Below are 144,179 nucleotides of genomic sequence, written 5' to 3'. Positions count from 1 at the left end.
TTTTAACAGTTCTTGGTCTATGACCTCTGTTCTAAAACCAAGCTAAATAGGGTTTGCAGAAGTAGGGGCTGACACCATAGTGCACAAGGCCCTATTCACATGAAAATTTATTTGGGTCATGTTTATGGAATATTTTCTGGTCAGTGTTAGACTTCACACAAATATTAGAAGAAAACACAGCTTGAATCCAATCTCTTTCTAAGCTCTGAGCTGAGCAGTAGACCAGCAGTAGATGAGGTTTGCTTACTTCTTCCTGCCTTGACAGTGCTGGTGACTTGAGTCCTGGCCTCTTCTCCAACAAAATGTTTCATGTGTATCTGTACTGTTTCAACAGTATCAAGCGAGAATTTAATCACCAGTAGCCTGGTGGTTAGGGTATTTTCATGGAAGGTAGGACTAGGGGGTTAAATGTCCTCAGGCAGGAGAGGGAGGGAACTTGTCGCTCTGCATGGTGTTCGGTCCCTGAGCTACTGGTTACTAGTGTCACAGGAGAGGTTTTGTGAGCGTCTAAGCTGTCACCTTCTTCATTGATCTTGTAAGCACCTAATCTGAAAAGTCAATTATTTACCATGCCCTGCCTGTAATAACTCTCAAGCAGTACTCTGTGGGTCACCAGGGATATTGTGTTGTTCCCTGTTATCTTCTTCCAACAAAGAGTAAACCCAATGAGCATGACCAACTTGCATTCATTATCGCAATTACAGAACACCTCTATTTCTCTCATGTTAGACCTCGTACCACGGTGCTTGAGCACCCTGCTTGCTACAGTGGTCCTAAGCACATCAGTATGTCAAGGCCTGATGGTAACAACCAAACAAGGCACCAAGATTTTGCACGAATGAGCACCCAAATTTTTGTTCACATTTAAAGAACGTAGTATACCAGCTATTCAGCTATGCACTAAGTATCTTTCTTACTCGGGAATACAGTCAATGTGGACTAATAAATGTAGCATTGAAAAGGGAAGACGAGAGAGAACCAGGAGGTTTACATTAACTTCTCAGCTGAGTTACTGACCTGCTGCTCTCCTTTCCCTTCTTTCCTGGTCAGTTTTAGGGTTACCAGACAATTCATTAAATGTTCGTGCAGTGCCTACATATGGGGGACCCAGTTGCATCTGGGATGTCTAGGTCCTGTGTGCAAACACAGAAAGATTTTTTTTTTTTTCTGTTTCCCAACTCTAGTTCTAGCCTGAAGATTGTTTACTCTTTTTTTTTTCTCTGCTCTGACAGCTTATAGCCTAAATCATGATTTCTGAGCCATGTAACCTTTTTCATTAGAGAGAAATCTGTATCGCCAGGCTCTGCGATTGCAAAGGTCCTGAATGTAATCATCTCCAGTAATTAGATCTAAAGACAGAACACTTGGGAATCTGCAATTCATGAAACTTTCAATATGTTACAAATCATAATTTGCCCAGTTTTTAAAATGATGACATTATCAAATGTATATGAATTAATTTAAAGGCCTCACTGGGCCTTTAATTTAAAAAGAGCAACAAAATAATCCATTGCTTACCTGGTACTGTATCAGAGGCACTTGCTAAGGGACACAGGGACTTGTACAGTAATGTAGGGAAGGGTAATGACAGGAAAGCAAAAGGATTTGAACACCAGAATTAGCAGGATTTTCATACAGATTGTCTTTAAATCAGTTAACTCCAGCATCCAAGAAGATGTAAGCTCCACATATCTAGCGTAGCCTGGGCATTTACATGGGCAGTGTCTCACGAGGACTCGCTTGTGTAACAAGGGATGAGGTCACAGCACATCTTCAGTGCAACAGTATAAGGTTGCTCTTCTCTACCAATCCACCTCTTTCTGTGAAGCTTTAAGAATTCAATTGCTTTGTGAAGTTTGGTTGAACTTAGCCAGCAGATTCAAAAAGTAAGGGGAGCAGCAGGATAAGATGTGCATGCATTATGCACGAAGTGTCTTTGCAAAAGCTTCAATTTTTACAAACTGGATAGTAACAATGAGAGAAAAGGAGGGCAAAGAATAGGAAAAGATTGAAGATGCGTTCTGAAAAGACTGTCACTGAAGGCTTCATATCTAGGGGTTTATGCTCAGTAAGTTTTGGAGAAGATCCCCTAAGAGGCATGATGGTTCTCTGAGTCTGCAAACAATTACATTGCAGAATCATATGTCTGGCGGTTATACCCTAATTCCATAAAAGATGGGAAGAATGCTTTTGCACACATACTGTGAATTACTTAACTTTAAAATTCTTCACTTGGCAAACTTAATTTCAACATACATTTCATCAACTTCTCCAACAAAAATGAAAAAAATGGGGAAAAAAATGGTTCAGTTGCGGCATAAAACATTTTACATGTGTGACGATGCAAAAACTGTAGAAGACGTTTTTAAAATTATTTTTAAGGGCTTGTCTTTGTGGGAGACAAGAGATCATAATTACCGACCATTCAATAAATGTTATTACACCAATAAAGTCAAGATGAGTATAATAATGTCTTTTAAAACATTTTTATTTCATATATATATACACATTGTTCAGAAAACAATCTATGTTGTTTTTCAATTAATGTAAAGAAAAACAAATACTCAACAGTACAATTCCTGTTTTGGAAGTTTTAAATAAAATTAGAAAATGGAACTAAATATTGGTGTGAGTTACAGTGCTAAATCAGTTTTGACAATAATAGCTTTTATTTTTCCTTATCTTCTTGTAGAATCATAGAATCACAGAATGGTTTGGGTTGGAAGGGACCTTAAAGACCATCTAGTTCCAACCCCCCTGCCATGGGCAGGGACATCCCCCACTAGACCACGTTGCCCAAAGCCCCATCCAACCTGGTCTTAAACACTTCCAGGGAGGGGGCAGCCACAACCTCTCTGGGCAACCTGTTCCAGTGCCTCACCACCCTCATTGTGAAGAATTTCTGCCTAATATCTAATCTAAATCTAGCTTCTTTCAGTTTAAAGCCATTTTCTTGTTCAATTCCATTTATTCATTAAGTTCAGTTCAATGTTTAATACAATAAAAGTCAAGAAATCTTGTGAGAATTGAAGAGAGAGCAAAGCTGGGTTTTTGGGGGGTTGTTTGTTTTTCCTCCAGTAATATTAAAGAGCAGTGAAAGGATGAGATCTATTAAATGAGGAACAACACAGAAATATATATTTTTTCCATAAACTTTGTGATAGTTGATGTTGCCTTTATTGAAAGAAGTTTACTGTAAACACAAATATATCTAGAGAAACTTAAATACTATAAATTAAACAATAATATAATTATAAATAATAAAGGGAAATGTTAATACTGATCTGTATTTCAGATGCTATCTGAACAGAGCTAAACACAAGCTTACGAAATACTTTGTTCAGTTTTCCAACACAATGACAATGTAAAAACCTAAAAATGTTAGTAGTGCACACATCCTTTGGCTTTGCAAAAGGGAAGAATAAGGTATAGTATTAAGACTATATTTATAGGAAAGATGATTGTGTATTTAAATGTTTCTTGTTATTTTGCGCACGTCCATATGTACGTGCAAAACCGTTTTGTTGCCTTTTCTCAACGAAAAAGGCACAAATACCAAATAACATTGTGAGCCATGATTAACGTCCAATTTCCCCAGGCTACTGAAATTGTGGTGAAAATAGGTGCATCAAAATCCATTTATAATCACTCTCGTGTCCTCTAATTACAAGCACAAAATGCTGCGCTTTGAATAGACAATTATTTTCTCCTCAGAATGAGCCCATACGCACGGATCCTGAATTGAATCCTCCTCACTCTCCAAGGGCTTCACTACGCAATTTTTAACATTATTTAACTATTGTGGTTAGGATGGTAATAACACTTTTCTGAAGTTTATATTGGCAAACCCTCCATTAGAGATGCAACAGGCATGTAAGAATAGAAAAGTGATTTCAAGGAGTAGAATTGTAGACATGTCGTATACAAAAAGGCAGCACGTATTTCCCTCTCTCTTTCACAGACCTAGAAGGGAACTGTTACAGAGGTGGAATACGTGCATTAGAGTCTCCTCAGAGCTTACAGGGCAGAGAAATTCATCTCACCAGAGAAAGAGAGCTTTTCTGAGTTGGTTTAAACAAAACCAGTTGTCTTTCCCACATTTTGGAACAAGCCTTGTTATGAATACTTTTAATTAAGGTTATTTTAAATTAAAAAAAAATATTAAGTATTTTATTTCCATTATATTCACATTTCAATGAATAATGACAGAAATTATAAGCTAAAGGGGGAGTTCTTAGAACATTAACCAGTAGCAGCAAAAATCTCCTTTTAAAGATGTTTCATAAATTTATGACTTCTGAAGTTTAAATCTCCCACTGGTCTACAGAGATTTTGGGTTATTACAAGTAATAAGCAAAATTTAAAATAAAAAATCATTATTTATTTGCCAGCATGCAAATTGTGATTTACAGAAGTGGAGACAGCATCCTTGCACTGAAGAACCTAAACTCTAAGTGACAGAAGGTTTTTAAAGTTTTGTTTTCACGCACGTAAAGCAGAAAAAAATAATGTTGTAACATACCATTATCTGTGATAAACTGAATAATTTAAAAGCAATTAATGAAGACACAATTGTAACTACAGCTTGTGTAATACTTCAGTAACTACTTATCAGTCAACTAAAGAAACATCAGACTAGTGAAAAAAGAAAGAACTGGAGCAGTACACGTTCAGTCTCCTTTGACAAGTGGCATAAAGAAAATAGAAGAAATAAAGATGAAAAGATGAAAGCTAACCTAGTTTAAAAATAGGTATGGAAGCTTGGGGTTTTTTTGTTTGTTTGTTGTTTTGGGGGTTTTTTTTAAGAGTTGTTTAAACTGCTTATTTATAATCCAGCTTTTCAAATACACATGATTTGTTAGAGTAATATGTACCTTGGTTTTGTCTCTCTCTTTGTCTTCAGACTGACTGCTATTTGAAGGCCTTATTTTATACGGCTGGACTAATACTATTGCACAAATTGCTACCTTTCGAAGGTTGTGATGTGAACCTGCCTGAACAACTGCCACTTTAGCACCACAATAAAAAAAAAAAAAAATACCTTTCATATAACAACTCTCTTCCTTTCAGGAAGAATAATGAAACGAAGCAAAATAAAAAGGCACGACCATCTGTTTTCCTAGAGGAGTCACGTTTTGGGGACATTTTTTCCCTTTCAACTTCTTGTAGTTTCAGAGCTGCTGAGCTGAGCTGGGCGCACGCGGTGCACACCTTCTGCTGCACTGCTCCCCTGAGCGTGCCCTGTCCTCACCCAGGGCTCAGCAGACACCCTGACACCCAAAGCCCATCTCGCTATCGCGTGGGGTTTTCTAAATATCGCCCAGCTCCCCAGTTGCACTGGGGGTCCTCTTCTGCCCCCCACCTGCCCTGCCCTGCCTGGCTCCTCAGGCTTTCATAGAGCTTCCTCCTCTTTTCTCTCCCTGTCTTCTCACTGAAGACAGGGGACACTAGGGGATACATCTTTTATTAAAATGGGAAAGATGGGGCACGCTCCCTGCATGAGATCACATGAAGGGATGTGTGTGTTAGGTGATCCCCCAGTGTGTGGAGGCTGCACACCTGCGCTGGGGTATGCACATATCCTCACTTCATCCACATACCAGGCTACAAGTGGTTGTCTTCAGTGCTCTTAGATGTCCAGGTGAAGTGTCTGTATAGCTGTGAGGTTTTGGGTTTATATCGTTATTAACCAGGCAGATAACTGATTTTAACTTGGTCAAAGATACATCTCATCATTCACAGCAAGGCTACTCTCAAAAAATATTTTTCAAAATTTCAGTCCCCCTAATCTCATAGAGTAGATGTTTAATTAAGTTTTTTCTGACTAATAGTCAGCGACCTTCAGCATGGCTGTTCTTTCTCGCTGTCTTGAGCATGGTCTAATGGAGATGGTCATCACACCATCTTAAGTCATTCCTTACCACCACCGTTTTTATTTCAGCTATTGAGTTCCTTTTTGGTTTACATTCAACCACTTCCTAGTAAAATTAAGCCAATTCCTAGTAAAATTAAGCTAAAACCAGTGTAGACCATTTTGTGCACGACAGCTCTGATTTAGCTAATGCAAAGTTCTCATCACACAGGCAAGACTCAGCAGAAGAGAAAGCATCTTGAATGGGATGCAGAATTTGATTCTCATCCAGAGACACAGTTGTCCTTGCTACTGTTGCCTCGGGGGAGAGCAGAGTGGGGAAACCTGGACCTGTGTTTCTTAACGCCTTATCTGTGCTGTGAATAAACAGAATGGCTTCAGTCTCCGGGGCTTTCTATGTTATAGCAGGAGTATAAAACTCACATTAAAGAAACTGTTAAAAGCGCTCTTGAAATAATAGATTCCTGTAGGTTTCTCTTCTTCTAGTTCAGAATTCACACTGAAGCAAACACGAAACATTTCTTACATATCTGCTGTTTGACCGTTTGGACTATTGCAATTTGATACTAAGACACTAACGAAGCGGTCAGGTCTCAGTTCTGCAAAGGTCCTAATGTCAGGTACCGTTCATTACTTAACGTATCTACGAATCTGAATAAAACAGAGGCTGAAGTCCAATGAGAAATCTTTTAGAAAAAGAAATGAGGGTATTTACCTTGCCAAGAAGGCTGAGTTGCAGTTTGTTGCTATGAAAGCGCTCTGAGGCTTTGCCCTTCTTGTTACACAGCAGTATCTCGAACCTTCAGCCCCAGCTGATCTGTGTGCCATGTAATTAGATCTGGGAGAGGCAGAGCTCATACAAAGAGAGTCCTGGATGCTAAAGATCTCAGATTTTGTACCAAAGTTTCACCTGGGAACACGTGAAAATGTCAGAACCATAAATTGGCTTCTCTCTCCTCTTTATCACAGAAGTAGCATCGCCTTCCCAAGTCCCCTATTTCCTTCTGTCTCGCTCTAGCCACGACTAGCTGCTGCTTGGCAGCAAGGCTGACACGCTTGTAAACGCAAAGTAACGATGGTCCTTCCAGCTGTTCTTCTAGAATTAGCCAGGAGGTGTACTGGTTGCTCACCCCATGGCAGAGTTTAAGTTATATAAGGCATAAAATTACTGGTTTTAGAAAAGGTAAAGATTCCATTCTTTATTCAGAGGTAATGATATGATAATCTGAAGACAAAAACTTCTTAATCATTATTAGTCAGGTAGCAAGGAAAGTCTAGCTTAACTCTGTAAGACTTAGTCTAGAAGCCCCATAGCAATCTGGAATTTCACTTTGCTAGTGCAACCTACGGAAATATTTGACTTCTTCATATCCTTCAAAACATTAGTCACGTATTTTAAAGTTTCAGAAGGTTAAACCATTATTTAGCTAGTGAATATCTGACTGAGAGATACAAGATGGTGTCAACAGAAATAATTTTGTAAACTAGACAGGACTCATAGATGTTTATAGTGAGAACACAGCAGCCAAAAGAGTTTAGCACCTGCATCCTCCTATGGAGGAGTTTAAGTGTCTGGGTTTTCACAAATAACAGGCGCTCATGAAGGTACTTAACAGTGAAACATTAGCATCCAGCAGATTTTCATTGCTCTCCTGAGCATCGATATTGCAGAGCTATCATTTTAATGAAAAAAAAAAATCTGAAAATTTCACCTAGCCTAAAAATTTCAGTTACGGTGCCAAGTACTTTGGGAAATCCAGCCCTAGCCACGGGCAGGGCACAGTAGGCTGCTAAAGAGCTACGGCGGCAGAAGGGTTAGTGCAGCTGGGACTGCTCTGGAACATCTGTAAAGTACAACTCATAGAAGATTATACCGGCATGTCATCTAATGCAGCTTAAAAATAAATACATACATAAATAAATAACCTTTTGGGTTCCAAGCCCTTGCTCAGCTCCAGAACAAAAGCACCACACTTATAGATCACTCTCTAGTTTTTCTTTTGCATTTCTGTCCCAATAGTCGGACTATCTGGCTTTCAGCCATCATCGTTATAATAGACTGCTCTGCCCATTTTCTGTATCAAAAAGCACAAAGGAGAAAAATGCAATCATATTTAAATATGAAAGCGTCCATCGGCTATTCAAAACCATAAGTAAGTATTTCAACTAGTAAATCAAATACCACTTCATGGCTAGAAAAGGCTGGCAAGCGAGAGTTAAAGCGGAGTAATCTGATGCTGCAGCGTGGACAGAGCCCGGCACAGCCTGCGCTGCCCCGATTAAACGCTGCTTAACGGCCTCCGCCCGCGCCCGGCGCTCGGCAACAGCGCGGCTTCGCAGCTGAGCCCCGCGGGTGTGCGGGACCCCGCCAGCCGGGCACCGGCGCTTCTCTCCAGAGGAGGGCGGCGGGTTCGCGCCTTACACAACGGGGAGAGCGCCCATCCCCGCCGCATCGAGCCGCAGTCTTCGCGCGGGTACGAAGCTCACGTCCCAAACTGACGCCCTTACACCGGCAAAAGTTTCAGCCGTCGGTGCGCGGGACTGACCCCAAACGAGCCCGCGTTGCCCCGCTTTCCCTCCCGACCGCCGCTCGCCCTCCCGCCGCGGGAGGCTCCCCCCCCCTCCTCCCGGCGCCGCCGAGGGGTCCGGAGCGAGCCCGCCGTGGGGCTCTGCGGGACGCGTGGCTTTGACCCCCACGCACACGCATACCCCCCCCACACCATCACCGCCGGCTGGGAGGGGCGGGCAGGGCCGCTGTGCGGCCGCGGCAGGCGCTGCCGCCCCCCGGCGAGCGGCGAGTCCCCTCCCCGCGCCGCGCCCTGCGCCCGGCCCGGCGGCCGAGGGAGCGCCCCGTCCTGCCCCGGTGCCGCCCCCCCCGCCCCCCGGGGACGGGAGCGCACGGCCGCCATGTGAGAGAAACGGGGGCCGCGGCGGAGCCCGCCCCTGGGGCGGCGGGGCCGGATCGGCTGGCCGCCGCGCTGCGCTGCAGGCTTTGCAGGTCCGCGGCGGCGGCGGCGGGCGGGCAGCAACAAGCCAACGCCGGCCGGCCGCCCGCGGCCCCGCCATGGGAGCCAGGCGGGGAGGGACGCTCGCCGCTCCGAGCCGCCGGGGGGGCTGAGCCCGGCTGCGGCGCAGGTAGGGAGGCGCCGGGCCGGGCCACGGGGAAGGCTGCGGGGCTGGGGAAGGGGCTGGTCGCGGCTCCCCCCCCGCCCCACCGGGAGGGGGTCGGGCGGCGCTGCCCGGCCCGCCGGAAAGTTTGGGCAGGCGGCGCGGCGCCCTGGCTCCTCCGCGGCGGCCGGGCAGCGCGTGGCGGGCGGAGCGCTCTGCCCCGCGGTGCTGCCGCCCCCGCCGGGCCGCCGGTAAGGGCCGGGGCCGGGGAGCGGGGGGGTGCGGGCGGGCAGAGAGGGAGGCTTTCAAATGGCTTGGAGGAGCGGTACCTCGGAGGTGGTGCCGTGGCGGGAGGCTGGAGCGCCTTTCCTTGTCGTGGCCGGAGTAGTGTACGTATTTTGTTTTTTTTCCTATTTAATGTGCAGTGTTTTAAGGACAGGTGCCGGGAGTGCTGCTGAACTCCTGGAAGATGTGGGTTAAATGCCCCTCTGCTGTGGAAACTCTTTAACGACTGTGCTTTGCCTTTAAAACACGGGGAGAAAGAGGTGGTCTGTGCTTGTTTAGGTAGTTCGGAAGAGAGGCAGTTTGGCTCTGCTCGCTTTAATATGCTTGGGTTTAGTTGTCTTTACAAGAAATGTGCTCACTGGTAGGTGTTTAAGAAAAAAACCCAAACACAACAGCACACTTCAGGCTGAATAAGAGGTTAATGGAAATCATCGTGCATGCAGTCAGCAAATAGGACTCAATTGTCTGATTTCTATTCCGGACTCTGCTGTGTTTTGGGGAGCTCCATTTAATTCAGTGTCCGTCCTTTTCACGTGTTGTCATTTGAAAGGAAAAATAGTCCCCAAGTGTTTTGCTTTTTTGCATGCACCTGCCTTTGCAAATCCTAACTCCCCAGAGTTCTGCGTGGTGCTCTCACGGAGCCGAAGACGCCCGGTCCGTGTCCAGAGCCCTGCTATTTATAAGACTTGGCAGAGCGGGGGAGGAGGAGGAGGGATGCAGCACCAGGCTGTTGTTTGCCTTTTGCATAAACTACCAAGACAGGTTGCATATTGTTTGAGATGTTGCATCGGTGGAGGCGGGGGGGGGGGAGGGAGAAGTGCAGAAGCTGAAGTATTCCTAATCCTTCTCGTCCTAGGGACTGTGGATCTGTGAAGCACTTCCCTCCGATGTGAATGCAGTGTCCCCTGTGGGATGCAGTAGGTGATGCCCAGCTCTACTGCAATGGCAATTGGAGCTCTTTCTAGTTCTCTTCTCGTAACCTGCTGCCTCATGGTTGCCCTCTGTAGCTCCACCATACCTGTACAAAAACTGGCCAAGGCTCAAGACAAACAGGAGATAAAGGCGAGCCAGGAAAAGAGGGATCACACATCAACAAGGGACAGCCAGACAGGCCCGGGGAAAATGAATGAGATCGGCAGGAGCGGGAGGGAGGAGGGCAGCAGGGACTGGAAGAGCAAAGGAAGCAGGAGCTACTCGAACAAGGAGTCTTGGACTAAGCAAAAGCAGGCTTGGAACAGCCAGGGAACAAGCAGTAAATCCGGGAGCATTCAAGTGCAAGAGCAAAGGGATGCCGCTCCCGAGGAACCTCAGGTGGCTGAAGATTCGTCTCTCCCAGAAGCTGTTGCGAGCGTCACTCCCGAGCCTTCGGAGGAGTACGCCTATCCGGACTACCGTGGGAAAGGCTGCGTGGACGAGAGCGGCTTCGTCTATGCCATCGGGGAGAAGTTTGCGCCGGGCCCCTCTGCTTGCCCCTGCCTCTGCACTGAAGAGGGCCCGCTGTGCATTCAGCCCGAGTGCCCCAGGCTCCACCCTCGGTGCGTCCATGTGGACACCACGCAGTGCTGCCCGCAGTGCAAGGAGAGGAAGAACTACTGCGAGTTTCGGGGGAAAACCTACCAGACCTTGGAGGAGTTCATGGTAAGGGCTGAAGCCAAAAGTAATTTTGTGGGCCCTTCTGTCATTTAAAGGGACGTTATGTTCTTCAGGTGTTTTCTCAGAGGGTGTTTTGGGTCTCCCTTTTCATTTCTGTATTGATACGACTTCTGCAGTGCTGTAAAATATTCCCCTTAAACATGACCTTTCTTGCTCTATGACACTGTAACATTTTTAAATGAGGGGGCTGATCTTTATTAATTCTTTTGGTATTTACAGTAAAAAATGCTCCTTGAAAGGATGGTACTTGGTGGTGATGTGGATTTTATGAGAATTTCCAGCATTACATTTGTTTTCTTATTTAACTGTTAACTGTGAAAGTTCTACCTTGCAGGGATCGAGCAGGGTTTTGTGGGCTGACTTCTATTCCTGGTAATCAGTCTGTGATGATACCTTTCTCCAGTCACTTCTCTTTTCCTTTTTAACCATTTGAACTGTGCTGCCAAGGTTGTGCAACGCTTGCTTTCTGAGAATGACTGTGGGCTGCCTTTTTAATAGGAGCGTGATTTGTGGTATGAATTACAGTGATACCTAAACAATGGACTTGAAAAGCTTTATGTTTAGGGAAATCCTTTTCGAATAGGGCCTTTTTAGCACCACTGTGCAAGGTCATCATTGAAAATGCAACTTATTACAGTGCACTGAAAAGTTTTGGAGTTGGGGCCAATTCCCTGGTTGCTTACCTTGCCTTTTTCCCTTCAGTATTTTATTGTGGCTGAGATCTGTGAGCAGGGTCTGAGAATTTGCTTGCGAATGACTGTTAGGTACAGGCTGGTTCAAAACCATTTCTGAACACACCAGAGATTTTTGAGCTGAATATGTTGAGGGGAGTACAAAATCCAGTTCAGGGTTCTGGCAGGTTGGAGAAAAAGAAAATGTATTTGTGAAAGCTGTCAGTAAGTTGCCACCTCTGCTCTCTGTGGCGTTTGTGTGTTCTTGGAAACTTAACTTTAATTCATAATGTCTTCCCACATTCTTCAACTTCTTGAAAAATAAACAAATAAGCAAAGAAGCAGAATTACTCTTTCCAGAATAAATCAGCGTTTCCCTTTATTCTCTTCAGGCAGTAATGTGTAGATCATCAGTGATTTTTCAAAGCATGACAGAAAGCATCATATCATCCTCCCTTTTTCCATGTCACCCTCAAGGATTGCATTCAGCTTCAGGGTGGCAGTTTTTTACTTTAAAAGGGAGAAGGTACTTTTAACAGCTAGACCTTTTTGGAGAGGGATTGTGAGATCCTTCCTTTTCCAGAGAAGTTAATTATCAGGGGTGGCCAAAGCAGTGATACTTTTGCACATGTTCTCTGTAGGTCTCCCTGTCAGGGTTTTAAAGGCTTCCCCCGTGCTCTTCTAACAAGCTGCATTTTTTTGTCTTTATGTAGTGGTGTTGTATTAATGGCTGTAAAGCAAGCCTAAAATACTTTATTGTATTAAGCATGTAGTGAGAGGATAAAACTGTAGGGCTCCCTGTTACATTGGAACATGGCTGGCAGCCTTAGTAAAAAGGGAATGCTGGACAGTGACATTTACCAAAATGTGCTGAAAAGACTTTGGCTTTCAGCTTTCTTTTTAGCCCCACTCAGCCTTTAGCCCTTGTGCTGATACCTTCCTGTAATGAAACATCAGTTCCTTTCCTGCTTTGTGTTACCCAGCTTTGGAAACATGAGTGAGAAGGGATGCCTGCTTGGGATGCACAAGGAAAGTTACCGACGCAGTTAAGCAGTGGAACTGCAGCCTGTTTATTTTGATGTGTGAAGACTTTGGTTTTCAGTTGAGCTTCAACGTTGGTTCGAATACTGTGAACACAAAACTATAAATGCAGCTGTTTGCCTGTGCCACTGCAATCGGTGGAGATGTCTGATGAGGTAAGGTACAGAGGTAGTTAGATTGCTGCTGCTCTCTGGAAACAATAGCAAATGCACGTAATTGCACATGATTTCAAAGGTCGTTTTACAAGTTTAAAGTTGATGGCCTTACAGAGGTTATTAATTTGCTGTCTCTTGATTAAGGTCAGGGAAGGAGTTATAAATGGATAGCAACTTGATTTTTCTCTGCGTCTGCACCTACTATTTGTGGCAAAGGGTATCAGAGATCACTGAAAGAAGGAACAGGTGACCTCCTAACTTTTAAGTGACATTATCTGCACAAATATTTATGTATAGATGTGTAAATATGCATACAGGTTTGGGAGCTTACTTACACAAAATTTATATATAGCTTGGCATGGCAAAAAATTGTTCTAACCAGAGCCAGAGCTAACTCGATAGCTGAGTGTTCCAGGGAGGTCTGATGCATTTCTGCTTTCATTCACAGTCCTTCCTGCAGGCTTTGTTTGTGTGTGTGTGTGCATGCACGTGTTTTTCCGTTTTCAAAAATGACATGGATATCAACACAAACCACAGTACCAGTTGTGGGGGAACGATGAGATCTCAGAAGGCTGTTTCCATCGGCACTACTCTACTCTGCTGTGGGGATCGTGGGGCAGGATGGCAGAGGGATCACAGCATCCATACGAGTGGAACTGGGAGCAGAAGCCCTGGTTGGTGAAATGCAACAAGGATAAAATTCTGTACTGGAGCTGGGGATTGCTGAGCACGTGCTCCACTAGATGTTTTTCAGTCTTACGGTAGGATTTGAAAATGCAGGCTGACTTACAAAGTAATAGCCTTACAAGGACCATAAATTCTCTTCGGAAGTATAATATGGTTTGGGCAACATCTACATTTTTTTAAAGTTGTTGCTTTGGGTGTGTTGTTTAGAATTTCTCTGCTACCAAAATTTGTATTTATTTGTGAATAACTTGGAAATCTGGAAGTCAACAAGCCCAAATGGATTTTGAAACATCTGTGGTATTTTGAAGGCATAGAGAAGTAAAATCAAGGTTGATGTGTTTATTCTTGTCAGCCTAACCCCATTCACGTTCTCCTGAGTTGTGCAAGTGGCAAGGAAATATTAATAAAAATGCCAGCACAATAGCAAATCAGTTTGGGATTATAATTGATCTTTTTTAAAACTTAGATGTTTTCAAGGCTCAAGAAACCAAATGTAGATTATATATATTTTAATTCAGATTTTTGTTACTTTGGTTTTGTTTTGTTTTGTTTTTTAATTGAAGTTTGGCATGTGGAAAGGGGGAAGAGAAAGCTCAAATGACTTTGGACCAGAACGTCAATGAGTGCAAATGATTTGTCACTTGTTAATTATGACAATTTACACTAAGTTGCTGGATAAACCTGCTACAGTTTTCTTCATGCCCCACTAGTGGGAAATCTACCTGTTTACACAACGGTGTGTTTGCTTTTTTACAACATCCACAACTCCATTTATACATCTGCTCATAAACTTACCTTTAAACAATTCTAAAGAAGTTATTTTGCCATCTGTACTCTATTTTCTACAGGTTGTATGGTTGCCTGGTGAATACTTAAGACTTCTGTGCCTCTCGTTGTCTTCCCACAGTTTTTGCATAGGCAGAACTACTGCTGCTGTAGAGTTAATAGCTTCATCTGTAGACCACAGAGATGTGGTATCATTAGTCTTCAGAGACACATTGATAGTTCGTATTCTTTCCAGTCCAGCCTGGTTATGTCATGTCAGATGTGCTAAGCGTGAGTGCTGCTGGGCTGGTCGTTTCCCAGATGAACAAGTGGGATGCTCGTTGCGTTGGCTGCCACTAGGAACTGCGCTGCAGGGAATGAGCTTACATTGCAGGAGCAGAGGAAAGGAAATGAAGGACCAAATGTGTCTTTTCATTCTGATCTATTTAGCTGTTGTTATTTATACACACTCTTATTCTCTCTCTCTCTGGTGATGCTTATGTCTCCAAGTACTAAGCTGCCATTAAGATGCGGAAAGAAGTGGAGGTTTTCTACAGTTCCTGCTACATCCTGATGATAGATAAAAAGCAATACACTACTGTTTAGTCCAAAGATGAACAGATAAAGATTGACATTAATACCATTTTAGCAGCCACTGTGGTTCACTTACATGCCTGAAAAGAGCTTTGTAGAAATAAGCACATGGAGACCTTCCTTAACCCTGCTACCATTACTCATATTGACGGGTTGTACAGATGACAGTACTTCTTAAAGGTGTTCTGTAGTCATTCCCATGGAATCCCATGATCTGTTACACGGGAAGAGTATTTGTGACTGCAGTATCACATTAACAGTGTACTCTATTCATGAAAGATGTAGTCTTCAAGTGTATGTGCTGTATAAGATGGAAATGCATTATTCTGAATCATCATTATTAGATAAAGATTAGATCAGTTTTGTTTCTCATTCAGTGGTATTTTCAATGCTTCATTAAATGGCTTCTTGTTCTGGGAATTTTAGGCTTCTGTCAAATTTTGAATTCTAGTAAACAACCTACTTAATTAGAATATGTTTAAATTTTACAGATGAGAGATTTTAGGAATAACATCTGTGTGCTGTCTTGTTTCCTGATTGTCATCAGATACTCTAGTTTTTACATCACTTCTAATATTGGCTGGCACAGCTACTAAGTGGAATCCTGGGAGAGGGAATATCTGTTGTTGTAGTTACTGGTCTCGTTGAACTGTGATCATTGGCAAATTTGCATTTTTTCAAGTGATGGCAAAAAATGTTGAAACCAATTGAAAGCTATAGGTTTGCCTTGTTGAGCCTGATCCTTGGAATGGAGTTCTAGTAGCATTCGTCAAGTAAGATTAATTGGGGGAAAAAAATCAATCCTCCCCAAAAAGCATAACTTAGTAAGCATTGTTTCTGGATATAACTCCAGAGGGAAGGATTCTTACTATTGATTTGCAGATAGATAAGAGCTCAGGTTTGCCAACACTCAAATTTTACATGCAGTTCAAGTGATTACCTGTAATACCTGTGCCTCTTGACTTTGAGTACTGGATCAGAAACATCTTCATCTGATGATGCTCCAGCCTTGCAAGTCAACATGGCAGTTTATAAACAATTACAGGACAAAGTTTTTGTCCCAAAGCCTGCAATAAAAATCTGCAGTACTGGGCCGTCAGCCTCCCTGGAGCATTTTATAAATGTATGGTGTGGTGTTGTCACGGGTGGAGTGTAAAGCAAAGAGAAAACTGGCAGTGAGTAGCTGGCAAAGGAAGCCTGAAATAAATAAGAGTAATAAAAGCAGCAAGCAACACAGCAAGAGACCCTATTTAGTCTTTCTAAGCAGAGTGGATGGCGTGAAAAGATATGTGAGGGCATAAGCAAATAACAGCCCGGGCAGGTGGGAAGAGAAGTGGCAAAGCATGGATGAGCATTTAGTTGGAGATGATGCTGTGCAAGCATCGACATGTTTGAACTTGGGAAGTGAGAAGGATGTGAAAGAGGCAAGCAAGCAGAGAATGGATTGGAGGAAAAATGTGATGGGCTGCATAAGAAATAGGGATAAGAAACCAGATGATCTGCAAGTTAGACGTCGGGAGGATTCTTCACAAAGAATAATTTGGTTTAGATTTGAGGTTTTATTGGATAAATGCAACAGGTGGTTGTTTGGCATCAAGTGGAATCAGGAATTAAAAAGGGTCTATAAAAAAATTACCTTATCCTTAACTAAACCTGGAATCTGCACAGATTGTGGATTTAGAGGATCATTGGTAATAACATTCAACTGCATTTTAATCCTGCACTCTGAGCGTGGATGCCAGTGTGGTTTTTGGAGTACAGCTGTGAGATTTGCAGTATACCACTTAATGCTCTTTAGCACCCTTGCTTCCCTCTACCGCCAGCTCCTTGTGTGGTACGAGGACATCAGCGATGCAATGTGCAGCGCCTGGTCAGGAGCACTGAAGAGGACAGCTGGAATTTTACATGTGGCAAATGCAGACGTTTGAAAGTCCATTTTTTCCTAAGTAGGGCCTTGATGCTGTTTTGTTTGGAATTAATTTCATTGAAGTAGGTCATTCAAGTAATTATCTCATGGTACTGATATTCTGTAGAGTTCTTCAAAACCACTAACATTTCAGCAGGTAAAAAGAATGACCTGTATTTTGCTTCACCCCTTTCTTTGAACTGCAATTTCTTTTCAGAAAGTGACAAGTATTACAAGAATGGTCCAAATACAATTAACCTGTGGGAAATACTTGAGTTCAAAGGATGTTTTTTCCTTGACTTCTCTTTGAAAATTATAATTTTCAATAAAATGCAACTTCCTGCTACCAAAAAGCTTCCAAAGCTGGAAAAATTGCAGTAAGGATTTCCATTAAAAGAATTTTCACATTTAATTTAGTAAAATTTTTCTTCTTTAAATACAATATTTTTTGCTAAGTTTCTTTTTGAACCTCTAATAGAATTAAAACAGGTTTAATCTAAATTATGAACTTAATTTGCTGGAAGTTCATTAGAAATGTGGTAGGGAAATTTTTGCTTTATTTGTGTTAAAAGTCTAAGATCCCTTTGACTTTCCCATTTGGGGCACGGGTTCAGAGCAGAACCTGTGGGTTTTTTTCTGCTGTGGTTCTGTAATTTTGCAGGAGCACAGTTTCACTCTCTGCTTTGTTCAGGCACAGTTTCACTCTCTGCTTTGTTCAGGCCACAAAAAAAAAAAAAAGGTATTTTTTTAAAGGGGGGAGGAAAAAGAGGTGAAGGAAATAACAATGCAAATGGGAAGCAGGCATTGCACCCTTTAGGAGGGCATTAAGTGAAAGAGTGAAAAGATGACTGGGTTTGTGTTTCAGGTTTCTCCGTGTGAGAAGTGTCGCTGCGAAGCCAATGGTGAAGTGCTGTGCACTGTCTCAGCTTGTCCCCAGACAGAGTGCGTGGATCCGGTGTATGAGCCTGACCAGTGCTGTCCCATCTGCAAAAATGGTAAGTGGCAGCTGCAAAACTAGAAGGGGGCTTCTGTTGGAGAGATGCACGTTGCTCTGTTTTGCTTCTGAAAAAATGATTCCAGTATTTTCCGTTTTCCCCAAACGGAGATGGAGAAGAGCTTTCTGTGGGTGGTGCTTTCCCAGGGTGAGGAGCCAGTTCTTCCTTTGACTGGATGGACTCGATTATGATCTGCAGGGATTTTTGTTACTCAGGAGACAATTAGGGTGTTACTACCAGATATGCATCTGGCTTCTGAATATAGATTGTGCATGATCTCATTGTGGCTATGTTTTACATAGGCACACAAAACAGAACTCAGGCTCTTCATGTTACCCACCTTTCAACGTGAGCTGTAAAAGTTACTTTTGTTCTCCCTTCTTATTTGTTCCCCTTTCAAAGATTCTTCTTTTTTTTTTTCCTTTCCTAAGGCAAATCAAATGTACCTTATTGAGCTCATTTAATTTTCATAACTAAATGAATTAAAATCCCAAGTTTAATTGAATATTTTTCGTAACTAAATTAGACAGAAAGTCTCTCTACTCCCAGCAAGAACTTGCATTAGATCAAAGTCTTGGTCTATTTAGAGGAAAAAATTACATGACACACTAGCTCATCACTTATAAAGAAGAAATGATAATTTATTAATAGAAATGAAAGCTGCAAAATCTCAAATGAAATTATATTTAAAATGAAAAAAGACATTTAAAAATATTCAGATAATTTGCAGCCATATATTATTTCTCTAGAATAGGTGGGTTCCATTACATTAGCTAAAACAAACTGATTAAAATTGTGGAAAAGCTAGGGGAGGAGAGAGTGTACAGCATATGCTTTCCACAAATTCAACAGTTGATGATAAGGGATAGTTAATTGCATTGGAGGAGTTTCATTTGTATGGGTATAAAAGTAATTGCTTCACATCCCTTAATTGGTTGTTACAACCCTGAAGGAATTTGTTCTCGGCTGTACAGCTTAAGGGCACTCTGCTTATGGAGATGAGGACAGGCATTTTTTGAGGCATTCAGGGACAGTTACTGAAAAAGGCTGAATTTGGGAGCTGGTGGTATGATAGCTAGCTGCTCCAGAGGATCCTTTAGCACTCGTTTGGTGGCAAGAGCCTACTGACATGCTCACAGGCTTTTTGTGTGCACCACGCTCTGCAGCACTTCCCCTGTTGGGTGACTCTTGGCAGGTAAAAGGTCTACTTTCAGTGTCAGGGATGGAGTTACAAGCATCATGTGTGAAGTCTATGTAATCTTTCCCACTGAATTTCTGCAGCGGTGTTAACGGTGTTTGGAGCTGGATCGACTTTCCATTGGTGCGCGTTCTCCCACAAGCATGCGGTTGCCATTTCCCAGCAGTGGCTTGCCTTTGAATTAAGGTGGTATGACAGTGTGGGGCTTGGCTTGGCTGTTTGCATAGATCCCCTCACATGTTCCCCAGAAATGGGGCCTGTTTAAAAAAAGTCATACATAAACGTGCCTTAGTTGTGAGGAGCCTGCCCTCTCTGAGTGCTGAAGCTGAATTACTCGAGTTCTGCCTGCAAGAAAAGGGTGGTCTTGTTCCTCAGCGTCTGAATCCCCGATATTAATTGCATATTCCTTGGGTATACCCACAAGCTGGCATCCCTGACCCAGTTTCAGACGAAGGTGACCAGAGCTGACTGTTTCCAGTGAGCTGTACTGTCACTTCTCTGCATGTCAGAGAACCAAGAGTGGCTTTCCTTGTTAGTTTTCAGATGAGGAAAAAAGCCATTAACAATAACAACAAAAACAAGATAGTTCAGAAGAAGCTCGATTTTTCTGGTTCAGCAGCTTCGGTACAGTATCACAAAGAAATTTCTGAGGAATCGTCTCCATCTGGGGAGTGCATTAAAAAAAAAATAGGCTGTTTGCTTTCAGAGCTTATTTTAAATCGTGGGACATGCAGTTTGCAAGGAACTTCAGTCAATTGCTGAATGTTTTTAATTAGATTGGAGCAAAAACCTACTGAGCAGGAAAACCTAGCCTGCCTCGTCCCCTCATTTTCAAGCCTACTGGAACAAACACGCTGTGGACGTGAGTTGGGGAAACAATCATCGTGTTGTGCTTCAGGGTTGATTGTTGCAGCTGTGACATCAACGACATCGTGTTAGTGACCCAAAAGAGCTTGGGTGATGCACAGGGAGCCTAGCCGCATAACCTGAGTGGTGGGAAAGGTGAAGCCGTGGAAAGCCTCTAAGTGGGGTGACTGCTGTCGCGCTCTGCATCCCGCCCTTGGTAGAGCAAGAAGGGGTGGGAGGTGAAGTTTGGGTTCTCTACATTTACTAACATTGATGTGTTAAAAATGCGCAAAATCCAACTCATCCCTTTACTGGCACTTCATAACTTAGAAGACTTTCCCAACTTGCCTGTCCTGTGGATTGCTGGCAGTGAACCAACAGAGTCAGAGCAAAGCAACTACATCCATGACTGGAGGCTGAATAAGAATTATGGAGGAGATCTAGTGAAAGCCTGCCGTTATTAGAAGTGAATGAATTCAGTCTCTTGGCAGGTGTGAGACACTGTGCCTTATCCCTCGTGGGAAGGAGCGGGTGTAGTTGACTTCCCCAGCCTGATTCCACAGAAATGCTGGTAACCCTTCAGATGAGGGATGGATAGGTGACTGCCCATCGGGCTTACACAACTGGGTGCTTGTACAGGTACAGACTTACTTTGAATGTAAGAAGTAGTGAATGGAAAACTTCCAGAGCAAAGAACAGTCTTATGTGTAGCATTTAATCATCTTCTTTATCACATCCCGACTTTCAAGAAGGAGCCTAGATACTTCCATAGCTGAAGATGTCATGTTCTTCTTTGTGGGCAGGGACAGGGAGTGCTTTAAAGAAGTATCTGGTCTGAAAAGTAGTCTACAGAAGGGATAAAAGGTGACACCTCACTGAGAAAATCTTGGGGTGAGGGGAATTTTCCTGCTTTTTATGTCTCAAATCACTACAGCTAAGGGAGCTGTTCTGTGTTTGTCTTGCATACATGCCCTGCGAGGAAGCAGGGTGGGGACAGAGGGGAATGGAGGAGAGGCTTTCTTCTTGTGTGGGTTGACATGGTGAGCTTCATGCTTTCGGTAACCAACAGCACCAGCAACAACAAGAAAAAAGATCCAGAAAGTTAAATCTGACTTCAGAGAGCTGCACTAAGTAACAAATGCCCAACTCAGATTTCCATCCTGCTTTACAGTACTAGCAATGTAGTTACTTCTGTGGAAGCCGTCCCTGTTCACAGCAATATCAATAAACTTAGAATCAGGTACAGACATTTCTAGAGTTTGTATGGAATAAAAAGTAGAGATAATAGGCATACAATTCCCTTTCCATCAGGAAAAGGCTGGGCACTTGTCACTGATTCATTTGGGGCAGTGGGAGGGGATGGGGGGTGATACTGAAAGTGAATTATCTTGCTAGATTAAATTACCTTGGTTGTCTGTTCCACTTCTGTTTCCAGTATTAGAGCCCTAATAGGCGTACCGAGCTGAATGCCGCTTTGCCTGAAGCGTGCAGCCGCGGAGCAGTCGATGGAGCGAAGGGTGGCCCTGCTCCTGCTGGTGTCTTTGCAGGAGGATGAGATTAAACCTGCAGCCCACATGGAGCCTGGGGGGGGAGGCATGGTTGCTAGACCAAAAAACATTTTGTTCTAAGGTCCCCAAGAGATTTTTATTTCATTATATGGCTGAAAGATTGCCCCAAATAAGATGAAGCTGATCCTGGTGCCTTCCTAGCATTTATCTGTCTGTGCATCAGCATTGTTTTTGTGTCTGCAGCAGGGAGAGCTGAACTTCTGTCAGCGAAGGCTCGTAGCTGCGCAGTCAAAAATGTAAGCGCTAATGCCCAGGGGGTCGTGCGTGTTCTCGGGGCTGTAACGCCCACCGGAGACGTCTCATCTGTTCTCACTGGCTGTGCAATAGGGAGACTTTACTCTGGATGTAGTCACTCCGGGTGCCTTAGGTGGGATTAGTCAGGACCTCATTTCATATTTGGGTTCATAGTTATGGTTGAATATGCATCATGTGATTGAAATGGTGCAGGTCTAACGTGATGTGGCCAGAGAGGGCAAGTGGTCATGGTTTTGTATACCTGTACTGTGAGGTTGACTCGCTGAACCTTGTTTTAGTACCTTTAGTACAAGTACAATGTTTAGGCATGGGGTGACTTGAGAGTGTCTCTGAATGGCAGGTGGGGACCTCCATCTGTGTGAAGGAGCTCTCAAGGGGGGCAAAAACCTGCTAAAGGCTGGCAGAGCTGCCGTCCCCTTCTGCGACTGTTGATACATGTTCTGGTTTCAGCAGGGATAGAGTTAATTTTCTTTCTAGCAGCTGATACAGTGCTGTGTTTTGGACTTAGGATAAGAATAATGCTGATAACACACTGATGTTAATTGTTGCCAAGCAGTCAGGGACTTTTCAGCTTCTCATACTGCCCTGCCAACAAGAAGGCTGGGGGTGCACAAGCAGCTGGGAGGGGACACTGCCAGGACAGCTGACCCAAACTGGCGGAAGGATTTTCCATACCATACAACGTCATGTTCCGTATATAACTGAGCGGTGGACCAGGAGGCAGAGCAGCTTGGAGTCTTGCTGAGCATTGACTTCGGGTGGTGAGAAATTGTGATGTTCATCACTTGTTTTGTATGTTATTATTTTCCTTTTTTTTTGTTTTTTGTTTTGTCTTACTAAATTGTCTTTATCTCAACCCACAAAGTTTTTTTTTCCTTTTCCATTTTCAATTCACTCCTGTATCCCACTGGGAGGGGGGAGTGAGCACACAGCTTTGTGGTTGTTTCAGCTGCCAGCTGGGTTAAACCACGACAGTCCTTTTGGTGCCCCATGTTAGGGTGCCATACAGGACTGTCGTTTTTTAACCCCAGCCAGCAACTAAGGCCCACACAACCCCCCTCCACCCCGGCAGGATAGGGGAGAGAATCAAAAGAGTGAAAGTGAGAGAACTTGTGGTTGAGACAAAAACAGTTTAATAGGCAAAGCAAAAACCACACACACAAGCAGAGCAAAGCAAGGAATTCACTCACCACTTCCCATGGGCAGGCAGGTGTTCAGCCATCTCCAGGAAAGCGGAGATCCATCATGTGTAACGGTGACTTGGGAAGACAAACACCATCACTCCGAATGCCGCCACCCTCCTTCCTTCCTCTTCCCCAAGCCCCTTATATACTGATCGTGACGTCATATGGTATGGAATATCCCTTTGGTCAGTTGGGGTCAGCTGTCCCAGCTGTGTCCCCTCCCAACTCTTTGTGCAGGCCCAGCCATCCCGCTGGTGGGGTGGTGTGAGAAGCAGCAAAGGCCTGGGCTCTGTGTAAGCACTGCTCAACAATAACAAAACCACCTCTATGTAATGAAAACATCTCTATATTATCAACACTGTTCTCAGCACAAATCCAAAACACAGCCCCATACTAGCTACTATGAAGAAAATTATCATCTCAGCTGAAACCAGGACAGTACAATGGGACTTTGTCTCACTGTGGGACTTGAATCTATTAAAAAATGGTGCTTCTCGAGGCAGTACCATAGCCCCTGTGAGTTGTCATCCCTCTAAAATCAGATGGAGAGAGGGTTTGTTGGGCTGGGGGACCTGTCTGGCCATAACAAAGCTGAGGATGTTTACTCTTGGCAGATAAAGGGCAGCTGCACCTTGGCAGCGAGCTCTTCCCTGCAGCCCCAGCTTTGCTCAAGCACCATGGAGAATCTGACCTGTAAAATTTAACGTCCTTCTGCAGTGTGTTTAAATAAAATATGATATTCCTTTGACTGTATATGCCTCAATCTCAGCAGCGAAGAAGGTATCATAATGCTGTCCTAGGTAGAGGTCAAGGCAAGACTATTGCAAACATAAGGAATTTAGTTGCTGTGAAATTTAAATAAACAGTGCTTTTGATTGTCCTCTCTTCCTCTTCCTATTTTCATTTTAAATACCTTTTTCAGTCATGTTTTGGCAGCTAATTTATATATAGCAAAGCAGACCCAGAAGTTTTTAAGCCTGAGAGTGGTTCTTCAATCTGCACTAAGGAAGGGATCACATCAGGTGGTTGTGGTGGTCTCTTCTAGATGTAAAACATAGGAATCATAAAATGATTGTAAAGTCTAGTTTATAAGATTGAAACAGTATTTGATTTATAAAAAAAGGAATTTACATTAAAAAATAATAACCTAATGAACAAGAAATAATTTAAACTAATCCCAGTTCCACCCATACTGCATGCACCAATGATGTGATTTGTTCCCTTCTGATGTGTTTAGTTCAGGCATGCGTATGAATGCCTGTGTGTGCAGGGTAGCATTTGTTCCATGAGTCTCTTAGCAAAAACTTCTGCACAAACTTCCCACTTTAACAGGCTGTATTTCACAAAGGAATTTAGAATATGGGACTGTTAACCAGGAAGTATTAATGTTTCAGGGGGAATTAATGTTTCAGGGGGGAAAACACCATTAAAGTTGCATGAACAGCTGTATGTGATTAAAATTGCCTAGTGAATATGCAGGTAGGTTGAAAAAACAGTAGCAGATATTTTGGCAGCTGTTTATTGAAAACAAAGAAATGTCGGACTTGCTTCTTTTTGGCTGCATTGGGCATTTAAAGCGCCTTCCAAATCTGGTAGGTGAAGTCAGTAAACTAGATGCAGTAGTTTTTGTTGTTGGTTTCTGCTGTTGATGAAGTTGAGAGGAAGTTCAGTCTGTGTCATCTTAATTCAAGGAATTCCTTTAACCCCATTTCATCTCTCTGCTCACTTCTCTCATTTTCTCTCTCTACTCTGGGGAAGTTGGTGGCTACACAAGCTACGTGTGCTTCCTGTGCAGAAATCACAGAATTTTCTCCTTGTGCCATTTTTTCCATGTAGATCAGAACCTGCTCAAATGTGCATGGATCACCAGTGCAAACTGGGCTGAGCAAACCCCGTAGGGCTTGTCGTTTCCAACTCACATACATGTGTGTGCATGTATAGTGTATATGTATTTTCTGTATATACATATTGTGTGTGTGTATATATATATATTTTTTTTTTTTTTTCACCACAAAGCCAGAATGCTTTCAGTTGGGAGTTCTGCTGTCAAAAGGCAGCAGTAAGTGTCCCTGAGTGTATAGCATCCTGTCACTTTGCTCAGACACACGAGGACAGTAAGAAGTTATGCTAGTGTTCGGTATTTAAAGTAGTACTTTACACTTAAGTAGGAGGATGTAGAAAAGCCTATTAAAATATAAAAGCAGTGTATCCTATAAGCTTTCCAGAACTCACTTTGTGGTATTTTCTCATTACAGGCTGCTAGAGTGAGCTTGAGAAGTGTTTCTTCAGGAGTCAGTTTTTCTCCTCTTACCTTATACTGCAGGCTTAACTCATATATCAGGGCTAAATTCTGCTTTATCAGTCACTTTCATGGCAGCTGCTTGGAGGGGGTGTCACTTTACTGTGGGTTGAAGCAAAAGTCAGTGATGATGTGCCCCAAACAGTTGTTTAGCGGTGACGGTCCCAGGTGAGTGTGGGAAGCTGCCAGGTCTTCATGGTGGAGTGAGAACTTCAGGGTGTCACAGCTCCTGGGTGCTTAAAAGAGGTTTTGCTTCAGTTCCAGGAGCAGAAAGATGAAAATGCTCTCTGTGCTGATAGGAAAAAAAAGAAACACTGAAATGTTTGACATGGATGGGGGGAGAAGAATAACTTTTCTAGCAACTTTCATGTATTTAAAAAAAAAAAAAAAAAGAGGTCTGATGTACCTTATGCTGCTCACCACGGCAGTTTCATGTATCTGCCATCCTGTGTAGTCCTGGGTGCTGGTTCTGGTTCAGACAGGAAAGTGCCTTCGTGCTAATATGCACCAGGGTCTTGGATTAAACAGTGTGCTGTTGCTTGATTTGTCTTCCCTGACAGCTTCTCTTTTACATAGAGATGCGTTGGGTGATTTGCTTGTTTTCTAGCGAAACAGCTAACCCGTGCTTTTCAAAATGAAGTCATCAGTTGCTTTGGGGTTTTGTTTATTTGTTTTGGTTTTTAAGTTCTTCATATAAGAATTTTCTGAGTTTATATTGCAGTTTTATTTACACACACGTATGGAGATAGGTAAGATGTTAAAAAATATAAAATCCTGGAGCTCACATTGTGCCCCCTTCTTCCTCCACACGCTGCCCCCAGCGTTTGTTCTTTGCTGTTAAAAGAAAGTTCAGAAAACTACATTAAGGGAGTTGAAGTTTTTCCTACATCCAGTCTTGTTCTTTATGCTGTTCAGTAGAAAAAGTATTTCCAGTGTTAATTTTGCTCCCCATTCTGCTATTGTATGTCTCTTTTCATTTTGTATACGTCACTAATTGAAATTGTGGCAAAGAATTGGGGAGCGTGTATGATTCTGAGGTCTTCAATACTTGTTTGCATCTCACTGTATGCTATATCCTTGGAATAATATTCCTTATCAGTAGAATACTATACTATTTGATTAAATTATGAGCTCTTAGATTCTGAAACCCTGTCTTGCTCCATATTGAGTTACCATAGGTTAATGCATTACCCAGTGCTAGCTGAGCCACTGTCACTGTCTGCGTGAGCTCTCAGTCGTATTCTTTGCAGATAATCCTGGATGTAAATAGAAACTATGTACTAGCTAGGTGCTACAGCAATACAGTGATAGGACTGCATGGTTGATCCGTATTTTGCAGTGTGATTAAAAGGAGCAATGAAGAAAGATATACACCTTGTATGTTCTGCTTTATATTCTTTTGGGTTTTTTCATTGCTATTTCATTATGTTAAATGAGGCATCCAAGAGTTTACTTGGCTTTGAGGGGAGGTGGAGGCTTATATTTAAGTGTTGTGGTATGTTAGTGTATTGGCAGTGCATCCCTCTGATGATAAATGATATATTCAAAATCTCCTTTTACTTCTAAGTGCAGTGTAATTTTCTCTGCTTATTTTTCACAGGAAGTTAAGGTTTAGGCATTAAGGAAGATGTGAATTGATCCAGGCGACTTACTGATTGATGGAAGCAGGGAATTGGCTCATTTCATTAAACTTCATTTCTTAACACTTTGCTTTTCTATGGTTTGTGCTTTGCAACCTCGATTGCCTTTCCACACAGTGCAGGATTGCTAACGCGAGGTCTGCCTTAACTCCTTGTAACTCCTCATTCTGCAGGACATGTCTTAGGTCTTACATGAGCATGACAGCAATCTTAGAAGTTTTCTTCCTGTCCTGTTTGAACTGTATTTGTAAATGAAGTACAGATCTGATGAAGAACAGGAAAACCTGTTTCCTTTCCTGGCATGAGTTTGACCAGGGGCTGACTTGTAAGCCTCTGCCTGTGTTTGGGAAAGGGTTCTGAAGGAAGAGGAGCAATGGGTTCTCAGGGGAGAGGCTAAAAGCCTATGGTATTTTTTATTAATATTTGTAAAATTGCAGTGCTCGTTTTTCTTGTTGCTCTAAATAGCGTCTTCCTGTTTCAAACTACTGCACTGGGGAACTCCCCTACGCTGTGTGCTGTGAGAGTCCTGAATTAAGTCCCTGACGATTACCTTTGCCCAGCAGGTCAAACATCTTTATCAGCTGGAGATTCAAGTGCTTTCCTAATTTAAAACCTTGATCTTTAAGTTGGAAGCAGCTTTTACTTCGTGAACCTTTGGATTGCTTCCATGGGGGTAATTATCCATGCAGTTTTGCTTCCTTGAGCATGTTAAGCTGTACAGCAGTGATTAAAAAAAAAAAAAAGAATAGTTTTTAAGTAATTCCTTACCTTCACCAGCACCATTACCATAATGATTAGCATTCCAAAGCTGATAGGCAACCAAAAAATTTGATTGCTATTTTCATTTACAAAAATCCTCTAATGTGTGGGTTTGGTTGGGTTTGGGGTTTTTTTTTTTGGTTGCCAGCACTGGTGCTAGTTAAATTTTCATTAGAGGAGTGACTTCCTACTGAAAAACATCAGCCCTGTTCTTTTGCTGAGTCTTCAGCTCTGTTTGCTTGTTTCTATGCTGGTGGCCCTTGGGTGGGGGGGCCTATTAAAAAGTTGCACACATAAATCCAACTTCCCTTACAGTCTTGTAGATGATGAGTGTTTTTCTCCTGCATCATTTCTTCTTGCATTGCAACACATTGCTATTGCATGCTGGTTACTGACCACCTTTCTTTGAAGTGCTTGCAAGCAGCAAGTCACACACCGTTTATCACCCGTGGAAAAGATAAATGTATCTTCACTGCATGCTCACCCAACATGCGATAGAATTTTTTTTTTTTTTCTTTTCCAATGGAATTGATCAGATAGAGCACTGGCAAGAAGAAAAGAACAAACAGTGCGTTGTAACAGGACTCAAAATACTATTTGGTGAATAGTACTGAATAAAGATCTATATCCAAGCAATTGCTTTTGGGCCTCTTGTGTTCGAAATACTTGCTCGCAGTGGTATCTCCTTCCTCAAAGGTAGCTCCGCAAGAGTGTGGTGTTAATTGCTTTTCCCAGAATAAAGTAAAGGTATTACTCTTATGCTCTAAAATAGTTCCTATTTCTTTCTGATAGTATGATCTCAAGCCCTCTCAAACATTTTGATTTCAAAAGGGAAATCACTGGTTAAGCTGGGCAATTTTGAGATATGCAGTTAGTGTCTTCTATTAAAGACAAAAGAGAAAGAAGGAGTAGTGACTGCTAATGATATCTTATGAAGCCAGGTAACAAGACAGCACAATGGTAAATGAAATTCATCAAAACCGTGTGTCAGGTAGTGAAAGAAATTGCTTGGATATTTTGATGACCTCTTGTTAAGATTTCTGCCAAGTGGTTTTAGTTAAATATCAATGTGAATGTTGTATGTAAACACCTGTCAGGCTTCATTAAGAAAGGCTTGCATTTATTAGAAGTATGCTGTTATATAAAGACTGGTTCCTCCCACCTGATTTGTGTAATCTTCCATGTTTGCTGCGCACTCAGCAAGAAAAGGTTGCAGAAGTACAAAGAGCAGCAAGAAAGCTGAATATTCCCTTGTGAGAGTAGACGAGGTCTCTAGTAGTGATAGGACATGAATTAAAAATCACATGATAAAGTGTGGTACTGGGGGAGAGTACCAATGTAATCTTCCCTGTGATAGTACCAAGAAAATAATATAATAATAATCGTAATAGTACCAATGAAATCTTCCCTGTGCTCACAATACAAAGTCAAGGGAGAAGCAAGAAAATCAAAAGGCATTGTACCTAATAAGGCCTTTAATGCACCGTATAATTAACCCATGAACACACTGCAGAAGATAGTGCTGACACAAAGTTTCCTAGGATTAAAATAGTGATCATATCTTTGACAGAAGGACTAAAATACCTTAACCTAGCCACAGTGAAACTGCTTGGGGTAACATACTGGAGAGCATATTAGAAACCTGCTTATAGGAGTTCATTTTCATAAGCAGAAATGGAACATTATTGTTTCCTACTGTCCACATCTTAGAATTTCCTTTTTGAACTGCCTCTTTTTAAAGCACTTTGCAGAAAAATAGTTAGGCTATCTTGACTTCAGCCCAGCCAAACCCATCCTGGAAGTACGTGTACCTTCTTGTTAAGGCAAGAAGACAGACCTAATAATTAAGAGATCTTTAAAACAGCAGCAATCCTTTTCCCACACAACGATTGCACAATCATTGTGTTATGTGCTGGGACACAATAGCATGTTATTCAGTACGTTCAGATGATGGAGGAGAGACCTAATGAGGATGCCTTTTGACATGATCTGCTTTCAGCTATTCTATCAAGCTTTATTTAAATGACCTAAAGGTAGGTCACCCATAAATTGCTTGTGTAATAGCTATTCATACTGTCTAAGGCTTCTGATATTGGTCAAAGGACTCTCTGTAGTTATAGTTCATGTGCAGTTAATACAATCTACTGAAGGGCTAATTAAGAAAAAAAAAGGCTCAGAAGCAAATAAATTATAGCAGTTTATGGAGTTATTTGTTATGTCAATGCGATAGAGAATGTGCCACCCCACAATGGAAAGCTAATTATTTTTCTGCCATGGCAGCTTGCTAACCTGATGTATTGCTAATGAACAGATCAGAGGAGGTTTGGCAGCTGCTAACTTGAGCAAATGATTGTTTTTAAGACCAGTTCATACTGATGCTGAGGTCCAAGCCAGGTAGTGATAATGACAACTTAGAGGCAATTCTGCATCCATTATTTAGTGTATATACCTCTCTTTTTCCACAGATATTTAAATCTAATTATACATGTACATCCCTAAGCGCTCATACATACAGCTGGAATACATGAGGGGGTCTCATTTCCTAGTTTGTAGCCTAACCATTAAATCTGCAGGTTGGGTTTTGATTTCAGTCTGTTTAAATAAGGTATGTTTTCCTTCTCCTGTGGCTGTCATGTTTTGCTGTAATTAGGTTAGTGCTAAAACATGGAAGAGAATCATCAGGTCCAAGCGTTGGGGAAAGCGAGGTCCAGGTGTGCTGCCAAAGGCTGCCTGGCTTGCTGGCAAGCAGGCGTTTGTCGAGTGCACCATTTATATGCCTGTGGTGCTGAAGAATAACCACGTCCTTGATTTTTCTTGCTGGCAGCTCATTCAGCAGAGAAGTTTTATCCATTGCGCAGTTTTCATTACGAGCAAGTGATTTATTTGTCAGTATGAGAGGACTTCTTAATTTCACATCAGTCAAGTCTTTAATCTTCAGTCGTCTTAGTTAAGTTTATTCTGACAGCTGATTCTTTCCAGTTAAAATGACTGGAGAGTCAAGTCAATTAATTATCTTGAAATACATGGGTTTGTATTTGTGCCTAGGTGTGACTGATCTGGCTTTGGCTCTGAGCTCTGTTGTGGTTCGTGCTCCCTCAGGGCCCTCGTGCTCTCCCCCTGGCTGTGCTGCTGTCTGTGCAGTCACCTGGCGACACGGCTGTGCACCAGAAGATGCTTCCGTGAAAATCCCTGTGGTATCAGCTAAGTGGAGGAGTAGTCTGGAAACCTTTACAGTCCTTGAAGCAAGTTTTGGGGAGAGCAGGAGAAGTCTTCTGGGCTCAGAGACAAATATTTGGGATGGATAGTTGACAGAAAATGAAAATCTCCCCTGTCATATTAGTGTAAATGAAATACACGGATTACATCATCTGGACAATGCAAAAGGGAACTTTATAGATTCAGATGACATAAAATCCACTCGTATTTACCCCAGGCTGGGATGAGCTCCAAAGCTGGTTCTGACCCTTTGAGGTCCTGCTGGCAGATTTCTACCCTCCTGACTAAGCATGTTCTTTATGTGTGTGGGGGTGTATACACATATGTATATATACATATGCTACAGGGGCTGTTAGATACCATGCCTAGTGAAAGCACTTCCCACTTTTGAAACTCTCTCTCAAAACACTTCCCTGCAGTAGGCCATGGCCATCACCCTCTTACTTCACCTCCCAGAGACTGGGGACAAACTTTTTAGTGGGACCTGTAGTGATAGGACAAGGGGTAATGGTTTTAAACTAAAAAAGGGTAGATTTAAACTAGATATAAGGAAGACATTTTTTTACAGTGAGGGTGGTGAAACACTGGAACAGGTTGCCCAGAGAAGTTGCGGAAGCGCCATCATTGGAAGTGCTCAAGGTCAGGTTGGATGGGGCTCTGAGCAACGTGATCTAGTTGAAGGTGTCCCTGCTTTTTGCAGGGGGGTTGGACTAGATGACCTTTAAAGGTCCCTTCCAACCCAAACTATTCTGTGATTCTACATGCAAAGACAGGTGGGCTGTGTACTGGAGTAGCAGCTGTAGCTTTCTCACCACTTTCTTGAGACAAGGTGGTTGGCAACTTGCTGTAACATGCTCATCATTCCATCTGTACTATATTGAAATGGATGCATGGGTGAAATACCTGCTCTTGTGGGCGCCCAGACCATAGCATCCTCATTTTGCAGAGAAAGATGTAGGACTACTGTACCAAGAGCTGCAAGGCTACTTTTGCTACAGAGCATTAGAGGAGAAGAGCTTGCCTTGATATTACAGTCCCTGAGGTGAAAGATGACATTTTGGTTGACTGCCTGAAGATGCGGGCAGTTGTCATGTCATTAGTTGTGGTTATGCTGTAATACATTTGTTACAGTTACGAGGCTCGAAATCTAGTGTGTGTATTTCCTTTTTGTTGCCTTTTCCTTTTTTTAATAAGTGAAAACAGGTTTGGATTTAATCATAAAATTTCTACAGACCATAGTGTATCACCCATAATTCACCCATGACTGTAACTAATAGACAGGAGTTGGCTGCATGCTCTTTGCAGTGGGGGTGGCTATGGATTAGAGACACAAGAGCAAGCTCCATAATTAGAGTGGCCCGAAGATGCGTTCCCAACTGGGCAGCTCCAGAAAAAGGTACATTCCCACCTATTGTCACTAGAGGTCAGTGTTAATTTTAAGGTCAAATCTCTTTCCGTGTAGTGGATTGTCTAAATTCAGGCTGTGGGTGGTTGTGACACAGTTGGGACTTGCATGAAATGAGTAAAATACTGAGCTTAAATAGTTGGCTTGAGTCATTTCATACATTCTTGTAACCTCTTTTGTTTTGATGGAGTGACTGCTGATTTACCTCCAGATAAATGACAAGATGATTTGATTTAATCTATTATCTTTCGTTTTCCCCTATCTGCTTACTTGCCTGCTTTATAAGGAGATATCTGTGTTCCTTTTTAAAATTGTGGGTTAGTTCATTAGCAGCGTTCCAATTAAATAGCTGTTAAAATAATTTTCAGCTGGGGGTTGGGAGCAGAAGTTAGATGTGATTCATTGTTTTCTGCACACTGGTGGCTGGATAGATAGGAGGTAGTGTCCACATGTGTGAGTGCATCTTGCGTGGAGTTGGAGACATAAAACTTCCTCACCAAAGCCCTGCCTCTAACTTTGACGTAGCTCCCTTCAATCCCCTTTGAATGTCCCAGCCAAGAAGGAACTGCATGTAAAAGCCAGACCTTGCTGCAAGTTGAATTTGAGTATTTAGTTATTTTGATTTTTGGAATACATGTATTTTGTTAAAATAAAGACTAGCTTTTGATGCCTAGTTTTTCCTTGTGAGAGCAATGTATATAGATGTAAGTCTCAAACTGCGAGATGGATCCATTCAGGCAAGAGCATCCAGTGCATGGCCAAGTGGAGCTGCATGTCTGTATTGGGGTATGTAATGTGTTTGTAGGCTGTGCTCATAGAAAGCTTCTGGATCAACTAAATTTTTTGGCTGCCTGAGAATGCCAGGCCACGGGGATACAAGAAAAAAATGCTGCCAGTCGCTGTGGCTCACTGAGCCAGCCCTAATCTCCATGGGAGTGATGGGACTCTTGTGGAGTTGGTGTTACCTTCTGCCTGTGAACTTCCAGAGTTGCTTGTCTTTGGGGTTGTGGTGTGTGTGTTGTTCGTAGCAGATTGCGCTTACCAATAATTGGCACTGTGTCTAATCCTTTCTAGTTTAGGGCATATTGGCATGGAAAAGAATTATGTGACATGACAATGCCTGGAAAATAACAGAGTAGCCTCGTGTGAATGTGATTATTCATCAACATGGGTTTGAACATTGTGGTACACATCGAGGAAGGAAAAACAGATATGATGGGGAAAGGAAGGAAACCTCCCTGATTTCGGGGACAGCGTGGTGTCTCATGTGGCCTTTGTAACTCTAAAATAATGAACTTATTTTCAAACATAAGATTATTTGATTATATTTACCTTTATAATTACAGACAAAATAGTGTTATTTAAATGGGTGTCATGCCTCCCATTTATGGAAGGTGAGATGGCATTTGCATTTTGTGCTGTATCAAAGCCTTGACTTCCCCAAAATTGTTTTAGTGTGACAAACCAGCCTCAGTGATAATTAAAGAGAGAATAGCTTAGCATAAATGCATATATATATGCTTTCATCATTTTCATAGAAAGACAGCTGAGTAGTTCCCAGCAGTGAACTCTCAGTGCCTGTTTTCCATAAAGAAAATTCAAGAAATACTTAAGAATACCTAAAACGCAATGAGTTCAGCCCTCATGAGATACACCCACAGGAATACCAAGCTGCCGGATGAGTCAGTATAGATGGGTTTCCATGGATTGTTTGGGAGTTTGATAACATGACACAGTTTTACTCAGTCAACCTCCATTTCTGGGGTATTTTTGTTAGGAAGGTCAGTGATCTGTCTGAGCCTAATTATCCCATCTGGTTAGTGCGCTTGAGGCATTCAAGTTTCCTGCAGTTCATGTGCACAAAGAAATGATGTGCTTAGCACGTTGTTTATTCAGCTCTGACTCCTCAGCTGAACAGAAAGGTATCTGCTGGCAGCTGCATTGCCCAGGGTAGCCTTAGATGTGGCTCTGGGAAAGGACTTGAGTTTGCATCTCCAGCTTTATGGGGAGAGCTGCTTCTACTGCTCTGCTATTGGGACTCTCGTTTGCATCCTGGTTTTTTTGACTCATTCTTTTAATGGTCTCAGAGGACAGTTAAAAGCTATGTGTTGATTCAGAACTTCTTTTCGATTTTTCAGAAGTTTCTTTCATTCTTCTGGTACCACTGAAATGTTAGGTGGACTTTTCAGAAAGACCACCAGGTCTTCAAGCTGCAGCATCATACAGCTAGCATTGTCTATTTTAAGTCCGTATACAGACCTCCACGAGCACAGTATGTAGCCAGCCCAACCATCTCCAACGCAGTTCAGCCACACTCTGTAATACGCAGAGGTAGTGTTGGAGAAGAACGCTGGTGGAGCAAGTACCATATCCATGATCATGCACACACAAGACATGGACAAAAAAGGAAATGAACATGTTAACTCTTGGGTTATATATTAGTGTACAAAGTGCTAAAACTCTCCATTCTTTCTTAGGACATCCATTCAAAATGTCAGTCAAAATTAATATGGATTACAGACAGCCAGTATATTTAAACTTTCACCAAGACTGTGTGCAAACCCGAAATCCTCAGAGACATCATTATTAATGAAGCTGCTCAGTCATATGCAATAATATAGGTATATATTTTAAGACATCCCTATCCATGCTTTGTAATCCTATTTCAGCTATGAAAAGAATGTAATATAATTGTTGCTGGAAAATGTTTTAGATAAATCTGTGAATTCAGTCAAAGCTCTATATCCTTTATCTGCTGCTAAGCTCTTTCATTAGTGGCTCTTGACAAAACAGTGCTATGTAAAAGGTGACAGTCAAACTGATAAAAATCCAATTTTCTTTGTTTAACCAGAAACAGGTGTGCAGTCTATGTAGTTTCTCTATGAGCTTTGAGACTGCTGATGGGATTGAAATAGGTCTGTAGCTATCAGGTTTGCAGCTTGAATTCTGTCACTGGCCATTTTCCCACTAGCATGAACTATACCTATTAGAGGAGACACAGAGCAAAGCCGTGCCAAACTGGAATAAAAATTATATGCACTGGAATGATAAAAGAAAACAAAAGATTATGGTATCCCAGGAACGTGCTGATATGTAGAGGTTTTGAAAAACTGTAATAAGGGAGAGAACACTCAAAAGGTAAAGCTTGCTTTTTTTTTCTTTTCCCCACCTCTGTCTAGAGTAATTTCATAAATGAGTAAAACACAGTGTGCTAGCCATTGTTATGTCTTTGTGTGTAAACATACAGACTTGTAGAGAGAGTAAATCCATCTCTTGTGGTGCTGCAATGAAAATGTGGGTGCTTTTTCTAGTATAATCATTGAAATGTGAAATGTTTCAGCACAAAGTTTATCATTCCTTTGTTTGGAAGATAACTCAGAAAAATTCTGGGATACCTTGGCTACAAGGAACAAAGTAGCATTGTTTCCTTTCCTGATAAATTTGATGTGGTACACCGGTCCATTAAGCAATTATAATTGCTTGAAGCAATTATAATTGCAGATATTTTGTGATCATCTAAGCTGATCTTTAATTCTGCCAACATCTTAGTTCAAATAGTGCTTAAGTGATTTAAGGAAAGGAGATGGACAGTATGGGAATGAGGAAAAATGAGAGAACAGAATGAAGAGGAAGAAAGGGTGGAGGAGGAGTCAAGGAAGATGGGAGAGGGAGAATTAGACTATGGCACGCTGAAGACAAATGTTGTGTACCCATAGTGAGGTAGGCAAGAGGCGTTCTTACCTGCAGTCTGATGTATGTTCTTGTTATCTGTGTTTGGGGGAGAAGGATATACCTGGCCACAGGGTGAAGTCCAAATGTTGGCATGTAAAGAATGAGGGAGTGCAAGGCATGGAAGGCAGAGCCGTGGTGGCTGTATATTCTGCACAGACCCTGCATCTGCTTGGCTGGCTATAACCCTGCAAGGCAGAGAGGAGCAAACTGCGTGGTGCGTGCATCTCTCTCTTCCCCGAATCCATCTTGCACTCCTGCGAGCACCTGATTTATTTCATTGTTTTAATCATCCTCAACAAAGTCATCCATCAGCGTCTTAAAACTTTCCTCCTAGGATAGGAGCTAAGCAGCCATTTTATGGATGAGCTTATTGAGATTTTATATGTGTCTGACAGTGGCTTTCATCACAGCACGGTTCTGTTGCTTTGGCAGGAGAATTTTATCTAAAATGTATGAAACAAAGGGGGGGCTTGGCACGGCTAAATGTTTATTAAAAAAAAAGGGAAGTTGGCGGTAGAGTTTGTAGTCAGTAGAGGCACTGGGGTATTCGAGAAATAGAACTATTAGCTGAAAATTCATAGGGGGTTTTTTGGTTTGGTTTTTTTTTAATTAGTTATTGCCTTTAGTCATAATAGATTTTTCATGACCTTGGAACTAATTGTGAGCAGCACAGGAACTTAAGGAAAGATTGAAAGATTTCACTTCTGATTTGTTTTTCCTAGGTAAACGGACATGATGTTTTTCGTTGTTGGCAAAAGGTTTCAGTCCTGCAGGTTGTAAAGATACCATTTTGTCTTCTGCAAGCACAAAAATCACAGCGAAATTATTGGAGTTTTTTTGAGGATAGTGGAGGAAGGAGGAGAAGCTGTAAGATGCAGATCTACATGTAAAGTATCCTCTAAGTTCAACATCATATGCAAATTCTGTGTGATATACTGTATGGACTTCCAGATTTTCAGTGTCTAGGGCAAGCATCCCGAGCGTGAGAACCTCAGGGAATGGGGACCTAAAGGTGTCTCATCCAGTATGAGTCCATGACGTCCCTATGCTCTGTTGTTTGAGGGAAGGCCATGATGCCCAGTTCTGTTTGTCACCGTCAAAACTTTGGGGGAAAAAAAAAATATCGAGGTTTGGGGAATGATTTGCTTTTTTTTTTCCTCTTTCATTTTAAGGCGATTGCATCTGTCCAAATGGGAAGTGCTGAAACAAGCATTTCTGATCCGTCTGGTGACACCTGTAGCTCACGTGAAGTTTTTGGTAGTGATAATGTATTCATTGCTTGGATAAAATGACTCCCTCCCAGCTGCCTTTGCATGGTTTCATATTTGCTTGCACAAGTCACTCAAAAAAGATTTGTAGCATAGCTTTCCTGGCCAGATCAAGTGATGTATCATGACTTCTCAATGCCTCCTTCCTCAAACCACATGGTCAAAAAAGTCTCTTGCTTAGAGAGACTTCCAGTCTTGGGGCAGCCATCGCTAGGTCTGTGATTGGATTGTTTATCTTGGCAACAGCACTAAAGACCCTAAATCCAGGAGCTAGGGCTAGATTAGGTAGTAAGTATTATGTGAATGAAGAATAAAAAGTAAATACCTGCTTTAACAAGTTTACAGTCTAAATGTGTGTCATAAGAATTACGTTGTTATTTTCAGAAATGCAATTCTCAGTGCCACAGTCCCCAAACTGTCAATTCCTAAACTATCAGTTGCCTATCCTGTACACCCAGTTGTTTTCTCACCCTGACACACCACCTTGGATAGCCACAAAACATGGGGCATTTGGCTAGCACTGCAAAGTGTGTATCAAGTATGGAGGGAAAAAAATCTGATCATTATTATTATTTATGAATTGGACAACTCAGTAAAATATATTAGTAATCCTGCACCAACATGAAGTTTGAAAGTACTGAAAAAATAGAAAATAGTGTCAATCATTAATCTGGAAGCTTGGACAGTGAACGAGGCAAGGAGCCTTCAGGACATCTTTAAAAGTAATTATTATTCATTAATGTGCTTATTCCAGTTTAATAAGCTTGCTTATTTGACCCTGACTTCAGTTTCTGTAATTGCTTTCATTAAGCCACAAAGAAGGTGTAAATGCTTAAGTATATTAAGAACTTTCCACTTCTTTGTCCAATCTGTTTATTAACAGTATGTGTACTCAGGCATGTATTAGTGCCATCAATATTGCCTTGCTGCCTGTTTTATTTGGAAAAAAAATAAAATATAAGAGGTATTCTTAGATAAGGATTTACATCCAAATGAAGTATCTCTCAGGTTGTTTTCTTGTTTAGTATAATTTTAATTGCTAACCTTATGACTCACTGGTTTGGACTGTAGCCAGGTTAGATTTGGGTCATTGCCTATTTATAGCGTTTTCAAAATAGACAGTGGGGGTGTTGAGTTGTGTGTACGCTTATAGATGTTTCCTGTGGGCTTCTGCTGTGCGCGGTTGTGCAGTACGGCAGAATTCAGGTTGCCATTGTAACAGTCTGACAGATTTTATTTAGCATAACTGCAAGGAAGGAGTTCTTTGTCCTGTATATAAACATGTAGATAAAATGATAGGGCTTTGAGTTACCAGGACTGATTTGGCTGTGTTGCATGGTTTGTGGTCATGCAGTCCTAACAGATTGAAATTAGGATAGACAAGCAAAAAAACAAAACCCAAAGGAGAAAACACCAAGACAATACAGGCACTGCAGCAGCATCCTGATCTGGGACAAGGTCCTCTGTTGCTACCCATGGTGAATATCAACAGTTGCATTTCACCGTAGGAAAAAAAAAAGAAATTACCCACATTACTGTATATATTACACTCACTTTACAGAAAATAGTTGGTTTATTTTGTGTTTGTTGGTAATGGAAAGACAGCTGCGAGGTGAGAAAGCAGCCAGCCCCTGCTCTGAACAACTCATACCTTAAACAAATAATTGTGCAAGTGTAAGGAGAATGGGAGAAGGAGGAGAGTGACCCTGAGTTTGCGCACACACCATCTTTTGTGTGTGCAGGTGCTCTGTAACTCTGTACTTGTGAGTGCTGAAGGTGTCCAAGGTATTGAACTATTTGGAAGGTCTCTTTTTCACCTCTGCCACCTGTGAGTTTAACTCTCTACCGAGCTGTTGTCCTACGTGTCAACAGCTGACTTGGAATGTGTCACACCATGGGAGATAGCAGCGTCTTTCTGTGTCTCCTGAGCTGAGGTGACATGGGTGGCTTGGAAAGGTTTAACTGAGGAGAGGTCCCTGCACCCTTCCTTCCTTCCTTCAGGTTCCCTGCGGTGCTGCTGGGTCTTCTCCAAGACGTTCAGGCCTCTCCATTTCCTATCTTCAGCCTGCAGGTTTCTGCACTTTTCAAGCTCCTGTTCGCTCACAACGATGCGGTGGGTTTTGGGGGCAGGAACTCCCTTTCCTTCAGCTCTTCACACGTGGATTGGTGCTACCTCCTCTTCTGGCTTCCAGGTGTCCCGCCTAGCAAAACAGGCTGAACCTTAGTCCCAGCAGCTCATGTAGCATGAAATAACTGGCAATGGAGAAACCAACGCCTGAGAGAAGTGTTAACAGGCTGCAGAGTGTTTGTGCACGTATGGCTGGAGCTGTAGGCGTGAGCCACTGTGGTGCCCGGGGGGAGCCAAGCCGGCCGGCAGTGCCTGCCGAGGAGCGGCTGCGGCACCAGGAAACCGCTGTCACACGGTGAGGGGTAGAAGCAAATCATCTATAAACCGGCTTGCAGTTTAAAGGCTGTATGCCAGTATGCGGCAGTGTGGTAGTCAGGCGTGTCATTGGACCGGTTGGTGACAACTTTGTTAAGCTCTGGTGGAAATCAGGATAAAACCGGCAGCGGAGAGTTGGCGCACCAGAGTTGTCATTCGTTTTCTCTGGAAGTCATCTTTGGATTACTGATAATTAGAGGATATGTTGACTTATTTGCTTCTGCTTTGAAACTAACGATTATTTGAAAAGGAAATAAAGTGCCCTCTGAGCGGGATGGTGCTGGCTGCTCTGAACGGGGGGCTGCCTCTGCTGGAGTCGTGCCCCCAGCCCTAGGTTTAGGATTGCACGTCTGTCTTTGCTGCAGGTTTAACGTCATTTAAAATAAGGAGGAAGACTGAAGAGCGTGGGACAAAGGGGAAAGTGCAATGGAAAACTAGATGTCATTAAACTGAAAAATCCTTTGTTAGAAAGTGTGCAGTCTTTGATGTCATGGTTGTTTAGATCACAGCATTAAAAATGGGATTAAAACCACGTTCATTTTATACATCATATCTCCGCCATTGCAAGCACTTTCAAGTTGGAGTCGGTTAAGGAGCTTTAATGATAATGACCCAATTATTTTTAAGACTTGGTAGTAAACATATCATGTCGATATTTTAAGCATTTAAATTAATGATTTCAGTTTTACAACTTGCGAAAGCTACTGTAAGAAATAAGCATGCCATATGAAATTTCATTGGCCAGGCACACTTTAATCATATTCTATTCTTGTTACAACAGGAAGCATTAATTAAAGGTTGAAGCCCGTGAGTAATTATTTCTTTCCTTGCAGTTTTCTTTGAATGGCATTATTACGTTCAAATCCTGCGTGACTGTTGTGGTTAAGGTGATTTAAATGCCAATGAATAGTTTTCAGTCTTTCAGAGGCAAGGAACCACAAACTGGTGTTTTCCTGTATGGGATGCTGTCACAGTTGCACTGTTATTTGTTTTCTTTAATTTTATTATTAGAATTTCTGATTACTTCCTTAGAAAGGGATGAGGGAATTAAAATGTATGTTTTGTAATTAGTGTAAGATGACCACAGACTCTGCTAATAGTCTTTTGGGGATGATTCTGGGCAGGTGATATTACAGATATCATCATCTCCTCTGTAATAATTGCCCATAAGCACAAGAGTAATAATACTCTGAAGTAGTATGTCTGTTTTTTCAGTTTTGAGGAGCAAGCAGCTCTATTCATTGCAGGGTTCAGAGTCCACTGCTGCTCCTAGCTGCCTGAGGGCCCCAGAAAGTCCTGACCCTCAGTCAGACCTGTAAGATACTGCCTTGAACCAGGTGGGCTTGCTGCTCCTTAAAACAGCTGTAGTTCCTCTTTTAGGCAAAGGTTCAAGAGCAGCAGCTAACTAACTAAGAACAGGTTCATCTAAGTTGTCCTCCTGTTGTTCTCTCGTGTGCACCTGGTTTTGCTCCAGTACGATGCTGTCAAAACGGAGGTCCCTGACACGGAGTGAGGGAGAGAGGGCTGTGCTACCTGCCTGGAAAAAGAAGTCTGCACTTGTGCGCTCGTTTATTTTATTTTGTAAGGGAGGCTGAGCTCTTGTTTGGTGTTTTCTGGATAGCATAGTGTTTTCCAAAAAAAAGCCAATCAAAAAATCCCAAGCAGTCATGATGAATCCTAGAACTTTAAATTTCATTTTGCAGAACAAGGACTTTGTCAAGTCTTTTTCTGCTTTCCTTTGCTCTGAGTTTTCATGCCAGATGAACCAAGGCTGTCTGCTACCGGGACCAAGTATTCAGCTTGCACCATGGACAGGTGAACACTGACATGGCTGAACTGTCTTGCAATAACGGCTTTAAAGTGAACCATGCAGGGCTGGTGGCATGGACGCCCTGCCCACAAAGTTTGGTGTTCTTCTTCTCAGGCTGGTTAGTGGGCGGCTAGAGCACATGTATATCCCTGCAACTTCCACACTGCTTTAGTGTTAGAAAAAATTTCAGTTGCTTCTAAAGAAGCATAGTATGCCAAACCCAGATCTTGGAAGTACGTAAAATAAGTTATTTTCAGTTTTCTATTTCCAAATATATTTTAATATTTTAACCATATACATATATTTTATCTCTGATTTAGAATATTAAGAATATTTCTCTTTACATTTTCTGCAATGTAGACATATAGTGTAATTTATAATAATTATATGTACATTATAGAATAATGTACGATATAATACACACAGCATAAAGTTATGTGTGCATGTGTACACACACATATGTGTGTGTGCATACGCATATTCTTAATTTTTAAAACTTTTCTCCTGCAGTGAATTTTGGTGTAATCTCAGTATCTCAGTGACAAGGACAGGGTATAAGTTGTGTATAAAATCATCTACTTATAACAAGCTAATGGCAGGATCGCACCTTAGTCCCATTAGTAATGTCCGCTGGTACATACCCTGTAATTGCTTTAATTGCTCTATCTCCCGCCTTTCCTGAGCAGAAAATGCCACTGAAAGGCTGCCATAATACATGATAAATATATTTCAGACCATGCTTGTAAACAGATAGGTATCATCCACCACTCTGTTTTAGTCATTGGGTTGTAATCAGAAGTTTCAACTGTTGTTACAGCCTGAGGTGACAAACCTTTAGGTTGTTTTTTGTGTTGTACCTGTTTGTAGGTTCTGGTTTGACCTCAGTGACCACCTCCTAGCCTAGGAGTGATGAATACATTTTTAATTATGGCACCCACCAACATACATGCTAGACACATTTTCATTTAAATTTAAAAAAAAAGAAAAGGTTAATATAAGTATCCATGGATGACAACTTTGAAATACCAGAGGGGAACTAAATAATTATGTGAGTGATTTGGCAATAAAGGGTGCAAACTCCTTTTGAAAGGTCTGGGCTATTTTGAGATCCACTGAATTTCCAGTCTTCCTTTTAGTATTAGCTATCAATCCATAACTTGTTGGTCCTGGCAGGAGCAGCTTGCGTTGCAGGAGCTGTGTCCAGCTGATTCTTTCTCCTGTATGCGGGATGAGTAGAGAGTGAATCAGATTTTGTTTTGGCAAGGGAGAGTTTGTAGCAGTGTTAATTGATCACAGGAGAACAGTGTGCATTCATACACACGAAAAGGAGTATATTCACCAACAAGAATTTGTCCAAATGTTTAGATTTCCCATTTTTCTTTGCAAGTGCACTAATCGATTATTACACCAAAAAGGCATTTTGATCTGTCAGTGCTTTGCAGATTTTGAGCCCATATATTAACAACGTGATTAACTTTTGGTTAATTTGTGTTGCATGTTCAAAATTTCTGGTATACTAGACATGTTACATCATTGCAGAGCCCAAGCAGAATGCCATGCGTGTGCGCATGTAGCACTAGTATTAGGACTAACTTGGTATGTAGGATGAAGCACAGGCAAAGTTTGTGGTGTAGAGGTGATTTGAGAAGTGGGATTTTCTTGCAGAGGTCTTTGGTTAGCTGGAAGAAGATCTCACCAAAGACATGGAGACACTTGTTCTGCAGCACCTCTCTGTTGTGAGGCAGGTTGGGCTAGCTTTCATTGACCCACAGGTTCGTGAGTCTTCAGTAAATGTTGATGAGCTGATAGGTTTTTCCCTCTGTCATCGTAACCTGCAGCTGTTTGCTCCAAATGAACGTTTCTGCACCATCCTGTTATTTATGCTAGAACATTTTAGGAAATCTCTTTTTAACATAAAGAATGATGTAAGTTCAAAGATTTTTTGCACTTTCATGTCGAGCTGATGGTTGGACACATTCCAGAAACTGTATAGATGTTTTGTTAGCACCATCAATTCTTTGGATCATATTCAATTTATCAATAATTTAGATAGATGGCCTTGGAAGGTTTTCAGTACGGCTTGCGCTGTACTGTTCTGCTAAATAAAATTGCCCATTTTGGTTTTTGTAAAGTCCCATCTACCGTGTGTCAGAGACTTTCTGATGTCCAACTCTTTCTGAGTATTATAAACAGGTCTGAATTAATTTCTTGAGATCTTTGCAGAGCTCTTTCGGCAGAGCTCTGAAAATGTGTTTTCTATTGGGACATCTGATGAGAGCACTGAAGTGAAGGAAAATGGCTTTCAAGGTGATTCTTAGTGAAGTTATTGAATGTTTGCTTTTCTGCTCTGTGTAGTCAGTGTATCATCACCAGCAACATCTGGTGGAGTTAACTGACGTAACTGATGCCTCGACAGACGGAACAGGACCTACTCGAGCAGCATTTTTTGGATTTTTTCCAAAGTGCTTAAGAACTGCAAGAAAAAGGCCTCAATATCTGAGTGATCTTTTTGGATACTATCTGCCCAGCTTGCATCCGTCCTTTGGGATTGTTCAGTTATAACATGTCCCTCAGCAATCTTTGATGAGTGCTTTAACAGCCAAAAAGCCATGGTAAAGCTGTCTAAATTCCCAAGGCAATACCAGTATACTTATTCACTAGTATTTCACCTTAATTCAAGGTTTTGCCAGGAGCTGGAATTGCACTTTGCATACAGATCTGAGCAGCTTAGAGAAGAATATTTCATGAAGGTATGTCCTGTGGTGACACCAGATGAAACTTGCATCTTCTGTAGTTTGCCTTGTACTGTCCTGCATGTTTGGAAAAAAATGTTGAGAATGTAGCTGCTGAACAAATATGTGATGCATTTCAAGCAAGTCTTTTTTTTTTTTTTTTTTTTTTAAATGGCACAAAAACTTTCCAGCACCCTGTGGACTGGTAGTAACTGAAGTACAAACAAAATTGACAAAATTGGAACTATGGCATTCAACTTTCATCTTGGTGACCATCTTGAAAAGGTACCCTTGTGGCAAGTCAATCTTGTATAGAAAGAAAATTCTGCTGTGCGACTGAAAATTGCCTCATTTAGATTTTACAGCTCAAATTGTAACAGTTCCTCGCTCCTCCATGACCAAGAGGTGGGGACATGGAATAAGCGTGTGGCTATTATACAGAGTTAGTGCTACTCAGAGGGAGAAAAAGGAGGGTTGTCATCATATTGCACAAATGTTTTGTGGTTGATTTCTATACTCCTGTTACTGTATTTTAAATACTGTTGCCACTGTGACTGTGGGTTGGTCATAGCTCCCAATGATTTTGGTGGTTTGAAACCAAAACCTGTCTTTTATTGCTGTCTTTTTTTAACTCATTTTGGAATTTGCTCCTAGTAATGAATTCAGAATTGCCCCATAATGAACAAACCAGTACTGTCTGATTTTGCAAAGATGAGACATCCATGCAGAGTGATCTATTCTCCTGAAAATGACAGAATGGGATTTCTAACTGGTGGACTGTGTTCTCACATCGGATATCTTTTGTATGCTTTTGTTACAAGAATCTGTTTCTCTCTGAAAATGTCTTCAGTAAAAAGAGTCTTTTGCCCTAGACACAGGTAGATTCTTCCTTTCTCTGGTTTCTCATCAGCCTGTGTGGTGGTAGCAGGACCAAGTAGCTAGGTATCAGTAGAAGAGCGTGAGGCTGAGGGTCGTTGGCTTTCAGTACTGTTTTTTTTTTTCCCACTGCAAGGAACTTCACTGCGTGTATTTCTGTTGCGAGAGCACGATGCAGCACACAGTGACGGTTCGGGAAGTTAGAAGCTGGCACGTTGAGAAGGAGACCCGCGAGCACCAGCTGGGCATGAGGAGCAGACTGATCGCTGGTTGTGTTTTCCTGAAAGTGCTTGGACGAGTACCATGTTTTGAGCAAGATGGACAAAAACTCATACGGCCAAGAGGAGTCCTTGAGGCGCTTTTGAAGTGCACTCTCCAGCCATGTTTAATTACACCTCTAGCTGGGTAAAACTTTCCTCAAGTTTTAAAAGTCCCCTGCCCATACCTGGACTCACGCAGCTCACGGGATGTGAAACTATTGCAGACTTGCTACTGTTTGGCTTCTAATCCTTCAAAGCATCTTTCTCTTTAAATCCTTCAAACAACCGTATTTTCTGAAGATTTTTTTTGTTTATAGTCAGCTGCTAGAACGATTTGGCATCTGTGCCTATTTGCATCACCTGCCGAGAGAGCAGTCACCGAGAAACAAAGACAAGTCTGGTCCAGCATGTCCAGAGATGAGGGCCTGAGTGATTACTGCTTTTCCCCTAAACTCCTGTCTGTCTTTGTGGAAGCTAGTGCTAGTTAATTTAATTTCTGCAGGCAGTGTAAAGCTTTGATGGGGAGAGGGGAGTGATTTTTTTAGGGAGGTTCTTTTTTTAAAAAAAAGAAAAGTATGTATTTTTGCAGAAAATCATTCTAATAATAAAACCAGGGCCTCAGAGGTTTGCTATCTTTAAATGTATAGGTACTAGTGAGACGAACATCCCAGATACATACATGATAAAATTTGTCAGCTGCCGATGCTAGAAGAATACTTTGTGAATCCTGTCTGCGGCTGCTGTGGGCCGAGCTGAGGGGCCTACGAGCAGCTCTCATTTCTGCAGGTGGCTCAGAGTGCCTGAAGGCTTCGCCCTGTGACTGGGACAGCTTTGTAGGCTCCTGGTACCCAGCGTCTGTCCTGTGCTGTTCTGCTGGGCTGTGCAGAAAGATGAGAGAAATGCAGAAGCCGGTCTGTGTGAGGCCTCTGTGTTACCAGCTACCCCTTTGTCCTGGGGAGCTCTCTGGGGCCTCCGCACGTTTCCATTTTTCAGTTCGCATTCCTCCAGCCGTGCCTTGCAAGGTGCCCACCGTGAGCCCCAGCCTGGCTCTTCCCTTCCAGGGGCGCTGGTCCCTGGGAAGGACTGGAGGACGTCCTCGGCGCACGTGGGTCCCTGCAGGGCTTGCGGCTGGCTCTGGTGTGGGCTCATGTTCCGGAAGATGTTCCAGAAATGTTTTTAAACACGGACATGGCCACTGTGTGTCTCACCCTGATCCATTTCAAAGCCTGCTCCCGAAATTATCTCATAACGCAAAACGAGTATCTCTGCATCGGACGTTTCCCGCTGTGCCAGGCTGTGTGTCTGCGACTGTTCAGAAACACGCACCCCCTGTACCCGTTAGGCATCATTGCACCCAGCAGGTTTATTATCTCCCTCAGGCTGGACACAGTTAGCTTTACTTCTTTTCCATTTGCAAAGGTGCTGGTCATACGCTGGAAGTTTAAGCTTGCCTTCAAAAAGAAAATACTTAAATTCTTGCCCTCATTCATAATCATATAGTTAACAACTATGCAGCAAAATAGTATTGGTCTGCATTCTCAGCAGGGCTCTATTAATGCAAGTCATTCAAGCTCATACTTGAAAGTCAATGGAGATAATCTGGTGTATAACAGCCATGGATCTGGATCATTTTTCACATGCTGTGAAGACTACTAAACATGTTCATACAAACCTCTGCTTTGCCACAGAGTTTTCTTGTGACCTTGAAAAAAGAGATTTTAGAACTTCCTTGGTTTTAAAATGATGGGAATGGAAATCTCTTTCTCTTCCCTCATCTGTTTTTTCTTGCTTGACAGTGAATTATGGCAGAACAAGGTTTTTTATACAGAGGTACATCGTGTCATGATTAGGGTCTCTGATAGAGCATTAAATGTTACTATTCTATATAATTTATAGTTAAGCAACCATTCTTGCTTTTCAGTTGCTTTCCATGCTGGTCCTCTGTCCGTATATATGTGTGTAGGTGCTTCATTTTGTATTGCACAGATAGGTAATTTTAAATTTCCTAATAATTTGAGCGTGTGTGTCTGTGTGCATGCCACCTTAACACAGAAACAACGATACAAGTTATGTGTATTATCTAAGACTAATCTATTTATTGAACAGAAGTTGGGGGGGAGGGATCTCTCTTCTGAGTGGCACATTTGAATGTGACTCCAGTATATTCTCACTAATGCAAAGCCTAGGTAGAATTTTATTGACTTGATACGTTCTTTGCAAATGCAAGTTTCAAATACATATATAATTATTATATCAAGCAGCAGTATATGTTCCTATTTGCAGTGGATCAGGTTTTAAATTATCATAGCCATATATAACATAATAGTGAAGCGTAAAAGCTTTGATGGTGTGAGTTTGGGGAAGCCAGGTTATTTAGAGTGCCCTGTTCTCTTCTTCCCACCCTCATTAAAAAAAACCCAAAACCTTCCGTCCATTTGTCCTGTGTCCTATTTGACTGAATGTGTAGATGCGCCCTAAGTCTGGAATCTCGTTTGGTCTTCTGAATCATCAGCACTGGCCGCGTTGTGCCATGGTCAGCAGGAGGACAGGCTGCTTGCGCCACGTGGTCTTGTCAGGAGAAGCCCAGTGTCTGGGGTTCGTGGGGGGGGACAGGTGCCCCTGTGCGTGGCGATGGGGTCCATGGCACACCCCGGGTGTAAGGCTGTTCTGGGTGACTAGGGAACAGGGTCCTTGGGACATAGCATGCTGCACAGCAGTGCTGTAAGCTACAGCTAGAAATGGCTCCCAGAGGAAAAGGTTTCATCCTTCATACCGTTAAAGCAGCTCAGAAAAACCCTATGCGGAAAATAACGTGCCCTTTGAGGGATCTCTGGAAGTTTACAGCACCAGGGAATTCATACTTGGCATGACATGATGGTTTTCCAATCTGTCAGCCCCTTGTGGTTAAACATACATGAAATCACTGTAACTCCTGTCAAAGTGACCTTTTTTACGGCCCTTCGTCATTTTACAGCATAAAGCCATTCCACGTAAGAACTTCAGGTCTTGCGTGGCAGCAGACGTTGCAGTGCCGACTCAGCTGAGAGGCACGCAGCGTGAGCGGAGGTGGTGCACACAGGTGCTGGTTCTGCAGTGGGATCACTCCCATCAAACAAGCTCGCAAGAGGGGGATTTAGGAAACATTTGGATGGCCGTGGGCCCTTTTAACAACTGCTGTATCTGTCCCTATTTGTTGGCCAAATTCCATCCTGAGTGGTTTTTGTTTCTAAAGTATTGGTGTAGTTTTGCTGATGTCATTGTATCTGCTTTGCTCTACCCTAGAGGCACCTGTGTTTCAGTATCCGATGAGATAATCTTCATAGGCTTATTCTTACAGGCTCACATGTAAGTAACTGGACTGTTAGGTCCATGGAAGATGCTTTGTAAATTTATCAATATTAAGTAGGAAAGAAACAGATATCCACAGTTGGTTGGTTTTGTTTGGGGTTTTTTGGTGGGTTTTTTTTTCAAATCTTTCTCATATAATACCTGTTTTATTACAAATGTGGTTTTTTATTTTTTGAGATTTAAAAGTTTTGCTACTAAAAGTACTTCCTACTTCTTTTTTTCCCTTCCCACAGTTAACCTCCCTTGTTCAATGAAAGCAAAGAGGAGGAAGTGAAAAAGAAGTAAAAGAAGTAGGGGGAGGCAGAAATGCCTTCATGTTCAAACACAAAAAAAGCTTAAATTCTCTTTAAGTTTTTAAAAAAATATTTTTGAAAGGAGGGCTGCTTAGAAGGAGACAGACATGAAATATTTTTTCTTTCATATTCCATGTAGAAACAGAATAATTTTCAACATATTTTTAATCATCCCCAGTAGAAAATTTCTTAGCATGTCAGATCATGTGTGAAGGTGATGTTTTAAAATACCCTTTCTGGTCTTGTACTCATAGTTATAGTCTGAAGTTATTTAATGTTACAAAGACCTGCTAGTGACATTGCAACAAGAATATTGTGTATAGACTGACATATGATAACAGCCTTATAGTGGTTTAAATATGTTACAGGTTGAGAAAGTTTTGTGTGTTTTCGTAGCAGCTGTAGGCTTCCTTGTGTCAAATATCTTCCTGTAGAGCCTAGGATAGTCCATGGCTTTGAATATGTAACCAACCCCATTTTGTGCTCACATTGGCTTCTGGTGGCTTGAAATACAGGGTAACCTGTGGCTTTGTTCATACATTTTGTTTGGTTTTGGCAAGGAGAAAATGGTAGTATTATTCTGGCAATGAAAGTGTTTTGTTGCAAATGAAAGATGAACCTTTTCTTAAAGAATTAATGCTTGGGTGAAATCGGTTTAGATTCCATGATAAGCAAAATTTTCACTTTTTCGCTTGTTTTTTGGCCTTTTATGAATCTGCTTCCCCTCTCGGATATAAACTGGTGGTGGAGTACTTCATAGATTTAATAAAAACCCCTACAGAGTTCAGATTTTGTGAGAAAAAATGGTGAGATGACTGCTTCTCTGGGCTGCAACTTTGGAGAAATAGTTGATATTGACTGTTTACTCCCAGAAGGACATGATAGTGAAGTCTCATTTCAAGCCCGTATCAAAAAATATCAGTACTGATGCCACTGCCTCACTTTCAGAAACCAAAGCAGATTTCTTCTGGTTCCTGCTAAAAGTTATGGACCCCCTCAACAAAAAGCATCGGCAGTCCTCTTCGCTGCTTGCTGCGGGAAGCTGCAGAGCCCCCCGTTCCTGTGTGCGCCTGGTTCACCTCTCGGGCTGAGTCTGCCCCGGTCCAAGCCACAGCAGTCCTTCCCGTTTTGCAGGCTTGAGGCATGAAACTGATGTCCCTGGCCCAACCTATGGGCCATAAAAGCCCATGGGGAGGGAAACAAATCCATTCTGTTCGCATACCTAGTTCTTCTCTTGCACATCGTTGCTTTTTACAGTAAAAGCAAAAGTTTGGCTACACAAACCTTACCCTTTAAATCTTTGAAAGGGAAGTAGCTTGAAACAGCATCTTTTTTTGATTAAAGAACTTTCCAAATCCTTCAACAGCTCAATAAAGCTTTTGCAAACCAAATCAGGAAAATATCCATGCCAGGCTCTTCCCAGCCCTAAGAACTTGCTACTAACTATGTTCTGAAGTTTTTCTGCACCAGGGAGCAATCCTCATCACACATTTAGACAGTTCTGCAACAGTTCTGTAATACCTTTGCAGTATGTGGCAGTTTAGGATACAGGCAAAGGGAGTTAATTCCATTATCAGAAGAATTAGCTTTCCCATCCCCTGGTTATACTGGAAGGAAGCAGCGAGCCCCAGCTGTGTCCTGCAGCTCCGTTTAGGAGAGATCCTTCAGACAGGAGGATGGTTCCCCATACAAATTTAGATGGGTAAACATGGTTCTTACTCGAGTTCATCCTGCAGTGTTCTTTGTGCTCTGACAGATCCTACAGTCTCCTGTCCTATGTGCATTAAGTCTATGCCAAAAGAAACTTGACGCATTTCTATTAAAAGATTACAGGTATCTGTTTGTCTCCTCCTTAAAACTTCACAGGCTGCAATTAACGCAAAACTGCTCTAAAAGATGCTTTATCATCTGCTTGGTCTATGATTTGTGCAAATACCATTACTCTACAAGCCTGAATTAGGGAATGTCCAAGTAAATATATTTATAATATACTAATATAATAGATTAGAAATTCCCAAATGCCTGTAATTATTCACTGTGTTTCCTCGCCATCGTTCTTTCTGGAAGAGGAGATTTCAATCCTCCTCAGTTGGCTGAATTTCTTTGGAGTTAATATTTCAGTTTATACGGGTGTGTGCACAGGTGCATGAATACAGCAATTTCCAGCAACATGACATCAATGTTTTGATTTGGAAGTTGCCTGTGCGGTTTTAACAAACCTATGGGGAATCTTTAGTCTTTGGATCGTTTAGAAAAGTCTATCCAAAGACAGGAAAAACATGAACAAAAATGTGGATGGTCAACAGACATTCAGTGCCTAAATTAGTAGCTCACTCTCAAAAACTGTAATAACCATAGGGCAGAAAGTCAAAGCGCAGGAGACACCCGCAATTGTGAAATGACACAGCATATTGGTGGGAACGAAGAAAAAAATAAACTTTTTTTTAGGTATTCAACATGCTATATATTGGACACGCCTTTAAAAGAAAATGTTAATGATAATAAAAAATATGAAGAAATTCTCTATTACCCCAGTGCTATCAAATGCAGCCAATGTCTAGCCCAAATTAGAAACATGGAAATTTCAAGAACCCAAAGCTTTCCTGAAAAAACAACAGACAACACATACTATATTGTTTCCTAGATTTACGTTAGAACATTAATATGACTCTTTGGTTTGTGCTGGAGGAAAAAAGACCCCCAAAAAAATCCTCTCTATGAGATGCACGCTTACATGTTGCTGTTGGAAAGCACTAAAGTGGCAGCATATTTTTGAGTCTGCCTTGAGCCTACCTGGGTATGTTAGGGACAGCCAAGATTTCGGGACTAGCTTTTATATCACTACTCTGCTGGAGTTCAGGAGATGTGCAGGTGAATTCATGCAATATGCACTCCTCTAATAAAATGCAGCAGCCACAATGAGAAAGCAAATCCCTCTCCAGGATGTGGTATTCCTCAAACTGGTGTGACACTTGGCGTACTGGCGGTGCCAGTCTGCGAGGAAGTGATGCGGTGCGCCTTTCTGGTCAGGTTTGCTGTCTGTACTTGAGCAGGCAGCATGAAATGGTGTTACTGCACCACGAACGGGGTCCTGCGGCTGTCTCAGAAATCAGGAGGGGTTAAGGGTGAGAAAGAAAATACGGTAAATCTGACTGGAGTAGAAAGAGATGGAAAGATTAGAGGTGAGGACCGAAAGATAAATGGAACAGGAACTTGGAGCTCTTTGTTTACAGTAATTTTATTTTTCAAAACACGGGTATTAAAAGGTAGGAAAATTGCACATAAGATGCCGCTTCTTGTGCGTATGTGGAAGGTGGGGGACTTAGGTCGTAAGAAAAGTAATGTGCCCAGGGCGCCGCTGGGGACCGCAACGCAGACAGGCTTGGCAGCGAAGTAGATTTGAGAAAACTCGTTTAGGTGTGAGGTGCTCACGCCCTGCTAGCTGGAGGAAGAAAGGGTGCTCTTAAGTGTGATTTATATTACATGAGCTCTTCTGAAATCTTTCGAATGCCTTGGGCCTGGTTTTCTGAACGTGCAGACATGCACATTTCTGTGTGGGAACCTTGCTTGCTTGTTTGTTTAGTTTCCTCACTCTCTTGCTTTTCCACAATTTCTTTTACCATCCCCATTCCTCCTCTCTTGCCGTGTGGCCAAGGTGCTCTATTCTCCCAAGTCTATATGGTTGAATGCCCTGCACAATCTTCCTGCAATCTTTTCACAAAGCTCACATTTGAAAACTGAACACAGGGCAGAGGAGCATCTTGAGGGGAAAAAAATAAATGTGGCGGGGGTGGAAGTTTTTCTTAAAATCTTTCTTTTAATAGAAGGCAAACAAATAAGAAACCAAGCCATACGAAGTCTGTCTATGACGGGAATCAAATGTGGTCAAATATGGCTAGGCAGGCTAGTCCTCTCTTTTAGATGCTTTTTCTCACTTTTTAACAGCCTGGAAGTGGAATCTGGCTTTTAACCAGAAACCTGTGTCAGAAATGGTCTTTTAAAGGCAATGTCCTGTGCAGGAAGAACTTGTGATAGATTAGTTATTGGGAAAAATAAGTGACTGAGTGCAGCTTTTAAAAGCTCCACTTTGAAAAGAAGTGAAGGCAAAGGAGAGGAAGTGCCAAAGGGATAAAAAGCAAAGTTTTTCTTGCTGCCTTCTGTTTTATCTGACATTTTATCCTATTTTAAGAGTTTGCCCCTTTCTGACGTGTCAGTATCTGCGTTCAATCATTACTTGTCAACAGTTTTATTTAATATGAATAAATATGCCATAATTAGCTAAAATATGACTCTTGTAATTACAGGTGCAGAGTTGTTTTATTTACTAATACTTTGTGCCCAGGGAAAGATGACACAACATGCCAAGAAGGCTTAAAATCTGAAATTTAAATTTATCAATCTGATTATTTAACCATGATTAGGGTATTTTGACTTAGTCCCAGTATCCTTTGACAGTTCTGGTGTTTGCAGCAGTAGCCAAAGATGAAGATGCTTTTAACTGTATTTTTTATTGCAGGCATTTTGAAGAGTCGTTGCTTCTGTTTGCATGTGATTCCCTCAGAGAATCTTATCTTTGCAACTGGATTATTTTGCCCTGCTGCTGGTATGTTTTTACCTGGAGCAGTGTTCCTAATACAGCAGAAATCAACTGACACTCATGCTTGAGGGAAGAGACTCCTTGATGTATTTTATTCCTTGATGTAATTTGCCCAGAATGATACAAATTCTATATAAAACTTTCCATTCCAAAGTTCTTTAGTCTATTTTAAAGCATTTAAGAGGTCTTATTCACAGCAGTATGGTCAAGACTTCCCTTAAAAATTATCCTGGGGTTTTTTGTCATTACAATTTAGAAATAAAATTATCCCTTGTTAGCCTGTAAAATAATAATACCTGAAACATTATTTCCACACACCCTTAGATAGCAAGAATATATTTAATGGTTTTTAGAAATTGGTTAGTGTTTCTGTACTGCAATTTTAAGAAAAACTGTCACTGTCATCTAAAGGATTTAGGTGATTTTCCCTTTTCCAAAATATAAGGGCGAAAAATGTGTTAAAAATCATTGCTATTCTTGTGCTTGAGAAAGTGAACAGATCTTCAAAATATAAATTTATAGACCTCTGGCTAATCTTACAGCATGTAAGTCCCAAGATATGGTTTGAAATCCTTGGCTGGAAGGCATCGTAAAGGAGAAAATCCTTATTATCAAGAACTTCAGCTGTTCATCCTCTGCTGTCTTTCACATTAAAAGACCTAGTCTAGCTCAATGAAATTATTAGGCGAAGGCTCAAAGCAAGCAAAGGGAAGTAGGTGCTTTTTCGTACGTAGCAGAGTGCGACGCTGGAAGCTATTGCCATGGTTTCCCCTGGCTGTCAAGAGTCTGAGTGGATTTGAAAAAGGTTAGGTACATTCATGGAAAGTCCAATGAAGCAAAACGCAAGGAGCACGGTGGCCAAGGCGTTCTTGTGTTGATGCCTGGGGAAATCGACGTCTTATCAGTGAACCGGTAACAGGGAACGTGCAGTTGATTTCCATGGTTCTGGACGGTGCGAAGCTCTTTTGGATAGTGGCAGAGATCTCCGAAAGCAGCTCACAAAATGGAGCGGGCAAAAAGGTGACAGGCAAGGTTCAGTGTACGGTGATGCCCAGAGGGTAAATAACCTAGGCAGTGCCTCTGTGCTACACTGGGAAGCGGTGGTTGCGGCTCAGGAGAGGTCACTGAGACGTCTCTGAAATCACCAGCATAATGTGCGGTGGCAGGCAGCAAAGCCAACAGAGTATTGCCCATACTCAGACATACCGTCCATAATCATGAAGGATAATGAGAATTAGAGGGTGCCATTTTTCCCCACCGATGCACCCACATGCGAGCGCTGTGTGGGGTCCTGCTCTCTGCACCCAAGGAAGGCTGTAGCAGACGTAGCAAAGGCGCAGAGACGCGCGGCTAACACGCTGGAGGGGATGGGGCCGGCTGATGAGGAGAGGGTGGAAAAAAGACAGAGGAGGGGACATATGAGGAAGGTTTATGGAGTCAAGGAGTCTGTGGAGAAGCTGAAATATCTGCCAGCTCCCGCAGCACTACAATGAGTGGCTTTTTAGTGTTTGATGGATACAGATACGTATGTAACGCAATCACTGCAGAACCACCTTGTTAATTTTTGAATGTTAGCGTGGGTGGGTATGTTAGTGACTTGAAAGCTCTTCTGACTGGGGCCATTCTTTGCTTCCTTCATCTCTAACACACCTGTGAGAGAATTCATTTATATTTTAACTTTTCCTCACTGTTCAATGAGATTTGTTACTTCATAATTTAGTAATGTAAATAGTACATAACTAACAGTATTTGGACTGTCAGGCAAAGCCCCAAATGGTCCTATAGAAAGAAAAATGTTGATCATAATTGTTTTAATTAATTTCCAAATTAGGATCGGGGCTCTAACTTGCAAGGTCCTATGCAAAAAAGAATTTGCAAGACACAGCCTCAGCCCTGAAGAGTTTACGATGCAATAAGCAAGAAAAGGTACAAATAAAAAGGGAAGGAAATCAGTGTGGATATCGTATGACTCTTAAGCTGTTTGCTCTTTTGTGGACTGGATCTTCTGTCCTCCAGTCTTCATGTGTTCTCTAGTGGAAATGAGACCCCTTAAAACACCTCCTCTCCTGACCCTTCTCCATCCTCTCTTTAAAACCCATCCAAAGCTTTCGTTCTGCAAAGATTCTGTACAGAACTCATTTTCTTATGCACAGTAGTACACGGATTTCAACGGCACATGCATAAATTACACACATACTTGGAATAAAGAATGAGAAAAGAAATTACAAATCCATTAATGGTTGTAGACTTTACAAGTACATGTTGTGCTACTTAAGCTTCTGATATCAAGTGCAAAGGGTATATTTGCAAGTCCCTGAGGAATAAACCACACCTTGCAAAAGGGAACAAGTCAGAGGAGCTGGTGGTTTCTTACTATTCGGCTGATATCCACCCTTCCCTAGGACATCAGTTCTTCTCTGGAAAACAATCCCTTTCTAGATCTCTGAATCCCACGTATTTTACAACACTTTGATCCACTCTGTAATTAAGAGCTCCTCCTTTTAATTGAGTTTTGTCTTCTAGGGGATTTCTGTAAACTAATAACTTCTATTCCACACCAGCTTCCCAGGTCTTCCTTATGCTTATGCTGTGTATGCGGCAGGTGAGCAGTGATCATTTTTATTACTGCAGAACAACCCATAGACAAATGGAGTAGCTAACTTTGTCTTCATAAACCAAGTGCTTAACTGTTGTTTGTAGGACATTTTGGAGTAATAACTTCATTAGAAAAGTAAAATGTAATTTTTAGTTTTGCTGCTTTCATTTTATTTACTACTCTTTTTCCAGTGCACTAATCTGAGTTTTATGAAAATCAGTTCAAAGTGTCTTGGGAATCATTTACAATTTCCTAAGGCTCTGGTTTTGCCTAGGAGAAAACAAACATAGCTTTCAGATAAACATAAAAGCACCAGCTGTTTTTCCCCCAGAATTTTTATTTCCATAATACTTGCCTTTGGAGATAATTTTACAAGAAATGTATAATATGTGGAAATACTTAAGAATAGGTTTACAATAATTCTATTATTGTAAATACAAAGACTAGCCTTCACGCCTCAGTAACTGCTCCAGAGGTCTGACGTGTTGGGAAAAATAAGAGAAATGAGATCTAGGAAGCAGCTCAGTCTTCCAACACCAGCTTGGCCATCTTGGGGGCCATTCCCTGGAAGCCAATTTAGTTTTTTGCCAGGACAGAGTTTTCTGGACTGTTACTTCAATAAAAGGCCTGATATGATTTCTTACTTTTCCCAGAGCATCTTTGCTGGAGCTTGATGGCTACTCCTGTGCGCCGTAGCTTCAGTAATGTTGGCAGCGCCTGCATCCTCGCGTGCTTTTGGCTTAGTGGTAGGACATTTACGTAGTTCAGCTGCTGACTGAGAATATCTCGTCTCTTCCATCTTAGAGGAGCAGATGTCATTGCAACTCCATTATATGAATTTCAGCTGCTTAGATTGTGAGCTTGCACTGACTAAAACCAGCGGGCTCTAAATGAGCCCCGATTTATTTTGAAGGTGTGTCTGTATCCTGCTGTCTAACCGGGACAAACTTTTGCCTCTTCCTAGCCAAAGCAGCCTGCCCTCTGATGTTACAGTTCACGGATAAATACGCAAAACAGATCCATTGATATCTCTTAAAAGGTGCAGTGACAGTGTCGAAGGAAACATTCATCATCACCTTACGTTTCCTTCACTAGACCCTGACCCAGCTGAAGTACATTAATGTACATACCAATCTGGCTGCTCTAGGGGGGTTGGCTCCTTCGCTGTGCTCTTTCCAATTTCACGTGCCTGTGTAATGGAAAGAGTGTGCGCTAATGCCATGACAGGAGAAGAGCATTGCAATATTAAATGGTGGTCTTAGCTTTGCAGCACGTGGGAAAATAAGTGCTGAATTCAGACACCAGAAATTAGGAAGTTGAGCAGTATTATGTGGAAGATTTCTTTTGGGTAGCGCATATCCTTTTATGTCTGCCCCTGTGAGTGACACACAATTTCTGTGCTGCTGCACTTCTCTGACATGAAAGGATTTGCGGAACTCAGACACAATCTTTGCATTTAACAAAACCGGTTCCCGTATCTTTTGTAATTCATGTCTCTCACTTCAAATCACCTGTCTTTCCATCTCCACAAAGAGATGATGCCTTAAAATCATTTTGCCAGTCACCCTGCCTGCTTTCGTGCCTTTTTCCTTCCTGCTTGCAGTGTCACTAGTTTGGTTTCTTCCAACACCAGTGGCACCCTACCGTTTTGCCTTTGTAATGGATCACCGTTCCTTCTACTGGTTTCCTACTCTTCCTACTCCAAAGCATCTCTGTTAGCTGGTTGTTGATTCATGAGTTGTGTAAGGGCGATGCAAACAGAAATGAGAGGGAATTAACTTCTGATAGTGATAGATTTCCATGTTGCAACTTCATATATTCAGATTTGCTTAGTACCTGTTTGCATTTCTAAACAGCAGTCTTTAGACATGGTCCTAAGTTGAGAACGTGAGGTCTTCTCAGGAAGGGGGTCTTAAATTTGCAGCTCTGACTTGTCGACAGTTTCTGATCAACAGAATAATTATTATTTGGTGCACCCCTTCCTGTCCTGAGTATTTCTATCGTCCAATTTGCTATACTATTTTAGCGTCTCAGTCTTTATTGTGTGCCTCAATAAGGTAAAGAAGTGGTACGAACCTACGTCAGAAATTGGGCTGGAACGCAAGGAGGGCATCTGCGTGCTGGTGAAGGGGCCACCCTGCAGGCCAGGCTCGCGAACCCTGTGGCAGCACCTGTCTGAAGGAGGTGCGACGACTTTGCCCCTGGAGCTGCCTCTTCCTTTCCCTCCGTACACAGGGGCCGCAGACGCCTGGCTTGGATCGGATCCCTCGGTTTTAGGTGGCAAAGTTGGGTGCTGAGTGACTTATTCCCAGGGCTGCGACTGTCCCGGAGGACTGTGCTGGAGTAGGGACCGACGCCAGACATTCCCCGGGTCGCATCCTGGCCAGCCACGGGTGCAGAGCTGCTTAGGGTACCAGGGGCAGGAAGGGTGTGCTCTCACAGCAGCATTTCTTCTGATATTTTCTCTTCAGCTTCCTGAACGTGTACAAAATGCAGTGTTTTCAAAGCAAGCTATCTCAGTGCTGTGCTTCATAACCACCAAGGAAAAATCATTAAAGGGGAAGAAAAGGTAGAATTATTGATTTAGCAGCATGGAGGGCAAAGCATAACCTCTCTTTTGCTCATAAAGATGATATGATTTTTTTCTCAGTTGCAGAGTAACTTAGAAGCATCTTAAAGTTGATAAAGAATTTTTTCTTAGGAAAACTTAACATCTCGCTTCTTTACAGGTATATTCACATAATATTAGTGTCATGTTAAAACAACCAGCAATTACAGCTGTATATTTTGTAAATTTTCACACCTAATGATAGTAATAATTAATTAGAACTGGTGAGTAAACAGGTTCCTCAGTTTCCGTTGTCATTCCCATACACTACATCTGTTTTTTAGAAGTACAGCTTTTTTTTTCAGTCAGCGAAGCTAACAATGCATGGCAAAGGATGTTGATAGAATTCGTTATATTTTAAAGTGATATATGACATGCCGACAATTCATTTTTCAGCATAGATCCCTGACGCTTCTCTCCCTGTAATAAAAGGGACTATTTATCTATTTTTAGGACGCAAATTTTTAGAAACATTCTAAATAAGAAAGAAGAGGGAGAAAAGGTAGTCAGTCTTCAGTATATATTAAAGAAAGTCCTTTGTGGAACTGGTTTTTTATATTTTAAATAGCAGTTGTGCTGGGCTGGGTGTCAGCTGGGTTCTTACCTTTTGTCATGTAACTCAAAGGAAATGGATGAAATGAGCACAACGTCGCAGATGCAGCCGGGAAACCGCCACAGGACCAAAGTCTCTGGGTATGATGCTGAGCAGTTCGGATGTGACGGACCACTTATTTCTGTTACTGCACAAACTTTATTCCCTTTAAGCATCTCAACTTCTGTTCCTTTTTTCTGCGACCGACAACGTTGCTCACCACTTGTGTGTATGAGAGGGTTACATGGGTGTCTGAGATCCCAAACTGCTGCTCCTTCAGTGGAAATGCCTTTTTCTAGGTTAGTGTGTATCACCTGAGCAGCAGATTACCCAGAGGGAAACACGTTAGCTACGTCTGTACAACTGCAACCAGAGCAAACCAACTCCAGTGAATTTGGACGAGGGGCTGGAAATCTGTCTGTGTAGGCAAGCCCCTAAGGCCATAACTGAAACCAAAAAACCCAAAGCATCAGTTACGATGACAAAACCCAAAATAACAACAAAAAAGCCAAACCCAGCCCTTATAAAACACCTAATTTTGCAAGGGGACTATTTAATTGGGAGAGTTGTCACTGTCTGCTGTGACAGTCTTTCTGGGATTGAATGACCCTACATTCAGTATTTCGATATAAATCATTCTTGGTAAGAAAGGTAACTGCTAATTTAACTGTATTCGGTGTATTTATTCTAAAGGGTGAAAAAACAGCTGATGCTTGACTGATAATGTTTTGTTGGTTTGATTGAGTAATTCCTTGTAGCAGTAAGTAGCCACTGGCCATCCTTGTGTACCGTATTCTCGCTACTCAGTGTTTTATAGTGACTGGAAAAATATACTGATTTAGATTCCACTTCATTGCCAAAGCAGCATTACACTGTACTTCAGTACCACTTCAGCTTTCAATTTAGTTGAAGTCTTTAGGGATTTTTCCATAATAATTCTCAAAATCTCTTTCTTCATTAGCATCCTGCATTTAGCGTGTGTTTCAGGCCACATACAATCCTGTGCATTACTGCCTGAGTTACTGTGCACTTCTCAGCGACGTAACTAACCTGCCTGATAGACACTACAGTCCACCAGTGCTGCGGTGTGTTGGCTAATTAAAATGTGCTTTTAGTTAGACCCGCAGCAGGTCTCTGAGGCATTAAATTACCGGCCCGTAGCGCATGCTTTTGGAAGTGCAGTCTGTTTAAAGTCACATAATAGTTTTTAGGATAACTTGTTGAGGATCTTTCAACAAAGGCCTTTCATGTGGCTCACTAAGCCTGAAGAGTAAGCTGGTGTTTCCCGGTGCGAAGAAGACAACTTAGCGCTAAGCAGGTCTTTCACCAGGCCCCCAGTAACCCCACCGATCCCAGCAGGGTCACTGGGATTAATAAACAGCTTAAGAAAGGGAAGGATTAGCCCGGTTTACCTCAGCGGCAGAGCTTTTAAGCCCCCATGCTACGAACGCTGGGGCAGGCAGCAGCTCACCCCGCTGCAGCCCAGACAACGTCCCGCCACCTTTGTCAGTCCGTCTGTCCCCGCGGTGCCTGGCAATGCCTCTGCAGCTCCTGTAACCAAGGGGAAATTTAGCTATTTATTAGTTTGTTTTCTTAGACGTGACCGCCCTCTCTGGGCTTCAGAAATAGTTTCCAAGAAAGCAGCTGGTGCTTTCGCTGCATACCCCCGCTTCCACGCAGCTGCCAGGCTCCGCTCCGTCGCAACCATCTCTGCAGGGTGCTGCGCTGCAGGGCATGTCCCGGACCGAAACCACCCTCCTGTCCTCCGGGTCAGCTTTAGCCCAGGCTGGTTCACCGTCTGGCCTGGCCGGTGCTTTCTGCGAGCGTCACATCAGTGAGAACCTGGTGCCGGCTGGCACGGCCGGCGGTGAGCTGGGCTGCAGGTGAGCAGCACCGGCCCCCGAGGGCGTTTGTTGTCTGAGGCATCTTGACGTGAGTTTTCCCGATGGGTTCAAACCTGGTGTCTCTAATTTCCTAATCGTCTGGGTGGTGACTGAGCTGCAAGAAAGCTGAGCGCAAAATTGATGCACGGCTTGCTGGCTTCTAAGTATTTATATAATTTTCTGTAAGATACACACAATGTTCAGCTCATGTCTAATCGGCGCCATTTCTGGGTGGAACACAATATCCCTTTACAAGTTGTAGGACTTTTGAAAATCATTTTAAGTAGTGTATTCAAGTCTTGCTATATTTTCTCTGATAAAGGAAGTTGTTTGATGTAATTTATTTTTATGGCACTCAAGCCTCCTATTTAATTGGGCCCTTTTATGCTCCAAGGCTGTCTGTTTGGCTCATGCAGTATTGGATTGTGTAGTGTTCGATGTTCCTTTGCTTCGTTTTGTTTGGCACGCAAAAAGCAGATATCTGAAATTCTGCTCTCTGAATACACATGAAAACCCAAGGGGACAGTGGTGGTGGCAGGATTATGGACTGTTCCCTTCCTGAAAGCAATTTTTATCTGTGCAAAAGTAACTGTGCAGCCCTGGCTTCGGTAGCATTTGGCGTTGTCATTCCAGGAGTGCTAACGCCACCACAAAGTGCAAGGTGATGGGGAATCAGAGGTGTGAAGAAGCAGTGGCGGAAAGGATCGGTCCAGTGGCCGTGGTGGCTTTGTTTTGTGTTCTGTGGGGTTTTTGTACGCTCCTCCAATTTCTAGGACTGAGGCTGGAACAAAATGTTAATAGTGCTGTCACACATGATAAATGAAAAAATAAAACAACAGAATTTAATCAGAAACAGGGCTTGTGAGTCTCATAGGCAGAATATTAAAACCCAACTGTAAGTAAGATTATAGCTTGTTTTATCTTCCGCATTAAAGCACGTGCACACACAGATGCGCACACATGCAGGTACGCTTAGGCACAACAAGCGCCAGAGCTTTGATACTCACTTTGTCACAACAGTGCCGCTGAGGACATAGTCACCCCATTTAGTTACAGGACTTCATTGAGCTTTCTTCTGTCTGTCCACTCACAACAGATGACGCTATACCCATCCTTCTAAATTAGGTGGCAAAATGGTATTTTTAATTGTTTTTCCCTTGGCAGATTTTCTTCCAATCTGTCGGTTCCCTGTGCATCTAACAAAACATGACCCTATAACAGAGGGAGGGGTTTTATTATTCTTAGAAGCACCAAGGCTCTATCTAGCATGAACAAAACGCTGCTTTCATGAAAGGTAGCACATTGCACACACCGCTTTTTTGTTGCTTCCCGGAGCAGCTAGGTGTGGTGGGTTGAGCCTGGCTGGAGGCCAGGTGCCCACCAGAGCCGCTCTCTCACTCCCCTTATTCACTAAACAGGGGAGAAAAGGCATAACGAAATGCTTGCAGGTCGAGATAAGGACAGGGAGAGATCACTCACTAATTGTTGTCACGAGCAAAACAGACTGAACTTAGAGAGAGAATTCATCTAATTTATTACTAGGCAAAACAGAGTAGAGGAATGAGAAAATGAAATCAACTCTTAAAACACCTCCCCCCACCCCTCCCATCTTCCCGGGCTCAACTTCACTCCCGGCTTCAACCTTCCCCCCCTCAGCGGCACAGGAGGATGGGGAGTGGGGGTTACGGTCAGTTCATCTCACGGTGTTTCTGCCGCCTCTTCATCCTCAGGGGGAGGACTCCTCTCATCGTTCCCCTGCTCCAGCATGGAGTCCCTCTCACGGGGTGCAGACCTTCAGGAGCAAACTGCTCCAGCGTGGGGTCCCCCACAGGGTCACAAGTCCTGCCAGCAAACCTGCCCTGGCGTGGGCTCCCCTCTTCACGGGTCCACCGGTCCGGCCAGGAACTTGCTCCAGCGTGGGCTTCCCACGGGCCGCAGCCTCCTTCAGGTGCCTCCACCTGCTCCGGCGTGGGGTCCTCCACGGGCTGCAGGTGGAATCTCTACACCCCCTCATCCTTCCTCCATGGGCTGCAGGGGGACAGCCTGCCTCACCATGGTCTTCACCACGGGCTGCAGGGGGATCTCTGCTCCGGCGCCTGGAGCGCCTCCTCCCCCTCCTTCCTCACTGACCTTGGTGTCTGCAGAGTTTCTTACATCTTCTCACTCCTCTCTCCGGCTGCAAAAGCTCTCTCTCTCTAAGTGTTTTTCTTCTTCTTAAATATGTTATCACAGAGGCGCTGATTGGCTTGGCCTTGGCCAGCGGCAGGCCCGTCTTGGAGCCGGCTGGCATCATTGGCTCTATCAGACACAGGGGGAGCTTCTAGCAGCTTCTGACAGAAGCCACCCCTGTAGCCCCCCCGCTACCAAAACCTTGCCACGCAAACCCAACACACTAGGTAAAATCGCAAAATGGATGAATACCTTATTTTTCTTCTCCCTGTCATATATATACACATTTGCTGGAAGTCTGTTAGGATATTTGCCATGGTTCTCTGGCTGCCAGTATCTTAAGGCATTAATAAAGTGCAGAAATAGTATATGGTTCTTCAGGGTCCCAAATTGCTCTTAAAATTTAGTCTACCTGAATCCTTCTTCTGTAATTGAAAACTCTCTTTTGGACTTGGTTCAGTAGCGTCCAAAGGTAGTGAGGCGAGTAAAAGGTTGCTCTGGATTGGGAGCAGTCAGAATTGTGACACCAGCAGGGGTGATGAACTTATTTTTCTGAGAGAATGAGAGTCTGCTGTAATCCTAGTCACAGACTACTTTTGCCAGCTGCTTTTTGTGCTTTATCTTCCGAGCTGAGGTTTCATGGGAGATAGACATATTATATATATATCCGCATGAGAGAGAAACAAAATCAAGTCAGGGAGATACAGACTCTTTAGAAGAGATTAGAGATTGGAAGGGCACAAAGTAGGTACCGATACCATCTCTGGAGGAAGTGATTAGATTTGAGAGGGATGAGGGAGGTAATGCCTGCATCTCAAAAATCTTGCTGCTGCGGTGCTACGTGGCAGAGCAGCCTTATTTTGTCTCACCATGCTGCATTAGCACGTTCCGAAACCCATCTCAAGTATCTCAGCAGGTGCGTAAGGGACTTTGTGTCCCGGAGCGCTGGGAGATAGGCACAGCCACTCGTTGTCTGTGGTTTGGTCCTTGGCTGTCCTAGCTCCTCGGCGTAACTTCCAGCTGGGGCGCGGAAGAGTCCTTGGTTTTGTGCTGTGGCATCCCAGGTCATCCGCAGTGGCAGACAGCTTGAAATGCAGGCAGGGAGCTTGTCTGCATCTCTTCTTCCAGCTCGGTGTTTCATTAGTCTCTCTGGCATCTGCAATAGATCCTGGAGGAAGTCTCAAAACATCAGAAAGAATAAAGAACTGAAAGGTGGAAGGGAAGGGTTCACTTTTGCTGGCACGTTCCTGAAATTACTGAACAACAGGAACACTCTTGCTGTACGTGGGAGACTGTCAAGTAGCATTGCTGGAAAGTGAAACTTTTCTGTAATGCAGAAAGGCGTCAGCAGATTTGACTTGAGTGTAATGAAATGTTTGTTTCTATAAGATTTCTATCTGGTATAAAATTTGTAGTGTCATGAAAATGTCAGCTCAACTTTTTCATCAGTGGTCACAACAGAAGGGCAAATGTCAGGAAGTAGGAGGGAAGTGGGAAACAAAACAGGGAATATCAGTGTGCAACTGTACAAGTTCATGGTGTTTCTACAACTTGCAGGCGGTGCACAGGTCTGGTCCTCACAGACCAAACAGGAGGTAGCAGAATGGGGAGAGGTCTGGGGAGGTCAGCAGGGATGGTGGGGATGCAGAACTGGCCTCCTCGGGCTGCAGATGAGGTGATGGGAGGAAGGAAAACACCACACAGGTCTATAAGCTCATGAGTGACATGGCAAAGGGGGAGTGGTTGTTACTGCGTCTCCCACCATGAGGATTTGGCGATACCAAGTTTAGGTAGCGGATGGAAACCATCAGACAACAACAGAAAACTCTTCTACCCTGTGCGCAAGAGCTGTAGACCTCCTTGCCACCAAGCGCTGTTTATATGGGTTCAGAAGGATGTTGGAGAGGTTAATCATAAAGAAATACATTAACTCCATCCATTGACTCCATTAACTCAGCACACAGGAGCCATTTACAAAGTCTGTGATTCAGAAGATGCTGGAAGCTGTGTGTGTGGGCTTGCTCTGTCCCCACATACGTCCCCATGCATCTCCTTTTGGCTGCTGCAGGTGCAGGTGGATCTCTGATCTCGCCCAGCACGGCTATTTCTTGTATAATGTCATGGTTCTCAAGACTTCGAGGACAAAGTGTAGAATCTGTCTTTTCATGTTGTCACCACTGGAAATCTCTCCATGAAATTTGAAAAAAAAAAAAAAAAGTAAATTAAAAAGAAAACCTGGGACTAAGCTAAACGTTGAGGTTACATCATTTACAATGTGCTCTAATACCACAGTGATGAATGCCATAGAACTGTCAGGGTAGATAGGTCTGCTGCCAGGTATCTCGCAAGTCACCTGTTTGACTGCTGCAAGGAGCTATTAAAAGGGCAGCTGTTAGGGAGTTTAGTATAAACCAGAGCCCAAAGCAGTCTTACGTCAAAGTGTTATATTACAGAGGTTGTCGCTGTCGTTCTAATTGGCAAAAATTTGCCGTGACTTATTCTCCAGGCAAACACATTAACTTGCAGTTGAACAGATTTCTTTGTCCAGAATTTGGTTTAACAGATGATGAAAGCAGTTGATTAAAACACGATTTACCAAATTGCTGTATCTTAGATATTTTAACTGATGGAAGCACGTGCCCATGCAAAAACAGGGGCGGGCTGCAGAGGAAATAGGCACAGCTCTGTAGCGTACAGCTGTGGTTTTGTGGAAGGAGAGGAGGAGGAGGAGAAGCTTCAGAGAGCCTCTTGCGAGGTTGTCAAGGTTACAGGTGCTATTGCTTCCGTAGGTGAGTGGCTTGGGCATTCTCTGCTGATAATTGGTATCGGCTGGTTTCTTCTGAGATAACAAAATTTGCATTTTAATTAGATTGTTGCACTTGTCAACACCAAAGCATAACATATAAGTCATCGGAAGCTTTTCACAGGACCAGCGTAAGGACTTTGAAAAAAATTGCAATAGCAGCATTTACCCCAAAAATATTTTCAAACTTTTTTAGTTTTTAAGCATTTAAGATGTGAGATGTCTGTTATAAACTCTCAATGAATTAACCACTTAATATGCCTTCCCAGTTGTTTAGATCCCAGTATAAACATTGCTTTCGGAAGCTAGGATTTACCATTTCAGGCACAGGGAGGCCGCAAGCCGCATGCCAATCTGGTGCTCAGTGTGAGAACTGAGGATTTGCACGGAACTTGCTGCTTCAAGACATCGCTGAGATGGCAGCAACTGTGCCTTAGCCCTAGGAAAGAAATCTCTGCTGATACCAGCATGGTATGGCTCAAACGGAGTCTGACAGTGCCAGCATATACTTTAGGAAAACAAATGATGTCGTGGTAGATTTCAAGCTGCGCTCGGAATTGGTACAATATGTCATATTGAATTTTCTGCCAGATTTAAGAGTGATATGGCAAGATCTTCATCTACTGTGAAGATGCGCAGCACCGCTGACTTCCTTAGGGCTGTATAAGTGTATACAGTTGGGGATGGGGCCCAGGAGGTTTATGCTATAGTTCAAACAAGCTCAAACAAGCCACTTCTGCACTGAGCGAGTATGAGGTGCGAAAGTCAGGCAGAGTAGTGGTACTCCCAAGCAAGAGCTCAGAAAGCAGGCAGCCTGCTTTGTAGACCGAGGAGAAGAGATTCACTGCTCCTGCAATAGCAACATCTCCTCAGAAAGCCCACTGCCGCTTTGGAGTTGGAACAGCCCCCGTTTACTTGGAAATGCTTTTCATGTGCTAAGCCAGGTAATTTTGCAAACTTTTTTTTTAAAACTCACAAAACGTCTCGCCCTTTGTGATGGGAAGGTGCAAATCTTGCTAAATCAATATAAACTGTCCAGTTTTAAGTAAAGCAGTAGTTTCAGCAAATGCCATGCCTTCAGGGCAGCATATCCACTCTGAATGTGGAGGAGACGCGCGCTTCTGCCTCCCTCCGCTAAGGGAGAGCGAGAAAATGGCACTCTTGAGTCTAACACCAACCTTTGGGTGCCCACTGTGCCTCCTTGCCCCACTGTCTGCTTAAAATCTTCGATTCCTCAGTTTCCCCACTGTCCTTTTAGGCAGATGGAGAATCTGATCGTTAGCTGGTTCATCAGCTCCGTCCATCCGACTGGCAGGGGCCGGGGAAGGGCTGCTGGGGACTCAGGTGTATGTCTGGTTTCTGTGACTGCTCCTCAGAGGAAAAGGAAAGGGATGAGCATCACCTGCTTGGTGGGGAGGGAGCCGCAGGACACCAAGAGCCAGACCTAGCTCATGCAGCTTCAAAATTGAATGAGGTTTGGGTGAAGCTCAGGTTTTTCTCGCTAGAATGTCTGAGGATTTGGAGAAATGATAAAAGGAGAGCTGTAGAATTATTTTCCCCTATTTGGACACTATATTGTACTGACATTTATGTGCATGGTGTTGCAGTAATATAATCAGTTCAGCTTTTTCATTGATGACCTTTTCTGTAACATTAACCACAATATTGTGTGCACGCGATATTGCAAAGAAAAAGATGAGGCAAGGACGCCAGTTGACTATTGCCAGTCTGAGTACTATATAGGATTTGCAGTTACAGTAATGATGGGTGCAAATGCAGAACCAGAGAATAGGCAATTTTCTATAGAAAAGTTGCATGATACTAAAAAACAATCTAGCTTGCTCAATAACATACTTTGTTGCTGTCATTTGTTTTTGTAGGGTCCCTTTCTCAAGTAGATGTTTATTGCTCTTCTGTAGATTTACCAAAGCAATGACTTTCCCCCATATTAAATAGTTTAACAGTTTCAGGCTAACTTGTTGTATCTTTACATTTCATAACTTTCTGATGTAAGAAGGACTCGTCACTCATGGCATTAAGGTGCTGCTAATTGTGAATGGAGGCATTTACATTCTGAATCCTAGTGAATTATATTACGTGTGTTGCACTGTTTTTACTTCATTCCCTGGTTGGTTTTTATAACGAAGTATGGCCTGTAACATTTACTTTCCCAGAATGAAATAAATCCTGCACAGGGGACTGACATCACTCTTGTTTCTCTTGTGCTTTTTACACGGTGTTTAAATTTCAAGCGGCCTTGTAGAATTCATACAAATTCTCTATGGAAAGTAGACTCCGCTTTTAGTATTTTAACTGTTTATATCATACAACTTTGTAAATCATGGGGCTATTACAGGCCAGCCTGCAAAACACTCGGGTATCTTTACCTAATGTGCAGGTGAACCCTTCTTGGGATGAAAGTTGATTAGGTGCAAGACGAATCTGTATTTAACTGAAACTGATTTGTGTAGATTAGAGTCGAAATCTTTTAAAGTTCCACCGAGAACAGCATAGTCAGTAGCGCTGGTTTATCTCAGTCGAAAGCTGGGGCATCTCCCAGTGTGCGGTGGGACCCAGGAGCATGTCTTCCACCCCAAAGTCCTCCTTCCTGCGGTGTCCAACCCAGTGGTACTTTGCACGGACAGACTGAGGGGGCTGCGAACACAAACGTACCACAGTAACATTAAGTTAGTAAAGCAGGTAATTTTACATGAGATATGCTGTATTTTGCTATCCACTCTGCATGAAAAGCCTTGAATGGGCCAGAAGCCACCCAAAACTAGGGAAGAAACCACATGTTAGAGGTCTTTATCAGCAGTCAGTCCTAAAACAAAATACTGGCTTAAATAGTCAGTGGATTAATGGGTAGAATTTGGGGAAGCAAATTTCTTTAAGTCTTGCAGGTCTCTTCTTTCCTCTTCACTGAGGAAAGGCCTTCGTTGTTGTCAATTTGGCAACTAATTCTCAGGCTGCAGCGTCAGTACACAAACACATAACCTGATCCAAAGAGATAACTATTAAAACTGATTTGGTGAACTATTTGGTGCGTGTTTTAAAATGTACAGCGTGCACCTACCTTCGGTTTTCACAGGAAGCACTTAAAAAAAAAAATACATCGCCTTACAAGAAGAAGCTGTACTGTTTGCTTTGGGTCTTACAGTAGACCCCTGGCAATGGAAGACCGAACCTCATCTGTGATTTATTTACTTGCGTGGCAAACAGGTTGGCAGTTGATAGGCATTTTGCACCATATTCTTTCAAGAGTTTCAGCTGTATCAGATCAATATATGCCGGCCCCTACCGCACATCCTGCCCTGCTGGATGGTGGTACCAAAGAGCTGTTGAGTGGGCAGGCTCTGCCTGAGCTGCTCTTGTGCGTGCTGAGTGAGTGGGAGGGACAGGTTCCTCTGGGGACATGACAGTGTACAGGCAGGAGATGACCGGTAGGGTTTAATGCCACTTTACAAGCACATGTGGATTTTCAAGGCAGAAATAGACTTGTTTTTCAACAGAACTGTAGGCACTCGCAGCCTTCTGCGGCACAGAGGTGCGAGGATGTCACCTTTTGAAAGAACCAGATTTGTCTTGTGAACATTGTGCTGGTGGGTCGTTCTCCTGCCTCGTCCTTGGAAATGAAGCTGTTTCGGTGTGCTATGAAAAGGTGTGTTTGTAGACTTGCTGACTTACATAAGATGGAATATTTCATTTTATACACAAAAAATGTCTTCATTCAGAAGAGGCTGGAGCTATTCCATTCTACTGGAAAAGGACTATTTTCGCATGAAATGGAAAATAAACTAATCTGGTACTTTGATTACTGCACAAAATACAATGTATGTTTCCAATGAAGAAAAAGTAATGACATTTATAATCAGCTCTGTAGTAGCTTAGAGTTGCACTGTTGAATTATCAATAGCCAGATTTTCCTCTAGCTTAAATCTGTATTCATCTGCGTCGTCAGTTTGTGCCCAGGTCTCTGTCACAGTTGCATGTTTCGCAGGAAGGATTCATTGTGGAGGCCAGGACAGCCCATACCGAAAACATCCTGAAAACAGCCACATCGGAGGGCAGGGTCCTTGCTCTCCTTGCTGCTTTTATGCCTTGTGCGCGATGTTCACGCTTGTTTAATGTGCCCAGCGTTACTCACTTTGTACGAGGGTTCCCATCCTCGAGACTAAAACTGAGCTGTGCTGGATTACAGTGTGCTATGGGTAATAATAATCAACTCTTTCTTTTTTTTTCTTAGGCCCAAACTGCTTTGCAGAAACAATTGTCATTCCAGCAGGCCGGGAGGTGAAAACTGATGAATGCACTATATGTCACTGTACTTACGAAGAAGGCACTTGGAGAATTGAACGGCAAGCTATGTGCACTAGACATGAATGCAAACAAATATAGGAAATCTACAAATCTAAGTACTTTTTGTGGTTTTTATAAAATATCTCACAGCAGTGAGCACCCTAGATGACCCAGGGAAATCTGAAGGAGAAGATTCTGGTGAGGAGCAAAGAATAAATTATTGATATTTTGTTTTTCAAAGTAACATAATACTGCAAGGCAAAGAAGTGCATATATTTAAAACATTTGGACATAAGAATACCTGTCTTAATAAATGTGTTATTTTCACAGTGAGTACACTAAAATACACTCTATAAAATATTCTATGTATTTCTATAATGCCATTATAGAGCTTAAAAATAAATGTTTTATATAGACAATACAGATTAAAGTATTGTATTGTTGCCTGTCCTGTTGTGCACCATGGCTAAAACATTACATTTCTGTTCTAGTTTCATAATATGAGGGTTCTCTTGGGAGTTTTTTGGTTTGGTTTTTTGGAGGGTTTTTTGCTTCGGTTTAGTGGGCCAGGAAGGAGCCGCCATATGACAAAACTTTGACGTTCTCGTTTTTGAAAAGAATGGAGTGGAATATGCTTTCAGAGAACATGCGCTTAGTTATGACTATTGCTGTAGTGTAGAAGTGGGTCAACTCCTTCTCGTAATTCCACTAGTGCATATCTACTGATCTGCAGCTGAGATAACTTGGAGCAGTGGGTAATATGAAACTGATTTGTCATAGCTGTTGTTATAAAAATTTAATCAGACAAAATCAATTCCTAATATTCAGCACAGACATAACACATTGCAGCAGGACAAAGTCTTCTGTGACAGAAACAGTATCACATCACCCAGCTGGTGGAAATGATGGTAAGTAACCACACAGCATCATTAATATAACATATAGTGGATGTGAAGAAGCGCGGCTTGGAACGGTGAGGGCACCCAAACAAGCCTCCACTGACGTGGCTCCATGTTGCAAATCCATAGGCAGGAGAGCCGGTTAGTAGCTGCACTATCCCCTAGACCCTGCTCTTGTCACCTCGCTGGTGCTGGTTCAACTTTCTGGTTCTTTCTGGTAGTCTGTACAGGGTCTGTGACACGGTGTGTTAAGGTGAAAGGTTTTGAGCCAGCTCTTCGAATCCATCAAAGGATTTCTGGTGCAGAAGCTGACCCTGACTACAGGTGAGGTGAATCACATCTCCCTGCTTCAGCCATCAACAGCCTTTGCTTAGATTCGTCTTGGTCTTAGTTAGGTTTATCACCAACTCCTACACTACATCTGCTTTGAATACCTGTTAATGCAACGGCTCAAGAAAACACTTAAACATGGACTTACCTTTAAGCTTTTGCTAGAGGGAAGACTTAATGAATCAGTATCTAAAACCAGAAGGCTATTGCTTAAATTCCCACCTACCCTTTGCTACTTAGTCTTGTGGTATAACCTGGTTACCAGGTTTGCATCCATACAAAGTACGATTTTCTGGTACTTCTGAAGACCATGGGACTTTTGCGGTTCCCCGTTATGACCTCCAGTCTGTATTTTGAGCATGTACCTGTCGCTGGGCATTATTTCCCCCCGTGATGGTAAGGGAGAGGAAGAGGAGTGACAGAATCGGAAATCAAGGAACTGTCTCTTGCACAGACAGTCCTGTGGCGGTCATGCATGGTATTGGTCTACTCACAAGAAGAATGGGAGAGGGGAAGACAGATTATTGGATTTTAATAGTTTTAAATCACACAAAAATCAAGTAAATTATAACTTTCCCTGAAATGGATGTAAACATTGTACTGGAAATGTCCTTCTCCAGTAGCTGGAATTCCTAGCAAGGATAAAGGAAATACTATACCTGGGTTGTCACTGAGTCTGCTGGTGGCAGTGGAGAGTGACACTGAATACAGATTATTTTTGGAAGAGGGGAAGAAATGTGCCATGTCTCATTTGTACCTAGATTGTAAGTTTCCGGATACAAACATAAATACTTGATTTTGCCATTTTATGAAAAGAGTACCTCATTCATTGCATATCTCTCATTAACACAATGAGATGCTGCTTACTTGAGAGTAAAGGAGGTATGATTTGGCTAAAAAACACTATTATTTTAAGTACACCTATCCGTTTCATAAGATTCAGTAATCATATGACAGAAAGCTAGCTCCTAAACCAGTAGGAACCGTGCCTCACGGCTATGTAGGCTTCTGCTTACCAAAATCAAGTATCTGCACAGCTCTGAGAAAGCACCATGAGTGCCAGTGCTCTTCCATGGCTATCTCCTCGAGACCAGTGGAAGTACCCATGTCGGAGGTGGCTGTGCGACATAAGAGGAGAGGAGGTGGACTTGCAACTCAGCGTGGGATTGCCTTTCCAAATCGGCTGCTCAGTGTCTTTAAGAGACACACGTGTTTTCAGTGCAATTAGGAGAGACTCAGAATTTGTGTCTTTCAATGTATGGCCGTAATGTTTAAGTTCTGGGAAATCGCACCTCGGACTAGTCACCCTTAGCTTCTCCTTCACTGGAGGTTCTTGTTAAGCCTTATTCTGTTTCCCAGGGCTTGAATTTCTGTTGTTTGGGGAAATTATGTCTTTATTGAAGTAGTGAATGCAAAGTTAAAGGATATCTTACTGTGTGTTTCTAGTGTAGCTTTTATAAATATTTTCTATTGCACATTTTTACCAAAATATTTTTCCATCTTTCAATCCTGGTACCAGCATATTAATGTCATCTTTACTGTAGTAATAAGATGGTCCCTTCCCATTTCATATGGAATTTCCTGGGCAAATTCATCTTGACATCCAGCTCTGTGGGTGGTTTCTTAAAGAGATTAGATGTTGAGATATAATTATCTTTCTTTTTGAGAAATAATTCAAGTCTTTTGAGGTTTTTGGGTTGGTTTTTTTTTTTGAGATCACTGACCAGCTTTGGCCTGTAGTATTACCACACAAGAGCTCTTTGGGTATCCCTCCTGAGCAGGGGAAATGGGCTGAGTGACTCTTCTTGGGCAGATCTTGCCAGCCTTGCCCAGTTGCAGAACCACAGCTGGCACGCAGCGTGCTGAGGGTTACCCCTGGGAGGTAGCTAAGCACCACACAGCCGCTCACTTACTCCGCCACTGCCCACCCCCAGTGGGACAGGGGAAAAGAAAGGAGGAGTAAAAGCAAGAAAACTCATCGGTTGAGATTAAAATATTTTAATAGGCAGAAAAGTGGTAGAAAAAAGAAAAAAACTAAAGGAGTGATGCAATGGCAATCACTCACCACCTCCCATGGGCAGACTGGTGGAGAGCCAGTTCCCAAGCAAAAGATAAGCAAACCTTACCTAAACCTCGCTCCTCTCCGTATTAGTGCTGAACAGGATGTCATATGGCATGGAATATCTCTTTGGTTAGTTCGGGTCACCTGCCTGGTTGTATCCCCTCCCAAGCTCTTGCGCACCTCCAGCCTACTTGCTGGGGGTGATTGAGAAGCAGAGAAGACCTTGTTGCTGTGTACACACTGTTCGGGAATAGCCAAAATACTGGCGTGTTACCAGCATCGTTTTGGTCACAAATCTAAAACACGGCACCACACCACTTACTGCAAAGAATAACCTCATCCCAGGCAGAGCCAGTGCACGGTGATACCGTCAGCAACCCCAGCACAGAGGCAAACACACCGAAAGACCCTGAGAGTCAAGGTCCCAACAGGTGACCACACCAAGCAGCGTGTGGGCCTTCGGCAACGGAGTTGGGGAGCCAAGATTTGCTGCCTGCTGCATCATGGCAGAGCCTTAAAACAGAAATCTTCCTTTCTCTTTATAGGAGTGGAAAATGAAAATGTAGAAATTAAAAGATTTAAAGTTAAAAAATAGCCATTATGGAATGCAGTTGGAAACCATTCACCTTTAATTTAATCTCTGAGCAAAAAACCAGAACTGCTGTGGTGGCCATGTGTATTTACCTAAATGTTATGATTGTTCATGTAATATACCTGTTAGTATTTAACCTTAAAAAATAAGAGAAAAGCCATCTGCATCATTTCCAGTGAACCAAACTCCAGAGAATATTGGCTTCCCTACTGGAGCCTAGGTACTCAGCTGGTTTTTGCTGCAGTGCGAACAGTATTATGCATCCTGCATATGAGGAGTTCTTCAGCTTTGCAGGTGGGTTGTGTCTATAAAAGCTGTATTTCCAGACACACCGATGGCTCATGAATAATTTTGTATTTGAAGGTCTGTTGCTTGGATAATGCATATTCTTCTCAGATGTTCTTATAAAGCTGCGTTGGCATGAATATGAGATTTCTGCTCTTACTTCACTTGCTTCTGTTTATTTCCCAGTTGAAATCAAGGCAAATATTAATTCTTGGTTCGGCCTCATCCATTTTTGTAGCAGTGCGCTATATATGAATTTGTCTTCAAACCTGTGTAAGTAGGTACCTGAAGAGATGATATTCTAGATGGTGTCAGGTAATTATAAAATTGCATAGTTAGTGTGCAATAGGATTCTTTATACTACTCATTTAAACCACAAAAATGGAAGTGCTGGTATTCACTTAAATACTTATGCAAGATTTAAAAGGGAAAAGGGGAAAAAGAAGAAAGCTATGAGATATGAGACAGAGGAGCTGAGCATTATGATAGAAATGTTCAAAAAACCCCGTAACTGCAATGTCATACAGGTATTTCATAGAGAGTGTACTGGTTTCAGCTGAGATAGATAGAGTTGATTTTCTTCACAGTAGCTGGTATGGGGCTGTGTTTTGGATCTGTGCTGAAAACAGCATTGATAACACAGGGATGGTTTCGTTGCTGCTGAGCAGTGCTTACACAGAGCCAAGGCCTTTGCTGCTTCTCACACCACCCCACCAGCGAGGGGGCTGGGGGTGCACAAGGAGTTGGGAGGGGACACAGCCGGGACAGCTGACCCCACCTGACCAAAGGGGTATCCCATACCATATGATGTCATGCTCTGCATATAAAGCTGGGGAAAAGAAGGAAGGGGGGGATGTTCGGAGTGATGGCGTTTGTCTTCCCAAGTCACCGTTACACGTGATGGATCCCTGCTGTCCTGGAGATGGCTGAACACCTGCCTGCCCATGGGAAGTGGTGAAGGAATTCCTTGCTTTGCTCTGCTTGTGTGCGCAGCTTTTGCTTTCCCTGTTAAACTGTCTTTATCTCAACCCACGAGTTTTCTCACTTGCACTCTTCTGATTCTCCCATCCCACGGGGAAGTAGTGAGCAAGCAGCTGCGTGGAGCTCAGTTGCCATCTGGGGCAAAACCACAACAGGAGATTTTCGAAGAACATCATAAGAAAAGTAAATGAGAAATGTATTTGGGCACAAATTGAAATGCAGGAAGTTCTAGTTGGAGATGAAAAAAAACCCCTCATACACTAAAGGTGACTGAATACTGGAGGATGTTGCCCAGAAGCCTGACTGGACACGGCCCTGAGCAGCCTGCTGTAGCTGAACCTGCATTCAGCAAGGTATTGGAGTAGATGATCTCCAGAGGAGTAAAATTGAAAGCCAGGTTTAAATGACATTGAATTAAAGTCTTTACGACAAATAAGAAAGAAGAAGATAGGATGAAAGGTTCCCTCACTTTGGAAAACAATCTCTTCTGTTCTGATATAATATAAACTATACTGTCATGATTGTAAAGTATTTGATATTACTTTTGATGGTAACTTTAATATCTAAACTATGATAGCTCCATAATATGTAGGAGACTTTGAAAGGCACATATTATTTAAGAATCTAATGCAATCCAACTAAACGCTCCATTTATTCCCCTTACCAGGCAATGAATTTTCTTCACAGCCTGTGTTACCATGGGTTTTCTGTCTGCAGAAATACACCTGCATTAAAAACAAAACACAAACTGGGGAGACAGCATTGAACTGAATATCACAGACTATTTTTCTGGCATTCCAAGAATTCAAATTTTTCATCACTTTCTGATAAAAGTAAGTACTACTTCAGAAAGTTTATAGCTTGTTCAGTTTTGAGAAGACAGCTACTTCTTCCCAGAATCCTTTTTCCTCTTAAAAAACACTTATGCTCAACCACACTGAAAATGTAAATTTTCAGTCTTTTGAAATGTCACATTAAACAACTCCCATAGCAGAGAAAAAAATAAATACAACCTAGTATGGCTTTCCAATTGCTCATATATAATATGTGCCTCATTCATTGATTTTATAGGCTTTTAAAACAAATACAGGAAAACTCCAAACTTGTATGTCAATTATCAGTTACAGAGAAGTCAAAAGTTTTTATTGTTTACCTCTTGAGGTTATGTGGAAATACTGATATGGAATATTAATTAATCAGTAATAGGAAAACATAATTAGCACATGTTAGGTTCATTAGGGGCTATTAGCTAACAGTAATGCTATTTCTGTAACACATAATGGTTTCCTGCTTTTAAAAAGATCATTGCTTTTAAGAAATATACAGCATAATTAAAGCCATCGTTGAAAAGAATAGGCAGACTATAGTAATGGCACAGAAAGTTAGCCTTGTTGAATATGTATAATCTATCGACTGTAAATGCTGAGTCTGCCACTCACATTTGTCAGTAATCTTGTCAATTTAGTAGAACTCAAGAAGTTAGCCTGCTTCATGTTTCTTTGGCAAAAAGAGAATATATCACATAAACCAGTAAGCACTCCAGTTCCAGCAGGATATGGAGCACTGCTGCAGATTTTGAACAACCTGCAGGACCATCTGCCAAAATGGAGTGTGCTGAGTGTTTCTGTCTGCAAAGATTTTACCTTGTGGCAAAGAGAGAGGTGAATTTATGAAAAATGGTGAAAATAGGAATGCAAATATCAGTTCACACACAACGTGGAAAAATAGCAAACGCATGGTAGATGTAGCATGAGGAAATGAAAGCAAGTTTAACATGTAATTATTTGGGGAAAGAGATAAACTTTTTTCCATGGTTTAATACTCAAATTTCTTTCTTCTGGCTTCAACCATGCAAGAGAGTAAACCTAAAATATTTTATCAATGAGAGATGTATATTTGTATATATACAGCACTGACAAATGAGAATCCTTTCCTTGGCTAAGCCAGCATAAACAAAGAGACATTTAGAAGCCCAAGTTAATACTGTTAACTGAGATCAGGATTTCTTCCACAGATTGCACCTATCATAAAGCATCTGTACTTGACTGCGTTCAGTGAATGAGAGAGAACATTCACAAATAGTCATGTAAAGTGCTTTTGTTCATAGTAGGCAGAATTAAAGACAAACCTTTATAACCACTTACGTAGCTTTTTCCAGTAAGCCTTAAAGGGTGTGCAAACTTTGTGAATTAAAGTGAATTTCATTTATCAGGAGGGCCAAAAAATATTGTTTCTATACTCTGCTAAAATCCATAAATGTATGCATGGAGAAGAAAGTCAATATTCTAGTGTGTATAATACCCCAGTGAAAACTACATCAGCTTTATTATTCTCCCTCAAAGTATCAACACAATTCTGTAAATGCCTTTGATTAAATGGTCTGCCAACCAGAGCTTTCTGTTTCTGGTATGCAACAGGAAGGTAAATATATAAAAATGTCAAAATGCTGCTTAATCTACATTGCTATTGCCTTAAAAAGCTGCATCATTTCAGAGTGTAATTCTCAAATTAATTTGCTATCCATACTGTAGGAAGTTCCATGTGCTGATATTATTTGGTATGGTGTTTTTGTAACAAAAAGTCTGTATTTTTACAAAGACAATACTGCATACTGTGCTGTCTCTTTAGCCATTAAGAATTCAAACTAATGCTAACTAATTTAGTGCTGTTGTGAGTGGGAAGTTATGGAGATAATATATGGACGTGCAGTGCTTCAGCATAATGCAACAACAAACCAGTGGTCTGTTCATTTCTAATTACCACCCGAAAACAAGGAATAGGTAGCTTTTAGTCATTCTGTGGATTACAGTTAAATAGACTTCAATTTCTCAACTGCTAAACATTTTTTAACATGCTCTTTCCCAGCTATTTATTTTCAAATGGCATTTGATAAAAAGAGCTATTTTATATATTCTGCTAGTTACGCAGTTTATACCAGTGTTTGAGCAATAAACAGTGTCACTCTGTAGAATCCTAACAATGCTTGTCTTCCATTTTTTTCAAATGCCTTAGTTGCATATGTTTTATATAGAAGTTACTGTAGTTCCTTCAAACCTGAAAGACAAATCATAGCCTTACTTTCAAATGTACTGTTTTCATTTTTTGTGTCCTTCACATCAAAATATAATATATTTGGAGCTTCAGGCTCTGTCACGTAAACAGTATATTAGTGGGATGCCTATAGTATAGTATCTTAAGATAATACACCATATTGAAAAATTACTTCTTAGATGTAGCACAGTATTTCTTTTTGTTGTTTTTTTTCAGAGTACAGTACCTGAAGACATACACATTTAAACCTGTGGTCCATATTTGTGCTCAACAAACCAAACACCTGCAAACCCCACTTTCCAGATACAACAAAGAGCTAAAAATGGCCTTCATATCTAGCTCATTTTTATATGTGAACTAGATAGAAAAAAGAGCTAAGGGGGAAAAGAGTATAACCTCTGTAATAGTTACTAAAAACTTTGCAATTTGCATGGGGTATGATCTGCAAATACAAAATCAGGCTTCTGTTGCTGAATACCAACTTAAATAAGGCTGTTAATGAATGACAATGACAAGGAATGCATTAGGCCAACCACTTAGTAATTCTCTCCAGTCTTACAAAAGTGAAGATGAGTGTCATAAAAAGTACCGTGGTATTTTATATTACTGTTTTTTTTCTTTGAGTAAGAGCAAAAGTGTTATGCTCAACATGGTAATTTTAAAAGTGGAACAGATGACTGACTCAAGTGGAATTTTACATTCTTTGGGAAGAAGTTACCCACCAGTCAGTAGTGATATAATTCATCTTGAAAGAAAGTTGCATTTGAGGCTACGTTGCAACATTCATGACCTTCCAGTGCCCAATGTTCACTGAGAGGTGTTCACTATAATCCTCTTAACCAACAGCTGAATGGACTGGGAGATGGAAAGTACAGTATAGACTCCTTACACCAGTCTGTGTCGAGAGTGGCTGAGGTCTATCAGCGCAGGACTAAGTATGCAAAATACCTCTACTTTTGTATTTTCTTCTAGTGATTTACATAGTTAGTTGTTTCTCTTGGTAGTATTAACCTAGCAGATATTCTCAGACCTTAAAAATTAAGTAGTCCTAAGTGGCGTGACCTAAAACATTTTACCAATATGCTAATGAATCATTATTTCTTAAAAACAAGTGTATTTTATTGATGTAACCAAAACAAATTGTACACATTTTAAAAATATTTATTAATATTACCATATTAAAAAACATAAGAGCTGTTGCAAGAGTGCAAATCCCTCAGCTGTTAGCACTTTGTTGCTCCATATAACAAACTGCTGTCACATCGAAGACAGTGAATTCCATTACTAGGATTGTATGATCCTGGGCTGCATACAACTATGGACAAAAAAAAAAAAAAAAAAAGGAAAAAATGTAGAATTTAAGCGATATTAATAAAAAATATTGACATTTGAAATGTTTAGAATGCATCTTTATTTGAAAAATAGATATATTTCAAATCTATATTTGAAAATCAGGTTTTTTTAGCATTCTGCTAGTTGATGAAAAAATTGTATATATCTTGTACGTCTGTTTATTACACCCTATTTTTCTCTTCATCACTTTTCACTCCATCTACTTACAGGGGTATGTTCATCAATTGCATTTTAATATGGCCTGTATCCAATAATGTTTTAAATAAACTGCTATAGCTGCTTGTATAAGTAATATAAGACAAAATAAAGCTGAAATCTAAGCTCTGATAATTATTAAGTAGTGCAAAAATAATACATCAAACGAAAAATCAGTGTATGATGTAGAACAAGTGTTCTGAATGAAACATTTTTTTTCCTGCTGGATCATGTTATGCCATTTGATGAAGCCTGTGCAGTCATCTGCAGAATGACTTCATCACAAAAGACTAACTCAGCATTACAATCTTGGCAGAAAAAAGCAGAACTTGAGCTATTTGGTTATGACTATCCTGAATCATACTTCAATTTGGCAACAGTAGCCTTTCTGTAGAATAGATCTTTAATTAACAGCATTCATGTTCAGTATGCAAAGGTAATTAAGACCTTCCTTGCTTTTGCAGAGTCAGTGTTTACCTGGTTATTGGGTTTTGCCTGGCTTAATAATGACTTCTTAATCACTACTGCACAAACCTTCAGCAGGATTTTCAGTATTTGGTTTGGTTTATCTTTGTTTGTTGAGGCTGGTGGGATTCACTTGATCCCCAGTGGCTGCTGTGAGCTTGCCTAGCATTTTTTGCCACTGCTATTGACTGAAAAGGGGTTTAGAAGTCTTATGAAATGTAAAAGAGAGAGAGTCCTCTGCAGGTGATGTCAAAACCTTGCCTTTTTTGTACATTAGTATAGGCAGACCAAGATGGCTTCATGGGAAAGAGCAAGCTTTACAAATACATGTAACTAAAGGCATTTTCCAACCTTTCTATCTGGAAAATCAATCATATTGTGTACCAGAGGAATAAATCTACTCTTTTTTATTGAAGATTATAGGCACACTTCTAGCAAATTCTTCTGAATTTTCAGTTTATTTTTTGGAGCAAAGTACACTTCAATATTCAGGTAGACTTCTCTTATAATGGGATGAAAAGTTTATTTCTCAGAAGCATCATCTGTTTGCTATCGAGCAGAAAGCATGAAAAAGAGAAAGGAATCTGAAGTAGGGACCTGTAGCTTATTTAGCCAGCTGCTGGAAAGTTTCTTTAACCGGTAAACTTAACTTGTTTCAATCTTTTCACTAACGAAAAACTCCTATTGGTATACCTTCACTTTGAAAGTATAAACATTCTAGCAAAATATTCTGACTTTGCAGTGTATTTTATATACTTGCCACTTTACACCTCGCAAACTGAAATGAACGTGATGTCTTAATTTGTTCTTGTATCCTGTAAGCTAACTAGTATTTTGCACTCTCTCCTGATTTTTAGGACTATCAATATTCTCTTGAATAATGTATTTCCTTTTGAACTTTAAGTTACTATGTTTTGGTAATACAAATAATCACCATGCTGTGAGAAAGAACTGAAGAAAAACAAATTATAACAGACTATTCAGTATCTAGTCTACTAAAATACCACAGAAATCAAGCTCTGCAGAATAATAATACAAGACAAAAAATATTTTATAAAGCTAGTACAGGGTATGATATCAAATTGTCTCTCCAGAGAAGCCCTAAGAAACATATGACACTTTGTACTGTATTAATCTCACAGCTGCATCTGATTTAAAAAAATAAATATAAATAGATTTATAAAGCCATTATGTTTAGAAATTGTGGTGACATGAAAGTGACTCAATTGCTTATGTTAAGTAAAATGTAGTGGTGGATCATACCTCATGTAGCTGTTACCAAAATATTTAATTAACTTATCCTGGAATAATGTGCTTTATTTAACATAAAACAGGGTTTTAAAAGCAGAAAAATACTAAAATTTAAGATAAAATCATATGAAATAATTTCTAAGATGTTTGTATTCATCAAGTCTGTTTATTCAAGACAGCTTTACAGAGGCAGAAGACTAAATGGAATTATTAATCAGCAGTAACTCTGTGTCTTTAAGTCATTACCTCTACAAAATCACTCAGTAAAGGGTTCTGCCTGTGGCTTATCTGGTACCTGGTGAATAAAATTTTGATATGTTTTACCACCAGTGTTTTCTGCCAAAAAGATTTCTCTAAAGATAGATACAGCACACAGTGACTAATCAGGTTAACATATTTAATTGACTAATTCAGAAAGAGACTTAGACTACAAAATGGGAATAGAAGGTGAGACGATAGCTCTATATTTAATGCCATTTCAATATAAAAACAGAGGGGGGGAAACAAATGAGGCTATAGTATGATATAAAAGAACATGAGACTGAAGTATGGGGAAGAAAATGAATGCAAGTTCTAATACAGGAGATTAAGATTGGTAGATGATGCAGTAAGTGAAAGGCTTACGCTTAGTGCACAAATTGTGTGATGGCAGTGTGAAATAAATGATGCATTGTTCACACAGCACTGCACAACAGCATGGAGGAACCAGAACTACCAGAACACTACATGAAACTAGATACTCTAAAAATAATAGAGGAAAGAGAATAGGTGTAACTGAACATCCAGCCATTTTGCTGTATGAGAAGTAAAAATAAAGCAGGTTTGTTTATGAAACCTGCAGAGGATATTCATAGGGGGTTTTTTATTTCTCCGTGTTCTTAGGCCTACTCGATAACCTTTTCCATTCTGTCATATCCTTATCAAGACTGGGAGACTAGAAACAGTTGTACTCTTCAAAGTTTAATGTACCTAAATTAAAAAGTCTGAGTAACATCTGTTTCCATGTTCCAAAATAGAACTGACCCATGAAAGGGTAACACAGATGATAATCTGAGGTTTGCAATGTATCTGCAGTGATACCCTCAACTGGTGCTAAGATATGACTGGTAAGAAATATATTATAAATTTTTCAGAAAAGGAACAAAGAATTCAAGAAATCACAGAACAGCTGATCAGACTTCTATACTCTGTAAAGATTTTATGAATGAATGCTGAAACACATGCATGTAAGTGGAAAGTAATACAATGTGATGTATCTTTACAGTGAAGATAAACATGTAATTAATTTGAAAGCACCTGATATGGCAGCACATACAAATGTAATAAACTACAGAAGATTATGATTAGATTGAAATTTTAAAAAGAGTACTGAATGACGCTTAAAAGGGAAATAATAGTTGGAGAGAAATTGCTAAAGGGATTACTGATGAGCTTGCTCTTAGACTTTACTAAATATTTCCACTAACAAGATTATCAGAAAAAGGCCCAATGAACTATGCTGACAACAAAACTGGGGAAAGCTGTGAATAAGGGTCAAGTTTTAAATAGACAGGAAGAAATAAAAGAATAAGAAAGGCCTGTATATTTGTTTGATTAAAGTGGGCCGTGAGCACAATCAGTTACAGTGAAAAGGAGAAGCATAGTACTGTAACATCTTTTGAGAGAGAGGTTCTTAGGACCAAAAGAAAAGCAACTCTTACAAAAGCAGATAGAAAGTAGTTGACTTGTTCTGATTATAAAATAGGGGACAAAAAAATCAATTTAAGATAAAGGGCGTTCTCCCCATCAGGGCAAATGAGTATGAACTTTTCATAAATTAGTTTAGATTGAAAGTTTGATCATCTAACTACAGAAGAAGAGTAGCTAGTGAGACCAAAATTCCCAAATAGTTCTCCCAAATGGACCTTAAAACTGTTTTAACTGGATTACAGAACCTGGTTCCTGCAACTACAAGGGAAACTTGGATAACCCAAGAAGTTGAACTTTGCTGTACTTCCATGGAAATATGTTTATCACAATGTTTCTATGAGTAAGTGAATGTTTCAGAAAAAGCTCCCCCACTAAGAAAGATATAGGGAAAATATTTTATTTTCTATTTAAGTAATAGATCTAGGGCTTTTAGCAAATCACAACTAATTCTCCCATGTTAGCATGGTCTCCTGAGAACTAGTGCATGAAGTTTGAGGCATTGAAAACAAATGTAGAGAACCCATAGTGGACAGTAATCAGGCTGAGCAGAGGTCTATCAAACACGACCAAAAAAGACTGAACTTGAGGTGGTTTAGTTCAATGAAGATTATATCAGAAAAAGAAAACAGTCAGAGTCTTCTAGGATATACAAAAGCTATTTCAAAGATAAAGTTAACAGAATTGTTTCCAGATTTACTGAGACAGAACAAGAAGAAACAGGCATAAACTACGTCAAGGCAAATTACATAAATATCTTAGAAAAAATCTTTCCAATGGTGAGGATGTGCAGTACTGAGTACTATTTCCCTGGGAGTCTATGTAGTCTTTGAGGTTTTAAAGATTATGCAGGATACATTCCTGACATTCTGTCAGGAATAACTGAAGCTCATATCTTGCCTTAAGGTAAAATGATAAGCAGAGGACACTTTCAGTTTTACTGCCTATGATACGGTGTTTTGGATTCTGGGAAAGGAAATTACTGATTTTACTAAGAGATCAACTAAGGGAAAGAGTGTATGTTTGAGCATGCTGACAGAATGACATCCTCAACTAGGGGAAGCAGCTGATAACTTATCAACTTATCAGGACTTATCAGTCAAGTTTCAGGGCTCACTGTTTCAGATTCTTGGTTACCTCAGTTGTGAAAGCTTTCCCCTGTATCTGCCAAAGAGTTGTCTGTTACGATCCCAGCTGAACAGGCATCAGCTGCTTGGGTTGACACTGATGTAGGGCTATGTAGTGTTTCTGACTATCTAGTGCAGAAGGTAAAGCAGCATGGCAGCTAAGAAAACAGTATTATTTTTTACCTCTTACATTAAACGGCCACCAGAGCTAAGATGAAAGTTGTGTTTTGAAGAAAAAAGGAATACAAATTAGTTTGGAATGGAGTAAGATATTCTGGGGGAAAGCCCAAACCAAAACTGCAGTCTGTACAAAACAAATAATCCTAAAAAAGACAAGCTTTTCTAAACTTGATTTTCATGTACCTTTCATTGAAATCATGTGCAACAATATTCTGTATTACAATAAATATAACAAATTTGATACTTATATATATCCCTTCCAGATATTTGTCACTTTTTGCTGGAAGACATGGACCAAAACATTGAAGTTGCTTCTGATGAAGTCAACAAAATGAAAAAAATGATCACATATGGAAACATTTTGCATGTCCCGCAATTTTAGAGTTATCTCTGTTTTCTTCCATATTCTTATCATTTCTTTTCAAAGTGTATTCTATTCTGTAAACTGTCGTTCAATATGTAATCCAGTGTTTTCTTTCACCATTTCTAGGTCTGTAGGGAATCATCTCTGTCAAAAGCTTGACTGCAGATTTATTCTCTGTGTGTCTTGTCTTCCATTGTTCCCTTGAGACTTCAGGCTCAATATTTGGGAATCATATGAATAAACTTTTCTTGGGGGAAATGCAATCTGACAAAGCCACTCTTTAAAACATCGATCCACTCCTTAGTATTTAAGGAAGGTAATATCACTCATTTTAATATGACAAAAATAAAATTACCAGAATTCATTCCCCCCCTTTCCTTATTCTTCCAAATGGAACACAAATATTTACAAATTTAACTTTATTTTGCAAAGCTATACAGAGTAATTATTTTATCTATTATTCGTACTTTACTCAGATCTGGAATGTATCGTTGAAGGTTGTAATTAGATGAAAGCATTGCATTATTATGCCCCCTTTTATAAATTTAACAACAAAAATAATTGTCTTGTTTGTCTCACTGTAAAACAGCACTTGAAGCACACCTTATCAGATTACAGATTTTCTAAGCTAATTCCAAAAAAACTCACTGCTATCTAGAGGCCTGAACTTAATCTGACTGATTTTAATTTAAATCAGTCCATAGAAATTGTGAGTTGGACTTAAAATCTAAATCAATAACAATTTACAAAAGTTCTACCCCAGTAGTAACCTGATCTAGTACTGGTTACTGTGACAAGCTTGACAGGATCACAGCCCAAAACAGCATAGCATAATAATTTTATAAAGTTAAATAGCAAAGTACTGAGTTCAATCAGAGCAAAAAACATTGTAACAGTATTTAATACTTTGTACGATAAATGAATTTGTCACTTACCACAACACTCTGGACAGTCTGGATGTATTAGGGCATTCATTCCATACCCTGGATAGCAGCGATCAACCCATACCATTTGCAGAGTACCTTCAATGTAGTATATTTCAGGTAATGGTTCAGAACTTTTCCTGCTAACTTCCACTTGTTGCTTAAAAAATCTCTCTATAAGGTGTTTTGCCTAAATTAGAAACAAATACTATTTTTTCAGAATCTTTGATGGAAAGAGGTCAGAATACAAGAAAAGACAAAAGAATGTGAGTATGAGCTAGGATTAAGATTTAAAGAATATACCGCTAAATCTTGATTGCAGCTGAATGGAAACAGCAAGGTAATCTGATATTCTTGGATATGTTACTTTTAATTTAGATGAACCTTGATCATTTAATGCAATGTCTTTTAAAGTGGTCAGAATTATATAAATAGAACTTTAAAAGCTAATCCATGGCAATTTTGTCTGCATTACACATCCGTAGCCCAACATCAATAGACTTGCATCTTTCCCATCAACATAGGTACTGTTATTTAGGTCCACTTATAGTTCAGACATGCTTTCCATCTTTATTAGCTATTTCTGTTCAATAAAAATAAAATGCCAAAGATCTCCCGAAGCCAAGTTAAATAACGGTGGTATTATTGTTGTTGTTATTGTTAATATTAATATTATATCAATCAGATATAATCACAGAAGAGTAATTCCCTTACTCAAAAAGATTTACACAAATACAATCCTAGATAGGGAAAAAGTTCCTTTCAATCAATGCAAAACCAGCAGTATAGAATCACAGAAATGTCAGGATACAAGGGAGCTCTATTCCATGTCATCTACTCCATCTCCCTACCCAAAGGCAATGTTTATTTTTTTAAAATCGTTTATTTTCTCTGGAATTTTGGACCATTTTTTATAAAGTCTCTTCCACTGGAACATTAAAGATTTTAAGTCATAACAGTTAAAATAAAAAATGTGACTCCAGCTGACTAAAATATGTAACAAAAATTAGACTTATTAGCAATCTGACAAAGTCTAACAGTAAAAAGTATCAATGCTTCATATCCAGGCAGTGCTTCATTTGTGTACAGGGATTAATTACATATATAGAAAGCTAAAAAGAAAAAGCAAAAAAACCCCAACCCTTTAATAGGTTTGCAAGGTTCACTACACACACAAATTGGCAAAACCAAATTTATTCATGCTCTCTTAATTTGATCCTCTTGTCTGTATGAAAAAGATGAACTTTGATCATAAGCTTTCCCCACAAATTTAGGGTTTTTTTCAGTGGACAGGGTGGAAGCTGCTTAATGAGTACGATGTTATTTTAGACTCCCTCACCCCTCCACTGGAATATCAACACATGATTTGCATACCTGCTATTTCTTGGTATTCCTCCTGTACTTCCCTTCCTCTTTCTCCTTTCCCCTTTAAGAATTTCTGAATTAACAGTTAACCTAGTAAGCAAGACTCTGCTTTCTGGTTTTCTACTGTAACAGCCAAATGCCTTCAAGCAGCTAAAATTCTGTCAGATCAATAATAAAATCACTTTGAAGTGATGGAAAGGCCCTCCCATCTCTAAACAGCATGTTTGATATTTATAAGTTAGCACATGTTCAAAGTTTCCCGATTGTCTTACCACTTCTCATACTCTTAATATACTGTCTTTAATATAGACAGATAGTGTGATCTACCTGATCCACAACAGCAATAGAATATTAGCAATTTAAACTGATATAAATTTTATATCCACTAAAACTTTTATAACAATTTATTAATATGAAAAAAAAGTATGTTTCATTTTTTATGTTGATATACATTATTGTGAGAGTAGCTTATTGTTAGTTGCCTTTTTATTCTTCCACCTACTGTACCTTGTTTAGTCTATGAGATGCATCACAAGCACTTTGCTGACATAGTTTGTTGTGTTTTTCTCTGTCTAAGGAAGCAACTGTAACAAAACACAATCTGTTTATAGAACAAAGTCAATGAGATCAACTTTTTTTTTATTTACTGGTTTAAGATTCTAGTCAGTTCTGATGGAAATATTTAGGACTTTTTACCATATTTCAGATGTCTGACTTGCCATGTTTTAAAGAAATCACAGAGCTTGTCCTCTTATAGATATTACACATCTATGTCTAATTTTTTAGTATACTTAAATATTTTATGGGAACTGTCATTTATTTGTAAAGTCTAAGGGCAAGGAAATGTATAATTCTGGACTCTTCCCAGATTTATAAATATCTGAATCCTTTTAAAAGAAATAAGATACTCCCTCTATAATTAACTGCCTGGTTTTATGAAGACTCAGGTTTTAAAACAGTCACTCAGGAACCCTGACAGTTCAAACTCCCGACTGTTTCTGCAATGGACTCAAGTTTTCTCTCAAGAATAATCAATCAGGGCAATATCTAGAGCTTTTAAAGATTTGCCTGCTCCCCCCCTGCACCGACACATCAGTTCCTGAGCCTCACCCACTCAAGCCTTTACATGCTCATAGGAATGCCTATGACACATAGAACTGAAGGAAGACTTCAATACGGACTGAAGAAGCAGCACAGTTACATTTTAGTAATCCATTTGCATGGCTCCACATTCCTTATCAACAGACTAGTACTAACATGTTATGATGAAGGCCTGGGAAGTAGTTAACTAAGCTGCTGGACTGCTCTCCAGAACTGACATTAGAGTAAGATGCCATATTAAGAATAAAATTATCTGTTAACATGTGAATTAAACTCCTTATATTATAAGCTTTACCTAGCTCTGCCATGGAAGTAATTCTGAAACACCAGGTGCTACTTAGAAATTGAAAAGTACTTTCTAAGGCTTCAAGCTACTTAAGAACATGTAGTTTACCACTGGGTTGTATCAAAGTTTACATCCACCTAAATCTCTAACTGGAGAATCTCTCCTCCAAATGCTCAAATATTCTATAAAGCCTGCACAAGAGCTAAATCTCATTCATTTAGTTTCTATAGCCTTAGAATTAACCTTAACTGACTACACTATCAATAATGAGACTCTTCAGATACATCAGTGCTATCCACTACAAGTACAATTTTCAGAGAAATACAACTGACTAATAGTTTCATTGGTTTTATAAGCAATTATATTTACTTTTCAAGAAAATTAAAATTGGAAAGTGGAAAATGAAGCATAATTGTTATACTTTGTTCAGAAAGGGATCTTTTCAAATTGCATGTCTTGATACATAATGACTAATCCAATACATGAAAACAATGGACTTTTTAGAGCTGAAATAATTAGAAACAGTAAGTTCAAGAAAGTATTGCAGATGTTCTTACATACATTCATCTAAACAATTACAAATAGCATTTTTTCAGGTTTTAGATATCTCTTTTAATAACAGAAAGTACTTCAAGTGAACTGAACATATACTGGGACTATTTTACAGGTTCCTTCAGACCTCACTCACAGCATAAAGGAGTGGAGACTTTCTTTTCATATGGTTTCAGTGTTCAGAAGGAATATTCTGAGAAGAAGTCTCAAGAAAAAGAAACACCTCCTTTGGATTAACATGACATTGAGACTTCTGACTTCATAATTAATGACTTTAGTGAAAAGCTGATAATGGAAACATTTTATGAAAACAAATTCATGTTAAAGTGAAAATATATTTTTAATAACTAAACTTCAGCAAAGGAGGATAAGTAACTAAGACACTGTGAGGTCTTAATTTATGTATAAGCATAACCTCATTTATGTATAAACACAATCAAATCAGATATACAGTTTTATAATTATAATTATTACAATACATAATAAGACTCAATAAGAATGCTTAAATATCCCATAATTTGGTGAGATCTTCCGAAGCCACCTAATGATTTGCTTTAAATCAAGCCAACTCAGTATTTTTGGCAACTCAGTTTTACCCAGGTCTCCTTTAGGGTCCTTTTGTTTTAAAGAAATGGAAAATTTTGAAATCTCCCCCTTTTATTGTTGTTGCTTAAAGAAAGTAAAGTACTGAGGTTCATTTCATTCAACTTTAGTTCTTGAAAATCAGACATCCAGCGTTAGTCTGTCATTTGGAAGCTGTCTATAAAGACCACAGTACATCCATGGAGTGATTTATACACCTGTTGTAGGTGGCTAGATGAAGGTAATCTGGGGAGTTACAGAATATACTCTATCACCTTCCTTCCTATGTTAATGTGCAACAAGGGGCATGATAACATTTTATGATACAAAATTAAAAACATATTGATCTATCCACAGCTATAAAAAGTTCTAAAGCTCTTCTGAAATAATGTAAAACATGCACTTTTGTGTAGATCAAATATCTTTTTCATATTGACATGAATTTCACAGGCAATACTTTGAAGCATTTTTACAATCAAGAAACTTTATTATTAAACCCTTACAATATATGCGTATAAGCAGTAAATACGTTCCATACATTCTAACCATTTTTTAAAAGCAAGGCAGATTTTTACCTGAAAATGTAAAGAAGATTTCATTCTGTAGACCTCCTCTCTGCATTTTTACATGATGGCATTCTGACTTAATTAATGTAACCTCACAAGAATGTTCAGCAACAAGTTTGCTTAGTATCTGAAGCAAAGCTTTCTCAAAAGAAATATTATCAGAACTGTTGCAAGGGGCTGTGTGATACCGGGCTGTGAACTCATAGTAATTTTTAGGATCAGAATAAGCTGCAGGAAAAAATGTGGAAGATAATGAGGAACATATATGAAGTAGAAAGAGGAAAAGTAATTCATGTATTTGAAAATAAAATTGCCAATTTAAATCCTCAATTTACAAACAAAACCTATTTTGCACCCGCAGCGAATTTTTAATGATAAAATAGTATAGTAGCCATTCTTATTTATATCCATAGGTAAATCTTACTCTTTATTATTGTAATTTTTAAATTTTTAAACTAATAGGAGATTACAGTAAAGGGATCAGGATTATGAAAGCTAAGGTTAAGCGTACAAAATACCCTATTTCGTCTCACACATTATGGCCAGTTATAGTAGTATGTTATATAATTTTTTATTCAACTATCACAAAATTATTTTAAAGGGCTTAAAAACTGAATCGTCTTCCCCAGAGATCAATAGAAGATGCAGCTAATAAGATGAACAGGAGTTCCTTCTCTGTGAGCAGAAGTAACTGAAAAAGCTTCCATATAGGTATGAAATTTACTTTTAAGGATGGATCAACTATTTCACCTTTACTGCAAAGCTAAATGCACACTTGGGCATCTTTTACAAATAAGACAAATGTACCATAAAATGGGTGTTTCTAGTTATTTCACGATAACCACTCTACTTACCCAGAAGATCAACAGAGCACAATGTTAAATAGAAAATAGGAGTAAAAGAATGAAGAACAGTGGTCATGGTGTGGGTCACAGACAGGAGAATGGGGGGGCAGGGAAGAAAGAACAAAGGAATAGAAAGTGAACCAGCTGAAAGATGAAGCAAACACCCAAATTATGGTACTCAATTAAGACAGCTCATTAGATCCTCTACCTTGCTTTTGCCTCCCCCATTTTCTTTCCCTTGCTGCTGCATATTCCAGATTTTTTGTATATATGTATGAAACTTGATTTTTTAATGCTAACATTCAGATTGGATCCTTACTGAAGGATGTAACTCTGCATTACTGAAAGCTGTAACCTTTTCCATCAAAACTGTCTCAAAGAAACTTTTTCATTTCCAGGTCTGTCAAGCAAGCTAGCTGCTAAAAGTCATGGTTATTCTGTATGGATGCTACTGTGTCAAAGTAAAATTAATTTAAATCAGAGGTTAATTGGGTTATTGTGCTCTACCATGTTTTTAAATGATGACCGGTTGGCATTTTAAATTCAAGAACATAGTTCCCGATGAAGGCAATAGGAGCTCTTGCCTACATCTCCACAAGAATAAAGTATCCTTTAAAGAAGAAAAGGAGAGCTAGTAATGAATAAATGACTTTGCCTTTACAGTCTTTCATTTTATCAAAGACCGTTACCTGCTGACAGAAGGCAATGTAATCAGAACAGAAAAGAATAAGCTACAAATATTACATCATTAAATGATACATACTTAAAAAACGCAATCAGGTAATAATGAAGGCATTAACATGTGTTAAATAAATCCATACAGCAATGCTAAAATTAAGCTCATAAAGAATAATTCAGTTTAAAATTATACTATTTTAATGTTATTAAGGATTACTACCTATTCAATTTGTTATATTTCATTATGGTTTATGTTTCTTTTTTAAAAAGAACTGTATTCATAAGTTTCTCAGTCACTCAGCTTCATTTAAGGCACTGCAAATGACATTAAATGAACTGCCTGGTAGTAACTAATATTAAAAACAATTTCCCAGAGAAACAGAATGTCTTTATCTCTGCAAATTAAATTCTAAATAACCCTACTTATTTAAAAATAGCAACATGCATTTTAAAAAATAAAACTTTTTCAGGGCAAGAACACACTTACCTGGATTGATAACTTACCATAAATAAGATATTTTATTATGAGTTTTTTATCAGGTTGCATTGCTGTTAGCTTATAAACAATGGAACAAGTGTAAACTCCACTCAGGTTGAAGTGTCTCAATATTAAAGTTCCTGTTGGTGATATTTGCACACTACTATTTTCTAGTAAAAACAGAAATGAAATAAATTTAGTTGTCATTACAAGAAAATACAGAAAGTAAGGGTCCAAGTGGTTATTTTCTGTTAAGCTATGTACAAAATAATAACATTATGGATTCAGCTGAAGGCACAGGACTCAGAAACTGAAGCTGATTGGGTGACACTCTGTTCAGCATTACAGAAATATGCCTTATTGCTGCCATGTTTTTAAGTATTGGTTGACAAAGCAGTCCTAGAAACGTTGGTTTATTTGAACTCAGACATCTATTCTCTCCAATAGCCACCTCCAAGAGCAAAAAACTCCCAGAAAAAAAAGACCAAGTGAGCAAATAATCTCTTTTTATACCTCTATATAGTCAAACTGACTACTAAGCTTTCAGTCTTCAGGAACTGCCTCATGAATTACCTGCTGGTGGCATTTAACGTGCAGTAAACTTCAAAGTAGGCAAGGCAGGAAGTTCAAGTTAAGCAAGTATTGTATAACAGGCCTTGCCAAAATGAGAATCATATATGTTTAAGGTTGCAAAATAATCCTTCTGTATGGAAAGCTATGCATTGTAAAGTCTTCACGCAACTCCTTAGTTCAAGGCAGGGAGGAAGTAGGATCTTACTTCAAAGGACAAAACATGAGCATGGTTCTTTAACTAGGCTTTTAAAGAGAAAGGAAAGCACTGCTTAAGGTAAGCTTTGGGCACTGATAATGAGCCATACAGTTATCCCATATAGTCTGCCTGTGGCTTACATGATGACAGTTGATGAGTCCTTTCCTGACTTGAAAAGTCCCCAGGCAGTAACAATATAGATACGGGTTTCTCAAATGGTAATATGCAGCCCATCTTGCTGGCAGCTGTCAAAGAAAACCTTGGGAACCACTAGATTAGACTTGATTATAATAGACTTCAAGGTAAAATACTCTGATAAATTATTTTGAGAACGGATTTTTGTTTCCATTTTCAGATGAAAAAAATTAAATATTTTTAACACTCTAAATAATTTAGACCTTTTGTGTAAATGATGGAAGTTTAGACAATTAGTGTCATGCAAAAGTAGCGTATTTTTAGACTGAAAAAATCAATGCTAAGGACATGAGATCTGTACTACACACATCTTAGGGCTTTTACTTCAGACCAGTCCTAATCTGGTTTTACAGATTGAGTACGCATTATTTCTTGAAGCAAATCTTTCCAATTATCTTCATCCAAAAGGAATCCAGTTTGTGCTCCTGAAGACCAGACCGTGATCCAAACAAAATGTGGTAAGTGGGTACAGTCAAGCAATTCACTTCAAAGCCACACTCCTATTCAAACAAACATGTTACTGTAGATGCACACTGATTTTCCTGGTATGTGATTTTCAGAAAGATATTGGGAAAAAAATAGCCTGATTGAAGTGCATCTTTTCACATACTTGGCAGGAGGGTGTAGGACAACTTTGTTCCTCAAGAAACCATTTAATCTTTTAATTAACTTAATTTTGTCATATACATCACTGTGTTTAAAAAAGAAAACATTCAAGTGCTGGTAAAAAAGAGTACCTTTAAAAAGACTGAAAGTGATTGACAAGAATGATTTGGTATTCTGTATCAGCCTAGGTTCTCACATTAATGGCACACTGTCTTTCATTTTTTGGATGATGAAGAGGTTTCTAATCTGATTATGAACTACTCAGGATGCTAAATCTATAAACTAGGATGTCATTTGCTACTATATGCTGGAATAGCTATCAGATTAATATTGTCAGAAAACCAGCATAGATTTAAGAACTATAGTTCTGATCTTTGGCATATGCAACTGCCCTGTGTGGGCCAAAAGCAACACCACTGTTAGTTGACTTGATAGCTGGAGCACCTTTAAGATATATCACAGATAGCCTTGCTATGCTTATAAAATGCATTACTGAACTGCAAAGATGACAAGAAGTCTGCAAAAGACAAAGCTTGGAAATCCAATGAAGAGATTGGCTCACAAATATTCTTTGAAAGTACATCAGCTGAAATGGAAAAGTAAAGCGTTCTTCTGCTGTATTGAGTCACTGAGTTTATTATAGAAGTTTATCCTACCTTGAACAATGAATGCTTCATATACCAGAAAATATCAGAATGTTTACATAGTAACCATTCATTATCTTAATGGTATGTCTGTGTGTAAAGAATCTTCTTTTGGATCATCAAATCAAGAGCATGTCATGCCGTTAGGTTGGGTTTTTTTTCCTAGTGTTATAAAAGAAATCACACTTAAAATGCCTTGCTCCATGGAATTATCTGAATGAATACTGCCTACTCAGTCAAATTTGGGTTCACAAAACAGACTGCTAGCTTTAAAATGAAATTTTAAGTGATTAAGCTATCCACCCTTTTCTTAAATCTAATATGTTTTCCATGTTATTCCTCTGTGGCAGGTTCAGTAAGACAAGTGAGCAGGATTTCACCTCACATTTTATGATGTGAATTACATTATATGAATTAATATGTCTCTATTACACAGGAGGAATTTCACATGCAAGATGAACAAAAAAGTAATGTGATCAAATTCAGAGGTTCCCTGAAGTCAGTGAAAACGGCCATGATTTAAAACAGTAGTTCTTTTCAAATTCATGCTAAGAGAGGAAGCTAGACCATTTTCTAGAATCCTCAGGAAGTAAAAGGATGCAAAACAGAGCTATTCCTGTGAGAATTACATTATGGACACTAAATCTCTTAACTTTCCATACCCTTGTATAATTATATTTAAAGCTAAGTGTTCCTATATTTTAGTTTCTCTGTTTACTAAACTTAAAACCAACAGGTTGATTCTCCTTCCAGTTCTTTCAGTGCAAAAGCAGTTACTCCCCATCCTCCAATCTCATACTGAAATTATATATTAAGAACAAAAGTAAATGACAGCAGAATCAGGCCAATGGACTTTTCAGAAACAGATTTTTCAGACATTTAGAAATAGCTATCAATCCAAATCATAAATTCTAATACTCAGATTAAACTACTGAGCATGATCAAATTTAAATATGCAGTATTTAAAGATGTCCAAATAGGTAAATTCAGTGATGAAGTATACATACACAGAAACAAAAGCTAACACGGTATACAATAAACTTGAGTTCACCTGAAAAGATTCTTAGGAATGAAACATAGTCTGTTTTGTAGTCCAGACAGGACTCTGACAGTGTCTCAGGAAACATGTATAAGTCATTTCTTCTGATTCTCTTCCCTCTCCACAGAAAAACTATTTGATATACCAATCATAGGTTTTAGAATATCTCGGCTTTAACTTGTAGTTGAGCAGCTGAGTGCAGTATTTAATTTGTCAGTTGCTTTGTTTTATAAAACTATAGTAGGCACTTTTTTCAGTCCTGTGAAAGGATAGTCACAAACTTCCAACACAAATATTCCTTCTGTGCATGGATCAGGTGGCAATGTGTATGAAAAGCAGTAGATTTCCTACAAAACCAAATTCCTAGGTTCATTTTCACCAAACTAGAACAGGCCTATTCCAATGTCTGCATTCAGAAATAAAGATCAAAATGCTTTTTCTATTTTGTTCTGTTTAGCTGTTCAGAACACCATCAAACATGCTGCTTTATGCAGTAAAACTTTAAGATCCAGAACATTAGAATCAATTATTTTAAAGTCTTTTCCTCCACTTGAAGTGTATTTTGAAAAACTCTTATTCTCAAGCAGCCCAACAGCTGTTTAAAAACTTCAAAGTACAATTTCCAGATCTTAGCACAAAAGAGTCTCTATGCTAAGTGAAGAAAAATGACTTGCTAATTTTAAAGTTGTAATGATTTTAAATTACATTTTGTGCAGTACTTAATTTTTCATTACTCTTTCAACTGCACATAAGTGGACTGGAACGATCTGTGAACAAAGCTGCTTGTTCCAAAAACAGAACTGGTTTTTAATGGCTCCAGAAAGAAAAGTGTTTACTGCTCTTTGTGAGCTTTCACTGCTGTCATGATGTTTGATGCATATAGCTAGACAGACTTTTGGGGCACAAAACACCTTCTTAGGGTGTGTGTCAAGGGCTGGTGTGCCTGAAAGAATCTGATTTTTCTAACTATGACAGATACTACAATGAAAGATAGGCTCTCTTCCTACAAATATTATGCTGAAATAATTGTATTTATTTTGAAGCATTCCAAAAAGCAGTATTTTGATAGTCTTTCCTAAAACTCAATTCACAATTCTGTACTTCCACTGAAAGGATTCTTTTCTTTCCTACAACCATACTGAAAAAGTTTGAAATAGTGTATCAAGCAAGGTTTACAAATCCTAATTTCCTACTGTTATGGAGATTTGCTATGATAGATATTAGAAGACTAACTAGTCACACTAAAACCCAGAAGATTTTTATCACTTAGAGAGGACTACACCTGTTCTACAAGGAGGGTGAATGATCAAATTCTTTTACTCAGCAAACATTTCATGAGCTAGAAACTTTAAATAGCTTTTTGTCTGTTTATACTTTCTTTTCTCTGAGTCAAAAAAAAAAAACCAAAAAACCAACAAATCCCTGAATGTTACAACAGCCCTAGGAGACTAAGAAGTATCTTTGTGGTATATACCCAAAACTGTGGTGGCTGAAGCTGAAGTGCTCTCATTACCACTTTTTAAAAATAATTTTTCTAAAACCTCTCTCATCCCTGTAGAAAGTTATGTCAGGAAAACACAAGTTTTATTCTCTCACTTGAAATTATTTTGCCCACCTGCTGCTGATTCTAGTACACCTGAAGCTGCCACAGAGACAAGAACCTCTGCCACCATAGCGTTTTTGCTCATGAACCAAGGCTGACATAGCAACTTGGGATATTACTGAAGCAAACTACCCAAAGAGATTTAAACCTGTCAACTGGAAGAAGTCTGAGGTCTCCATGGTTTTCTGTTCTACATTGTTGAAACTGCAGTTTGAGTAAGCAGAAGCTAGAGGAGTTAAAAAGGCAATTTCGGTTAATTGTGAATGAGGAGGTTGTCTTCTGTCTGATCAGATTAAGCTCCGTACTTAAACACATGACAATATACCTGATACCGTGTCTGTCTGTCATGCATCACAGACTGGGCATCAAAATATATCAGTTACAATGTAGGACACTCAAGCTAACCAGAATGTTATCTCCATCCCAAGGGAGATTAACAGTTTCACATAAAATTACATAGCCCACAGGCTTAAGTATCAGCAAAACCACCTATACTACCTTGAGGCAAAGAACGCTAAAAATTCTTTCTGAGGGTGAAGGCTGTTATCAGCTTCAGAGCAAAAACACAGTGTAGTGCTAGATGTCATACATATGTGAAATGCTCTGCTATGAAGGTTGGGATGTAGAGGATTAAGAATGAAGAATCACAATGGTGTAAATGGTATTTCAGATCATGTAATAGGAAAAGTTACCTGAAAATATAAGACCAAGGACAGAGTTGTGATAGCAGTATAGACTAAGAGGAAAGCAAATAGGATTTGGAAACACTGCCATTGTAAAAGGATGAATGGTTCACAACCAAAATTGTAAACTAAAATAAGAGATTAAACAGGTTTATAAATTCATCACAATGCCTATTGTCCTTTTTGAAAATGAAATTACACTAAAGAGTAAATAAGACATACACAGAAGGAGACAAAAAGCAGAACTCAGATTCCCTGCTCAGACTTGGAAAGATATTGCTGATGATCCAGTCATGATCTCTAAGCAATCCTAGTTATATGAGAAAAATAACATAAGTAGCCCAACATACTGCATGCAGAAAAAATGATTTGGTGTTTTCTTGCCCTACCAGCAGATTAGGTAATGATTTCAAATTAGAAAATTATTTCATTAGAGACATCTTTTTGAAAAAGAACGTTTAAATTCTCCATGAGCAGTTTAACCAGAAGTTGAAACTGGCAAGGGATGTGAAGGTCCAGCAGAAACACACGCAATTGAGGAAAAGCAATAAAAATGTTGGCCCCAGGTTGAATAGGGCTGAATGACCTAGCGACAAATGACAAAGAAAACACCAAGGTATGCAATGCCACCTTTGTTTCGCTCATTCCTAGCAAGGGCTGCTTTCCAGCCCTGCCCCAGGCTCTACTAGAGTTTAGAGGAGATGCTACAGGGTGTTTAGACACTTATTTAAGTGAGCTGGACATATACAAGTTTATAGACGAGAATGAGATATATCTGAGGATGCTGAGAGAGCTGACTATTTAATGACTGTGATCTATTTTGATGGTGATGAGCTCCCCAATGACCAGAAACACCAAGAAAATACATCCATCATAAAAATAGGCAAGGAAGAAGACCCAGGGAACAACAGGTCAGACATCCTCACCTCAGGCCCTGAAAAGATGGTAGAACTGCTGGAAGCCATTTCCAGATGCATGAATGCCAAGACAGTGACTGAGAACAGGCAGCGCCAATTTGCCTTTGGCGAATCATGGCTGACCAGCCTGAGTGTCTTCTGGAATTAAATGACTGCTTCTGAGGATGAGGGGAAAGCAGTAGATGTCATATACACTGAAAGACTTTAGCAAGGATTTCAGTATGATCCTCCATCACATCCTTGTAGCCCAACTATGGACATATGGACTAGACGAGTGGGCTACAAGATGGATGAAAAACTGTCTGTATTGTCATTTTGAAGATCGGTCTACCTAGCAGCCAGTTATGAAGAGCTTTCCTCAGGGCTGTTAAAAGCACCAGAACTGCTTAACATCTTTACCAGCGGCCTACACCACAGGACTGAACAGCTTCTTGTCCAGTATGCAAAAGACATCACATTGGCAGGGGAGCTGATACACTACAGGACATTGCTGCCATTCAGCGGGACCTTGCAAGACTAGAGAGTCAGTCTTGCCAGAAACCTCATTAAGTTCAACAGTGATAAATGCAAAGTGCTACACCTGAGACAGAATAAGAACAGCAACATATGCAGACAGGGGATGGGGACCAGATGACGTCAGAGCAGCCTTGCAAAAAAGTACCTAGGAGTCATGGTGGATTTTAAACTGAATAAGAATTAGAAACACACTTTTGAAGCAGTGAAGGTGAACCGCATACTGGGCTACATTAACAACAGTATATCCAGCAGGTCAAAGAAGTGATTATTCTCTCCCTACTTGGCACTCATTTGGGCACTCTGGAACACTGTGTCCAGTTTTGACTCCTCAGTACAAGACAGATACTAACAAACAGAAGCATGTCAGCAAGAAGGCTTCTGAGATGATTAGGGAGTTGGAGCATAGGACAAGAGGCAGAAGAAACTGGGATTTTTACCCTAAAGAAGTCTAAGGAGGGAATTGCAGTCTTTCACTACCTAAGGGTAGATACAGGGAAGGATAATCTATGCTTTTTAAGAGGTTGTCCTGGTTTCAGCTGGGATAGAGTTAATTTTCTTCCTAGTAGCAGGTATAGTGCTGTGTTTTGGATTTACGATGAAAATAATGTTGATAACACACTGATATTTTGGTTGTTGCTAGGCAATGTTTACACCATTTTAAGGACTTTTCAGCTTCTCATTCTGCCCCACCAGTGAGGAGGCTGGGGGTGCACAAGAAGCTAGGAGGGGACACGGCCAGGACAGCTGACCCAAAGTGGCCAAAGGGATATTCCATACCATAGGACTTCACGCTCAGTATATAACTTGGGGGAAGCTGGCTGGGGGCTGAGATCACGGCTTGGGAACTAGCTGGGCACCGGTGGTCTGCAGGTGGTGAGCAATTGTGCTGTGCATCACTGATTATTTATATTACTATTATTATTATCATCATCATCTTAATTTTCTGTCATATTAAACTGTTCTTATCTCAACCCACGAGTTTCACCTTTTCCTTTTTTTCCAGTTCTCTCCGCCATCCCACTGGGGGTGGGGGAAGTGAGCAAACGGCTGTACCGTCGTTTTAGCTGCCTGCCAAGTTTAACCACAACAGAAGTGCACCACAAAAGGAAAAGCAGCAACAATGACAAGTTATAATAAGGAAAATTATGATTGAAAATAAGAAAAAAAAGAGGAACAGGTTGCCCAGGAAAGACAGAAGAACTCCAAGGATAGAGATTCCCCCAACTCAAATGGTCAAGGCCCTGAGCAACTTCGTATCTGAAGGTAGTCTGTCATTGAGTGGGCAGTTAGGCTAGATCACACTGCCCATCATCCTATTATTCTATCCTTCCAGAAGACTCCCAGCTGTCTCTCAGTGCAGCAAAGAATGTCATCCTCACCCTCTGTTGCATCCAGCATGCCTTGCTCCATCTAGTACTCTTTAGAGATGGCACCATTCTTTATAGAGATCTGAAAAGTGGTTTAGTTTGGTTATCATCTCACCCTTTTCTTTCTGAAAAGTGAAAGTTAATGTATATGATATACATACAAACACTCGCAAAGTATCCTTGGTTACTTCTCCATTTACATTCCCACCTTTATAACCCTTGTGTTGCTCTGGGGGAGGAGTGGGGGGAAGGGGAGAGAATGTGGGAGGACATGTGAGAAAACAAATCCTTACTTGAAGAAAGACCACCACCTGGCCCATTCCACTGGAATATTGGATCAATCAGTTCTAAGTTTCGCAGATGATTTGTAAGACATAAAATACGTGGACTGTCGTGATTCAGCTTGACATAAACTTTAACTGAAAAAAAAATTATCATTAGCATCAAGTATTTATCAGTCGTATCCCAACAGTGAGCTATATAAATTTCAAGACAGTGGTTCAACAATGACCTCGATTTCTAATTTTGAGATTGGTTCTGTTATCTCTACCATCAAAATGAAACACAAAATAGAGAGCAGAGTTGTTTTCTCTGGAAAATAAAATTAAGAGAATTCTTTCTAGTTCTAGGCTTATCTGGTTGTGTAAACAAGAAGGACAGTGCACTGCAACATCCTCCTGAATGGAGTATGTCACTTAGTAGATTCTCACAAGCATGGGCAACATTCTGTCCCAGTTGGTGTCCAACACACGCAATGGAGAGAGTGAGGCTGCAGGATACTCAGACTTGGAAGCCTGTTGTTTCCATCCTATTAGCAATCACCTTTTACCAGTGCACAATGAATTTGCTTAAAAAGTGTTTAGTGTTGTAGCTCACTAAATGGTGAGCTGCCTATTGTTTAATTCAGATATAATGAGATAGGAAGTAAACTGGGTAAGGTAAAGATTTACTTAGCCTTTACTCATGGTAAAGCAGTTGTGCATGTCTTGTATGAGATTTGTAGCATACAGGTGCTTCTAGATCTTCAGTTCTTTCTAAAAACTACAATTTAAAACTACTGGTGTAGTCATAATGACTTCCATAATATGCAAGATTTCAGTGTGCACAATTTGTTTTATTTCTGTTCCCAGTGACATTCTGCCAAAGCATTTGTCCTCTTCAGAAGCATGTGACGCTAGATATTTATGCTCTAGTGACGTCTAAACTTGAATATACCATGCTCTGTATCAGGCTACCCTAATGCAACTGACAAGCTACAATTAGTATAAAACATTACAGCTACTACATTTGTGATTTGGAGAATCTGACTAATAATTAAAGCTGAATCAAATAAGCAAATTACCACAATGTTATCTTACTATTGACTATTTCAGATTCCCTGCAAGTGGAAAACAGTTTAAGTATTTGTTGCAGGAAGGGATTAATGGTCAGAAAAAGTTTTCACTTGTCCATTGTGGCAACTGGCAGTAATGCCACCACAGTTTCCTCTCCTCTCCAAGTATAACTGTTCACTTTCACTAAAAAAAAATGAAAAGCCACTTAAATTCAGATTACAGTATTAAGTTGTTTAAACAGAATAAAGACTTAGATATAACATTTAATACATAAGAATAACTTCAGAATTTTGATAGTCTTAAAATCAGAAGGTGTGTCCATCCCAACTAATAATCATTTTTTTACAGTAGTTTATATTGCAGAAAACAGCAAAGTATATGTTTTCAATTGTAAAATAGTATATCATGGAAACAAATGTCATTTACAAGTGGTGTTTCAGTTTTTAACCTCAAAGCATGAAAATTAATATGAATTCTACATGTTAATGCAACTGCCAATATGATTAGTCTTTTTCCATTGCAAATCCTTAATAGTTTTTCTCAAAATTTACTTACCAATTGGCTTTAGTAATACTCTATTGGGGCAAAATTGTGTACATTGCATATCTCTCCCACTTCACATTTTGTTTTTTTATTTCCTCAAGGTCGCTTTGTTCTGTCTTGTAGCAATATTAGAAAAAATCACATATCCATAATAAAAAGTAACAAAATTATGGTGTCATTATTATCATAACCTGCCAAGACCGTAAATTCTGTCTCACCACTGTAAATTTACATGACAGTTTTGTAAACGTGTATCATAGGAATAATATAACAGAAGGACATCTGATAGAAAATAATAGCTAAAAAAATATCTACCAGGTATAACCTTATTCTTCTTTCAAAATAAAGTCTTACTCTTCTAATTAAAGTTCTTTGCTATTTTTCTTATTTGTTCATATTCTCTCCATTATAAAAATATTTATCTTAGTGACCCAAAAAAGAACATTTATGTCAGGTATTTTACAAGTGCAGGATTTTAATAGTGTAGGATTGTATTTAACCAAACCTTGGTGAAAAAAAACCCTCAAAATAGAGATGTTGCCCAGCATCTCAAAAGACCACTTGAGCCAGGTCTAGTATACTCACAATGGTCTGTCCCAGACAAGGTGGAAACATGCTTTATTAATACTAAATTATTTAGAAACAGAATTGGGACAAAACATTTTAATCTTGCTTTCTAACTTTCAAATATCCTTGTTCCATTCAAGTCGTGGCCATGTTTACAGACATGAGTCAGAATCAGAAGAGAGAAAAAGTACACTAATAGGATGAACCTTTAGATCACTCAGAGCCATTATTTAACATTAATGCTAAATAGTATTATCAGTTAAATTACTAAGAGAAACCTTTAAAAACAAATTATTTACCAGAATTGTTTCAGCTTTGGACAAAAATTTGTATGTCTAAGAATTTGTATCAAAAAAAGTAAAAAATGTTGCCTTTTAGCATTCCTCTAAACAACAGAAGTATCACTTCTAGATATGCTACTAGTAAAGCTATAATTGGAAAACACACATGGAGAAAACTATGGGGAAGAGTATTACCAAAACCAAGCCAGCAATGTGCATTGAGAGAAAAAGTAACATAAGTAAATATATGACAATGAGGAACAGCCTGGTCTTTAATTTAATTTTCAGCTTTTCAAATAATGTTTTATTTAATGCGAAGACAAAGGGATATTATATTCTGGAGTTAGACGGATTTAACTTAGAAAGCAATTAATTCTTATCTCTTCTTAATTTTTGTTGTAGAATATAATATAAATTTCAAGTCTCAGGTTTTGTGTACATAACAGGCAAGATGAAGTCGGAATACCCACAGTGCAAGAAAGCAGCATTTCAGTGCAAGAGTCATACAACCAGGTAGAAGAGCACATAGAATACTGTTATTTTTATAACAATTACAGAAAATAAAGATCTTGGTTTCATAAAAATGAGTAAGAATAAAAAAATCTATGAAGAATAAAGTCCAGTGACAGAAATATATGCTGTGGGATAGCCTAATAAGAATACAGAAGTCAGTACAGAATTGTAATTAATTAAACCACTTAAAACCATTGAAAACAATTCAACAACAAGGGATATGATAAAGAAGGGCCTTTTCTTTGTAAAAGCAATATTCTCACTAAAATTTGTTACATTATGTTTAAAGAAAGGTACCTGGAAATATGACAGATCCCACTATTTTTAAGCTATTGTGTCTCGGCCCTGCACTTCTTAAAAATCTCTTTGAGGTCTGAACTGTTAAAAAGTAAAACAATTACATCAATACAAATATTTAATTTATCTGAAAAGCAAGCAGCATACTTTAGGTTAATCTATGAACTTTAATAGATTTGTTCATAAACAGATATTAAGTTAATACTTGCCTAAGGACTTATACAATGAATGTCTCTAATTAAGACAACAAAAGTCAATGACAAAGGTCTGATATAGAAAAAATATTCTTATTCTAAACAGCACAAGTTTAGATTCAGTTTTAAATATATTCACATTTTACAAAACAACTGTCCCATTTTAAATTAAGAGTGTCCAAAATAGGGATAAAGGAGATAGGCACTGTCCAAAATAAGGATAAAATTTAGCTGCACTGTTACAATACCCTCAGTTGGGATGTCAATCAATGTGTATATGGACCATTACTGAAGTAATGAGCTTGGATTCTGTCATGACTGTGATTTTCTTAATTTCCCCATGAACTGAAATAGAAGGTATTGTATGGCTATTTTAATTTGTATTTCTTCTATTTTAAATAGAAATTAAAAACATATTCATAAAGTTTGCAAATCTTTGCAAGACGTACAAGGCTTCTGAAAGAAAACTGAAGTATCTTTCAGGTGAGCATTCTAGCACAAGTCAGCTCTGACTTTCTTTTACAGAGTTTCCAGAGATACAGAACCGAAGCCAGCAGACAGATAATGGCTAGTAGACGTCTCAGCATTTCGTGTTCTTTGTCTCCACCTCCTGCTTGGAAAGAACGTGGGCTACTGGGAGTTAAGGTATGTTTGTGATTTCTAATTCTTTCAGGCAATCTGGGAAAGAAAGTAAATAACAAAGGAATAGAAAGCCTTGAATACAAAAGACAGCAATAAAATACTGAACATAGCAGCAGCAGCAATTATTTTATGAAGATGGGCTAAATAATTTCGTGGCACCAGATCAGTGCTTGTTGCTGACTTAGGTTCATTATTCAAAAACTAAAAGCAACAATAAATACTCTGGGAAACTGGTTATAGATTAAACCATTTGTTGGGGGCAATGAGAGTGGGGTTGAGTCCTAGCTTTGTTTTGATTTATCTTGATTTAAACAATAGTGGGACATTGTCAATTCATCCCATCTATTATACAAATGGTAATTGTACTTCTCTACAGTATTGTTATGGAAAACAGAAGCAAGGCAGATTCTTCAGCTATCAGAACAAGATAATAAAGGTAAATTAAAAGAACTGCCTGTACTTGCCATTTCAGAATGTAAGCAGAATATGTCACTAAAAATACTTCAAAAGTAGGAAGAAATAAAACCTTGCTTGGAAAAAAAAAAAAAAAAAAACCTGACAGAAAATAATCATAAGAGTAGTCTCATATATGATTGATTTCTGTGATTAACAGTTTAATTTACTTTGCAATATTTCTTCACTGTGTACCACTTACACAACTTTGTTCAAGAAGCAAAATTTTTCAAATAACTTCATTTTCCCTAAAGACTTCCTGGAAAGACTGGAGAGGATTTTTAGTGAAAAACAAAATGGATTCAAATTTTCTCACTGGAATACTTATGTTAAGTCATTTAGCATTCTGCTGCACTGGCAGAAACAAAACTAACTTTTCACTAAAATTCAGCTCCCAAAAGAACATGACCATATTCTCCATTGACAAAAATCAGCATATGCTTTGATTTTAATAAAAACATACTAATTTATAGCAAATTATAAATCCTACCTGAAAAACAGCCCATTTTAATATTCCTTCTGCCACTATTATCTGTCCACATGATACATAAATATTTTATGAACTGTCAGGTTGGTTTATGTATCATAATTGGAAACGAAAAACATAATCCACCAAAAACAAATTGATGAGAGAAAAACTGGAAACAACAATCTTATACAGGAAGTATTCAAAGTTTATGAGAAGGCAATTGAACAAATGTGTCTAGTAAAGTAAAGCATTGCAAACTGACAAGGTATGAGCAGATATACATAACTTTATAGGATGTTTAGGCACTGCTTAATCAATGCAGAAGGAAAGTAATATTTTTTTACAATAATAATTTAAACCCAAAGGTGGAGCTCTTGAACTGTTTATTTAAAAAGAACTAGAAACAGTGGAAGCAGTATCTTCCTTACTGAAGGAAGATACTCTAAAACAACTGGAATTACTTCTTTGGTATCTTCAGTGACAATGCATGGTAGATTTTGAGAAAGTCAGCTTAAAAGCTCCTTCATGCGTATATGTTTCATTTGCATAGCAGCCATTTCAGTCAGTAAATGTTTCTGTCCCCATATGAATCCCAACTCTCATACACTCTTTCCTTCATTTTCTACACTGCCTTTTAATATTTTTTTCCAGCCTTTTTTCAGGTTTCCTACTTGAATTCATTTGCTCTCCTAATCACCTGGCATTTAAATGGCACTTCCTGCAGCAGTTTCTAGCAAAAATGATCTTCCAATTCTCACACTCTATCATTAAGTCGCATAGAAAGAGCAACAAAACCAACAAAGGAAAAGGGAAGTGCTTAAACTGCATTTTAAAGTCATTAAATATGTCATTCCATCCCTTCAGTTTGAACCTGCACTTAACAGGCAGTGAGAAAAACTAAGTTTCACTCATGTTTGAGAAAAATAAGTGAGATTTCTGAATTAATTCCTCCAATTAAGTTTTTTAAGCAGGCCAATGCACTAGAAATATATAGTCTGATTCCTCACTGTCTTGTACTTCTTAGAGGCACAATACAAGCGACATAACTGTGAGCGACAGTTTCTTTTGCAGAATAACAGAGATGAAGAAAAATAGTTTTACATCACTATCAGACACACGGAAGTAATTCATCTCCAAGTCTGGGGTGATTCAAACTTCCCAGCTGCCTGAAGAGCCATTTCTGAAGACTGGAATTCAAGGGTACATTTGCCATAGACAGTGGCTGTGTTACTTTAGGATTCATTGGGCGACTTTAAAATCTGATGGAGTTAAATTCAAAAGTTTTACTACTAATTTATGCCACTGAAACAGGCCGAAGATCCTACAGAGAGTTAAATTTAAGTGTAAAATGCTAACACCCTGTTTGATGCTTTTAAAATCTACTTGGCAAATGTATAAATTCTACCCAAACACTGAGACAAATTGAGCTGGTGTATTTCTGAGGGGTTCTGCCTATAGGGGGAAGACTCTCAACTCGAGATTAGAAGTAGCAGATGGACTGTACCTGCACAGACAACCCCTGCTGCTCCTCTCTGGTCAGAGAGAGTTACAATGGTGCCAGGGAAAGAGGGGTCACTGCCCATTTCCTGCCCAAGGGAGGAATCCAGGGAGGTTAGAACTGACCAAATGAGCATTCATTCCTACACCCATTGAGTTGAAAGGGAATGCGTTCACCTGCTTAATGTTTCACATAAAGTATATTCTACTGATTCATAAAATATTTTATTCGGAATCTTCTAGTCTTAAAATGAACACTACATTTGCAAAATCAATCATCTTCACAATAATTCATCAGAAAATTAAGTTTGGTCTGAAAACTGCAGAGGCAGGAAACAGAGTTCAAAATGAGCCTTAAATAATTAAACAATCAATTTATTAATTAATAAAATACTGTATTACTAGACTCTTCAATTGACATCATTTCAATTCATTTATTTAGAAATGAAAATTCTTTGAAGTGATACGAAGAGATTTATTTAAGTTATGGTAATTGCTAAAAGTTTTTTCAAAGTAATTATGTTCTGAGAGACTTTTTGTGAAGAGATTTCTGCACCAAAAGAGCATATAAATAGCAACGCTACTTACATAAGTTATTTTTGCTCAAGCATGCTAATAGTCAAGTGTTTTTCTATATCCAAGTATTTTAATTACAGCTGACATTTCTAAGCTGCCTATTGATGGTAAGTGCTGTGCAGAAATATTACCATTTCTGTTACTAGTCATATGAAAGTCATATAGGAGAAACTGAACTTCAGTTTCTAATCTCTCAGTTAATTTTAACCCTTTTGACAAAAAGCCTGCAAGATATGAACTATATTACATTTTTCAAGTAGGCCTTCATATTTCCTTTCTGACAATTACACCACTAACACATTTCATGAGTTAAAAAGGATTTTTTTTTTGTTATCATATAGCAAGCTAAAGTTAAAAAATGTTGTCTTTTCAGCAAGATGGAAACTTCCTTCAGATGGCTCAGAAAAGTCAAATGTAATTAAGACATTTTAAAAAACATGCTCCATATTGTCCTCAAAAAGTTGAATTATTCACTTAAGGAAAAACACATAAGCCAAAACTGTCAGCATTAGTAAACAAAAAACAAAATGAAAAATCATTAAAGAAAAAAAGTTCATATTCTTTACATCAGTCTGAACTCAGACTATAACACCCCAGTGCAAAACAATTGGAGTTGACAATGTCTATTATGCCTACTAAAACCAAAGACAGAAGAAATACTATGACATTTCAGTAAATATATATTGAAATACTGCACATAGTTTTCCTTTTTTTGTCAGAGAGAAGAAGAACTTTGAACTTCACCTGTGATCTTGCTCCTGGAAAAGATCTTGGCTCTCTAAAGGATTTGGTGAAACTCGATCACAGAATAAGAAGATCTGGCACATATGCACAGTGATGTACATATTAAATAATCTAATTTAATACTGTCAGAAAGCCTAAGTGATTTACTGAAGTCAAATTTCAAAACCTCACTAGGAAGCAGACTGTCATTTCAGGAACACCCCCACCCTCTCACACAAACTTAAAACTACCAGGCTGTAAAGAGGGTAGCATAGGTAACACCACACACATCTGCTTTTGTAGAACAGTGTAAATAAATGCATGACAGCAAGTCTTATGAGGAGCAGCTGAGGGAACTGGGGTTGTTTAGCCTGAAGAAAAGGAGGCTGAGGGGAGACCTTATTGCTCTTTACAACTGTCTGAAAGGAGGTTGTAGCCAGGTGGGTGTTGGGCTCTTCTCCCAAGTAACAATAGGATGGAAATGGCCTCAAGTTGCACCAGGTCAGGTTTAGGTTGGATATTAGGAAAAACTTCTTCACCGAAAGGGCTGTCAAGCATTGGAACAGGCTGCCCAGGGAAGTGGTTGAGTCACCATCCCTGGAGGTGTTTAAAAGACACATAGATGTGGCACTTAGGGACATGGTTTAGTGCTGCACTTGGCAGTGTTAGGTTAACGGTTGGACTTGATGATCTTAAAGGTCTTTTCCAACTTAAATGATTCTGTGATTTTATGATTCTATGACAACGGCATAGGCAGGGAGTGAACTCAGGAAAACTGTAAAATTCATGCCCAGTGCTCCAGGCAGGGCAGGGACGGGAGACAGCGAGGTTTCGGCGCCGCCGCCAAGCCCTGCGAGGAAGGGGCCTCCTGTGCCTCGACCCGCCGTCCCGGCACCTGCCCGATGCCCCGGGTGTCGCCGGCCTGAGGCGAGCGACATTCCGGCGACTGCCGCCGGGCGGCGCCAGCCCACCGCCCGCGACCGTACCTGCGAGTGATGCCTGTAGCAGGACGAGCAGGAGGAGGAGGCGGAGGCGGGCTGGGAGGCTGCCGGCGGCGGTCGTTGCCCGGCGGCAGCCCCGCGCCCCACCCTGCGCCGCACGCCACATCGCCGAAGCCCCCAGCGTCTCTTCCGACCTCTGGGGCGCGCGGCAGCCGTTAGCTGCCCCCAACGGCCGCCTGGCGAGGCGCGCGGGGCAGGCGAGGCGAGGCGAGGCGAGTCCGGGCGCGCCCGGGCCGGGGCGGCGCGGTGAGGGCGAGCCGCGGGGGCGGAGGTGGCTTCGCCGCCCTCCGGCCCTCCCTGCCGTGACCCGCCGCGGGGAAATCGACGGCGGGGTTTTCCCAGCCGCAGTGCCAAGCTCTGCACTTGCTTCTCTGGCGAAGGAGGGGAGGGGGGTAGGCTTTCACATCCTCAAACCCCAGGGAAACATCTGCCGCCGCGGCAGCTCCATCCTCAGTCGTCCAGCTGCCGGGTTATACATAATTTATCCCAATCCATTAACGCACCGGCACGTCCGCAACTCCTTTGAAACAGCCAGGCCGGCGGTGCTGCAGACTGCGCCTGGGGGTGCCCAAAGGTACGGTGCACTGGCTTCATGCTCACTGCAGGTGTTTCTTAAAAGAAAAAAAAAAAAAAGAGCAAGGAAGTTTCCACTGCAGAAGCAAAGAACTGTGCTGATCTAGTCAGTGTCATAAGCATTTACAGCCGTGCTGTTCAGTCTTTATTGCACTGCTACAAAAAGGCAATTAAGAAAGTGTCTGGAATCCCGTGGCACGTGCATGTTCCTCTGGCATACGAATATTTAATTTGTAGTGGGTTAGAGAAAGGATTTTTTTGAAAGAATGGAGGAGGGAAAAAAATGAATTATCTGGGGAAAAAAGTCTGGCAGGAAGATTTCTCTGTATTGGAAAATTTGGTGTGTTGTTAGTGTGCCAGAGAATAAAAATAGCTGTTTAAATTTTTGTTTAACCAAAATGACTGCTCCGCGGGAATCCTGAAGCAAAGTAAAAGGCAGACATCTAGTAGAGAGAACTAGCTTAGATATATGACTAGCTCATCAATGTTTTTTCTTAAAGCATGGATCATTTGTGAAAATTGACAATAGAAATAATTCAGCTTTACTGGCAAATTTACTTCCCAGGATAATCTGGACAGAATGTCTGTCAATGAAATCCAAGATAAAGCTTTAATTGCATTTCATTCTGCAAAATGAATGCCACAAAACATGAGTCATCCTTGCAATGTCTTCCATCCTGTGCCTTATCTGGCTCCTATGTCTTCACTTCTCCTCTTTCTAAAGCTTTCCAGGAAAAGGTAAGCAGGGAGGGAAAGGTCAATCTGCAACACCGGATGTTATTTCTAATGTAAAATGGAATATATTTGGTATGGAGATTACTGAGTGTCAGTAAATACAGATGGCATTATGGCATTTTAAAGACTTGTTACAGGCAGAAGTCAAATTTGGAACTATCTTTTCACTAACTTGAATGTACAAGTATGATAGAAAATGGACATAAGTTGTTTCCAACAAAAAGTTCTGTGTTTTCATAGTGTTGGCTTAGCCTTACAATGCCAGTACTGCGTATATAGTGTTCTCAGCTGTCACTGTTTACCCGTTTTAGTTCTTGTGACCTAGAAATTAAAGCTGTCCTAATAAAGAAGGAAGCTTTACTTATTCGTTTATTTTCTGCTCCATCAGTGAGCTACTCCAAAGAAAAATCACCACAGTTCTGCATCAGGGAACACAACTTTTTCTTACTATAAACCTGTACTGTAATACATGTTAGGCCCATTTCTGATTTCATTAGGCCCATTTCTGATTTTGTCTTCATCAAGAGCAAGTTAGGAATTTAGGGAAGTTACATCTGTGTAAGACTAACATAAATGAGGGAATGATCAGACACTGTTCCCTAATTTTTCCTGACAAGGCCCCAAAGTAAAGGCCCCAAAATGTGAATGTAGCTGTCCAAATAAACTTAGTTTTATTTCTCCTAAGTGCCAGATGTTTGCAGATGGCACTGAATTTATGCAGAGAGCACCTCTATAAATCAGACTGCTTTTGTTTAGATTGCTAAATGAAGACCGTCCGCTTGGGATTCGGAAATGAGCGCTGCATATTCTGACCTGAGACATTAATGGATTTGCCAACCTGACAGAAAAAATGGCAAAACTCTGGAGGAAGTTAAACTGCATGGAAAACTCTGATGTCAATGTGATTCACTCATTCCAAGTAATAATTGTAAGTGTTCTACATTTGCATTTAGCTGCGGTTTTGTTTGATAAATTTTGTGTTAAATCTGTGTTTCAATTTAAGTCATATTTGTGATAACAAGAGAATAGCTTATTTTAAAATACTTCAATGAAAACACCATGTAATTCTCAGTAAGATTGAAAACTTCTTAATTTTGCCTCTACTAGATGAATAAGTATCTGGTAGTGCCATTTCAAGTTGCTATGTGTGCCCACTTGAAGGACTAGATTCCTGTGGTACGCATGAACCCTGTTTCACACCGGGAGACATTTCATTGTGAGGTGGTTTCCATCGTTACCAAGCAACAAAAGAGCTCTCTGCTCCTTCAATGGCTGTGTTCCATCTGTACCATACTTGATAAATCTCTTTTCAGGAAAGAATTCAGTACTTTAACCACTGCCTTGCTCCTTATGGTTTCTATGTACTGATCTTCTGGAGAATGACCTCTGGTTTTACTGTGGTTTGTTGGCTAGGACTTCAGAAACTTGGAGAAACAGGAGCAATTGGAGTCTTTTAAGTTTACTGCCACATAGGGATGATAGAAGAGAATGACCATGGTTTCCCATGGAGCTGAAAGGCAGGCAAGTGCCTTTAAAAAGTCTGCCTTGTCAGTTGAACCAGTTCACAAGATGGATCGCCAACAGTATCGAAGTCTGTTAAAGAAGATGTGCATGCCTGTTGTGAGAGGTCCTGAGAACAGACACGGCTTCGCCAGCTTTGAAGAGAAAAACAGTAATTCTTTCCTTAAATTCAATCCATTCACCCCTCCAGAAGGGTCACATTACCCTTTATTTCCACACAGGGATGATGTGCCTTTAGTGGATCCCTGCTCAGGTTTTGTGAGTCCAGGAGCAGATGCTGTCCTGCAGCCCAATGTTGGAAGAGCTGTTGAATCCCTGGTAGACTACAGTGATGTGAAACCTCACCAGCGGGTCCCCATCACAGGAAAGAGAGACCAGACTGCCCACAGGAGGCAGATGATCCTCCTGGAGGAAACCAGCCAGAACAGAAGATGGAACGCCAGGGCTGTGTCAGCTGCTTCTGTCAGGGCACAACTCAGAGGTAAAGCAAACTACTATTTTTATTTCTTAATCACCAAAGAAATTGGTGATGCTTAACAAATAAATACAACTAGTTCCTGAACTCCATCCCCCAAGGTCCTGAAAGAACAACCTTGTAAAATGTATTTGCCCAGGATATTTGAATTGAATATAACAACCGCAGTAGAGTGTTTGTATGATTCATTGTCCCTGCTGTAGCAAAGAGGTGCCAGTCAGCAAATTCTAATGAGCATTCTAATGCTAAAAAAAAAAAAGTAAAATCTTTGAAGGTAAATAATGTTTTTTAAAAAAATGTATTTAGGTAAATTGTGAAGTTAGTCACAATTACAATAGTCCTAATTAGCACCTGTTTTAATGTAAACCAAAATAACAAATCACTTCAGAGTCAGGAAATCCCCTGGATAGTTCTTCTAGTATTTCCTGACAAGTTGCAGTGCAGCACATTTAAAGACCTATTCCAGTGTCTAGTTGATCAGAGAACAGAAGTTCTTTAGGACTGCCATCACATGTTGGTCGAAGTACATATTACCCTCTTATTTTATGTCAATGTGTTACACATAAAGCTGGGTCTGATCATTTCGTATTGATTACAGCATCAAAATGGAAATTCACTCTTTTTAAAATGAAACAAAATTGGGTTGGTGGTGAATATTCAGACTTTTCTGATGAAAATTCTGGAATGCAGAAATATCTACCCAGGGCTTCTAAAGGCAGACATAATTAGCAGTAAGCAATATGGTTAAATTTTTATGAAGATTAGGCCAATTCCAATGATTTTCATAGAGAAATACTCATTACAGCTAGAACAAAATTTTATGAGCACTCAGGGAAGTTGCTTATAGATGGGGGAGGCATTTCTTAGAACATGGTAAATAAATGTAAATAAGCTCCTTTTTCCATTTTACTATGCAGAGATAACACTCTCACTTCACGGTTAGCTATACTTTATCTGTGTTATTGTCACCATAAAGTCTCTACGTGCTATAAATTCAGGCAGTGGTTTTGGTTCCTTGTTTCTGTCTTCAAACTTTGCATCTTAAATCACTTTAAGCTTACTGCAGTCATATAACAGAACTGAAAAGAGCCCAAGAAACCACAAGGGATAAAAAAATATACTCCATAATTTTCATTTTTTTCCTGGCTCATCCCATATAATTTTCACTCTTATTTCTTAGTTACTGTGTTCTCCATTCACATATGAAATTGGACCTCAGACACCAATCAGAACTGATCAGGTGGTTTTTTCTGCAAGCCTCTGGGAAAGTGAAGGGGAAAGAAGATTTGAGATATGCAATTCTATCTGACCATTAATTTTTCCAATGCAGAGAAAAGCACGCAGAGATAGAGACAGAGATACTCTGGCAGATAGAGACACACTTGAACACAGACAAAATCTGAAACTGAATGTCATCAAGTCAGTCACCCACATTACAGTCAAGAAAGTGGTCCGAAATGGAGAGTAGTTCCAGAAAGCAGACAGAAACTATCTAGTGGCTTTCTGGTGATTTTTCATTGGGTAAAGTTCACAATTAGAGAGAAATACTGACTCCACTGAAGCTGTAAGAAAAAGTCAAACTTAACTCAGGGGCAAATCTTGAAACAGATATAGTCCTGCATAAATTTCTTAAGGAAAGCTGTGCAAATGTGTTTCCAAATCTAGTATTCATTTACAAGTTTTCCTGTGATGCTGAGGTATTAACTACTAATGTGTAAATATAGATATAAAAAGTAGTTGAGTTTTAAGCCACTGTTTTTAATGAGACTGCATAAACAAATTCTAGATTTCAGCTATATGATTCAGAGAGCCCAGCTACCAACCCCCAGGCACATGATGTGATGAAACTTGCTAATCCTTCTAGATACCGGTCCTGAGACATTCCACAGCTAAGTTGTTTTGGGAAGTTGTGCTGAAAGAGAGATCAGTCAGTCATTTTGCAAGCAAATTCTGCAGTCACTTTCTCCACTGTGTTGGGGATGAATGGAAAAAAAAAACAGAGGCAGAAGCAGCCTTTGAGACAGATGAGCTGAGGTATATAAAACAGCTGCAATAGACAGGAGGTTCTCTGTTGTGAGATGTAATGTTATGGCTTTGGCAGTCAACAGTGTTACTTTGAACTTCCCCAGCAGCCTTTTGCATCTACTGAGCAAAGCAAGTTTATTGAACAATGAGGCTCTGAGACAGTAAAGCAAAGGTGAGAAGCTGACAAAGAAGGTCATTCTAAGACTGGAGAATCAGATCCTGCCAGAGAAGGGAGACAGCTGAAAAGCTATTCTTCATGTATTCTCGGTCAGTATAGGGAAGGTGCTCAGTCCTAGAAGACAAGGTCTTTAGGAAGTTGACAGTGTTTGCCTGTAGAATCCGCTTCTCTCACTCACATGACAACAGAATGTCATAACCTTTTCTCTGTGGTCTCAAGTTTCTTTGCCATGTTCTCAGACTTTGACTGTGAAGGTATATTTGTAACTGGAAACGTGATGAAGCCCTCATGCCCAGTTTATCGTCACTATACTATTTTGGCTTAACACAGAGATGGCCATGGAGATTGCAGAAGGAACGAGGGTATTTGATAGGTGTGATAAGGAGCAGAGATGACATCTTGCCACTACTGGAAGCTGACACATCTGTAGATACAGTTTTCTTCAAAAACAGGGAAATGGGAAAGACTATAGGGTTTACCTGTAGACTTGATAGCAACCCTTTTCTAGAAGAAATAAGTAGTTAACTCATGCTGCTACTAGAGTGGCCATAGTTGGATTTGTCCAAAAGCCCAACTAGTCCAGTATTCCATCCAAGTCTGTGGATAATTAACAAAGAATGTCATCATACTTCCTCTGTATATTTTCCTATGATGTAATGATTTGTGAACCAGGGATTCATGACCAGGAGATGGTGTTTTTGTAGTTAGTAGACATAGATTCATAGATTTGTCTTCATGAATATATCAATTTGCTTTTTGAACCCATCACTTAACTTCCAACCCTCTATTTCGAGGTAATTTGTGAATATTTAAAGCAACAAAGTTCTAAGCCCAGATGGGTTACCTCCAGATCTCTCTACCCCTGACCTCCATCCACCTGGAAAATTGATAATTTACCCCTTCCCTCCTTCTTTGACCTTCTAATCAATTATTTATCTGTCTGAAGATCTTATCTTTATTCCACTGTTACTTTAGGAGGGTCTGTTGAAGAATTTTATACAGAACTTGTTGAAATAATTGTGGTTGCATTATACTCATATCCAATGGCCTTTGTATAGAAAGAGTTCCCTTCCCAGTGCTTCCTCTCCTGAAGCAAGAAGCATTTTCTCCAGAGTAATCATTAGTCTGGAGAAGTAATCATCCAGTAGTCATCCAGGATTAAGCAGTACATTGAGTGTGAAGCATATCGAAGTAGGATTCCAGCCTCTCCTACCTTTCAAATAATGATAGAAAATGACTGCAGGCAATGCTGGTGCAGTCCCTGTTTGTGACATAGGTAGTCAGTGAGATGAAACCTTTTATCTGCCTGCAGAAAGAGAATGAAGAAAGGTAGGTTAGAGGCAACAAAATGTAAAGCAAAGAGCAGAGAAATGTGCAACTTGAAAAACATCAAATTAGCAACTCAAGGACAATCATAAATATGCATGTAGCATGAGGAATGAACAAGAGGAGTTGGAGACATGAGCACCCGTGCAGGGCTATGATGTTATTTGCATCATGGAGATGTGGTGGGATAGCTCCTATGACTGGAGTGTTGGGATGGAAAGGTACAGGCTCTTTAGGAAGGACAGGCAGGGGAGGCGAGGAGGGCATGTCACCCTCTATGTCAATGACAAGCTGGAGTGCATGGAGCTCCACCTGGGGATGGATGAGGAGCTGACTGAGAGCTTATGAGTCAGGATTAAAAGGAGGGCAGTGACAGGGGACACTATAGCAGGGGTCTGCTACAGGCCACCTGACCAGGAAGACCGAGCAGATGAGGCCCTCTATAGACAGATAGGAGCAGCCTCCTGTTCACAAGCCCTGGTCCTCAAGGGAGACTTCAGCCACCCCAATATCTGTCGGAGGGACAACAGGGCATAAGCAATCCAGGAGGTTCCTGGAATGCATCAATGATAACTTCCTTCTCCAAGTGACAGAGGAGCCAACAAGGGGAGGTGCCATGCTGGACCTTGTTCTGAAGAAACAAGGAGGGGCTGATGGGGAATGTGAAGCTCAAGGGCAGCCTTGGCTGCAGTGACCATGAAATGGTGGAGTTCAAGATCCTCAGGGCAGTGAGGAGGGCACACAGCAAACTCACTACCCTGGACTTGAGGAGAGCTGACTGGCCTCTTCATGGGATAAAGCTCTGGAGGGAAGAGGGGCCCAGGAAAGCTGGTTAGTATTCAGGCTCAAGAGTGATGCATCCCAACAAGGAGTAAGTCAAGCAAGCACACTGGGAGGCCTGAGTGGATGAATCGGGAGCTCCTGGGCAAAGTCAAACACAAAAAGGAAGCCAACAGAGGCTGGAAGCAAGGGCAGGTAGCCTGGGAGGAATACAGAGAAACTGTCCAAGCAGCCAGGGATCAGATTAGGAAAGCTAAAGCTCTGATAGAATTAAATCTGGCCAGGGACATCAAGGGCAACAAGAAAAGCAGGTATGTCAGTGATAAAAGGAAGACTAGGGAAAATGTGGGCCCCCTCTGGAAGGAAATGGGAGCCCTGGTTACCTGAGATATGGAGAAGGCTGAGGTACTGAATGAATTTTTGCCTCAGTCTTTACCAGCAAGTGCTCTAGCCGCACTGCCTGAGTCACTGAAGGCAAAGGCAGGGACTGGGAGAATGAAGAACCACCCACTGTAGGAGACAAAGAGGTTTTAGACCATCTAAGGAACCTGAAAGTGCACAAGTCCATGGGACCTGATGAGATGCATCCACAGGTCCTGAGGGAACTGGCGGATGAAGATGCTAAGCCACTCTCCATCATATTTGAGAAGTCCTGGCAGTCCAGTGAAGTTCCCACTGAATGGAAAAGGGGAAACATAGCCTCCATTTTTAAAAAGGGAAGAAAGGAATACCTGGGGAACTACAAGCCCAGGTCTACTGACTCTCCTCTGTGCCTGGCAAGATCATGGAGCAGATCCTCCTGGAAACTATGCTCAGGCACATGGAAAATAAGGAGGTGATTGGTGACAGCCAATATGGCTTCACTAAGGGCAAATTGTACCTGACAAATTTGGTGGCCTTCTACAACAGGGTTACAGCATTGGTAGATAAGGGAAGAGCAACTGACATCATCTACCTGGACTTGTGCAAAGCATTTGACACTGTCCTGCATGACATCCTTGTCTCTAAATTGGACAGACATGGATTTGATGGATGGACCATTCGGTGGATACGGAATTGGCTGGGTGGTTGCACCCAAAGAGTTGCAGTCAACATCTAAATGTCCAAGTGGAGACCAGTGACGAGTGGCATTCCTCAGGGGTTGGTATTGGGACCAGCACTGCTTAACATCTTTGTTGGTGACATGGACAGTGGGATCGAGTGCACTCTGAGCAAGTTTTCCGATGACACCAAGCTGTGTAGAGTGGTCGGCATGCTGGAGGGAAAGGATGCCACCCACAAGGACCTTGACAGGCTTGAGAGATGGTCCCGTGCAAACCGCATGAAGTTCAGCAAGGCCAAGTGCAAGGTCCTACACATGGTTCAGGGCAATCCCAAGCACAACTACAGGCCGGGCGGAGAATGGATTGAGAGCAGACCTGAGAAGGACTTGGGGGTGTTGGTTGATGAGAAGCTCAACATGAGCTGGCAATGTGTGTTTGCAGCCCAGAAAGCCAACCGTGTCCTGGGCTGCATCAAAAGAAGCGTGACCAGCAGGTCAAGGGAGGTGATTCTCCCCCAATACCTTGCTCTTGTGAGACCCCACCTGGAGTACTGCATCCAGTTCTGGGGCCCCCAGAGTAAGAAGGACATGGAGCTATTGGAGCAAGTCCAGAGGAGGACCATGAAGATGCGATTCTATTTGGCAGCAGCTCACTTGGTTATCAGCATGCGTGTACTTGTTCACCAATCACTACATATGTGACTCTGCAGTAACTTCAAGATATGGCTTCTCAGTGGGTAAGCCTGATTTACGGGACCTGGTCAGGGAGGGCTCAGATTATTAGAATATGAAGTTGAGAGGATGAAGGAGAGAGAGAAATATCTTTAGGAAATCAGTCACCTACTGCTGATGGAATATCTTGTTTATTGCTTTCAGGGTTGGCAAAGATTATGTAACTGCAGAAATGCAATATGCCATTACTAGTTGGGGTTGCATTAACAAGTTTTTATTATTATGTTTGCTAATTTGGATACTTTCCTTTATACAGTGAGTACTGTACATGACAACATGTGAAGTAGGCCGAACCATAACAATGAATGCTGTGATATTATTTATCACTTACTTTCATCTTCCATGTAATTTAATGTATTTTTGTGGAAGTTTGTAACTCAGAATAGTAACAGGTAACTGAAAATTGGTGCATCGATTTTTATGGGAAGCCATGAGTTGTTTTCATCCAGTTTAAAAAAGTAAGTATTGCTGCATATTGATTAACACAATAGGAAGCCCTTTCTTTCAGATTGGATAACCTCAGTGAAAGTTGCTCCTGCTTTACCTGACCAAAACCATATTTTTGCATATTGTATGGATCCCAGTCTGAAGGCAAGTGTCTGTTGCTCTTCTTATAATGACAGAAAATGTATTTAAATAATTTTGTTTCTAGTCTGCTTTCCATTTAACAGACATTCGGCAGTGATTACAGTAGTGTAGTGAAATCTGACTTTTTCATTTCTTCATCTAATTATATTGAAATAAGAGCTATATTTTGGGTAGCTGTATGTTAGCATGACCAGATTTTAATGGTGGCCATCATTCCAATAATTTTAATTTTTTGTATTGTTACAAAATTGTTACAGTGGGATAATCCCCTCTTTTGACTGTCTGGTTATGCTGTGTCCGATGCACCCCAGGATGTGGTTTACCCTCTTGACTGCCAGAGTACGCTGCTGACTCATACTGTGCCTGCTGTCGGCCAGCACCCCCAGATCCTGTTCTGCAGGGCTGCTCTCCAGCCACTCCTCTCCCAGTTTATATTTGTGCATGACATTACTCCATCCTAAGTGCAGAATCCAACATTTTGACTTCATAAATTTCATCCCATTAATCATTGCCGAATGTTCCAATCTATCTAGATCCCTCTGCAAGGCTTTTTGTCCCTCAAGAGAGTCAACAACACCTCCCGGTTTGGTATCATCAGCAGACTTGCTAATGGTGCATTCAAGTCCTGCATCGAGATCGTTGATAAATATATTGAACAGAACTGGCCCTAGAATTGAACCCTGAGGAACACAGTTTGTAGCAATGAACATCATACAAATACATCAGGCATATGTGAGGGACTGCAAAGTGTGTTTGCTATGACATTTTATAAATAATATAACAAATGGAAATCTACATTCCTGAGGAGTAGAGAGGCAAGGACATTCTGTTAGTTTTTAAACTTGTATTTACTATATTAAATTTTCCTTCCTGAGTAAAACTCCTCAGAAATAGATCCATTCTTGATCTCCAGTGCTGGCTGGTGAAGTATATGAAAATGCATGTTTCACATTCTGATGCAAAAGAAAATAAATTAGGAAAATGCAGATACATACAGTTCATTCTTTAAACAAGCAATCATAGTATCGTATATGTTGATAGCATTGCTTTCTGCCATGTATTTGATTTTATTTTAGGAATCAAGTGATCCTTCTGCAAGGTGGAGAGAAGAAACATCAAGGGACTATTTCTACAAATCAAATACTCAAAAGTGAGACACCAGATTTTGCTTGTGCTTTGCTTCATGTTTTCATCTTCTTTTTATTGCTATGCACCTTTAGGTAGCAGGACACATAAGACTACAAACAATTTTTCTATCACTTGGAACTTCTGGTGTTTTAACAGCATTTAGCATATGATTCGTCTTATGAACTTCAGTTATCTAAAAGCTTGCATCCAGTCTGTGTCTTTCATCTCCACTTCCTCTGTAGGCAGTGAAGAGAAACTGGAGTTTCCAAAAGGGCATTCTGTACATCTGTCTTCAATGCCTGTGACAGGCATGATATGACTGGTGTCTAATTTCTATTTATGTCTCGTCTCACTTAACTGATTATTCAAATTTAGACAAAATAAAACCCATAATCACTGTAAGCTTATTGGAAGATAAACTACCTCTTTCAATTATTAAGTTTTAAAGAAGATAAGCCTGTGAAACTGTACCATAACTACTTGTTCCCAACAAGCAACATACAATTCCAAGCTTTCTATTTCCCTTTAAACTAGAAATATCCACCTTTGTTATTTTCTACATCGTTCTTTGTCACATAATTCCTTAATATCTAACTACCGATGTCATTCACTAATGGTTATATGGGAACTTTATTCTTTTTTACTGTTGATCTAGAGCTTGTGAAGAAGTTCCTTGGGATAATATATTACCTTCCAAAATCCAGCCTCCAGAATCAACAGTGGAAGTGTTGGCTGATCCCTGTTTCCCAGTGTTTCACCAAAAGGAGATACAATCCTGAACCTGAAATAAGCCAAGTCAGTGAACAATTTCTTGCCACCTGGTTTTAGGTTTTGCTAATGAAATATAGCCTAAATTTTGTGTAGGTCATACACATAAACCCACAGCAATGTTTTCAAATAAAAACAGTCCCAAGTGAACATTTAAGGTCATCAGCACACTCCAGTAATTGCCTCAAATGATTTCATACTTTTTCCCTCTCCCTCCCCTGTAAATTGCTACAGAAGAAGATATGCATACACAGTACCAAAAGAGAGGATAAGGATATTCATGAAAAATTGGGATAGGAATGATGCCGTAGCTTAACAAATCTCACATTGTTAGTTTACTTGTGATTATTAATTGTAATTATTATTATTTTTACTGAACTAAAATTCAGTCCTGCAATTTGTTCCGATTGCTACGTGAAAATCTATTAAGCCAAATTAATTAGGTAACGTTGCCTTACAAGAAACATCGAATTATGATTTTAGGTTGTTGGAGGCTTCTGGGGCAGATTTCAGACAAGATCTTTTACCTCTCCACAGAGACCTGTTGATTTGTAAGTTTAATTTTTTGGGAATATTGGGGTCCTCTGAACACTTCCTTTATGAAGTCTGTGCACAGTTAATTATTTCAGAAGACTAAATTCTGAAGCATTCTACAATTAGAGAAGTTAAGATATTCAATCAATAACTATTTGGAACGTATACTCTAAAATGCTTCTCCTGTGAGAAAGTTAAATATAAAAAGCAGAACAGACGAAATCTGTAAAGTGAATGTCCTGACTGCATACATCTCATGTTTGCATCGAGACATGACATTTATGAAAACACCACAGTAATCGTACACATGTACAAACTCAAGGTTTTATCTGCTGTCTGTAGAATCCAAAACAATCTTAGAGTGGAGCATTTCAGATGAGCCCTGTAAAGGGTGACAGGAGCTTCAGAAGGGCTCAGATAAGAGCCAAGTAGAGACAGGGAAGGAAAGGTTGGTCAAAGCAACATAGGAAAGCTAGAATCGCCTCCTTTCCAGGCCATGCACCAGCAGGTTTGCTCAGGCAAACTCAATGGACAGGTGTTCTACTGGGCACAGTCAGGCATACAATGGGAGAGACAGGTACCTCTGCAGGGTGGAAGGCAGCTAGAGAACACTATCATTACGGTTTCTTGAATGTTGCTCTTTCAAAGGAATATAGACATGGCCAGTGAGAGCAGCTTGGAGGGACAGACCAAGAGAGAAATTCAGACCTGATGTTAAATTCTCCCGTGTTCTCAGTAACTGAATGAGAGAAGTGTTACAAGTAGAGAAGCAGTTCATTTCTAAAGAAAACTTGCTTATACTATGCTAGGAAATTGACTGAAGTCCCAGTATCTGAGGATGAAGATTAAAAGACAAGATTCTGCCTGCTGAACTGGGTCATTTAGCATATATGCCAATCTAAGAATTTACCACGGTCTTTTACCAAATTCAAATGAGCATTGCATCATTCCAAGAGCAAAACTTTGACTTGTCACCACCTCTCTTTTGAGACCTCATAAATATTCTATCAGAGTATTCTGTCTGGCGAAAATAAGGTGATTGATCTATTTTGTCTTTAACAGTGTAAGCCGAAGCTCTCGAACCTGTCATATCCCTTTGTATACGTAAGTACAATGTCCCTGGTTTGTTTCTCCTTTCTCCCTTTTTGATTAAGCCTAAGCAATCCATCTCTCATTTTCTGAAGCAAGACTTGTAGATGGCCTATGTTATCTAATCTTAAGGTGTTTTCTGGTGCCAAGGGACAGTGTGCGCTAAGTCTCCTCTGCTTGCAGGTGACTCCAGCCTTTTACCTGTAAACTAGAAATCAGATGATGGTAAACTAGAAATCAGGATTCTTCTCTGTGGAAGAATATCCCAATCTGATCATGGGCATAGCCAAAAGGACAAGAGATGACACATTTCTCTCCTATTTCCATTCTTCCCAAGCCTCCTCTCTGCACATATGTACTAGAGCGGTCATTTGTTATGTGCTGCAAGTTCAGCAGATGATGGTTTTCATCTTGGGACATGCCAAGCACACAGGGCAGTTCATCTCCATGTTTTTTCTCGTGGACTGTTTTAATAAATAACTAGAATTTTGGAGCATGCAGTATATGGTTCAGCTGCCTCCACCAGCTGTCTTATGAATAATGTACATATCTTTGATTTCCTTTCTATCCAAACAGTGGCTGTGTTGGTGCAGTAAATTTTGAAGACATCGACAATGCCGATGTAGACTTAATCCAACTTAACCATGTGCGAACTTCAAAGCCTCGCTACACAAGTACTGCACAGTATGTTTCTCTTATTAGCATAATTTTGATACTGCCTCTTGAATTCTTGTTACTTGGAAAAGGGGAAAAACAATTAAAGATCTGGTCTTGGTCCAAAAGAATTTAAAAAAATGGGGGGAATGCTGCTCCTTATTCTTTTTAATAACTTGAATGAGTTCTGTTAACACAGGAAGCACAGTGGGCTTTCAGATTCAAGGTTGAACTTGGAAGAGTCCTTTTTAATAACTGAGTCAGTAGTAAATGGCCTGCAGTGGTAACTGCCTACAGTGGTCAGAGTAGGTCTGTAGGGACCATTCAGCCTAGATATACAAAATCTGTCAAGGAAACTAATACCAAATGAGCAGAGAGATGTCTGCTGAGATGATGGTATAACAGATTTTATCCATCTACTTGTGTTATGGTGAGCTTAAATGCAACCTGTTTTGAATGAATTTGTCATAGAACATAAGGCCTGATTCTTTATTGTATCACATTAGTGTTATAGTTTCAGGGAAATTATGCTCCTAACACCATGCATCATGTTTTTCAAACAGAAATGTTGATTAGGGTTTTTTTTTTTTGCCATCCAGGAGTTGCTCTGTGGCCCAAGTGACCCTGCCATCTATCTCGTACAGAATGGTCATACTAGACTGACAATAATTGACTATTGGACTCCCCATCCTGGGGAGTAAAAGCTGCCTGTGGTAACACCAGTGCAATATACTGTCTTGGTATAAAGAACTCTTCACAATCAGCAGGCTCTGACCTCGACTAGGATGGAAATCAGAGTTTATTCTCCCTCCTGCTGTGCTAGACTAATTGCACAAACCAGTTTTAAGAACTCAGCAGGCACCTTTCTGTTTTTCTCAGTTGAAAAAGGTTGCATGTGAACACATCTGCTAGATCATACCCCAAAAGACCTGACTCGTGGTTCCTAATGATGCTGAGACTACCTAACATGGGCATTACTGTAAATGCCCAACAGCAGGAAATAGATTTGTGTTGCATTCAAGGCTCAAGTGGGGAGGACATGGAAAAGAAGTTTCTGAGCTTAGCATGCACCAGGACTTTCTGCTGATGCCATTCTAAATAGTCCTTACTTCCAAAAAAACCTATGTTTATTTTCAAACTATGCCATACTTTCATACTTCAAACGCTTCCTATTCTTTAGTATTAACAAACAGGTCTGTTGGGTAGGAATGCATGTGACATTGTTTGATGGGTAGTATGACTTGAATATCGCCATGCTAAAAATGTGTGATTTTTAACTTTAGTCACTAGATGGCCTTTGAGTTTGCAAAAGTTCCATGAATGCCATTAGGAACACCTTATTTTTAGCTAGATCACGAACTTTGAAATTCAAAGGTTTTCACTTAAAGCCTTTCCTAAAGTTGTCTTTAGTAGCTTGAGCTGGTATTAAGCATTTCTGTGCAAAATTTTGAGAAAGTAAAATGGTAAAAGTAACGACTTAATGGTAGGAAGTTAGAATGATAAAAGAGGAGACTGTTCTGTTTACTTAATCAGATTTTCTCTTTGTATAGCCCTTTCATTTCTGTCCTTTCAGTGGTCTTGCACAGTCCACATTTGTGAGGAAGTAACAGAAGGGAAGCAGAGGGAGAGAAGCTGTAAAAATACTGCCCTCTCTTCTGAAGAAAAGGCATAGTGCTGGGCCTTACATATGGCAGAGTATGTGCTAAACATTCCTAGTTGCTGGGAGCTTGTCTTGGAAGTAGCTGGAATTTCTGAGCTCCACCTTAGGTTCATTTCTCTGTCTTACTTCAGTTTCAGGGAGAATGCATATCCTTTTGTGATGCATCACATGCTGTCACACTCGTGGGGAATGGCACATCATTCTTCACACAGCCTTACTCATTAAAGCAGTAGACTCACAGGCAAGGTAAAGTGCTAAGCTTGTAAGATGGTCAAATTTGATCCATATTACTGCAACCAAACATAGCAATACCAAGCTTTTATGTACATAATGCACCATTCTGATTGTTTTATCTCACCTCCTGCATGTCATCTGATTTTGCACAGCCTTCATCTAACTTTTAACCTCTGCTTGAATTAGAACATAAAATAGTATAAAATTATTATTGAGAAATGTGCTTTTCAAATACAGCACACATAGCCTAGAACATAATGCTGAACAGAGATTTCTGAGTTTACAGGGAAGTTAGCAGAGCTATTAACCCTTAGTTCTGCCATGTCATACTGCTGTTGCTGTAGAGCTTTGAAGAATAGAAGCTGATGTGTATACTGTGCTGCAAACAGACAGACATCCTGTCTGGAGCTGTTTGCAGCGTATGGTATCATGGTGGATTTGTAAGTTTAAGCAGCAGGTTCTGTATTACCTTCTCTAGTATTCTCCATGTCATTTTCCTCTTTGTTAGTGAGTGAGGCTATGGCTTTTGTTGATTTCTGGCAACCAGGAGACCATGATCTCTGAGATCTAAAAGATTCTTACATCTCAAAGCTGTGAAAAACTCAATTCCATCTGAAAAATTCTATTAAGTTCTTCATAAAGTATATTTATTCTTTGTCTGTGATTGTCAGGCATCAAGATTGCTATGATTTTAAGCAGAGGAAAGAAGGAAGTCAGAAAGAAGACATAAAAGTGATCCCAATAATATTTTTTTTTCACTTTGTGTGTTTGCCAGTAGTTCTGGAAAGATGTATAAAGGTATTAAGGCTGCTAGACTCCCACCAAAATCCTTGAGAAGTCAGATATATGCTTTTGATTTAGAAGCCTAAATATGCTTTAAGTCTGTAAAATGTAAAAATCCCTTTGCAGATAGTCACTTTCACTCTCCATGGACTAGAACTTTCTGCCTCTAGCACTTGAGCAACAGCATCGGCGCTCAGGCATTACTCTGGAGTGAGACACTACTCTTCCTCAGACCATGCAAGAAAGTGAGTGCCATCCAAATTAGCAAAGCTGAAACTAGCTAAGAGTCATCTGTCATGTAATTTTGCAGAGACAAACAGGAAGAGTGGTGAACCTGGGCATGTTTTGTATGTTACCCTTGCGCCCACCCTCTCTTCCTTTTGGCAGAACAGGAAACCGTCTTCTGTTTTTCTTCTTTTTTCTTAAGGAATTAGAAAAAAGATAAAAGTCATAACTTATGCTGTAGTTGAGCCTAAAAGCTCCTAGTATAAGATCAGTGTTGTGAAAAGCTGCTGTGCTTATACCTAGCACTCTAGATAATACTCTGAAGTCCTTACTGTGCAATTTGGAAGTTTTACAGATGAGAATCCAGGTGCAGTGGGATTAAGTGGTTTTCCAAATCCCATTGGGAATCTGTAGCACAGTTAGGAATGTGCCTGTGCCTTTTTTTTTTTTTTTTTAACCAAACTCTGAGTGTTAAGCTATTGAAGTCATGCTTTGCTGAAAGTTGGTTTTAAAAAATAGTAAGTAGCGCAAAATGGTGGCCATAGTTCTTAAAAGTTAGTCTGAGACACAAGTGAAGACTTAGGAATCTAAATCACTTTTTATCCAGTTTTTCTCTGTTGTTCAGACATGGAATAGCTGTAGGAGCCTTCACTACATGTAAAAAGCCATGTCATAAGTGTTGTGACTCATCTAAAAGTGATAAATTTATGAATCTGAACTTATTAATCAAAACTATGTTTGTGATCTGGTGGCAGTCTGAGATGAGCCCTGGGCATTTCCCAAAGGGAGCTGTGGAAGTGCTTTTCTCAGGTTAGACTCTTCATCTTCACACTTGACCAAAGATCCTGAATGGTAATTCAGTTCCTCTCATTTTCTTCCAGGCTTTCATTAAAGCCTGTCTTGGGGGAAAGGAGACAAGTACATAATCTCTTGAGGTCTGTTCCAGCCCTGGAATGTAGCATCATTCTTAATATCCTTGGTTTGTGTATGCACTCCCAAATTTGCTTTAGGATGGACTTGTTCCTCTTTTTCATCCTTGGTTATGTTGTAATGTATGCCTAAAAGCTGGAATCTTCTATCATTTTCTTGCAAAGGGCAACATACAAATCTTCTAAAAAAAAAAAGGACCCAGTCAAAAAATTAGGAAGTTGTTGTGAAAGAGCACTCTGAAAATCTCTTTGTAATGCCGTCTTATTTCACTAACAGATCTCCAATAATCTTTTATGAAACTTTTCATGATCTCGTTTGACAGCTCAGTGCTCCATGGAATGGACATTGTCAGAGCACTGGAGTTGTAGGCTTGAATCTTGCCTTTTTATGCCACTAAATAGCGAGGTTCCAGATTGAATGCTTTGATGTTTTCATTGTATGATTTTTGTGTAATTTTGTTACGTATACTGGACAACAATTGTCCAGTGGCTTAAATGACTTTTGTTGTATTTTTAAATTTACCATTTTTTTTGTTTATAGTTTATTTTTCTTGTGGGTTCTTTTTTCCTACTTTCTCTACTTGTCTACCTACTTTAAACTCTCTTCTTATATTTGCTTTTTTTCCTTCAAACTCATGAAGTGTAAATTCCACTGGAATCAGTGAGTTAAAGGTATCTGCTTAAAAAGATTTCCTGAACAGGGATAGAATTAAGTATCTTTTCATATATATTGCAGATCTGAGGCCTCTGTGATTAGTTTGAGAAGACTTTGGAGTCTGAATTGATTATGTCTGTTTTCCTTGGTTATTTTTTGTTTCTTACTGAATCGATTATTAATTATTAGCTTATAATATTTATTTATTTGTGGAAGATTAATACTGCATTTGGGTTTATATGTCACATAACTAACCATATATTAGGTAGGGAAGCAACTGAGAGCTAAAGAGTATGTTTTGTGCAGGCAGCCAGGCTTTCAAAAATAGCTCAGCAACCACACATGAAAACCAGAATTCTGAAAGAGCTCACATTCTGGGTGCACGTTGATTGCTAAGCTCCTGTGAAAATCTGGCCACAAACACCACAATGAAACTTTAGGTGCTGAACACTTTTAAAAATCTGATCCCCTGTGTGTAACTGGGGTGCATTAAGAAGAGCGTGGCCAGCAGGTCGAGGGAAGTTATCCTCCCCCTCTACTCTGCCCTGGTGAGGCCACATCTGGAGTTCTGTGTTCAGTTCTGGACTGTGTTCAGTTCAAGAAAGACAGGGAACTACTGGAGAGAGCCCAGTGGAGGGCTACAAAGATGATTAGAGGACTGGAGCATCTCTTGTATGAGAAAAGGCTGAGAGAGCTGGGTCTGTTTAGCCTGCAGAAGAGAAGACTGAGAGGGGATCTCATCAATGCTTATAAATATCTAAAGGGAAGGTGTCAAGAGAATGGGGCCAGACTCTTCTCAGTGGTGCCCAGCGACAGGACAAAGGGCAACAGGCGCAAACTGGAACATATAAAGTTCCACCTGAATATGAGGAAAAATGTCTTTCCTCTGAGGGTGACTCAGCACTGGAACAGGCTGCCCAGAGAGGTTGTGGAGTCTGCTTCTCTAGAGGTACTCAAAACCGGCCTGGACACAATCCTGTGCAACCTGCTCTGGGTGATCCTGCTCTAGCAGGGGGGTTGGACTAGATGATCTCCAGAGGTCCCTTCCAACTCCTGCCATTCTATGATTCTGTGAACTGCTGCTCCAACCAAATTTGTATCAAGGAAAAGGAGGATGGTCCAGATTCTGAGGAAACTGTACTTTCAGCTCCCCTGGGCTACACAGGGGAGGAAACTTTGCAGCACAGCTACAGTGACTTCCAGGAAGGCTTAGACTGCTAAATTCTCTGGGCACTTTTGAGAAGCTCCATGTTATTATTAAGTGAAAATAAGTAATGACCCAATTCATTCTTTTTTGTTATTAACAACTACTTTGAAAAAAATCTCATTCTTATTCAGAAGTGCATTTTGAACCTAATAATTTTGAAAACCATACAGAAACTGATTTTACTGCATCATATGGATTCCCAACATAATCATCTGCTGTTCTCTTTTTCTTAAACATCTTTATAGGCATGTAATTTTGTATAATTCTCCTCCACCCCTACTCACCAGCTTTTTCCTTTGTTGACTTCTTCCCCAATCAGCTGCTGAAACAGGGTTATGCTCTATGTGGTATTTTAGTTCTGCAGGTGTTTTAAGGGTCAATGGAAAAAAAGCCTCCCACGCTGGTGATGGGGATTTCCTCTGTAGCATTCATGGGCTGGGCTTTGGTAAAAGCTCAGTCTGACAGACACAAATAACTCTCTTCCTTGGCATTGTTAGAATTCCCTTACACCCTCACTGAGTTAGTAGTATGTAGTGTAGCAATAGTGTAGCACACTTAGTGCATTCCAGCAACAGTTCATATCAACCAAGCGTTATATCTGCTTTGTGCTTTTCTCTTTTGTGTGTCTTTTGTATTATAGCACAGCAACTTCCTGATTTCTCACTGTGGTACTTACTGCAACCTACCTCTTAAAATTTGACAAAAGGAGTTAGGACAGAGATTATGTTTTCTTGTTCCACATTAAAAGCCTCTGCCTGCAGAATTAAGTAAAAATCTGGCAGTCATTAATATTTTAAAACTCACTATCATAATTCATCAGCTCTGATAACACTCAGTAGAGGGCAGTGCTTACACAATACATATGTATTCTAACAACGTGTTATTTACTTAGCAGCACTTTCGAAGCTTCAACAAATGCATTGCTATACCACTGGTAAAGTAGATTATGGTACTCGTTTTTGACAGATGGAAGACTGAGGGGGCTGAAGTGACTTGTCCAAGGCTGCAGAGGTTGTCTGTGTCAGAAAGAGGACAGGATCTGACCAAAATCCATTTCTGGAAGCAGTTGATTGAAATGGGAACTTAATACATACAGTTTCTAGGAAGACAAAGTCCTAAGTGTTTCAGGTCCTGCAGTTCTTGCACAAAGCTATTCTCTGAAACTACCCTTTATTCTTAGTTTCTCAAGCACATTGGGCAAAATGCCACTATCACATCAGTATATCTGTAGTGACTTCAGTCATATTTCTTCAGTGTAGTCAGCTTCTAACTGACTGTGTGCATGCATCCCTTATCATTTCAAATTACCACAGAAACCTCACAGGCCACAATTAGCTGGGGACAGGACCCTCTGCTGCCTTGCACCTTGCATAGTTATTTTCATGGGCTGCCTAAGCTTTCCCACAATGTAGCTTTTCTTCAGAAACTGACAGCTTGTCCACCATGTATGCGTTTCTAGTGATTTTCCAGTTTGAGTCATTTGGGGGGTTTGCTGAAATATCCTACTTTGACATTTTCCAAATGAGATTTTATTGCTGCCTTGAAATGCTTTCTTGTTTCTGAAAAATATTACCCCCTACTAAAAAGAGGGGAAGATGTGAAAAAGTTGAAAGCAGAATAAAACTGTTTGAAATTGTAGAAATAAAATGTTCCAGTTTAACATGATGCAGAGTATTTCTGAGGAATTACCTTTTTGATGTTTTGATCCTTTTAGAAACTCCAAATCCATTTGTAAATACCCATTCCCTATCCTGCTTTGATGGCTAGGGAGAAGGGTATGAAACACGACCCAGAATGCTCTGTTCAAAAATCCTGTTGGTCCCTTTCTTCGCTCTGTATGGAGCACCTTGTTTTGACTTCAGAAGTTCTCTCAGGTGCATTCTTTCCCAACACAAGAGGCTGTATGCATTGAGTTTCCTGACATAGGATCACATCTGAGGCATTTTTACTGCAGGTTATTCTGCTTGGCAAATAGGATCATGGAGTAAAAGAAGGGCCACAAATGTGTGACATGTCAGTCTTCCTGGAAGGGGATTTGAGGTGGAAGCCAGTTGCGAGTCTTAAGTACTATGAGACCTGAGAGGCCTGTTTTATAATTGCAGTAACCAGAAGAGCTAGTTAATGACTTAATCTGGTGATTTAGTTCTATGAGATTTATACAACAGTGTTTCTAAGAAAGAGTAAGATGTTAGGAACATCTAGTGCAAGGTAAGAATCTACCAGATTGCTTTCACTAGACAGGATTTTTGCACAAAAAAACCTGATACCTCAGTCACTCAAGCTGAAGTGCTAGATCCAAGGTTTTCAAGAATTACAAATTATTTGGGGGAATCTTGATTTTGCTCCCATTAAAACAGCTGACATGGAATTAACACAGCAAACCTGGGCGTCCAGTGCTTTGGAGACACCCTAGAGCATCACTTCCAGCTGCTGCTTCAGAACAGTATGGGTCTCCTGTGGATCCTGTGCTATAGGGGGTTATCTCAGATACCTTAAGGCATCTCAGATAGCTCTAAATGCCAGTATGGGTTGCCAGCCAAATTAAATCCACGCTGTTTTTCCTGAACACTACCAGGAAATAAAAATCTTCAGAGACATCCTGAGATGGACATATGGAACAGTGGCACATCAAAGCAGAGGCACTCAGAATCACTACATTCCACTTGAAAAATCTGAGGACTTGCACAGATTCAACTGTCAACACTGTATGTTTCTTACTGTTGGGACTAAGAGCTGCTAGCATGATAACAAGGAAGTGTACGAACAAGAGAGATGTCATGGTTACAGAAAGAAAGCTTGATGACGACAGCATAACCACAGAGTTCTGTATGTTGCCCAGTGGTAGCCTGGCACTTAGTTGTTTTCTTTAGCAGCAACAATCTGGTTTAGCAGCTCATCAGAGAAAACACAGAAGAGCTAGACAGCTTGATCCAAAAAAAAAAAACCAAAACAAACCACCCAAACACAAACGGGTATTTTTTAACCTCAGTTTCTCCTGCTTTATCACATACATAACCGCAGCAGATTTTTGCATCTTCTTTGCAGGTTCCCAGGAGAGCAGCTGCTTTACTGTAGTGTAAGCTTTCTTACTATCCTGGTACTTTTAGCTTCTCTCTGCCCATTGTTCTTCTCTTTCAGAGCTATGTCCTTCCCATATGTTATGAATATACCAACTTCTGTCAATCCTTTCTAACAGACAGTCTCGAACAAATCTTTATCTTGGGTCATATCTCAGGTTTGATTTTTGGGTCACGTTTAGCCATTTATGATGCTTTTCTCTTTTCTTCTAGTTTTGCAAGTTTTAAAGGTCAGAAGATTTTATCAATCAGTGCATAATGTATTCTAATATCTCTGCAGTTGTATAGTTATTATGTGAGTTAACTCCAAATAAGCTTATAAAATGTTGCAAGTTAATATGGGGCTTCTTGTGATCTTCTCTGTGACACTCATACAATTTCAAGGAAGTCACTAGAATTTCTTTATTACATGTGAGAGATGTATCTTGGTATGTAGCACATCTCCAGGGTAATAAAACCCTGTTGACAGTCTGACTGATTCCTTCAAAGTGATATCACATTTTCAAGTTTAGCTGAATGCATGTGCTTATATTCACACTCACCAAATGTCCATTGTGTCCCTCAGCGTGATCCCTGTGTATGCAGATGAAATTTTCTACAGAGTTACCTAATCTGCACGTAACCTAACAATTTTCTACTTGGACATGAAAAAACAAATTTGTCTGCAAGACATTTTGACCAATTCTAAAAATATGTTCTACTGCTGTAGTAGATTTTCAGGCCTACTTGTTACCCCTGCATGGCTGCTGTCAAGACAGCAGATTTGTTACTTGCTTAGCCAACTACTTAGCGATTCCCTGTAGGTAACAGCTTCCCAAGTGCTACAAAACTGCTATACTGATTCTACAAAGCCAAATTGTCTGGACAGTCATGCACTGGAGCATGGCCCAGGGAGTGTAGCAGTCTATGAATGTGTGGGTTAGTGCAAGGCTACTCCAAAATAAGACAAAGAACTAGATGGTCTTTCTGCTAACCATGGGTACAAAGATTACAACATATACCGCCATGCTCCTGTGGCAAGTATAGTTCAACCACAGTCCTTTGTTATAACTGTGGTAGGTAGATACAGCATTTTCTCCTTACCTCTGCTATTCTGGTGAGCAATTTCAGAGCTAAGTTTCCCAGACACAAATCAAAGAATTTTCTGATAAACCACATCTCACAGGTGTATCAAATTTTGCATCCTGTACTGAACTTAGTTGTTAAGAAGTAGCTGATCAGCTGTACTGAAACTAATAGCTCGATGCACTTTATATCTAAAGGAACTGTTTATTTTTACCCAGAGTACAGGGGAACCAAAAAACACCTCAGAGATTAGAATCACAGAATCATAGAATGGTTTAGGTTGGAAGGGACATTAAACATCATCTAGTTCAAACCCCCCTGCCATGGGCAGGGACACCCTCCACTAGACCAGGTTGCCCAAAGCCTCATCCAACCTGGCCTTGAACACTTCCAGGGAGGGGGCATCCACAGCTTATCTCGGCAACCTGTTCCAGCATCTCACCACCCTCACAGTGAAGAAATTTTTCCTTATATCTAATCTAAATCTATCATCTTTTAGTTTAAAGCCATTACCCCTTGTCCTATCACTACTTGCCCTTGTAAACAGTCCCTCTCCAGATTTCCTGTAGGCCCCTTCAGGTACTGGAAGGCTGCAATAAGGTGTCCCCGGAGCCTTCTCTTCTCCAGGCTGAACAACTCCAACTCTCTCAGCCTGTCTTCATAGGAGAGGTGCTCCAGTCCTCTGATTGTCTTTGTGGCCCTCCTCTGGACTCGCTCCAACAGCTCCATGTCCTTCTTATGTTGAGAGCCCCAGAGCTGAACACAGTACTCCAGGTGGGGTCTCAGGAGAGCAGAGTAGAGGAGGAGAATCACCTCCCTTGACCTGCTGGTCACGCTTCTTTTGATGCAGCCCAGGACACGGTTGGCTTTCTGGACTGTAAGCGCACATTGCTGGCTTATGCTGAGCTTGTCATCAACCAACACCCCCAAGTCCTTCTCCTCAGGTCTGCTCTCAATCCATTCTCCGCCCAGCCTGTAGTTGTGCTTGGGATTGCCCTGAGCCATGTGTAGGACCTTGCACTTGGCCTTGCTGAACTTCGTGCGGTTCACACAGGCCCACCCTCTCCAGCCTGTCAAGGTCCCTCTGGATGGCATCCCTTCCCTCCAGCGTGTCAATCACACCACACAGCTTGGTGTCATCAGCAAACTTGCTCAGAGTGCACTTGATCCCACTGTCCATGTCACCAAGAAAGATGTTAAACAGTGCCAGTCCCAATACCAGCCCCTGAGGAACACCACTTGTCACTGGTCTCCACTTGGACATTGAGCCATTGACTGCGACTCTTTGGGTGTGACCACCCAGCCAATTCCTTATCCACCAAGTGGGTCCATCTGTCAAATCCACGCCTCTCCAGTTTAGAGACAAGGATGTCATGTGGGACAGTGTCAAATGCTTCGCACAAGTCCAGGTAAATGACACGAGTTGCTTTTGCCTTATCCACCAATGCTGTAACCCTGTCATAGAATGCCACCAGATTTGTCAGGCACAATTTGCCCTTAGTGAAGCCATATTGGCTGTCACCAATCACCTCCTTATTTTCCATGTGCCTGAGCATAGTTTCCAGGAGGATTATTTTAAAAGAGGCAATGTTATCATTCATGAGATCTGAAGACCCATAAAGGACTAATGGAGGCAAGGTTTACAGTCCCAAGGATTTAGTTGATTCAGCAGATGAAACAGCTTGTCATTAGCTCTTTACCTCCATGTATATGGGCAGTCTGGATATATGTATAATTCAGCAGTGTCCTATTTTGAGCTGTCAGTACAGAACAGTAGTGATGATACTCTTTGAATAACTTTGTGCTGCAAAAAATAGGGAGTTTACATTGTTTTATTTTTAATCTTCATGGATTATCTCTCTGAATTCATGTTAGTACCTTCTTTTTCCTTTTCTTCAATTTTGTCTCTCTCTGCTTCATCTTGCAGCAATTGCTATCAAAATTTTCTTGTTTGCTACCTCAGAGAAGTAGAATTGTTTCCTCTGTCTCTTTAAGGAACTTTCTTTTTGAATTTCACATTAAAACTTAGCATCATAATTAATAAAAGGCTTTAGTTTTCCAAGATGTGGCACATACTGTCTCAGTCCACTGGTGTATTCAAGCAAGAATGTATTCAAGTCAATGTCTCTAAGCGGTGTTAATAATATTACATATACATGTAAATACATTCTTAATAAATTCTAGGGGAAATTTAGAGAACTTTAGAATCATTTGGGAAATCATTTGTGTTTTAAGCCATGAGAAACCACACCTGTTGACATAGCCTGCTACCTAAATTCCATGTTTGAAGCTGGAACCTAATTATGAGCTAAATCTCTATTACATTTTTAAAGAATATTTCCTTGCTTTTTGTGCTCTGTGTGAACCCCATGGTCCCATTTTTCCTCTGAGATTAAATGTTGCTTGTAATCATGAATATCATACAGATATTCAATCTAAACAACAGGGGGAAAAATAAAAAAAATAAAAGTCACTAAAGAACTCACTTTTGCTATGTCTAACCAAAGATTTTGAGTCACATCATCAGCTAGATTGTCATAAAGTTGTTTCGCTGATCTTAAGCTATGCCAGTTCATACATTCTAAGGACTACTCATTATATTATGAAGAGTTTTTACCCCATTCATTTTTGATAAACACTAGCTATCTTAGAACTGATCTGTTAGTTGTATTTCAAGCCTATAGTCATTTAATTTACCCTTTCTCTACCCCCCACCCCCCTTTAACTTTTTCCTTCAGCACTCCAAATATCCCTGGATACACTGGCAAGGTTCATTGGTCAGCAAACCACCCGGCAAATTCTAATCTTCCATCAACAACCCCATCAATAATTGCACGACTGCATGGGTAGGTATGAGGTATATTTCTCAGCTCGTTCAGAAAGATTACAGGGAAAATCCTAATTGCATTTATTTAGTTAAAGAACAATTAAATGTTGAGAATGACATTCTATTGGCTTAAAAATACAGAACTGCTGGGGTTGGATCCCACTGCATTATTGTCATGCTAACCTGAATTCTTCTGGAACATTGTAAGGTATGTATTGGGAAGGTGCCTTAACACTGAGGTAAATCATGATTTCTAAATGTGGGTTACTTCTACACTGAATTTTTTTTTCTTTAGCTACCGTCACTAAGTCATGGCTTAAGTGACTATTTTTTTTTTGATTGATTGATCTGTGTGTGTTTTGAAAGAGGCTCATGAACGTCAAAGTTAAAAATTCCCAAAAGCAAACTGTGTGTTCCAAATTTTTGTTGGCAGATTTATGAAATAGGTATTTGCTATACAAAAATAGTTGTTAAAAATGGGTGGGTTTACTTAGAAGGCAGTGAGAGGCAAAATCATGCCATGCCCCCACACCAATGAAGCCCAGGACCCTGTGACTATGAAATCATCATAGCCCCACATGACTATTGTGGCTACCTCGTGAAGTGAATTAATAATCTTTATTCTCTCTTGCTCTTCCATACAAGGCTTATTAAAACTATAGGCCAGTATAAATATTTAGGTGTCTAACTCTTGCTGGTTACACTTCAGAACAGGTGAAAAACCCTTTTCCTTTTCTTAGTGCAAAGAGCTTCTTACATTGGCAAAGGACCAACCTAGCCTTTCACCCAGTAGCTTCAGAATAGCTTAATAACTATTTGTTACCCCTCTCTTCTTTATGATTATGTGCTTTAGATTCTGATTTCTTGTTATCCATAATGATCTAGGACATGGTGACACTATACCAAGTTTCCACATTTTCCTGAGAAATTTATCTTCCATTAAACTGTTTAATTGTCCTTAGGATTCTGTTCACAACACATCACACTTCTTTTTCAGCACTGCCAATGAAAAGTATCCAGAAAAGGCTTGAGGAGCTTTAGGGAGCTGCCTGGCTTTTAAAGAATTCACCTTGTCAAGTGTTTCATCGTTGTGCAAAAGGCACTGGCTTACATTTCTGCTGCCCTCCATCCATTCACCTCTGCTCTTTTTCTTTTGTGGTTGTACTTAGAAAATAGGCAGTCACCTGTAGTAACAGTTTGCTGTTGACAGGGAATGAAAAGACACAAGAGAGTCCTGAGTGTCTATCGGCTAATAAAGCTGAACTTGGAGCAGCCTGATGCAAGACTAACTTGCTTGTAAATGTCACAGACAAATACAAAGGCAAATGCACCTTAGCAAAGATCATTGACAGACTTCAGACAGAGACCAGATTTCAAGAGCAAAAAGGTGCCACTGTGATCTAAGAAAGGAAAACACATCTGATACTTCCTTTTACTTTCCACAGGTGTTACTGTGGGTGTAGTTCATAGTGGATGAATTTTCTTAGCTTTAGTGGATAGCAAGAATGATTGCAGAATTAACATTCTGTGCTAATGGTGGCTTTCCAGAACCAGGATGGAATCCCCTGACATTTTTGAAGAAGGGTGTGTAGGAAACAGATAGCAAGCATAATCATACCCCAACATTGCAGACAAGGTTTTACCACCCTTTTTCTGAGCCGAGTGGTACACTCCCCTGGGGGTAGAACCGCTAGTTGCAAAATTGTAGGAGTCTTGTTTTACTTTCTCTGGGGCTACTTGTGGAATAAGTGTTCACTGACTCCTTAAGATGGCAGATCGTAGCCCTCTATGAAACTGCTATGTAAAACGATTAGGGATGCTGACAATCTCCCCCCAGCATTAGTTAGTGATGCCCATAAAAGAGAGATGTTTAACATTTGATTCCTTCCCTTTGTAAAATAAATGATAAAAGTGCTGCTGCTGATTTTAGTGGTCACAGGTCAAGCTAGACTGTAGTGGAGAGGTGAAGAGAAGAGAGGTTGTTCCTGGAATTTGGGGTCAAATTACCCCAGTTCACCTCCACGTGCTTTTCATGTAGGACATGACCTCATTCTTACTGTTTTTAAAATGGTGACCCCTTTTATTCTCTCTGTGATCACTCTCAAGCCATGACTGTAATAATTCCTCAGAAAGTAGCAAGTGATTGCATGTGGTGGATGTTTTTATAGCTGTTTTATTTGACATGTCTACAATATACGGTCAGTCTCCTAAAGACAATTATGGGTATCAGAGGGAGTCGCTTGTCTACTGCTAACATGGTCTAATAAATGTTCCTGTCAAAAGTATCAGCAATATCAGATAGACCAGGCCGCATGCAACCACTTCTGCACTGTATTTCTGTCACATGGAGCTTCCACAGTATGTGGGGCAAAATCCTTTATGCCTGTTTTAAGCATTCTGAACTCAACAGGATTGTATAGGATATAGAACAGAAGAAATATGGTTTCTTCATCAAATATGAATAGTATTTTTGTATGTCAAGCTTTACTGATGTATTTTTATTGTATTTTTATTTCTAGGTAATCCCAAGCTGAAGTCAGAAAATTAGATGTCAAAGTCCTTTAGTGTAATTAAACTTTGGCAGCATTGTTTAGCTTTTCAATAGGAAGAAATGTTTTATGTGTTGTTTTGTGTTTTCTTTTGTGTTTAAATGAACTGTCCGTTGCTACTTAGAAAACACAAATCCATCTGCACCATGAGTTGTATGGAAATGTGTTTGCCTTACCATAGTTAATATAAGATAGTGCTGGATTTAGTTTGATTTTAGAGAGACGGATTGTACCTTTTCTCAAGTTGCTTTGGAGATTTCAAAAGGGATCTGTACGTCAGAAGAAAAAATTTTTGGTTTGGAGAGTGAGTGAACATAAGACTCTGTGGTCAATTCTGTGTCAGCTTTGCTTTTGCTTAGGCGTTTTGCAGCAGAGGGGCTACACCAACTTAGGTTGTAGGTATAAGATTATTCATAGTGCCTCTTCCTGTAAAAGATTAGAATACCAGAAGTCTAGCATAAATTGTTCCCTCCCAGACAGTCCCTGGCATATTCTCTAATCCCCATCCCCATATTCTGTACCAGGAGGACTGGGCATCTAAAGCAAGCATGTCATGGTGCCAGCAAAGTGTTTTTTCTAGGCTTGAAAGCCAAACCTCCAGCATGACCAGAGTTAGCCCTGCAGGCACCACAGGGCCTTATGTGCTTGAATGCATTCAGCACGTTCATGGCAGCTCTCCACAGTGTGCAGGTTAGTTGTGAAGCAGCTGTGTGTGTCCAAAAAAGGCTGAAGAGAGGCAAGAGGCAGAACATACCTTTCTTAGAGCTGCTGTAGGGATCTGTCTTTCAGCATGTTACATACATTCAGAAAGTAAGATTTAAAACTCTTAGGAAGATTTGCCACCATTGTTCTTAAGGGGGCTGATTTTAATACTATGGAATATTGCAAATTATTAATATTCCCTGAGGCCAATGGGTATAACGGTTTATGAAGAATGCAGTGAGAGGGAAGAAGAAGGAATGTTTAGCAATATGCAGTCACGTTTTGAAAGTCTTTTTTCTCTGTCTTTTTGTGACAGCAGATACATAGCAAAACATGGAAGGTCATCTCAGTATAATCACCAGGGACCTTTTTCCCAAATGATGACTCCAGTTAGTCCCCAGAATTCTTTCAACAAGACAGAACGAGAAACCATTACAGTTTAGAAAGTGTCAATCCTTTTTACCTGCATAACTGAGAGCCCCAGTGTCTGACAGTGAGGAGGAAGGAAACGTGTGAAGATGTGTGGATACTTTAAATACGGAACAAAAATAAAATAACATAGAAGTGGGTGTTTGTGGTAGTCCTTATTACAATATTCTCATATTTATGACTTGCTAGCGTTGACAGTTAAAACCATATTAAAAACAAGAGGAGTCGTAAGTCAAAGGCTTGAAACTTGCTCTCTGTACTGGATTGCCTTGTTAAATAAGGTAGAAAATGATGCTGTAGCTGTTCCGTCCATTGGCATAAACATTTTGTGTATATATATAAACACATACACATGCAGACACACATACGTAAATGTATTATTAACTAAGAAATCATTACAGAGCAGCAGCCCTTCTTACGAGCTGTCCTAAGCGTGCCTTGTAAAGATGGTTAAATGTCACAGAGTGAGATTTTAATCTTTGTCTGTGCTGGCCCTGTGTGTAGTAGTGAATAAAAGGAGCCAGGTTATGTTCTCTGGTTTGGAGGCTGATTAAGACTGTGTGGCTTGCACCCATGCTTAAATTCTCTTATGCTTAAACTGAAAACAGTTAAATAGGGAAGATGGAGGGACAGTAATTAAGCCTTTATCTTGGCACTGTTTTATTTTCTGGTGTTGGTGGAGGCATCACAAGGAAGTTGCATCCCTGAGAAGGAGAAGACCAAATGAGAATTTATAGTTCAGGGAATTCTACTGTGCTCCAGGGGCCAAAATAGTCCAAATAGTTTATTCTAAGTTGGACATCGTGTCAGCTTGCTCAGAAGTTTCTGTCCTGAGGTCTCTGGTGAGTTGTGTTACCCAAATCATCTATATTGTTGCTCTGTTACCTCTCCTGCTTGCTTTTCTCCAGTAGGCTTTTGAAGTACATATATGTGTAACATGTTTGTTAGAAATAGATTTCCCATATCCAGTTAAGGGCTTTCTGTAGAGGATTATAAAATGCACCAATGGCAAAAGGCCTTTTCAGGAGCACTGGAAATACTGAAAGGTATGGAACATAAACCACAGAGCCAGGAGACAGCAAACCCACAGAAAGAACTAACATCCCTCAACAACGGGGTTAGATCTGCAGCAACAATAATTGGAATTGAGCATCCAAATCCCTGGTGCTGCTGTGCACATCTGAGTCATACAGGATATACAAGCCCCTAGGGAATGTGAGATGACAGCTAAGCAAGACAAGCACTGACACTAAGATATACCACTTCTCCTAATAAGACTGTAGAAGATTGCTTATCCTAAAATGGAGTAGAAATATTCCAGTTCTTGAAACGTCTGACCTAACACAGAAACTATAACTCTTTTAGCTCTCTATATTTTTAGAGTGCACAAAACACTGATACATGATTTTTTAAAAGAGATACTCTCACCTAATCAGTTTCTCTGTATGTATTAATTTAGAACTTACATGTACACATGCAAAATTAAAGCTTACGTACAGGTACGGAAGGATGCAAACTGCCTTTGCCTTTTGTGCTTGTCCATTTTGGAGCTGCACATGTATACAAGTCAGTGAATATTTTAAATTAAAACATAGTCTCTTTTGCAAATTTGGCTTATTATGTCCCATTGGATTATTATGTACCATATAAAAATATTTGCAAATTTGTTACTGGTTACAAAGGCTATGTTTTTATATGTTTGAGAAGGATTCAATTAAATCTTTCTGAGCCCCAACCCTGCTGTGCTGAGAGAGTGATCTGACTTTGGGTAAGAATGTAGGAACTGTCTTTGTGCAATGCAATGCAGCGTCACAGGCTATATCTTGAACAGAAACTTAAATTCCATTCAAACTAGCAGATGAAAACTGATTACATTTTAAACCAGCAGTGGCTGAGAACATTGACTGCAAAGACAGATGCCATCGCTTGAGTAAGTTCAGATTGGATGCTTTATGTATAAAAACATTTTACACATGGCATAATTAAAGCACAATAATCTAAGGGTATGGGAGCTATTATTGAAATGGCGGGAGGTTCTCAGCTGGATAACTCAGCATAGTTTTCTCTGACTTTACAGATCAGTTAAGAACCAGAATCTCTACATCTAATGAGTGAGAGCTGTGTGTTAGAAATCCTCTAGATAAATCAAAACTGTAAAAAATATTGTAAGGATGAGTTAGACTTCTCCATAGCCCTAGATCAAGCTGAGGAAATTTGTAAAAAATAAACAGTGGGGAGGAAAGGTATTTGTAAAAGTCAGTTTCTAGTTACTTTCAGTTTCTCTGAAAACTTGAACAAAGAGCAACATGCTCTTGGGCTTAAAGAGCAAATGGAAGGGAAATGCTTGTATCCAAACTATAAAGTCCCTCATTTCACTTAAATTAAACTAATTAAAACAACAAAAAGTATGTTTTAAAACTGGTTTTCCCATTAAGAAGTTCTTATGATTTTAACACATCTATATTTTGATACTAAAATTATAAGATAGTATTCCTTGAAACCTCAAGGATGGAAAACTTTCATGTATTGAAAAAGAAGAAGTAAAAATTAAAAAATTTGCATGTGACACATTCAATACAAGGCCTATTCCTGTTTCTACTGGCTGCAGTAGCATTGCTCTTGGTAGTAAAGACAGAAAGGGACTCTTGCCATCATGTCAATCCTATAAATAGCAGCACTTGATTTAATCTGAACCCTTCTAGATTCATATGATTCATGGTATGGTGAAGTGGTTATAGCTATTTTAAATTTTCTGACTTTTCCATGCTATCCTAAAGGGAAACAAAAAAAACCCTAAAATATCCTTTCACTTGATACTGTGGCATATGACACAAAGGATGTGAAAGAGGGTTGCTGTTAAAGAATCTCAGTTTTACCTCCAGTTGGAAACCAGTGAACAAATTCTTTAGTTCATGGGCCAACTTTTGCTTTCCATCTGTTAAACGCCTTGCTGAATCATAGGTGTTGTTAATCTATACACAGTGTTCATAAAGCAGTCAAATTTCAAGTCACTAAAAATCATTTTTGGATCTGTTCCTTTGAGTTATGGCATCAACATCTAGATGAACAGGAACAGAGTTGGCTTCCGGTGTGTAGTAAAACCACTAAAAAACAATGCTGCCGTGAGAGAAATGGTTTCCTGAGTAGAATTTAGTTGGTTTTCCTTCTATAGTCTTCTAAAGGCTTCTGAAAATCTAGTCTTCTAAAGCAGCATTTACACCACGCAAAAGTCACTACATTTGCAGCTTGTTTCGTAGAATTTCTCTTGATAACCAGCAGGCTTTGGAAGTTAAGTGATTTGAAGTCATTTTGTGTAAAGTAGTTAGCATAGTTAATATGATCACTTCAATGTACGCAGTAAATAAACATGTCTTAAACTATTCTATTTCTTTCTAAATATCTCCAAAGAATATCTATATATTTTTGTATGCATAGCTACTAAACCCCTTCAAATACATTTTTGCATTACATTGAATGGATTGATCATAAAGAAACATTTTGACATGGAAAAATAGGCTACAATAGAACAATTATCATAACTCTAGCTAAAGTTCATATTTTTTAAGACTAGATTCTTTTCCCTCTTGCTCCTTTCAGAAATATGCGTTTTAAAAAATTGGTTTCCTTTGGTTTGTTTGTTATTTTATTCCTA

The 144,179-nt window shown here is 40.3% G+C and overlaps 3 protein-coding genes across 4 annotated transcripts; 2 read left to right on the top strand and 1 right to left on the bottom strand.

Moving 5' to 3' along the window:
- The first annotated feature begins 8,701 nt into the window (after positions 1-8,701).
- Positions 8,702-70,841, top strand: VWC2 (von Willebrand factor C domain containing 2). Of its 2 annotated transcripts, none has more exons than XM_054816474.1 (4): positions 8,702-9,007; positions 10,122-10,903; positions 17,603-17,732; positions 70,359-70,841. In XM_054816474.1, the coding sequence occupies exons 2-4, from the start codon at positions 10,190-10,192 to the stop codon at positions 70,508-70,510; spliced, it is 996 nt and encodes a 331-aa protein (XP_054672449.1). In that variant the 5' UTR covers positions 8,702-9,007; positions 10,122-10,189; the 3' UTR covers positions 70,511-70,841. The 2 variants fall into 2 exon arrangements, with proteins under 2 accessions (XP_054672449.1, XP_054672450.1); XM_054816475.1 differs by lacking the exon at positions 8,702-9,007 and adding an exon at positions 9,325-9,369.
- An 8,950-nt stretch (positions 70,842-79,791) lies between these two features.
- Positions 79,792-104,513, bottom strand: ZPBP (zona pellucida binding protein; the record flags this gene model as incomplete). Its single annotated transcript, XM_054817143.1, has 7 exons — positions 79,792-79,926; positions 86,168-86,345; positions 88,028-88,104; positions 90,617-90,835; positions 92,635-92,778; positions 101,241-101,366; positions 104,483-104,513. Coding segments are annotated over 7 exons (867 nt in total), but the record flags the coding sequence as incomplete, so codon positions are not given.
- Positions 104,514-112,833: 8,320 nt separating this feature from the next.
- Positions 112,834-141,028, top strand: SPATA48 (spermatogenesis associated 48). Its single transcript, XM_054816900.1, is given in 10 exon segments — positions 112,834-113,347; positions 119,933-120,015; positions 121,089-121,162; positions 121,796-121,877; positions 121,879-121,935; positions 122,392-122,459; positions 123,505-123,546; positions 124,108-124,215; positions 136,759-136,866; positions 140,418-141,028. Coding segments are annotated over 10 exon segments (1,260 nt in total). The 3' UTR covers positions 140,542-141,028.
- Positions 141,029-144,179: the final 3,151 nt, after the last annotated feature.

The sequence above is a fragment of the Grus americana genome, chromosome 2, assembly GCF_028858705.1.
Source record: "Grus americana isolate bGruAme1 chromosome 2, bGruAme1.mat, whole genome shotgun sequence".
In the NCBI taxonomy this organism is placed as follows: Eukaryota; Metazoa; Chordata; class Aves; order Gruiformes; family Gruidae; genus Grus; species Grus americana.
Note: the sequence above shows the minus strand (reverse complement) of the source record. Positions and strands in the feature narration are given on the sequence as shown.

Coding starts and splice junctions, on each gene's coding strand:
- VWC2 (XM_054816474.1), top strand. CDS start 10,190: ATGCCCAGCTCTACTGCAATGGCAATTGGAGCTCTTTCTAGTTCTCTT. Junction 10,904..17,602: donor AGACCTTGGAGGAGTTCATG/GTAAGGGCTGAA, acceptor TTTGTGTTTCAG/GTTTCTCCGTGTGAGAAGTG. Junction 17,733..70,358: donor CTGTCCCATCTGCAAAAATG/GTAAGTGGCAGC, acceptor TTTTTTTCTTAG/GCCCAAACTGCTTTGCAGAA.